Source organism: Pristiophorus japonicus, chromosome 7 (genome assembly GCF_044704955.1).
Source record: "Pristiophorus japonicus isolate sPriJap1 chromosome 7, sPriJap1.hap1, whole genome shotgun sequence".
Taxonomy (NCBI): Eukaryota; Metazoa; Chordata; class Chondrichthyes; family Pristiophoridae; genus Pristiophorus; species Pristiophorus japonicus.
Window position 1 is genome coordinate 47,252,377 of NC_091983.1, and position 144,179 is coordinate 47,396,555.

At 45.3% G+C, this 144,179-nt stretch overlaps 1 protein-coding gene across 1 annotated transcript; it reads right to left on the minus strand.

The window, feature by feature from the left end:
• Window positions 1-5,061: 5,061 nt before the first annotated feature.
• LOC139266584 (uncharacterized) lies at window positions 5,062-105,302 on the minus strand. The gene is made up of 5 exons (XM_070884179.1): window positions 105,000-105,302; window positions 95,075-95,151; window positions 5,823-5,901; window positions 5,545-5,707; window positions 5,062-5,307 (listed from the first exon to the last, which is right to left on the minus strand). Exons 1-5 carry the CDS (start codon window positions 105,300-105,302, stop codon window positions 5,276-5,278), a joined length of 654 nt encoding a protein of 217 aa, XP_070740280.1. The 3' UTR covers window positions 5,062-5,275.
• Between the last annotated feature and the right edge of the window lie 38,877 nt (window positions 105,303-144,179).

Here is a 144,179-nt window from a genome sequence, read left to right on the forward strand (position 1 = left end):
GTCGCAAAGAGGTCCTCCGCTCTCGGTAGCGGGTACTGGTCTTGGAGTGACACCCGATTGATGGTGGCCTTGTAATCGCCACATCTCCTGACCGACCCATCCGCCTTGAGCACCGGCACAATCGGGCTCGCCCAGTCACTGAATTCGACTGGCGAGATGATGCCTTCCCTCAACAGGCGGTCCAATTCGCCTTCTATCTTTTCCCGCATCACGTACGGCACCGCTCTGGCCTTGTGGTGTACTGGTCTGGCGTCTGGGTTTATGTGAATCACTACCTTGGCCCCCATGAAAGTGCGAATGCCGGGTTGAAATAATGAGTCAAATTTGTCCAGGACTTGTGAGCATGATACTCGCTCCACAGAGGAAATTGCATTGACATCGCCCCATTTCCAGTTCATGACAGCAAGCAAACTCTTCTCCAGTAGTGCGGGACCATCCCCTGGGACAATCCAGAGTGGAAACCTGTTCTCCGAATCTTTGTAGGTCACGACTACCGTGGCGCTGCCTAGCACCGGAATGACCTGCTTTGTGTAAGTCCGTAGCTGTGCGTCAATCGGCGATAATTTTGGCCTCCTGGCCTTGGATGCCCACAACTTTTTGAACTGTTTGATACCCATCAGGGACTGGCTGGCACCCGTGTCTAACTCCATTGATACTGGGATGCCATTGAGGAGCACTTTCATCATTATCGGTGGCGTCCTGGTGTATGAACTGTATACGTGCTCCACATGAACTCGCTGAACTTCAGCTTCCAGCGATTTCCCCCAGTGTCCATTTCTGCAATTTCTGCAGGTATTTTGCTCATCTCTGCAAACTCCGGCTGAATGTATGCCTCCACGCCTCCAGCATGAGTTGCGGTTTGAAACAAAAGGTCCCTTGCCAGTCGATCGTCCCTGACTGCCCCTGTTATTGTCCTTGAGTGCACCAGTAACAGGTGTTGATGGCCCCATTACTGGCCGCATTGTCCCTTGCAATGGCGTGAATCGCTGTTCAGCTTGCCATTGTCTCTGTCGAACTCCCCCTCTGGGTTCAACTACATGTTGGGGCATGCCTGACTGCCCTTGTCTGCCTGGAGAACTGTGTGCTGCTTTAACAATGTTGAATCTCTGTCCCAACCATTCCTTAACACAGTACCTCTCGTCTGTTCTGCTAGTGGCCATGCTCGCGTGGTTTAATTCCCAGTTTCTTGTCGCCATTGATACGTCCTTACTACACAGTATAAATGCACACGAGGCCCATGCTTGAGAGAAGGTCAGTCTGTGACCTGTCCTTTATTCCTTAGCACTCAAGTGATGAAGGTGGGTGGAGCTTCCCCTTTTGTACCTGAAGGTCCAGGTTAGGAGTGTCTCCCACCTAGTGGTCAGTGTTCTCACGGTGTACAACTTAGGTCAGTTTATACATGGGTTACAATGCTGGTTGAATACATGACAAATAGTAAACTTCTCCAAGGTGTAGGGAGCAATAGACTGCATGCATACCACCCTGAAAGCCCCTTTACAGAATGCGGAGGTGTTTCATAACAGAAAGGTATTCCACTCCCTGAATGTGCAGCTCGTTGTCGACCACAACCAAATAATCATGGCAGTAAATGCTACATTTTCAGGCAGCATCCATGATGCGCACATCCTGCGTGAGAGCGTTATCTCTGACCTGTTTGACAGTCAGCCAGAAGGTCATGGTTGGACGCTGGGGGATAAAGGATATGGCCTTGCCAACTGGTTCATGACCTCTCTGCATAATCCCCAGGCGGAAGCCGAGAAGCGTTACAAAAAAAGCCACATTGATACATTCAATATCGTCGAAAAGAATTTGGAGTGCTGAAGCAGCACTTCAGATGCCTGAACCACTCTGGAGGAAGCCTACAGTACTACCCTGACCAGGTTGCTGAGTTTATTGTGGTGTGCTGCATGTCGCATAACTTAGCTACAAGGAAAGGACAACAAATGCCAATGGGGCTGCCAGTCCACCTCTGGAAGGAGTAGAGGGAGAAGAGGCAGAAGATGAGGAGCAGGAAGAGGAGTGGGCTGGTGAGGACCTCGGGGAGGACAATCAGCCTGGCGATGAATCCATGGTCTCACCACCCCCCGGAAGACTGGAGAAACCCCTGGAGTTCCGCAGCTACAAAGCTGTTGCGCCAGCAGCTCATAAATGAACACTTTGCATGAACTTTGATTGGGGACAGTCACAGTTACAGATACATTTATGGTTAGACAACAGTTGCATTTGCATTGAGTCATGTTTTATCCTTGTCTGCTCTGGCCTGTCCTGGTCATTATTGTACAACAGTTGCATTAAAGTTTGAACTTAACTTACGTTATTATAAGGCAATGCACAGCAATTGTAAAATTCAATGATAAATGTTATTAATGTAACATTTTCATTTTTAACAACCACCCCCTTACCCATCCCCCCTCCCCACAACTATAACCCAACAATGAATTTAAAAATATTAACAACAATAATGTAAAAAAACCCAACAATAATAATAACAATAACAGCAATAACAACAATAACATCCCCCTCCCTACCTGCGGCCACGTTTCCCTCCAGATCCTGTTCCCCCCCGTGTCCTAGCCTCACCCGCCCGTTTTGGTCCTTGGGTACTTAGACAACGCTGACGTGTAGAGGACAACGGCAAGACTTCCTGCCGTGGTGGGGGTGATGGTGACGCGATCGGTTGTTGGGGGGGGGGGTGGTGTTGGAGGGGAAGACGAAGCTGGGGCATCGCCTTCCAAGTCAGAAGCAAGTGCTTCCTGACTCGCTTATGTGCTTGAGCTTGTGGTGATTCCGATCATGGTGCCTTGGGGTGGAGCGCCGTGCTCAGCCAACAACGCATGCTGCAACGCATTGGCGGCGGCGGGCTGTGTACGCACCTCCACGAGCGTCGGCTGCATTGCCTCCGCTTGCACAGCAGACTTCCAGGAGAAGTCCCGTGTGAACTCCACAAATGCCTGGAGATGCTCGCATCTAATCGCGACCGTCCCCTCGCACAGGGAGATCAAGCCCTCCATCCGATCGTCTGTAGGAGGCGAGTCCTCTGTGGGGTCAGCGTGCACACTGTAAAGCGCCTTGGCATTGCCGGCTGCTCGCCGCTTGGTCCCGGTACCTCTGCAGTCACAATAGCGATCGCTAAAGTGGCCGCAGGTTCATCCTCCTCTGTTCCTTCCATTAATTCTTTCTCCTCCTCTGGTTCGGTGGTAGTATCCTCCTCCTCTCCATGTTCCTCACCACCTGTGGTGAATGACAACTGCATAGGTGCAGCTGCAGGTGCGGCCTCCACTTGCGCCTCTGGTTGACCTTCAAAGCACAATTGAGCTTATTGAGCTTATTCGAACAGAAGGGTACACATTACCGAGAGACGTTACATATTAATGCACCACGTAGATTTCACTGCCCCAGAAAGCTGTCGCGGCTGCATCAATTGCACATGGACAGAATAAGGGAGTGAGAGTTTATAGGGAGCGCAGAGAGAAGGGGACAAATGGCCAGATGACCTTCCCCTGCTCTTATTGCTTATGTTCTTATGTTGTCAACCTGAGAGCAGCACAAAGGCTGCATGCATGACATGACATCATTTGTATATTGCATTATAATTAGATTACATTACATTACTTTAAAACTGCTTGACACATTAGTCACGTGATGCATGGGAGGGTTCCACAACACCACGGATGGTGGCCCAGCGACTGTCAGTGCCCATAAGTGCCACAGCTCTTTCCTCCAAGTCTGTCAATTGAGAAAGCTGGGCAGGGCCCCTTCCTGTGCGCCTCTGCTTAGATCTGTTGTTAGATATCTTCTTCTGCAAACGTGAATAGAGCATGGCATAAGCTAATTGACTATGTTGTATCATGGAAACACAACAGTTTCAAATGTTACATGCAAATAGGATCCACAATTGATGCACGGTTATAACAAAAATCAACGTGTTTAGGAGCTGCAGCTTGACACATACATCTCTCTATACTACCATCGCCATTGAACTTGGCAATAGCAGGAGCTAATGTATAAAAGTATCCCAGGGCAGACAGTGAGCAAGGGCAGCTCTCCCCCAGTCCAGGCTGAGTCCCTGTGTAAGTGACAGCTTTTCCCGCATTTCGGGAGGTCAGGGGTCATCCACACATGCACAGAAGGCCATTTTGGAGGGGGAGAGAGAGAGAGAGGAGAGAGAAAGGAAAGGAGGAAATCAGAATTAGAGAGAAGAGATAAAGTGAGTGATTAGAGCCCTGTCCAGACCTTAGCAGCGAATATATATATATGTATGTATGTGAGAATTTACAAAATTTAATTCAGGAGATTTACTATTATAATTATAATTGCAGTCTTCATCAATATAATATAAAATCTGTACTTACTCTTGCTGACGCCACCAGGCTGTTCCAGCTCTTCCGACACTGGTCGGGCCCCCTCTCCTCGCGGTACGACGTTCGCAATCTCACCCCAAATCTTTTTGTATGCCCGGGATGGAGATTTCCTACGCCCACCCCGGGTTAATTCGGCCCACCGGGAATGCACCTCCTGGACGAGGGCCTCGTTGGCCTCGTCGGAAAACGGCTTTACAGTCTTCCTAATCCCCTCCACACTATCTGATGAGGACATTTTTTATAATCTCTTCTCTTTTTATATCTCTTTCCTTTATCTCTTTTTTCTCTCTTTTCTTTATCTCTTTTTTCTCGAATCTCTCACTCTATTTCTTCTCTCTAACTCTGCTTTCCTCTTCTCCTTTCTCTCTCCTCTCTCTCTCTCCCCCTCCGCAATGGCCTTCTATGCATGTGTGGATGATCCCTGACCTCCCAAAATGCGGGAAAAGCTGTCCATCCAAAAAAAAATGCATTCACAGAAGGCCATTGCTAGGGAAGCTTTGATTTCACATCGCTGGGCTGTCGCTGGGCCCATTTCGCTTCACTGGGCTTTGCTTGTCTATCGCTGGGCCCATCTCACTTCGCTGGGCTATCGCTGAGCCGAAAGTAGCGAGCCAAAAAATGGACGATGTTCCAACGAACATGAAGGCTAACACATCGCCAAGGCTGGGACATCAGCCAGTTTTTGGTCGATAGCCAGCAAAGTGGAATGTCTAGCAATTGTATGTCCCAACAACACTCGCACCACTCAGGAAAGAGGCTAGCACTTCAATTGGTGACATCTGCACCTCCTCCAAAGTGAGTACAACAGTGGGGGCTTCATCAATCACCTCCCCCTTTCCCTCACTCCCATGCTCTTGGTCTGGAAGGTGGGATTGGAAGATGTTCTCCTCTTCAGACTCGTCCGCATCTGAATCTTATTCTACATCGTCAGGGTTGGCCTCAAATTCTGCAAAATATAACAGAACAGACAAATGTTTAGCAGCAGAGGAGGGGGCAGAGTGGGTGGCATGAGAAGGCTCACACAGCGCAGGCAGCAGGCTGATTTGAAGGACCATGATGAATGATAGCTAATTGCATCAACCGAAGCGTATCTAACGGAGACATCCCCATGAACTGAAGCATGACTAGCCCGCGCAATACTTAACATTTAGCAAAGCCAGACTGTGGAATTTGCAGCACTTACCCTCTCCCTCGAGTATGGGCCCAGCTTGCACAGTGGTGGTTGCTTTTCTCCAGGCAGGACTCATCAAAGCAGCGACCCTTTCTTCCAAGGGTGTCAGTGGCTGCAGATTTGCCGGGACTCCTTCTGTTCGAGTTCTTTCCCATTTGTTGTGTGTCACCTTCCTCTGTAAAGATGAAAATGCAACTTTTTAGAGAGGGTGCCTTTCTGCTGGTTGGGACATATACAGCTGGTCACATTTACAATTGCAATTCCATTGAATAAATGAAAATATTACTTACACTAACTACTTGACCAAGGTCCTGCCACTTCTTTTTGCACTGGCTTCCAGACTCAGGGTGGTCACCATTGCACAGAAATCTTATAAGAACATAAGAACAAAAGAATTAGGAACAGGAGTAGGCCATCTAGCCCCTCGAGCCAGCTCCACCACTCAACTAGATCATGGCTGATCTAGCCGTGGACTCAGCTCCACTTACCCGCCCGCTCCCCATAACCCTTAATTCCCTTATTGGTTAACAATCTATCTATCTGTGATTTGAATACATTCAATGAGCTAGCCTCAACTGCTTCCCTGGGCAGAGAATTCCACAAATCCACAACCCTCTGGGAGAAGAAATTCCTTCACAACTCGGTTTTAAATTGGCTCCCCCGTATTTTGAGGCTGTGCCCCCTAGTTCTAGTCTCCCCGACCAGTGGAAACAACCTCTCTGCCTCTATCTTGTCTATCCCTTTCATTATTTTAAATGTTTCTATACGATCACCCCTCATCCTTCTGAACTCCAACGAGTAAAGACCCAGTCTACTCAATCTATCATCATAAGGTAGCCTCCTCATCTCCGGAATCAGCCTAGTGAATCGTCTCTGTAACCCCTCCAAAGCTAGTATATCCTTCCTTAAGTAAGGTGACCAAAACTGCATGCAGTACTCCAGGTGTGGACTCATCAATACCCTGTACAGTTGCAGCAGGACCTCCCTGCTTTTGTACCCCATCCCTCTCGCAATGAAGGCCAACATTCCATTTGCCTTCCTGATTACCTGCTGCACCTGCAAACTAACTTTTTGGGATTTATGCACAAGGACCCCCTGGTCCCTCTGCACCGCAGCAAGTTGTAATTTCTCCCCATTCAAATAATATTCCCTTTTACTGTTTTTTTTTCCGAGGTGGATGACCTCACATTTTCCGACATTGTATTCCATCTGCCAAACCTTAGCCCATTTGCTTAAACAACCAAATCTCTTTGCAGCCTCTCTGTGTCCTCTACACAACCCGCTTTCCCACTAATCTTAGTGTCATCTGCAAATTTTGTTACACTACACTCTGTCCCCTCTTCCAGGTCATCTATGTATATTGTAAACAGTTGTGGTCCCAGCACCGATCCCTGTGGCACACCACTAACCACCGATTTCCAACCCAAAAAGGACCCATTTATCCCGACTCTCTGCTTTCTGTTCGCCAGCCAATTCTCTATCCATGCTAATACATTTCCTCTGACTCCGCGTACCTTTATCTTCTGCAGTAACCTTTTGTGTGGCACCTTATCGAATGCCTTTTGGAAATCTAAATACACCACATCCATCGGTACACCTCTATCCACCATGCTCGTTATATCCTCAAAGAATTCCAGTAAATTAGTTAAACATGATTTCCCCTTCATGAATCTATGTTGTGTCTGCTTGATTGCACTATTCCTATCTAGATGTCCCGCTATTTCTTCCTTAATGATAGATTCAAGCATTTTCCCCACTGCAGATTTTAAACTAACCGGCCCATAGTTACCTGCCTTTTGACTGCCCCCTTTTTAAACAGAGGCGTTACATTAGCTGCTTTCCAATCCGCTGGTACCTCCCCAGAGTCCAGAGAATTTTGGTAGATTATAACGAATGCATCTGCTATAACTTCCGCCATCTCCTTTAATACCCTGGGATGCATTTCATCAGGACCAGGGGACTTGTCTACCTTGAGATCTATTAGCCTGTCCAGCACTACCCCCCTACTGATCGCGATTGTCTCAAGGTCCTCCCTTCCCACATTCCCGTGACCAGCAATTTTTGGCATGGTTTTTGTGTCTTCCACTGTGAAGACCGAAGCAAAATAATTGTTTAAGGTCTCAGCCATTTCCACATTTCCCATTATTAAATCCCCCTTCTCATCTTCTAAGGGACCAACATTTACTTTAGTCACTCTTTTCCGTTTTATATATCAGTAAAAGCTTTTACTATCTGTTTTTATGTTTTGCGCAAGTTTACTTTCATAATCTATCTTTCCTTTCTTTATTGCTTTCTTAGTTATTCTTTGTTGTCGTTTAAAATTTTCCCAATCTTTTAGTTTCCCACGAACCTTGGCCACCTTATACGCATTGGTTTTTAATTTGATACTCTCCTTTATTTCCTTGGTTATCCATGGCTGGTTATCCCTTCTCTTATTGCCCTTCTTTTTCACTGGAATATATTTTTGTTGAGCACTCTGAAAGAGCTCCTTAAAAGTCCTCCACTGTTCCTCAATTGTGCCACCATTTAGTCTGTGTTCCCAGTCTACTTTAGCCAACTCTGCCCTCATCCCACTGTAGTCCCCTTTGTTTAAGCATAGTACGCTCGTTTGAGACACGACTTCCTCACCCTCAATCTGTATTACAAATTCAACCATACTGTGATCACTCATTCCGAGAGGATTTTTTCTCGGAGATCGTTTATTATTCTTGTCTCATTACACAGGACCAGATCTAAGATAGCTTTCTCCCTTGTAGGTTCTGTAACATACTGTTGTAAGAAACAATCCTGTATGCATTCTATGAATTCCTCCTCAAAGCTACCCCGTGCGATTTGATTTGACCAATCGATATGTAGGTTAAAATCCCCCATGATTACTGCCGTTCCTTTTTCACATGCCTTCATTATTCCCTTGATTATTGTCCGCCCCACCAGTGACTTTTTCCCCTTACTATCTCTAATCTCCACCCACAATGATTCAACATTTTGTTCATTAGAGCCAATATCATCTCTCACAACGGCCCTGATATCATCCTTTATTAACAGAGCTGCCCCACCTCCTTTTCCTTCTTGTCTATCTTTCCGAATCGTCAGATATCCCTGTATGTTTAATTCCCAGTCTTGGCCACTCTGCAACTACGTTTCAGGATTGGCCACCAAATCATACCCATTTGTAATGATTTGTGCTGTCCACTCATTTACTTTGTTTCGAATGCTGCATGCGTTTAGGTAAAGTGTTTTAATACTAGCTTTTAAACCATGATTTTTAGTTTTGACCCCTCCTGCAGCCCCTTTATATTCATACATATTGTCCCTTCCTATCACCTTGTGGTTTACACTTACCCCAGTGCGACTCTGCTCTGTTGTCTTCTGCCTTTTGCATCCTTTCTTGGGGTTCTGTTCATCTGAGCTCTCACCCACTCTAACTAGCTCAGAGCCCTCTCCTGGGTTCCCATCCCCCTGCCAAGCTAGTTTAAAGCCCTCCCATCCACACTATCAAAACCACCCGCAAGAACATTGGTCCCGTCTCTGTTGAGGTGTAACCTGTCCGACTTGTACAGGTCCCACCTACCCCAGAAGCGGTCCCAATTGTTCAGAAAACTAAAGCCCTCCTTCCTACACCAATGCCCCAGCCACATATTTATCTGACTAGCCTTCCTATTTCTACCCTTACTAATACATGGCACTGGCAGTAATCCCGAGATTACAACCTTTGAGGTCCTGGCTTTCAATCTTACTCCTAGCTCCCTCAGCTCAGCTTTCAGGACCTCACCCCTCTTTCTGCCTATGTCGTTGGTACCAATGTGGACCACAACCACTGGCTGTTCCCCTTCCCTCCCCAGAGTGCCCTGCAGTCGCTCCGTGACATCATTGACCCTTGCACCAGGGAGGCAACACACCATCCTGATGTCACTTTTGCTGCCGCAGAAGCACCTATCTGCTCCCCTAACTATTGAATTTCCTATCACTATAGCCCTTCCCGTCTTCTTCCTCCCCCCCTGTGCAGCTGAGCCACCCATGGTGCTGTGGACTTGGCCCTGGCTGCACTCCCCAGAGGCATCACTGCCCTCGCCAGTAGTCAGAATAGAGGACCAGTTGGAGAGCGAGATAGCCTCAGGGGACTCCTGCACTACCTGCCTCGCCATACTCTTGTGTGCGACGGTCACCCATTCCCGATCCTCTTGTACCTTTTTAATCTGTGGGGTGACCAACGCCTGAAACTTCTGCAAGTTGGTTCCAGCGTTTTTTCATTTTTTTGGTGAAACTTTTATGTGACCTCTACTGGGGTCCAGCTCGTGCCATCTGGCCTCAATTACAGTAGCTAGTGACTCCACTTCATCCTGTAAGAAATTCTTGCTCCTTGAGCCATGTTGCATGTTGTATTGCAGCTCCAATTTTTCCAATGCAAATTAAAGTTCTCACACACAACTGGCTCTTTAAAATGGCCGAATGCAGACCCAGAACTGTACTGGGCATGCGCGCCCATGGCAATCATGTCAAAAATATCCTTTTGTTTTCGTACATGCGCTGAAGGAGGGGGGGGGGCGGCATTGTTTTTTCAGCGCAGACATTAGGTTCCATCCCCTGAATCTACAAGGCAGGCTGGACGACACCAAATTCAAAAAATACAACGGGGAAACATGCTAGTTATTTTTTTGGAGTAGTTGTGGCCAAGAAAAACGTGCGTAACTCTGGCAATATGGCATAGAGGAAAATTGAGCGCCATATGACGTGGCAAGGTGAAAAGGTTGGCCATGAATCCAGCTAAAAGAGTTAACATGGAGGGAGAGGATTAGTGAGTACAGGAGGGCAGTGAACTCAGAGGAGGGCAAAGTACATCCATGAACTAGTATCCAGGTTCAGAGAGATTTGTGGAAAGGGAGGGAATCCAGGAACTGTTCGATGGGCAGTGTTTGATTGGACGACTGCTGATGGTTGTCCCGTGGAAAAAGAGGGCCAAGGTAGAGAGCCAGTGGAGGTTGATCCAGGGATCCAGTGGAGGTGTATAGAGGCCTCGGGTGCTAGCAGTGACCACCAGCTGACTCTGTATACCAGCTGAAGAACGAGGAGCAGTAAGAATGAAATACAACAATCAAAAGGATTGAAACCCAGGGATACAGGGAAAGATGGTGTAACTCAATGGGATCAGTGCAGATGAGGGAGATTGTCTGAGGAAAAGTTGCAGGAAGGTGAGGAGCAGCAGTCAGAGTAGTTGAGGCAAATAGCATTTAAGGGGAAGCTAGATAAGCACATAAGGGAGAAAGGAATAGAAGATTAGGCTGATAGGATTAGATGAGGTGGGAGGAAGTTTCAGTGGAGCATAAATCCTGACGTACTGGTTGAACTGAATGGCTTGTTTCTGTGCTGTAAACTCTCTATAATTCTATGTAACATTTTTCATCCTTTTTTGTTATTTATGCAGAATAAGATCAGCAGTTTCGATGTACATTGATAGTATGTTGCACAACGTGTTTTAAAGATTTTCAGAGATTTTCTAGCATAATTTTGAGTTAGAAATAGTTGACAATCTATATAGACTGCCTGTTAATGCATTCAGCCAGGTGCCATTTTCTAACACTTTGACAGGTGAGACCTGTTGCATATTTTAGCCAATTAGCACATGTCATGGAATTCATTTGCTTTTATCTTCAAGTTCAGTGGTGTGTTATAAAGTATTACCAAGTGTTTCTAATTCAGGTGATGGTTTTAAATGTCCTCGAAGTCAAAAATGAATTCAGGTAATCTATTGTTACAACACTTGGCCATCATCACCAAAACAAATTGTACAGGTGCCTCCAACTGCCACGGTCACCACTGAGGCTTCCAAACAAACACACTGACCTTTCAGAGATCAGATTTTACTCAGTGAACCTCAGGCCCAGAATGGATGGTGGCTACAGCAGTACTGGTCAATATAAACAGCAAGATGCAAGTTGAGAGAATATAAACAAAAAATAACCGAACGTAACTTTATTTAGGATTGTTTCAAAGTGTATTAGAGTTTATTAGTATTATCTTAATATTGTAATGCCAAATCTACTCCTTTAAAATGTGGCATTTTTAATCATCAGCATCACAACCATTGAGAACAAGACCCAGAAGGAAGTGGGGTTATGGAATGTGGGTGGTGAGGTATATGAGTAAGTAGTCAGAGAAAGCCTTGTTTGTAATCGAGACTATGGTGCAGCTTCAGGGGGATTCCTCAATTTTTGTTCCGGGATAATAATGGGGCGCTGCGCATAAGAACATAAGAACATAAGAAATAGGAACAGGAGTAGGCCATCTGACCTCTCGAGCCTGCTCCGCCATTCAATAAGATCATGGCTGATCTGATCATGGACTCAGCTCCACTTCCCTGCCCGCTCCCAATAATCCTGTATTCCCTTATCGCTCAAAAATCTGTCTTTCTCTGCCTTAAATATATTCAATGACCCAGCCTCCACAGCTCTCTGGGGGCAGAGAATTCCACAGATTTACGACACTCTGAGTTAAGAAATTCCTCCTTGTCTCAGTTTTAAATGGGTCTCCTTATTCTGAGACGATGCTCCCTAGTTTTAGTTTCCCATATGAGTGGAAATATCCTCTCTGCATCCACCTTGTCGAGCCCCCTCATTATCTTATATATTCCGATAAGCTCACCTATCATTCTTCTGAACTCCAATGAGTATAGGCCCAACCTACTCAACCTTTCTTCATAAGTCAACCTTATCTCCTCATCTCCGGAATCAACCGAGTAAATCTTCCCTGAACTGGCTCCATATCAAGACCAAAACTGTATTCAGTACTCTAGATGTGACCTCACCAATATCCTGTACAGTTGTAGCAGGATTTCTCTGCTTTTATACTCGATCCCCCTTGCAATAAAGGCCAACATTCCATTTGCCTTCCTGATTACTTGCTGTACCTGCATACTAGCTGTTTGTGTTTCATGCATAAGCACTCCAGTTCCCCCTGTACTGCAGCACTTTGCAATTTTTCTCCATTTAAATTATAATTTGTTTTTCTATATTTTCTGCCAAAGTGTATAACCTCATATTTTACATTATACTCCATCTGCCAAATTTTTTCCCATTCACTTAGCCTGTCTCTATCCCTTTGCAGATTTTTTGTGTCTTCCTCACAATTTGCTTTCCCACCCATCTTTGTATTATCAGCAAACTTGGTTACATTACATTCGGTCCCTTCATCCAAGTCATTAATATAGATTGTAAATAGTTGAGGCCCCAGCACTGATCCCTGCGGCACTCCTCTATTTAGTGTTTGCCAACCGGAAAATGACCCATTTTTCCCGACTCTCTGTTTTCTGTTAGTTAGCCAATCCTCTATCCATGCCAATATATTACCCCCAACCCCATGAACTTTTATCATGCAGTAACCTTTTATGTGACACCTTATCAAATGCCTTCTGGAAATCCAAATACACCACATCCACTGGTTCCCCGTTATCCACCATGTTGATGATCAACAGGAAGAGCAGTGGAAGGAAGGTAGTGCAGAGGTCCACTGCGGTCACCCCCCTCCAAAACAGATACACCATTTTGGGTATTGTTCGGGGGGATGACTCATCAGGGGAAGGCAGCAGTAGCCAAGTCCATGGCACCGTGGGTGGCTCTGATGCACAGGAGGGCAGGAAAAAGAGTGGGAGAGCTATAGTGGTAGGGGATTCTAATATAAGGGGAATAGATAGATGTTTCTGCGACCACAACCAAGACTCCAGGATGGAATGTTGCCTCCCTGGTGCAAGGGTCAAGGATGTCTCGGAGCGGTTGCAGGACATTTTGGAGCGGGAGGGTGAACAGCCAGTTGTCGTGGTGCATATAGGTACCAACGATATAGGTAAAAAATGGGATGAGGTTCTACAAGATGAATTTAGGGAGCTAGGAGTTAAATTAAAAAGTAGGACCTCAAAGGTTGTAATCTCAGGATTGCTACCAGTGCCACGTGCTAGTCAGAGTAGGAATCACAGGATAGCTCAGATGAATACGTGGCTTGAGGAGTGGTGCAGAAGGGAGGAATTCAAATTCCTGGGACATTGGAACCGGTTCTGGGGGAGTTGGGACCAGTACAAACTGGACGGTCTGCACCTGGGCAGGACTGGAACCAATATCTTAGTGCTGTTGGGGAAGGGTTAAACTAATATGGCAGGGGGATGAGAACCTATGCAGGGAGACAGAGGGAAGTAGAATGGGGGCAGAAGCAAAAAATATAAAGTAGAAAAGTAAAAGTGGAGGGCAGAGAAACCCAAGGCAAAAATCAAAAAGGGCCACATTACAGCAAAATTCCAAAAAGGACAAAGTGTGTTAAAAAGACAAGCCTGAAGGCTCTGTGCCTCAATGCGAGAAGTATTTGTAAAAAGGTGGACGAATTTAATGCACAGGCAGCAATTAATGAATATGATATTATTGGCATCACGGAGACATGGCTCCAGGGTGACCACGGCTGGAAACTCAACATCCAGGGGTATTCAACATTCAGGAAGGATAAACAGAAAGGAAAAGGAGGTGGGGTAGCGTTGCTGGTTAAAGAGGAAATTAACGCAATAGTAAGGAAGAACATGAGAACATAAGAACATAAGAATTAGGAACAGGAGTAGGCCATCTAGCCCCTCGAGCCTGCTCCGCCATTCAACAAGATCATGGCTGATCTGGCTGTGGACTCAGCTCTACTTACCCGCCCGCTCCCCGTAACCCTTAATTCCCTTATTTGTTAAAAATCTATCTATCTGTGATTTGAATACATTCAATGAGCTAGCCTCAACTGCTTCCTTGGGCAGAGAATTCCACAGATTCACAACCCTCTGGGAGAAGAAATTCCTTCTCAACTCGGTTTTAAATTGGCTCCCCCATATTTTGAGGCTGTGCCCACTAGTTCTAGTCTCCCCGACCAGTGGAAACAACCTCTCTGCCTCTATCTTGTCTATCCCTTTCATTATTTTAAATGTTTCTATAAGATCACCCCTCATCCTTCTGAACTCCAACAAGTAAAGACCCAGTCTACTCAATCTATCATAATAAGGTAACCCCCTCATCTCCAGAATGAATCGTCTCTGTACCCCCTCCAAAGCTAGTATATCCTTCCTTAAGTAAGGTGACCAAAGCTGCATGCAGTACTCCAGGTGTGGACTCATCAATACCCTGTACAGTTGCAGCAGAACCTCCCTGCGTTTGTACCCCATCCCTCTCGCAATGAAGGCCAACATTCCATTCGCCTTCCTGATTACCTGCTGCACCTGCAAACTAACTTTTTGGGATTCATGCACAAGGACCCCCAGGTCCCTCTGCACCGCAGCATGTTGTAATTTCTCCCCATTCAAATAATATTCCCTTTTACTGTTTTTTTTCCAAGATGGATGACCTCACATCTTCCGACATTGTATTCCATCTGCCAAACCTTAGCCCATTCACTTAACCTATCTAAATCTCTTTGCAGCCTCTCTGTGTCCTCTACACAACCCGCTTTCCCACTAATCTTTGTGCCATCTGCAAATTTTGTTACACTACACTCTGTCCCCTCTTCCAGGTCATCTATGTATATTGTAAACAGTTGTGGTCCCAGCACCGATCCCTGTGGCACACCACTAACCACCGATTTCCAACCGGAAAGGACCCATTTATCCCGACTCTCTGCTTTCTGTTCGTCAGCCAATTCTCTATCCATGCTAATACATTTCCTCTGACTCCGCGTACCTTTATCTTCTGCAGTAACCTTTTGTGTGGCACCTTATCGAATGCCTTTTGGACATTAGCTTGGATGATGTGGAATCTGTATGGCTGGAGCTGCGGAATACCAAAGGGCAGAAAATGCTAGTGGGAGTTGTTCACAGACCACCAAACAGTAATAGTGAGGTTGGGGACAGCATCAAACAAGAAATTAGGGATGTGTGCAATAAAGGAACAGCAGTTATCATGGGCGACTTTAATCTACATATAGATTTGGCTAACCAAACTGGTAGGAATACGGTGGAGGTGGATTTCCTGGAGTGTATTAGGGTTGGATTTCTAGACCAATATGTCGAGGAACCAACTAGAGGACTGGCCATCCTAGACTGGGTGATGTGTAATGTGAAAGGACTAATTAGCAATCTTGTTGTGCGAGGCACCTTGGGGAAGAGTGATCATAATATGGTAGAATTCTTTATTCAGATGGAGAGCGACACAGTTAATTCAGAGACTAGGGTCCTGAACTTAAGGAAAGGCAACTTTGATGGTATGAGGCGTGAATTGGCTAGAATAGACTGGCAAATGATACTTAAAGGATTGACGGTGGATAGGAAATGGCAAACATTTAAAGATCACATGGATGAACTTCAACAATTGTACATCCCTGTCTGGAGTAAAATGGGGAAGATGGCTCAACTGTGGCTAACAAGGGAATTAAGGATAGTGTTAAATCCAAGGAAGAGGCATATAAATTGGCCAGCAAAAGCAGCAAACCTGAGGACTGGGAGAAACTTAGAATTCAGCAGAGGAGGACAAAGGGTTTAATTCGGAGGGGAAAAATAGAGTATGAGAGGAAGCTTGCCGGGAACATAAAACTGAGTGCAAAAGCTTCTATAAATATGTGAAGAGAAAAAGATTAGTGAAGACCAACATAGGTCCCTTGCAGTCAGATTCAGGTGAATTTATAATGGGGAACAAAGAAATGGCAGACCAGTTGAACAAATACTTTGGTTCTGTCTTCACAAATGAAGACACAAATAACCTTCCAGAAGTACTAAGGGACTGAGAATCTCGTGAGAAGGAGGAACTGAAGGATATCCTGATTAGGCGGGAAATTAAGTTAAGGAAATTGATGGGATTGAAGCCTGATAGTCTGCATCCCAGAGTACTTAAGGAAGTGGCCATAGAAATAGTGGATGCATTGATCATTTTCCAACAGTCTATCGACTCTGGATCAGTTCCTATGGACTGGAGGGTAGCTGATGTAACACTACTTTTTAAAAAAGGAGGGAGAGAGAAAACGGATAATTATAGACCGGTTAGGCATCAGTAGTGGGGAAAATGTTGGAATCAATTATTAAAGATGAAATAGCAGCGCATTTGGAAAGCAATGACAGGATCGGTCCAAGTCAGCATGGATTTATGAAAGGGAAATCATGCTTGAAAAATCTTTTGGAATTTTTTGAGGATGTAACTTGTAGAGTGGACAAGGGAGAACCAGTAGATGTGGTGTATTTGGACTTTCTAAAGGCTTTTACAAGGTGCCACACACGAGATTGGTGTGCAAAATCAAAGCACATGGTATTGGGGGTAATGTACTGATATGGATAGAGAACTGGTTGGCAGACAGGAAGCAGAGTGTTGGGATAAATGGGTCCTTTTCAGAATGGCAGGCAGTGACTAGTGGGGTGCCGCAGAGCTCAGTGCTGGGACCCCAGCTATTTGCAATATACATTAATGATTTAGATGGAGGAATTGAGTGTAATATCTCCAGGTTTGCAGATGACACTAAACTGGGTGGCGATGTGAGCTGTGATGAGGACGCTAAAAGGCTGCAGGGTAACTTGGACAGGCTAGGTGAGTGGACAGATGCAGTGTAATGTGGATAAATGTGAGGTTATCCACTTTGGGGGCAAAAACACGAAGGCAGACTATTATCCGAATAGCGGCAGATTTGGAAAAGGGGAGGTGCAACGAGACCTGGGAGTCATGGTTCATCAGTCATTGAAAGTTGGCATGCAGGTACAGCAGGCGGTGCAGAAGGCAAATATTAAGTTGGCCTTCATAGCTTGGGGAGTTGAGTATAGGAGCAGGGAGGTCTTAATGCAGTTGTACAGGGCCTTGGTGAGACCTCACCTGGAATCCTAATCTGTGTTCAGTTTTGGTCTCCTAATCTGAGGAAGGACGTTCTTGCTATTGAGGGAGTGCAGCGAAGGTTCACCAGACTGATTCTCGGGATGGCTGGACTGACATATGAGGAGAGACTGGATCAACTGGGCCTTTATACACTAGAGTTTAGAAGGATGAGAGGGGATCTCATACAAACGTATAAGATTCTGACGGGACTGGACAGGATAGATGTGGGAAGAATGTTCCTGATGTTGGAGAAGTCCAGAACCAGGGGACACAGTCTTAGGATAAGGGGTAGGCCATTTAGGACTGAGATGAGGCGAAAAATTCTTCACTCAGAGAGTTGTTAATCTGTGGAATTCCCTACCGCAGAGAGTTGTTGATGCCAGTTCATTGGATATACTCAAGAGGGAGTTAGATATGGCCCTTACTGCTAAAGGTATCAAGGGTTATGGAGAGAAAGCAGGAAAGGGGTACTGAGGGAATGATCAGCCATGATCTTATTGAATGGTGGTGCAGGCTTGAAGGGCAGAATGGCCGCCTCCTGCACCTATTTTCTATGGTTTCTATGTTTCTATGTCATTGCCGGCGCAGCAGAGTGGGACGCTACGGGTTACCGCCACCGCTAATCTCCCGCATAATTTAGCGGGAGTCATTAGCGGCACCGCGACTGGCACGGAAACTTGTTTGCGCTGGGGTCGCTAACAGGATACTCAAAGGACCCCAATTTCTAGACCCAAAGGTTGTGATCATTTGCTGCATAATGGAAAGTAATGCAATGTTTTAAAGCAGCATGTTATTGTCATTTACTTCAGTTCACATTTTCCACATTGAATTACACACAGTCAGAATGCATTGGTGTACAGTGGGTAAAACCCCACCTAGGCCATAATATTGAGTTGAAAATATTTCAGCAAAGTCAGATATTTTTCATATGAAAACTCGTTGTATTTCATTCATTAAAGTTACAATTGAAGTAGGCTCTTTTAACCATTTTTATAAGTAGTTTCAGCGTCCCATGGGTTATTTTTGGTTTCAATCACTGATGCTTTGCAGCCTTAAACAGAAAGAATAACAAAGTAGGGAAGTGAGTAAGGAGGGATCATTTTAGAAATTGTCAAAGGCAAGAAACCACCTTGTGGCATTTAAAGAACAGTTTATGTCAATATCTCCTCAGCAGAAAAAGTGCTCACTGATAGTGCTTGGAGCTACCTCATTCACAGTCATTGAATTGCCTGTTACTGTGTAGCTGAAGGTATCATAAAATCTTGGAAATTTACAGCATGGAAGGAGGCTATTTCGGCCCATCGTGTCCACGCCAGCCAGCAGAGACATATCCAGCCTAATCCCATTTTCCAGCTTTTGGTCCATAGGTTACGGCACTTCAAGTGCACATCCACATACTTTTTAAATGTGGTGAGGGTTTCTGCCTCTATCTGCCTTTCAGGCAGTGCTTTCCAGGCCCCCACCACCCTCTGGGTGAAGACATTTCCCCTCAAATCTCCTTTAAACCTTCTACCAATTACTTGAAATCTATACCCTCTGGTTGTTGAAACCTCTGCTGAGGGAAATAGGTCTTTCCTATCCACTCTATCTCGGCCCCTCATGATTTTATACACTCAATAAGGTCTCCCTTCAGCCTCCTCTGTTCCAAAGAAAACAACCCCAGCCTATCCAATCTTTCCTTATAGCTAAATTTCTCTAGTCCAGGCAACATCCTCGTAAGTCTCTGTATCCTCTCAAGTGCAATTACATATTTCCTGTAATGTGGTGACCAGAACTGCATACAGTCTCTAGCTGTGGCTTAACTAGTGTTTTATACAGTTCAAGCATAATCTCCCTGCTCTTATATTCTATGCCTCGGCGATTAAAGGCAAGTATTCCGCATGCCTTCTACCTTCAGGGACCTGTGGACATGCACTCCAATGTTCCTTTGTTCCTTTACACTTCTCAGTGTCCTACCATTTGATGTGTATTCCCTTGCCTTGTTAGCCCTCCTCACACTTCTCCGGATTGCCACTGTTCTGCCCCCCTGACCAGTTCATTGATATCTTCCTGCAGTCTACAGCTTTCTTCTTCATTATTAACCACATAGCCGATTTAATATCATCTGCGACTTTTTAACCTCCTATAAACAAATCATAGAATCATAGAACAGCTACAGCATGGAAGAAGGCCATTCAGCCCATTGAGCCCATGCCAACTCTCAGCTAATCTCACTCCGCTACCCTTTCGCCATTGCCCTGAAAAAAAAATTATTTCAGATACTTATCCAACTGCCTTTTGAAAGATAAAAATGAGCCTGTCTCCACCATCCTTTCAGGCAGTGTGTTCCAGATCTTAACTACTCACTGTGTAAAAAGGTTTTTCCTTATGTCGCCTTTGGTTCTTTTGCCAATCACCTTAAATCTGTGCCCTCTGGTTGTCAACCCTTCTGCCAATGGGAACAGTTTCTCTCTATCTGCTCTGTCCAGACCCCTCATGATTTTGAACATCTCAATCAAATCTCCTCTCAATCTTCTCTGCTCCAAGGAGAACAACACCAGCTTCTCCAGTCTATCCACGAGACTGAAGTCTCTCATTCCTGGAATCATTCTCATAAGTCTTTTCTGCACTTTCTCTAAGGCCTTCACATCCTTCCTAAAGTGCGGTGCCCAGAATTGGACACGATACTCCAGTTATGGCCGAACCAGAATTTTTTGCGGCTTGATTTTAATTTCCACACTTTTGTACTCAGGATCCTGTAAGCCATAAGTTTTTAACTGTTTTCACAACCTGCCCTGCCACCGTCAACGATTTATGCACACATACCCCAAGGTCTCTTTGTTCATGCGCCTGCTTTAGGGTTGTACCTTTTAGTTTCTCTGTCCTCTCCTCATTTTTTTAACCAAAATGCATCACTTCACACTTTTCTACGTTAAATTTCATTTGCCACATGTTCGCCCATTTCACCAGCATGTCTATGTCTTCCTGAAGCCTATCACTCTCCTTACTTGTCAAATGTTAAAACATACGAACATATGGACAATGGCGGACAGTAAAAGACCCTCTGGTCCATCCAGTCGGCCACACACAACTGCAATGTCTTGTCCATCACAATATATACACTCCCAACCCCACTCAAAAGTGTAGTTTAATAACTAGAAATGGCTGCCACTCCAGTGCAGTGCTGAGGGAGTGCCGCACTGTCGGAGGTGCTGCCCTTCAGATGAAACATTAAACCGAGGACCCACCTGCCCTCTCGGCTGGACGTAAACGATCCCATGGCACTGTTTCAAAGAAGAGCAAGGAAGTTCTTCCCAATGTCCTGGTCAATATTTTTCCCTCGAATAACATCACAAAAAATAGATTATTTGGTCATTATCACATTGCTGTTAGTGGGACCTTGCTGTGTACAAATTAGCTGCCATGTTTCCTACATGGCAACAGTGACTACACTTGGCTGTAAAGTGCTTGGGACATCCTGAGGACATGAAAGGTGATATATAAATGCAAGTCTTTCTTCTTTTTTCTTTCACATCTTCCCTTCTCCTCCCTTTTCAGCATTACATAGGAACCGCTCCCTCCACGACATCCTGGTCCACTCTTAAATCACCCCCAACATCCGCTCTCCTTTTCACGGCACCTTCCCATGCAAGCACAGGAGATGCAACACCTGCTCTTTCACCTCTTCCCTTCCCACTGTCCAGGGCCTCAAACATTCTTTCCAGGTGAAACAGCGATTTACTTCTACTTCTTTCAATTTAGTGTACTGAATTCGCTGCTCATGATGTGGTGGTCTCCTCTACATTTTGGAGACCAAACGCAGATTGGGTGATGATTTTGTTAAACACCTCCAAGTGTGACCCTGAGCTTACAGTTGCTTGCCATTTTAATTCTCCGTCCCACTCCCACTCTGACCTCTCTGTCCTCAGCCTCACACACTGTTCCAATGAACCTCAGCGGAAGATCAAGGAACAGCCCCTCATCTTTCAATTAGGCATTTTACAGCCTTTCGGACTCAACACTAAGTTCAACGATTTCAGATCGTAACCAATGCTCCCAATTTTTTGGAAAGTAGGAGCTGATAATGGTTCTGCTGTTGCCATTTACAGCTCTAGACCCACCTTTTGCTTCTTCTCTTACACCATCATCCCTCTTCCACTTACTCACTCCTGCCTTCCACGTTATCACAGATCTTCACTTTTGTTCTTCCCTCCCATCCCCCTTTCCCTGCCTGTGCCTTTGCTTAAAACCTGTTACATCTCTAACTTTTTCAATTCTGATGAAAGATCATTGACCCTGAAACGTTAACTCTGTTTCTCTTTCCACAGATGCTGCCTGACCTGCTGAGCATTTCCAGCAGTTTTTCTTTTTATTTCAGATTTCCAGCATCTGTAATATTTTGCTTTTCTAAAATCTTTTTATTTGGCCCACTGTTAAATTTTGTCTTATAATGCTCCTATGGGACCTTTTATTATGTTAAAGGTGATATATAAATGCAAGTTGTTATTGTTGTTGTTTGCAAATACATCATGTAAAGGTGACCATTACATTGAATTGCATTGGTGCATTATTTGCATGTGATGGCATGGTGTTAAAACTGATAAACAGCTTTTATGGCTGTTGCCTGTCTCCAAACAGTCAGAACTGAAAGAAGTTTAAGATGTAACAGGTTTTTAAGCAAGTGGAGGTGCAGGGAACGGGGGGGAGGGGAAGAGACTGGACAAGGGGAGAAGAAAGAGTCGAGCTAGGAAGAGATTAGTTCTGTGGGGCAACAACAGGCTGAAACAATGGGTCAACCAGGACTGACCTGATGGCAGATCTTGGGAAGGATGTAGAAGTGGGCTGTGCAGGATTAGGGAACTATGAAGTTGGCGGCCATGGAGGGAAGATCTCCAGAGGATCTTTACTCCTCAGTGCCGTTTCCTGCTCTCACCTGAATTAGAAAATGTTATTCACTTTGCTTCCAATTTCCATTCTTCACTCACCTTCACAAGGTCCAGCTCCGACTCTTCCCTTCCCTTCCTCAACTTCTCTGTCTTCATTTCTGGGGATAGGCTATTGACAAACATTCACTATAACTCCACTAACTCCCACAGCTACCTGGACAACACATCCTCCCACCCTGCTTTTTGTAAGGACTCTATTCCATTCTCCCAGTTTCTCCGTTTCCATCGCACCTGCTCTGATAATGCCACCTTCCATACTAGTGCTTCCGATATGTCTTCCTTTTTTCCTCAACCGAGGATTCCCCTCTTCCATGGTTGATATGACCCTCGACTGTGTCCATTCTATTTCTCGCACTTGTGCTCTCAGCCTTTCCCCTCCCTCCCAGAACCACGATAGGGTCCCCCTTGTCTTCACCTTTCATCCCACCAGCCTCCACGTTCAACCTCTGCCATTTCTGCCACCTCCAACATGATCCCACCACGAAACACATCTTCCCCTCCCCTTCACTTTCAGCATTCCAAAGGGACCGCTCCCTCCTCGACACTCTGGTCCACTCCTCAATCACCCCCAACACCCCCTCCCCTTTCCATGGCACCTTTCCATGCAGGCACAGGAGATGCAACACCTGCCCTATTACCTCCTCCCTTCCCACTGTCCAGGGCCCCAAATACTCCTTCCAAGTAAAACAGCGATTTACTTGTACTTCTTATAATTTACTGTATTTGCTGCTCACAATGCGGCCTCCTCTGCATTGGGGAGACCAAACGCAGATTGGGTGACTGGATTGTGAAACACCTCCATTCAGTTTGTAAGCGTGACCCCGAGCTTCCGGTCGCCTGTCACTTTAATTCTCCACTCTACTCCCAGACTGATCTCCCCGTCCTCAGCCTCTTACACTGTTTCAACGAAGCTCAACATAAGCTCGAGGAACAGCACCTCATCTATTGATTCGGCACTTTACAGCCTTCTGAGCTGTAAATTGAGTTCAACAATTTCAGACCATAACTTCTGCCCCCTTTTTTTCCCATGGCAGCTGTTGATGATTCTGCCATTCCCATGTACACCTCATCTAGACTCATTTTTTGTTTCTTAACTTGCCCTATTACCATCTCCTTTTGCCTTGCACCATCATCCCTTTTGCCTTTTAATCTCTTCTGCCTTCCACTCCATCACAGACCTTCCCTTTTATTCTTTCCTCCCCTCCCCCCTTTACGTGTCCCAACACTTGCTTAAAAACCTGTTACATCTCAAACTTTTTCCAATTCTGACGAAAGGTCATTGGCCTGAAACATTAACTCTGTTTCTTTCTCCACAGACACTGCCTGGCCTGCTGAGTATTTCCAGCATTTTCTGTTTTTATTTCAGATTTCCAACATCTGCAGTATTTTGCTTTTGGAGCCAAGAGATAAATGTGGTTTTGTCTGCCAAATAATGTGGCAATTAGCACACCCATCAATATGGTAAAGTAAGGAAATTCAATTCAAATGGGACTCGTTAACCATAGTGTACATAGCATTCAGTTTGAGTTTCGAGCTGCAGAACGGCATGGCAACTCCTTGTGGCACTAAAGTTTATGAAGTCACTGATCCTTGGGGAATGGGCCAAGTTAAAGGAAGGCATATTATTGACTGTTTTCATTTTGATTGAGCATTTGGGCGACAGAAAGTGAGCAGGCTATGACTTGTTGGATCAGGCGGTGAGAATGTGGGATTCCCACTACACTAGAGATGCAATGTGCTCTTTTGCACATTGGTTTTCCACGTAGTTATTTTGTAATTATCTTCACGGTTTCTGTAGAATCAGTAGTTGAAGAGCTGCATCATATATGTCAGAAGACACTGTTTGATTAATGAAGAAACCTGCAGTCATGCTCCAGGGACTTTATTTAAGGGAGATTGCCATTCAATATCTCCACTGCCGTGCCTTGTTATGAGTGTAGTTACCTAAGGGAGATTCCAAGTTCGTCCACTACCCAGCATGAATATAATATAGCTGGCTTGTTTTCAACTATTTTGAAATTGAGCCTCTGTTTTTTTTTAAACTCTGGCTAAGCAAAGCTCAGAAAAATTTGAGTTGAAGAAATCACAATGATCTTCCCCTTTAATCAACATTAGTCAGTCATCTCCTATGGCATCCTCATAATCTTTCAGCATGAAATGCTCATGTGGGACAAAATATATTTTTGGAGGCCGTAAGAAATAACCCATTCCTATTACAGTTAATATTTTGCATAATTAAACCTGACGGCCTTGAAATTCTCAGAGGCTACCCGGAAGTTGTGCTAGCAGCTCATTATAATGAGTCAAGCATACAGCAAGCACTATCTGCGCTATTTATTGGCTGCGTGCCTGTTTGGGGGCGGCGGCGGGGGGGGGGAGGGGAGGGTGGTTGGGGGCGGGGGGAATCGGGCTTCATTGACAACATTTAAAGACAGCCAGCGCCTCTTAAAGGGAAGGTGCACTCTGGCACCACATAGAAAGGAAGGTGTCTGAAGAAAAAAATAGCTGCAAGATCTGCAGATTGGGCCTCCAGGTTCTCTGATGTTGGTGACTCTGGTCCAGGTGGTAGAGAGGAAGAGGGAGATCTTGTTCCCCCCAGGAAGTAGAATGTCCTCCAAGCAACACTTCCATCACCAGTGGGAAGAGGATATAGTTGTGGTTAATGCCAGGAGCTGAGCTCCCAGGACATGACTGCAATGTAGAAAAAAGTTCAATGACCGTACCAGAGTTCTCAAGGTAAGAATCTTGCCTCTTACCTCAATTGCACTCTCTTCACCTGCCTCCACCCCCACTACTCACAATACTCCTCTCCTGTTCACACTCTTTCAGCCACTGCACCACACTTCACTCCAGCTCCTTCTCTTCCTACACCCCCTGCAAGTCTTACTCTCACCACTATTGCAACCCTCACATCCCCACACCTCACATCTTATGCACTCCAAACGGACATTTCTGCCGCGACAGGCACATTCTCTAAAAACCTCACAAGGATACCACAAACGCACTCTTTCTTGTAAGAGCAGATTGGGTACAATTTATGGCAGGAGACCCCTTCTGGAGGAGGTCGAGAACACCTGCACATCCCGTCATCTGCGGAAGAAAACGTGCTGGCTAGCATGCACCTTATCAGCGTGACAACAGCAACTGCTTTCCCAGCCAGTTCTCTCTCTGCCCTCCCTTTACACTACAAGCTAATCTTTGTCCTTCGCTTTGATTTTTGAAATGGTGGACACCTCAGTGCCACTTCAGGAAGAAGAGACCAGGCATCCAGCATGCCCCAGCTCAGAGTCTGGCAGCACTTTAGAGTGGGGCTTCTCAAACTTTTTGCTTCTCCTGTGTTATAAAAATTCCACGGATCCCCTGTAACATGATACAAGTAATATTTCTGTATAAAAATGGGGGGGGGGGCATGGCGGGGTACGGGGGTTGAATAGTTTTACCCACAGTCTGTGGAGGTGGGGGGGGGATGGGGGGGAGACCATTTATCCCAGTCTGTGGGGTGGGGGGGTAGCAGGGGAAACCATTATGTCCCAATCTGGAGGGTGATGGGGTGGGGGGAGACCATTTTTCCCAGTCTGTGAGGGGGGGGGGGGTGCGGCAGGGGAAACTATTATGTCCCAATCTGTGGGTGGGGGTGGGGGGGGGGGGGTTGGGGTGGGGTTAGACCATTTGTCCCAGTCTGTGTGGGGGGAAGTTTGTCCTAGTCTGTGAGGGGTCGGTTTCGAGTTCCAGTCACACGTTCAGTTACTGGGCTTTAATGACAACGGATGCTTCTGGGAATGCTGTCGGCCCGATACCTCCAGAGCCTCCAGGTGACAGTTTTGGGGGATTACTAAGCCGGGGTCGAGGGCCCAGACTCGGTAACCAGCCCAATGAAACCAGTCAGCCGGGGCAGGGCAGCCAAGGGATCCTCACAACCCCAGCCAAACCCACAATGTCTCCCCCCACAACCACCGACGCAGTCTGAATCCAACTGACGCCATCCCAAAGGCACCGGGTGCTGCTTGATCCCTGTCCAACTGCAATCTCTTCCACGATCGGTTCCTCAACCCGACCCCTCAACCTAATCAAAGGCCCACCCCAAGTCACAAACTTCTCGCAATAGGCCACCTCCAGCCCCACCACGAAACTGGCCATTCCCTGGAGGACCCTTTGAAGTCTTCTCGTGAACCCCGAGGGGACCATGGACCCCCCGTTGAGAAACCCTGCTTTAGAGAGTAGGCAAGAGTAGGGGTCTTCACCTGGCCTGGAAAGAAAGAACGTGCACTTATATAGCGCCTTTCACGACCTCAAGTTGACCTCAAAAACTCTTTAATTTGCAACTCATGACAAAAAATACGTATTATATTATATTATAAGACTCACAGAACCAAGTTGACTGCGAAGTGAAATCTGTGTGAAGTAAAGTTTACATATTTTTGCTGGGGATCACGCAAAATGATTATAGATAGAATGACAAAAACAGCAAGCACATGCCTTTTCTTTCGTTCATTAATTAAATGATAAGGATTTAATTCTGAATCATTTTCTGACAACACCCAGCTAGGGAGAAAAATAAACTTTAAAAATCAGGTAATGGATAGAACATGAAATGTTTCGTGACAATATATAGCAGCGAGCCAAAACTAAATTCCTGCGAGGAATATGGGAGATGCCAAAAAATGTATCCGTCAAGAGGCAGGCTTTGATGATCCATATTATGTAGGTAAATGCTCATTAGGAATAATTTGATGATTTATAAAGTTAGTTATCTGCCATGTTCATGAAAAGATGGAGGTACTCAACATGAATTTTAAAATTTATTCCATCTATATTCCAACATTGTACTTTGTCATACGTAATTTTACCTTCTTTAAAAGGTTAAAAAAGGTAAATATATCAATTGCTTTGGAAAGTAAATGGTGCCACGTGCATTAAAAGGAAATAAAATTTTGCGAAATTCATAAAAAGGACAGTCGCATCTTGAAGAGAATTGCCGTGCAGGCTTAGTTACAGCAATAGCTTACTCTGAAAACTTTCACATTTCAGTCAGTATGATAAACTCATGATGCAGCAAATGCAAGGAGTAAACTCGCTGAGCAGTTAGTGCAGACTGAATTGTCAATAATTAGCAGCAGGTCTCTGAGTAATAAAAAAAAGTCTGGAAAAGAAAAACAATAATTTCTACAGAACCACTAAATATTACAGTAAACATTGGGCTATATTTTGGTGTGTCAGCATCAAATGAACAGCGCCAGCTTTTGCAGTGGAAGCTGCTGTAAGCCGACCATCCAAAAAGCATGGTGCCTTCTCCAGGGCATCTGGGACCTGCGTGAACCGGAAAGCAACAGTGTATCTCCTTAGCCAATCAGTTTGAAGAATTGCTACTGAGCAGCACAGAGTCTGAAACAGGAAATGTAAGTTTGAATAGTGAATTCAACGTCAAGCCAGTACAGAAAGCGAACTAAAGGGAACAAAAGATTTAATTAAGAGAAGGAGCAATAAAAGAGACAGAAAAAAAGTCTTAAAAATATTTAATTTATTTTTAAATCTCCAGCAATAATTAAAATCTGAAGGAATGATGCTCCACATTTGGAAAAGTAAATGTTCAATACCAGAGAGATTGTTGAGTAGTAATTAAGACTTACCACATTGTCAAAATGATACTTAGACTGAAATGGAGAAGCCCTAACTTACTGTGCCGAGTTTTAATTTGTATCTACGATGTCGGGACAGGAACTTCACCTCATTCAAAAGCCTGACAACGAGAAGCTGTTTTCATGCAGCTTATAGTGGAGCAATGCATCTCGGACAGCAACTTCTGGGTTTCTGAGTTTGACTGTGCATGTACACTCGGCAGAAGGTGCTGTCTGATTTGCACATAAATGACGGTGAGCGTTATTTTTAAAGCAAAATCCATCTCATTAGCTCTACTGTCAGGTGAACTTTTAAAATAAGATTTATTTTCCAATTTCATGTCCTTATATTAGCAAATATTTCTGGCAACAGATTTATCTGTGCACCTTACTCTAATGACTCTAATACACTATACAAAATGCAAAATACTGTGGTTGCTGGAAATCTGATATATAAACAAAAAATAGTGGAAATATTTAGCAGGTCAGGAAATGTCTGTGGAGAGAATCATAGAATGGTTACAGCATCGAAGAAGGCCATTCGGCCCGTCGAGCCCGTGCCAGATCTCTGCAAGAGCACTTCAGCTAGTCCCACTCCACCGCCCTTTCGCTGTAGCCCTGCAAATTTTTTTCCTTCAGGTACTTATCCTACTCCCTTTGGAAAGCAGTGAGTCTGCTTCCAGCACACTTTCAGGCAATGCATTCCAGTTCCTAATCACGCGATGTGTAAAAAGGTTTTTTCTTATGTTGCCTTTGGTTCTTTTGCCAATCACTTTAAATCTGTGTCCTCTGGTTCTCGACAATTCTGCAATGGGAACAGTTTCTCTTTATCTAATCTGTCCAGACCCCTCATGATTTTGAACACCTCTATCAAATCTCCTCTCAATCTTCTCTGCTCTAAGGAGAACATAAGAACATAAGAAATAGGAGCAGGAGAAGTCCATCTGGCCCCTCAAGCCTGCTCCGCCATTTGATACGATCATGGCTGATCTGGTCATGGACTCAGCTCCACTTCTCTGTCCGCTCCCCATAACCCTTTATTCCCTTATCGTTCAAAAATCTGTCTATCTCCACTTTAAATATATTCAGTGACCCAGCCTCCACAGCTCTCTAGGGCAGAGAATTCCACACATTTACAACCCTCTGAGAGAAGAAATTCCTCCTCAACTCAATTTTAAATGGGCAGCCCATTATTCTGAGACTATGTCCCCTAGTTTTGGTTTCCCCTATGAGTGGAAATATCCTCTCTGCATCCACCTTGTCGAGCACCCTCATTACCTTATATGTTTCAATAAGGTCATCTCTCATTCTTCTGAACTCCAATGAGTATAGGCCCAACCTACTCAACCTATCTTCATAAGTCAACCCGGTCATCTCCGGAATCAACCGAGTGAACCTTCTCTGAACAGCCTCCAATGAAAGTAGATCCCTCCTTAAATACGGAGACCAAAACTGTACGTAGTACTCCAGGTGTGGCCTCACCAATACCCTGTACAGTTGTAGCAGGACTTCTCTGCTTTTATACTTAATCCCCTTTGCAATAAAGGCCAACATTCCATTTGCCTTCCTGATCACTTGCTGTACCTGCATACTAACCTTTTGTGTTTCATGCACAAGGACCCCCAGATCACTCTGTACTGCAGCATTTTTCTCCATTTAAAATATAGTTTGCTTTTCTATTTTTTTTGCCAAAGTGTATAACCTCACATTTTCCAACATTTACTCCATCTGCCAAATCGTTGCCCATTCACTTAACCTGTCTACATCCCTTTGTAGATTTTTTGTGTCCTCACAATTTGCTTTCCCACCCACCCTTGTATCATCAGCAAACTTGGCTACATTACACTCGTCGCTCCATCCAATTTACTATAGATTGTAAATAGTTGAGGACCCAGCACCGATCCTTGTGGCACCCCACTAGTCACTGTTTGCCAACCAGAAAATGACTCATTTATCCCAACTCTCTGTTTCCGGTTAGTTAGCCAATCCTCTATCCATGCTAATATATTACCCCCAAACCCCTGAACTTTTATTTTGTGCAGTAACCTTTTATGTGGCACCTTGTCAAATGCCTTCTATAAATCCAAATACACCACATCCACTGGTTCCCCCTTATCCACCCTGCTCGTTGCATCCTCAAAGAACTCCAGCAAATTTGTCAAACATGATTTCCCTTTCATAAAACCATGCTGACTCTGCTTGATTCAATTATGCTTTCCCAAATGTTCTGCTACTGCTTACTTAATAATGGACTCCAGCATTTTCCTAACGACAGTTGTTAGGATAACTAGTCTATAGTTCCCTGCTTTCTGTCTGCCTCCTTTTTTAAATAGCAGCGTTAAATTTGCGGTTTTCCAATCTGCTGGGATCTCCCCAGAATCCAGGGAATTTTGATAGATTACAACCAATGCATCCACTGTTTCTGCAGCCACTTCTTTTCAGACCCTAGGATGTAAGCCATCAGGTCCAGGGGATTTGTCCGCCTTTAGTTCCATTATTTTACCGAGTACTATTTCTTTGGCGATAATGACTGTTTTAAGTTCCTCCCTTCCTATAGCCCCTTGATTATCCACTATTGGGATGTTTTAGTGTCTGCTACCGTGAAGACCGATACAAAATATTTGTTCAACGTCTCTGCCATTTCCCTGTTCCCCATTATTAATTCCCCAGTCTCATCCTCTAGGGGGACCAACATTTACTTTAGCCACTCTTTTCCTTTTGATGTATGTGTAGAAACTCTTTCTATCGGTTTATATATTTCATGTTGGTTTACTTTCATAACTTATCTTCCCTCTCTATTATTTTTTTAGTTGTTCTTTTAAAAGTTTCCCAATCCTTTGGCCTCCCACTAGTCTTAGCCACATTGTATGTCCTTGTTGTCAATTTGATACCATCCCTTATTTTCTTAGTTAGCCACGGATGGTTATCCTGTCTCTTACAGTCTTTCCTTCTCATTGGGATATATTTTTGTTGAGAGTTATGAAATACCTCATAAATGTCTGCCACTGCTTATCAACCATCCCACACTTTAATCTATTTTCCCAGTCCATTTTAGAACTCTGCCTTCATAACTTTGTAGTCTCTTTTATTTAAGCTTAGGAAACTGGTTTGAGATCCAGCTTTCTCACCGTCCAACTGAATTTGAAATTCAACCACGCTATGTTCAATCATTCCTAGAGGATCCTTTACTAGGAGATTGTTTATTAATCTTGTCTCATTACACAGTACCAGATCTAAGATAGCCTGCTCTCTGGTTGGTTCCGCAAAGTACTGTGGAAGGAAACTGTCCCGGATACATTCTGAACTTTTCCTCAAGGCTACCCTGGCCAAGTTGCTTTGTCCAATCAATATGAAGGTTAAAATCGCCCATGATTATTGCCGTTCCTTTTTTAGAAGCTTCCATTAGTTCTTGATTTATACTCTGTCCAACAGTGCAGCTACTGTTAGGGGGCCTTTAGACTATACCCATCATTGATTTTTTTTCCCCTTATTATTCCTTATCTCCACACAAACTGATTCAACATCTTGATCTTCTGAGACAATATCGTTTCTCACTGACACACTGATCTCATCCTTTACTAACAGTGCTACCCCACCTCCTTTTCCTTTCTGTCTGTCCTTCCGAATTGTCAAATACATCCCCAACATCTCCAGTCTATCCACGTAAGACTGGGTGATGTGTAATGAGAGAGGATTAATTAGCAATCTTATTGTGCGAGGCCCCTTGGGGAAGAGTGACTATACAATGGTAGAAATCTTCATTAAGATGGAGAGTGATACAGTTAATTCAGAGACTAGGGTCCTGAAATTAAAGAAGGTAACTTCGATGGTATGAGACGTGAATTGGCGTGGATAGACTGGTGAATGATACTTAAAGGATTGATGGTAGTTAGGCAATGGCAGACATTTAAAGATCACATGGATGAACTTCAACAATTGTACATTCCTGTTTGAAGCAAAAATAAAACAGGGAAGGTGGCTCAACCGTGGCTAACAAGGGAAATTAGGGATAGTGTTAAATCCAAGGAAGAGGCATATAAATTGGCCAGAAAAAGCAGCAACCTAAGGACTGGGAGAAATTTAGAATTCAGCAGAGGAGGAGAAAGGGTTTAATTAGGAGGGAGAAATAGAGTATGAGAGTAAGTTTGCAGGGAACATAAAAACTGAGTGTAAAAGATTCTATAGATATGTGAAGAGAAAAAGATCAGTGAAGACAAATTTAGGTCCCTTGCAGTCAGAATCAGGTGAATTTATAATGGGGAGCAAATAAATGGCAGACCAATTAAACCAAATACTTTGGTTCCGTCTTCACTAAGGAAGACACAAATAACCTTCCGGAAATACTAGGGGACCGAGGGTCTAGCGAGAAGGAGGAACTGAAGGAAATCCTTATTAGTCAGGAAATTGTGTTAGGTAAATTGATGGGATTGAAGGCCAATAAAACCCCAGGATCTGATAGTCTGCATCCCAGAATACTTAAGGAAGTGGCCCTAGAAATAGTGGATGCATTGGTGGTCATTTTCCAACATTCTATAGACTCTGGATCAGTTCCTATGGATTGAAGGGTAGCTAATGTAACCCCACTTTTTAAAAAAGAAGGGAAAGAGAAAACAGGGAATTATAGACCAGTTAGCCTGACATCGGTAGTGGGGAAATTGTTGGAATCAATTATTAAAGATGTAATAGCAGCGAATTTGGAAAGCAGTGACAGGATCGGTCCAAGTCAGCATGGATTTATGAAAGGGAAATCATGCTTTACAAATGTTCTAGAATTTTCTGAGGATGTACCCAGTAGAGTGGACAAGGGAGAACCAGTGGATGTTGTGTATTTGGACTTTCAAAGGCTTTTGACAAGGACTCACACAAGAGATTAGTGTGCAAATTCAAAGCACATGGTATTGGGGGTAATGTATTGACGTGGATAGAGAACTGGTTGGCAGACAGGAAGCAAAGATTAGGAATAAACAGGTCCTTATCAGAATGGGAGGCAGTGACTAGTGGGGTACCGCAAGGTTCAGTACTGGGACACCAGCTATTTACAATAAACGTTAATGATTTAGACGAAGGAATTAAGTGTAATATCTCCAAGTTTGCAGATGACACTAAACTGGGTGGCAGTGTGAGCTGTGAGGAGGATGCTAAGAGTCTGCAGGGTGATTTGGACAGGTTAGGTGAGTGGGTAAATGCATGGCAGATGCAGTATAATGTGGATAAATGTGAGGTTATCCACTTTGGTGGCAAAAACAGGAAGGCAGAATATTATCTGAATGGTGATAGATTAGGAAAAGGGGAGGTGCAATGAGACCTGGTGTCATGGTACATCAGTCATTGAAAGTTGGCATGCAGGTACAGCAGGCGGTGAAGAAGGCAAATGGCATGTTGGCCTTCATAGCGAGAGGATTTGAGTATAGGAGCAAGGAGGTCTTACTGCAGTTGTACAGGGTCTTGGTGAGGCCCCACCTTGAATATTGTGTACAGTTTTGGCCTCCTAATCTGAGGAAGGACATTCTTACTATTGAGGGAGTGCAGCGAAGGTTCATCAGACTGATTCCCGGGATGGCAGGACTGACATATGAAGAAAGACTGAATTGACTAGGCTTGTATTCACTGGAATCTAGAAGAATGGGAGGGGATCTCATAGAAACATATCAAATTCTGACAGGACTGGATAGGTTAGATGCAGGAAGAATGTTCCCGATGCTGGGGAAGTCCAGAACCAGGGGTCACACTCTAAGGATAAGGGGCAAGGCATTTAGGACCGAGATGAGGAGAAACTTCTTCACTCAGAGAGTTGTTAACCTTTGGAATTCTCTACCGCAAAAAGTTGTTGAGGCCAGTTCGTTAGATATATTCAAAAGGGATTTAGATATGGCCCTTATGGCTAAAGGGATCAAGGGGTATGGGGAGAAAGCAGGAAAGTGGTACTGAGGTTGAATGATCAGCCATGATCTAATTGAATGATGGTGCAGGCTCGAAGGGCCGAATGGCCTACTCCTGCACCTAATTTCTATGTTTCTATGTTTCTTAGTAACTGAAGTCCCTCATCCCGGGAATTATTCTCGGAAATCTTTTCTGCACCCTGTCGAAGGCCTTCACATCGTTCCTAAAATGCGGTGCCCAGAATTGGACAAAGTACTCCAGTTGAGGCCGAACCAGTGTTTTATACAAGTTCATCATAATTTCCACGCTTTTCTCCTCTATGGGGAAAAAATTGCCCATCGCCCGAAACGAGGCGCACCTACCAGTTTCGATATGTTCTGGCCACCCCATGCATTGGGGTGGCCTAACCGTCAAAATTCAGCACTTCGGGGTTTTTTTTTGAGTTGCGCGGAGTGGCCGTCACTAGCGGGGCGGAAGTGGAAGTGGGGCAGAATAGCCAAGGCTGTCAGTCATCAGTGCTGCGTTGATGATGTCATCGTGCTGACGTGTCACAACGTCTCTCCTCTTCAGTTAAAGGGGAGGGCTGCTGCGAAATCTGCAGCCGCTTTAGTGGCAAGCACAGGGTCACAAGGGAGGATTTAGGCTGGGCCAGCGGCCTGGCACCCAAGAGGGGTGCCAGGTTGCCTGTTGGTGGCCTGGCCGAACCCGCGGCCATAATTATCGGACCGACCTTGCAGTCAGCCGACAAAAAGAATACCATGGTGGCTGTGGCAGTGCATCCTCCCCTTTAATGGCAGCTGCGCCTTCGTGCTACAGAGAGTGTACCGACAGCAAAAGCTGTCGGGGACACCGACCGGCGGCGAGGCCGCTCCCGCAAGGCAATTTCCTGAGGGGCAATTTCATGAGGAGGTCCCCACCAGTCGGTAAGGGATTGGCATGTGCATGCCACGGCGGGAAAACAGGCGGAGCTGTCCTGGATACTGCTCCAAAACTGAGGAAGGGCAATTTCCAAAATGGCGGACTCTCCGTGGAGACTCAGCGGCCATTCCGCACCGCCCCGTGGCCGCTGCTTTTAGGCGGCAAGAAGTCTTATCGGAAGGGAGAATTTCGGTCCCTATACCTCCATTCATGAAGTCCAGGTTTCCATAAGTTTTTTCAACCGCTTTCTCAACCTGCCCTGCCACCTTCAACGATTTGTGCACACATATCCCAGGTCTCTCTGTTCATGCACCCCCTTTAAGATTGTACATTTTAGTTTATATTTCCTCTCCTCATTTTTAACCAAAAGATATCGCTCCGCACTTTTCTGCATTGAATTTCATCTGTCACGTGTCCACCCATTCTACTGGCCTGTCTATGATCTCTTGAAGTCTATCACTATCCTCCTCACTATTCACTATATTTCCAAGTTTTGTATCATCTGTAATTTTTGAAATTGTGTCCTATACACCCACATCCACGTCATTAATATATATTAAGAAAAGCAGTGGTCCAAGTACCGACCCCTGGGGAACCACACTGTATACCTTTCTCTCGTCCGAAAAACAACCGTTCACCACTACTCTTTGTTTACTGTCACTTAGCCAATTTTGTACCAATGCTGCCACTGTCCCATTTATTCCATGGGTTTCAACTTTGCTGGCAAGCCTATTATGTGGCATTTTGTCGAACGCCTTTTGGAAATCCATGTACACCACATGAACTGCATTGCCCTCATCAACCCTCTGTTACCTCATCCAAAAACTCAATCAAGTTGGTTAAACACGACTTGCCTTTAACAAACCTATGCTGACTTTCCTTAATTAATCCACATTTGTCCAAGTGACTGTTAATTTTGTCCCTGATTATTGTTTCTAAAAGCTTCCCTACTACCGATGTTAAACCATAGTTGCTGGGCTTATCTTTACAGCAGAGGGAAACAGAGTTAATGTTTCAGGTCTGTGATCTTTCATCAGAACTTATGTAACAGGTTTTAAGCAAGTACAGAGGCCATGAAAGTGGGGAGGGCAGGAAAGAACAAAGGGGAAGTTCTGTGATATGGAGAAAGCAGGAGTGATTGAAATTATAAAGCGGATTATAAGACGAGACAAAGTCATGCGGTAATGGGAAGGTAAAGAAATAATCGATGGGCCTACTTTGCCTTGGTAGAACCTTGTATTCAGGATTGGGTGAACTACCTCCATGCTTTCACTTAGAACCAATTAAGCACTGAATGTCAAAGTTGCTGAGATTGCGATGCAAGAAGTCGCTCCCACAAGTTGAATAAATGATGAGGTTACATTGTTTGAGCGTGCAGCAGTTGTTTTTTGTACAGTAAACATGTCAACTATTGATGCACACCAGTTTTCTGGTATTTTTTTGTGGTTAAAAAGATGAAAATTGATATGGTCTTGGGTTGAGTGAAGGGTGAGGCAGACACTGCTATCGAGGAGGAGGAGTGTGAAACATAAAAACATATAAACATAGAAAAAAGGTGCAGGATAGGCCATTTGGCCCTTCGAGCCTGCACCACCATTCAATAAGATGATGGCTGATCATTCCCTCAGTACCCCTTTCCTGCTTTCTCTCCATACCCCTTGATCCCCTTAGCCATAAGGGCCATATCTAACTCCCTCTTGAATATATCCAATGAACTGGCATCAACAACTCTCTACGGCAGAGAATTCCACAGGTTAACATAGAAACATAGAAAATAGGTGCAGGAGTAGGCCATTCGGCCCCTCTAGCCTGCACCGCCATTCAATGAGTTCATGGCTGAACATGCAACTTCAGTACCCCATTCCTGCTTTCTCACCATACCCCTTGATTCCCCTAGTAATAAGGACTTCATCTAACTCCTTTTTGAATATATTTAGTGAATTGGCCTCAACAACTTTCTGTGGTAGAGAATTCCACAGGTTCACCACTCTGGGTGAAGAAATTCCTCCTCATCTCGGTCCTAAATGGCTTCCCCCTTATCCTTAGACTGTGTCCCCTGGTTCTGGACTTCCCCAACATTGGGAACATTCTTCCTGCATCTAACCTGTCTAACCCCGTCAGAATTTTAAACGTTTCTATGAGGCCCCTCTCATTCTTCTGAACTCCAGTGAATACAAGCCCAGTTGATCCAGTCTTTCTTGATAGGTCAGTCCCGCCATCCCGGGAATCAGTCTGGTGAACCTTCGCTGCACTCCCTCAATAGCAAGAATGTCCTTCCTCAGGTTAGGAGACCAAAACTGTACACAATACTCCAGGTGTGGCCTCACCAAGGCCCTGTACAATTGTAGCAACACCTCCCTGCCCTTGTGAAGAAGTTTCTCCTCATCTCAGTCCTAAATGGCCTGCACCTTATTCTAAGGCTGTGTCCCCTGGTTCTGGACTTCCCCAACATCGGGAACAATCGACCCACATCTAACCTGTCCCATCCCGTCAGAATCTTATATATTTCTACGAGATCCCCTCTCATCCTTCTAAACTCCAATGTATAAAGGCCCAGTTGATCCAGTCTCTCCTCATATGTCAGTCCTGCCATCCTGGGAATCAGTCTGGTGAACCTTCGCTGCACTCTCTCAACAGCAAGAATGTCCTTCCTCATATTAAGAGACCAAAACTGAACACAATATTCCAGGTGAGGCCTCACCAAGGCCCTATTTAACTGCAGTAAGACCTCCCTGCTCCTATATTCAAAATCCCCTAGCTATGAAGGCCAACATACCATTTGTCTTCTTCACCGCCTGCTGTACCTGTATCCCAACTTTCAATGACTGATGAACCATGACACCCAGGTCTCGTTGCACCTCCCCTTTTCTTAATCTGCCGCCATTCAGATAATATTCTGACTTCGTGTTTTTGCCCCCAAAGTGGATAACCTCACATTTATCCACATTATGCTGCATCTGCCATGCATTTGCCCACTCACCTAACCTGTCCAAGTCACCTTCAGCCTTTTAGCGTCCTCCTCACAGCTCACACCGCCACCCAGTTTAGTCTCATCTGCAAACTTGGAGATATTACACTCAATTCCTTCATCCAAATCATTGATGTATATTGTAAAGAGCTGGGGTCCCAGCACTGAGCCCTGCGGCACTCCACTAGTCACTGCCTGCCATTCTGAAAAGGACCCGTTTATCCCGACTTTCTGCTTCCTGTCTGCCAACCAGTTCTCTATCCACGTCAGTATATTACCCCCAATACAATGTGCTTTGATTTTGCACGCCAATCTCTTGTATGGGATCTTGTCAAAAGCCTTATGAAAGTCCAAATACACCACATCCACTGGTTCTCCCTTGTCCACTCTACTAGTTACATCCTCAAAAAATTCCAGAAGATTTGTCAAGTATGATTTCCCTTTCATAAATCCATGCTGACTTGGATCAATACTGTCACTGCTTTCCAAATGCGCTGCTATTTCATCCTTAATAATTGATTCCAACATTTTCCCCACTACTGATGTCAGGCTAACTGGTCGATAATTACCAGCTTTCTCTCTCCCTCCCTTTTTAAAAAGTGGTGTATTGCCTCCCTGGTGCAAGGGTCAAGGATGTTTCGGAATGGGTGCAGGGCATTCTGAAAAGGGAAGGTGAACAGTCAGTTGTCGTGTTGCATATAGGTACCAACGATATAGGTAAAAAACGGGATGAAGTCCTACAAGATGAATTTAGGGAGCTCGGAGCTAAATTAAAAAGTAGGACCTCAAAAGTAGCAATCTCAGGATTGCTACCAGTGCCACGTGCTAGTCAGAGTAAGAATCGCAGGATAGCTCAGATGAATACATGGCTTGAGGAGTGGTGCACAAGGGAGGGATTCAAATTCCTGGGACATTGGAACCGGTTCTGGGGAGGTGGGACCAGTACAAACCGGATGGTCTGCACCTGGGCAGGACCGGAACCAATGTCCTCGGGAGAGTGTTTGCTAGTGCTGTTGGGGAGGAGTTAAAATAATATGGTAGTAGGTTTAGAGGGGATTTGAGGGGAAACTTCTTCATGCAGAGGGTTGTGAGGATCTGGAACTCACTGCCTAAATGGGTGGTGGAGGCAGAAACCTCATCACATTTAAAAGCTACTTGGCTGTGCACTTGAAGTGCCGTAACCTACAGGGTTACAGACCTAGAGCTGGAAAGTGGGATAAGGCTGGATAACCACTTGTTGGCCGGCACAGACACGATGGGCCGAAATGGCCTCTTTCCATGCTGTAAACTTCCATGATTATATCTACTTCAGATGTTGCAAGAAAGCTGCTAATTCTTTTTGTAAGTCTGGAGTTTATTTTTTTAAACAAATCAATCACTTCTTCTCCTTTGTGCTCTTTTCAAAACTCTTCACACATAAAATCATAGAATGGTTACAGCAGGGAAGAAGGCCATTCGACCCGTCGAGCCCATGCCGGTTCTCTGCAAGAGCACTTCAGCTCGTCCCACTCCCTCGCCCTTTCCCCGTAGCCCTGCAGTTTTTTTCCTTCAGATACTTATCCAACTCCCTTTTGAAAGCCTTGATTGAATCTGCCTCCACCATCCTTACAGGTCATAACCACTCGCTGTGTAAATTTTTTTTCTTATGTCACATTTGGTTCTTTTGCGAATCACCTTAATGCTGTGTCCTCACGTTTTTGACCCTACTGTCAATGGGAACAGTCTCCCTCTATCTACTCTGTCCAGAATGACATGTTTGTGTGAAAATTGCCTTTGGGAATTTTGACCCAATATACCCCCTCCAGACTGAATGCATGGAGGAGTTCTGTTTGCAACTAGATTGGTCTGATGGGGAACCCACCATGACATCCCCACACAGGCCTTGGTTAAAATTGCAGTTGGTCCCCGATGATGTCATCAGAGCCTGATCTGCATATTTAAAGCAGGACCCCACTGCCTTCAGGAAGGTGTGATGCCCACCTGTTCAAAAGAGCAGATTAAAATCCAAACCCGTGGTTAAGTCACTGTGGCCATTGTAACTGCTTGCTCACCTGGTCTTTACATGTTTTAAATTGGCCCTCTTATTTGCAATGCAGATACGAAACATCACTGCATTTCTCAAATGCCATCACATCATTTGCACGTAACTTCATCTTCCTGAACTGAGTGATAGAAATTCTCCCGTCAAAGTTTCCTTTCGGAGCAGATGCTCAGAATGGTAAAAGCTTAATACAATCATAGGATTTTACACTCGGGCAATTGGGTAGGATTTTGATAGAATTTATGCTGCCTTTTCTTTTCCTGACATAATTATTTGTTTCTGGTCGATGGAGTTCTTTTCTTGTTGCTGTTATTTAAATGTAAAACTACGCATACGCCAGTGAAGGAAAAGGATCTTAGTAATCAGAGGGAAGATGTAAATGGAACACAGAGAATGACAGACAGGTACAAAAATTATTTATTTAGCGAAGAAGGAGTTGCTCAGAGAGTGTTATTCAGGATTCTTACTCCTGGATTGGCATACTTGGGGTTATTTTCTAGATTTACCAGTGCTGTACATGTGGAGCAGTAAATAAACGGTAGGCCACAATGGACCTTGAAACAAAAGTAAAATCTGGTAGATGTGTATCAATCTAGTTGGTTTCAACTAGGGGGAAAAAACAAACAAATTCTGCCTCAACTTAGGTAATTGACTGGACCAAAAGGCAACAAGTGCAATTGAAAAATGTTTCTGCACTTAAACACATTATTTTCACAGTGCAGTATTAAAATGAAGAAATGTGACTATGGGCTTGATTTTAACTCCTAGGTTACAACGTGGCAAAGCGAGCGACTGGCCCAAACCGGGAGTAGTGGGGCTTGGCCAATTTTACCGTTAAAATCAGTTGGCAAGAGGCCGCCCCCAGGGTACCCAGTTTGAGATATCCATATATTTGGTAATTTTGACGCCTCATTATCTGCATCCTCCAGGTCCATGGTGGTTTACGTAGAATGAAATAGAATATACAGCACAGAAACAGGTCATTCGGCCCAACCAGTCCATGTCGATGTTTGTGCTCCACTCGAGCCTCTTCACATCCGTCCTCATCTAACTCTTATCAGCATAACCCTCTATTCCCTTCTTCCTCATATGTTTACCTAACTTCCCCTTAAATGCATCCATACTATTCACCTCAATTACTCCCTGCGGTAACAAGTTCCCATTTTCACCACTCTCGAGGCAAAGGTGTTTCTTCTGAATTTCCTATTTGATTTCTTGATGATTATCTTATATTGATGGCCTCTAGTGATGCTTTTCGACATAAGTGGAAACACTCTCTCTGTTTCTACTCTATCAAAACCTTTCATCATTTTAAAGACCTCTATTGGGTCACCCCTCAGCCTTCTCTTTTCATGAGAAAAGAGACCCAGCCTGTTCATCCTATCCTGATAGGTATAACCTCGCATTTCTGGTATCATCCTTGTTAATCTTTTTTGCATCGCTCCAGTGTCTCTATATCCTTTTTATAAAATGGCGACTAGAACTACACACAGTACTCCATTGGGGCAAAATTGATGTTGGGGGCAGTAACAGCTGCGAGGCGGGACTTCCTGTGCCAGGAGCAGAAGTCCACCCCGTGGGCTAAATTGGGCTTACTGCCCCCGAGAGGTCTTGCGCTCCACTTTCTCTGGGTGGCAGGACCAGGACGCTAATCTTTTTTCAACACTTTTCAGTCTTGTACAGATTTGTGTGCACCTTTGGAAGTGGCTTAGTGAGTTGCAGTGAATGGTGAGACATAATGGTACCCCTGCAATGGTGATGAGTGTGAAAAGAATGGCTTGGGCATTTTAGGGATGCTTCATGGTGTTGTTGTGGGGTGGTGCCAACCTGGCACATTATGTAGCATCCAGGGTGTATAGCATCAAGTGAAGTGTATCTGGCCATGCTGAGGCCATCCCTGACCTTCTGGGAAGCAATGTGGTCGGATGTTGATGCTCTGTCCTGCGCAGCATCAGCTGATTATGAAGAAGGTTGGTGGTGTTGTTGGTGCTGCTGTTGTGGGGATGATTATTGGGGGATTATGAGGACCATGTTGACAAAATAGATGGCAGGTGAAGTAGAGGTTGCAGAAGGTTGGAGAGTGGAACGTGGAAAGCCTGCAGATTGTATGCTGAAAATGGAGTGAGATAATGCTTCTGTCTGAGGAAAGTGAATATAAGAACATAAGAAATAGGAACAGGAGTAGGCCATATGGCCCCTCGAGCCTGCTCCGCCATTTAATAAGATCATGGCTGATCTGATCATGGACTCGGCTCCACTTCCCCACCCGCTCCCCATAGCCCCTTATTCCCTCATCGTTTAAGAAACTATCAATTTCTGTCTTAAAATTATGTCCCAGCTTCCACAGCTCTACGAGGCAGCGAATTCCACAGATTTACAATCCTCTGAGAGAAGAAATTTCTCCTCATCTCTGTTTTAAATGGGCAGCCCCTTATTCTAAGATCATGCCCTCTAGTTCTAGTCTCCCGCATCAGTGGAAACATCCTCTCTGCATTCACCTTGTCAAGCCCCCTCATAATCTTATACGCTTCGATAAGATCACGTCCCATTCTTCTGAATTCCAATGAGTAGAGGCCCAACCTACTCAACCTTTCCTCATAAGCCAACCGCCTCATCCCCAGAATCAACCTAGTGAACCTTCTCTGAACTGCCTCCAAAGCAAGTATGTCCTTTCATAAATATGGAAACCAAAATTGCACACAGTATTCCAGGTGTGGCCTCACCAATACCTTATGTAGCTGTAGCAAGACTTCCCTGCTTTTGTACTCCATCCCCTTTGCAATAAAAGCCAAGATACCATTGGCCTTCCTGATCACTTGGTGTACCTGCATACTATGCTTTTGTGTTTCATGCACACGTACCCCCAGGTCCTGCTGTGCTGCGGCATTTTGCAATCTTTCTCCATTTAAATAATAACTTGCTCTTTGATTTTTTTCTGCCAAAGTGCATGACCTCACACATTCCAAAATTATACTCCATCTGCCAAGTCAGGAGGGAGATTTTACTGTACATTTGAAGCTGTCAAGTAATCAGCTGGAACAATGGCCACTGAACTCCAGCCTCAGATTGACAGCCATGGTCTGCACACAGTGGGGATCTTGTGGTTATGAAGTTAAAGTCAAAAGGTAAGTGAAAAAAGGCTGTTAAGCATCTGGCAACTAAATGCTAATAATTTTAATTGTGTCCCCCACAGCTGCTGGTCGGGACGGTTCAGTGTTGACAGACTAGACATTGGGAAAGGAGCGTGGCGGTGGGTGCACAGCGAGGTCCCGACCCACTGTCAAAAAAAAACACTTTGCCACCCAACCCGCCACCGATCCCGCCCGCTAAACCCCTCCCGGAAAAATCTGGCCAATGTTAGCTATCCGCCAGTTCTCTGACACTATACCTTTTTCTAACAAATTATTAAACGTGTGTATTAGTGCCTCTGCTGTCTCTTCTCCAGATTCTTTTAAATGCGCGGATGCAATCTGTCCGCACCAGGGATTTTATCCGCTTTGGGCAAGAAATTCTTGGCCTTAGTGCCACTCCGTAGTGCAATTAAATGGTGCTAAGGCGGCGGCCGCCGCTCTTTTACCAGCTGCAGGTGGATTCCAAGGCGGTGGCCATTTTGGTCCCTAACTTTGTCCTGCCAGTAACTGACAGTGCCATCTCGAACAAAACGGTGACATTATGACGTAAATTGGCATGCAAGCAGGCTGACAGTGGCGATGTCTACATCGTAAAGGGACACACACATCGTTGAGGTAAGTTTGAATTTAAGGGTGTAGACTGTTTTTTTTTTATTTTATTGAAGTGGTGGCTAGTTGTGTTAAAAGTTTCTTAAGTGTGAAGGGAGTGCTGCTGGATGCTTGCAAAGGCTCAGATAGTAAATGAAGGCCTTTGAGGAGACAGAACATGCTGCAAATACTCAGCAGGTTACGAAACATCTGTGGAGAGAAAAACAAAATTCACATCTCAGGTTGAGATGCCGCCTAACCAGCTGAGCATTTCCAGAATTTTATGCTGTCATTTCTTATTTACAGCATCCACTTACAGAGGGAAGAGGAAGACACAGAAAAGGAGGAAGGGCAAGAGGAGGAATCAGATAGAAGGTTGCATCCCAGGCAGCCCTTCTATAGCCGGGAAAACCGGGATGGAATCATCTGCCTGCAGTACCAGTGATCATAACCCCAATTATTTCAACATTTGTCCCACATCTTATCTTCTCTCTGTCACTGACCTTCACAACGTTCTCTTGGCCACGATGCTGTCCAGTGCTGACAGACTTGATATCTGGGAAAGGTGTGTGGTGGCGAGTTGGCAGTAGTATCCCGACCGGCTGTCAAAAAAACATTTTCCCACCTGACCCACGACTGACCACTGCCAACCCCCCCACCGCCCCCCCCCGGAAAATTTCCCCCTATGTATTTTACTTACTTCCATAATTTTTTTGCATATTTATTCCTCAACCTCCCTTCCACTATTAGGTGGTCTGTAGACTGGCCCAATTAGTGTGATTGAACCTTTATTATCTTTTATCGCTATCCACATGGATTTTATTTATGTCTTCCTGATGGCTGCATCACTTTTTTCTGCTGCCATTATGTTATCTCTAACATACTTCCCTACAGACAAATAACATGAAAGTGTCAAAATAAAAATGTTTTAGAAGTGATCACTGAAAGCATCTAAGCAGTGTAAGGCAATTATCAATAGAACAAATTAGTTATTGCAGTGCATTTAGCAGTTATTGCATTGAAAGTCAGAAGACATTTTAATGACATTGTACAGATAAATGGTGATGCCAATTCTGAACTACAGTATGCCTGTTTTGGTCACCCTATTTAAAAAAGAGATAGATTCATTAGAAAAAGTTCATAGAAGAGTGATCAGGGTGTTTTCTGACCTCGGCAACGAAGTTATGAAGAACGGCTAAACATCTTGGCCTAGGAATTCATCACGGGTGGTGGCGTAAAACAGACGGTATCGGATCGGTTGCCTGTTACACACAGCACCTGATGTTCAGTTCCGCTGCAGTCAATGGAACTGATTATCAGACGTTGCTTAGAACGGGCGACCGATCCGATACCGCCGTTTTGCAACACCGCCCGAGATGAATTTCTAGGCCCTTTTTCTCTGGAAAGGGAAAGCAGAGGCAACACATGGCGCAGCTCCTCAAATTAATAAAAGGGACAGATAAGTTTTAATTGGGTCACTGAGCACAGAGCTATTTGATGCAAGTACAAAATGCAAAGGCCCAGGTCAGAAAGGTTTTCCCCCCTAGGGCATCATGGAACATGTGGAACAATCCCTTAGAGTGAGTAATTGATTTTGGTTCCATTGATACCTTAAACAGAGAGCTAGATCAATCTCTGTTGAAAAAGGGGAATTGAGTTCCTGGTTCAGTTCCTATGGATTGGAGGGTAGTTAATGTATGCCCACTTTTTAAAAAAGGAGGGAGAGAGAAAACGGGGAAGTATAGACTGGTTAGCCTGCCATCGGTAGTGGGGAAAATGCTGGAATCAGTTATTAAAGATGTAATAGCAGCACATTTGGAAAGCAGTGACAGGATCGGTCCAAGTCAGCATGGATTTATGAAAGGGAAATCATGCTTGACAAATCTTCTAGAATTTTTTGAGGATGTAACTAGTAGAATGAACAAGGGAGAACCAGTGGATGTGGTGTATTTGGACTTTCAAAAGGCTTTTGACAAGGTCCCACACAAGAGATTAGTGTGCAAAATTAAGGCACATGGGATTGGGGGTAATGTATTGACGTGGATAGAGAACTGGTTGGCAGACAGGAAGCAAAGAGTGGGAATAAACAGGTCCTTTTCAGAATGGCAGGCAGTGACTAGTGGGGCACTGCAAGGTTCAGTGCTGGGACCACAGCTATTTACAATATATATTAATGATTTAGACAAAGGAATTGAATGTAGTATCTCCAAGTTTGCAGATGACACTAAGCTGGGTGGCAGTGTGAGCTGTGAGGAGGATGCTAAGAGGCTGCGGGGTGATTTGGACAGGTTAGGTGAGTGGGCAAATACATGGCAGATGCAGTATAATATGGATAAGTGTGAGGTTATCCACTTTGGTGGCAAAAACAGGAAAGCAGATTATTACCTGAATGGTGACAGATAGTAAAAGGGGAGGTGCAACGAGTCATGGTACATCAGTCGTTGAAAGTAGGCATGCAGCTACAGCAGGCAGTTAAGGAAGCAAATGGCATGTTGGCCTTCATAGAGAGAGGATTTGAGTATAGGAGCAGGGAGGTATTGCTGCAGTTGTACAAGGCCTTGTTGAGACCACACATTGAGTATTGAGTATTATGTGCATCCTAATCTGAGGAAGGACATTCTTACTATTGAGGAAGTGCAACGAAGGTTCACCAGACTGATTCCCGGGATGGCAGGACTGACATATGAAGAAAGACTGGATCGACTAGGCTTATATTCACTGGAATTTAGAAGAATGAGAGGGGATCTCATAGAAGCATATAAAATTCTGGTAGGATTGGACAGGTTAGATGCAGGAAGAATGTTCCCGATGTTGGGGAAGTCCAGAACCAGGGGTCACAGTCGAAGGATAAGGGATAAGCAATATAGCACCAAGATGAGGAGAAACTTCTTCACCCAGAGAATTGTGAACCTGTGGAATTCTCTACCACAGAAAGTTGTTGAGTCCAGTTTGTTGGACATATTCAAAAGGGAGTTAGATGTAGCCCTTATGGCTAAAGGGATCAAGGAGTATGGAGAGAAGGCAGGAATGGGGTACTGAAATTGCATGATCATATTGAATGGTGGTGCAGGCTCGAAGGGCCGAATGGCCTACTCCTGCACCTATTTTCTATGTTTCTATGAGTACAGTTTGATTTCTTTTTCATGCAAAGTAGGGAAAGGATTGGTGAACATTAAAATTAGGGATCAAGAGTAGTAAGAAGAATAGCGGAAGAGAGTCTATAACAGAATAATTATATGCGGAATCTGAATGGAGCGGGGCTGATGGATTGAATGATCTTTTCTCACTTTGACCTTTCTTATGTTATTATTCAATACTAAATAAATTCCTCAAAATAAATTACTAATGTTTACTTTTTCTTTTAGCAAAAGAAAACTCGACACATAATTGCATGTTAGGATTGTAGGGTGTATATAATTAAGGAGTGTTAAAATGTGCATGTGTGCATATTCATGAAGCTGATCACTTTGGTGCTTGAAGTATTGCATTGGTAATGATGTACCAAATATCTTGATTGTATTTTAATGACTAAAGTTTTCATGGTTCATTTTGTATAAAACAAACTAGCATGAGATAGTTAAATGACAATGGAAAATTGCTCCCAAGGACCCAGTATACCTTCTGACAAGCTCCCAGGCTATAATTAAGTATGCAAAGTAGTATGTAAGTAGGACATTCTAACAATAATCTGAAAAGTATTCATAAAGAAATAATAAATACTGAATTTATGTAAAGGGCCTTTAGAAAAACTAACAAGGAAGATTTGAGTGCTTTAACGAATTTGAAAATATGTCACATCATTCATTTCTTAAATTGGGGCTGGGCCAATGTCATTTATTTTTAATGTACTATTAATTAATACCGTGTTACCTGACAGACTGAACTCATTTAATCCCTCCAAGTGGAGATTCTTAATGTGTTGATACATCATCATTGTTCTTAGCATCTCTGTCCATTACTCAAATGACATAAACATATATTTCTTGATATTTTCATGCTCAATATCTTTAATAGTGCTTTGGATCATACAATAAGCTGATTGCCCACTTGATTTGTTTTAGTAAATTATCTGTAATATGCTTACTACAGCACTAGTCCTGTTTCAAACTTGTCTTTTGAAAGAACTCTATGAAATACAGAGACCAGGATTTATCGGGGTGGTAGCAGGCGACATTGGTGATGGGTCGGGTGGGAAAGTTGTTATTTTTGAGAGCTGGTGCCGAGCCTGCTGTCATCCCGCTGCCACACGCCTTTCCCCCAGGCGTGTCCATCATCACAGAGCCGACTACACTGGCAGCAGCAGGAGACCCAATTGAAATGATTATCATGGAGTTTACAGACACTTAACCACCTTTTTTCGCTTACTTTTAAAATTTTCCTGCATGGCCTTGGGATTCACGCAGCTCGGGAACCACATCTATCAACCTAAGGCGGGGGTTCCATGGCCATTGCTCCGGCTGATTTCTTGACAGCATGAATGTTCAGTGAGAACTCCCGCCTGACAGATGATCACTTTCTTCCAGCAGAAGCTGTTGCTCAGTCCACTTCCAGCACTACTTCTGCAGGCTCCAAGTGTTTCCAGCAAAGTCTCCATCCAGTATCACCTCATTGAAAGAACTCTCCCACCATTGACAGAATGCTTCTGTCATCTCTACTATACCTGCCATCTATTCCATCAACATGGGACCCCGCTGTGAACCCGCCGCCACGCGCCTTTCCCAATGTCTAGTCTGTCAACACTGAGCAGACCCAACCGCCAGCTGAGGGGGACATAATTAAAATTATTAGCATTTAGTTATCAGATGTTTAACAGCTTTTTTTCACTTACCTTTAATCTTCAACTTCATGACCACGAGATCCCCACTATGTGCAGACCACAGCTGTCAACCTGAGGCGGGAGTTCAGTGGTCATTGTTCCAGCCGATTACTTGACAGCATAAAATGTACAGTAAAAGCTCCCACCTGATTGATATTTAGTTTCCTCAGGCAGAAGCTTTTTCTCACTCCATTTCTAGCACACAGTCTGCAGGCTTTCCACTTTCCACTCTCCAACCTTCTTCCATCTCTACTTCACCTGCCATCTATTCTATCAACATGGGTGCCCTTTATACTGTCTCACCATGGTCCTCAGAATCCAACCACAATCATCCCCACACCAGCAGTACCAGGCTCACCAGCAGCACGGACATTCTCCGCAATCACCTGATGCTGCACAGGACACAGGGCATCAGCACCCGACCACATTGTTGCCCGAAAGATCAGAGATGGCCTCAGCATGGCCAGATTTAATTAACTTGACGCTCTGCACCAATATGGCTGCCACATGATGCTCCACACCAACATCATAAAGCAACCCTATGACCAAGCCATTCCTTTCACACTCATCACCATTCACCATTGCGGGGGGTACTGTTATGTCTCACCATTCACTGCAGCTCACTAAGCCATTTCCAAAAGTGCACACAAATCTGTCCAAGATGGGAAAGTGTTGAAGATTTTTATGTTTGAAACCACATTAATAGAAACTTTACAAAAATATTGCATAAAACACACAAGTGCCTACCCTTGTGTGTTATTAGTTGTTATGATTGCACTAGGATAAGGGTGAGAGTCAGGGGTGGCTAATGAGGTGAGGATGTGATAATGTAGATGAAGAGAGTGAGGGATGGGTGGAGATGCAAGATATGTTGGTGTGAGAAAGGATATGTAGAAGTTGGGTAGAGAAGGCAGAGTGATGGGGATGTGATGAGAGGCACAGCAGGATGAGATTGAGCGTGGTTTTGTACTAAAATTTCCTGATCTAATGAGATCATTGAAACGTTTGCAACACTGCACCCAGGTCCCCCTGACCACATCCCTGCTTGTGACATCCTCTGCAATCTGCAACCAGGCTGTCTTAGTCTCCTGGAGGAGGTCTCTTCTGCCCATCATAAGGGAAGAGAACCTCTTTGCATGCTCTGACTCCCTCCATATGCTTATGGAGGAGTCATCGGAGAAGCTGGGTGCAGCCTTCTGCCTCTGTGCAGTGATTGTCAGTATTTGCATCATCCTCTGAGTGAAGACATTTCTCCTCATCTCAGTTCTAAATGGTTGACCCCTTATTCTGAGACTTTGATTCCTGGTTCTAGACTCTCCAACCAGAGGAAACATCCTCCCTGCATCTACCCAATCAAGCCCTGTAAGAATGTTGTATGTTTCAATGAGATCACCTCTCATTCTTCTAAACTCTAGAGAATATAGGCCCAGTGTACACACAGTCTCTCCTCATAGGATAATCCCCCCATCCCAGGAATCAGTCTGGTGAACCTTTGTTGCACTCCCTCCAAGGCAAGTATATCCTTCCTTAGGTAAGGAGACCAAAATTGTACACAATATTCCAGTTGTGGTCTCATTGCAGGATAAGCATTTATCATTGCCCTTAATAGAAATCTGTGGACTAGGAAATACTGAGATGTCTGTTTTATAATCTTTATTTATCAAATCATTGATACAACCCATTACATACACCGCCCATGAGTCTAGTACCAAATGCAATTCACGTGCAACAGACTTGTCGGGTGTTATAAGTGTGTCGTCCCGACTGCTGACACCAACCTAAGCAAGATTAGGTAGAAGTCCGTGAGGTGCTCTCATGGATCTTATCTTTTATAGGGTTAACTACATCCTCCTAACATGATGATATTATGTCAACGCATCCTACTTGCATCTAGTTAATACGCGAGAACGTTAACCTACTATGCCGTCATGTCATATGAGGTTCTTAGTTTCCCTTCAGCGGAATCATCTGCCTTTAGTTCATCCTCCCTGCTTGAGAAAGCTCTGTATCAAGCACGGCTGTCACTTCCTTATCTCCTTTCGATACATCATATAGCTAGCACTATTTTTGCATTCCCAACCTGCCTCCAGACTATCTGGCCTTATGCCCATAACATTTCTCATCTCTCCCCACGAACTGTTAGTGCATAATGCCTGTTATAACACTGGGCCCTGACCTCATGCTGTGTGTGACCTCCTACAATGACTGCAGAATTGGGTTAATGTGAGTGTGTATATTTTACATTAGGAAAGTAGTGACATTCTACCTGGTATACCTATCCTTACAGTACATGTAAGATGCCTATTTTGCAATGCAAGTATGAGTTAAATATGCCTTGCATATAATTTAACTGCATCTGCTAAATTATATTGTGTTATATTATTTATATGTTCAAGTCATCTTAACATAATAAGATACAGTCCTACTTATGTTGAACTCGCTTATGTCGACATTCTGGTTATATTCACAAGAAAGCTGAAGTCCCAGTCCTTTCTCTGCACACTGATACCAAATGCTTACTGTGTATGTTAACATTGACTTAAACTCTGTCACCCTAATTTTGATTAATTTTTTAATGTCCTTAATAATATTAAAGGACTTAATTTATGACCACTTATATTGCCAGGGCCTTATCTTCATGTGTGACACATGAGTGAGTGACTCGTGATTAGGCTCATGAATTAGCCTTGTTATGAGTGCTGATTGTAGTTTTTAAAAAGTAATTAATGGGATGTGGGTGTCACTGGCAAGCCGGCATTTATTGCCCATCCCTAATTGCCCTTGAGAAGGTGGTGGTGAGCCACCTTCTTGAACCGCTGCAGTCCATGTGGTGAAGATACTTCCACAGTGCTGTTAGGGAGGGAATTCCAGAATTTTGACCCAGCAACGATGAAGCAACAGCTATATACTTCCAAGTCAGGATGGTGTGTAACTTGGAGGGGAATTGGAGTTGGTGGTGTTCACATGCTCCTGCTGCCCATGTCCTCCTAGGTGGTAGGGTTCACGGGCCTGGGAGGTTTACGCAAACTTAAATTAAGGCGCTCGGTCATAAATGTTGCGCAATCAAAGTAATTGAGGGTGGAAAGTCCAGAAAAGACACATGCCAAACCTTCTCCGTGAAGCTGCTGAATACGTAAGGGCTGAGTATGGAGTTGTAACATGTGTATCACAGACAAAAATAAATACATTTATGGTGCTGTTGAGGATGCATTATCCATGTGGTCTAAGGAAAACTCGGCCAAAATCCCACCATCGCAATTGATCGGGACATGTTTATTGAGAAGGTCAAGCCTTTTGCTGATCAGCTAGGAGTGGAAAATTTCACTGACAGCAACAAGTGGTTTGATCGCTTCAAGGCTCAGCATGGTGTTGTACATCAGAAAAATTGTGGCGCGGTTAAATCTACTGACTTGTCCCGGCACGACGAGCATAAGCCTCATCTCCATGAAATTCTGCAGGGCTGCATTTCAGGCCTTCTTTATAATGTGGACACGACAGCCTCGTTTTTTTCAGCTCAGCCTGGATGAAACCTACTGCATCATGGGATAACCTTGTGAAGTGAGAAGTGATGCATTTTGGAAGGAAAATGAGGTGAGGCAATATAAACTAAACTGTACCATTTTAAAGAGGGTACAGCAGCAGAGAGATCCCAACATGAGTGGAACAGATAGGCTATAGCTGCTCATAATAGGAATGTCAAAAAACCCTCAATGCTTTAAAAACATGACATTTTAATAAATTAAATGCCAGTTAATTAATTTTAAATATGTGATTTTTAAAATGATCTATTTGATGTCTAGATGTATTTTTGGGGGCATTCCGATTCATACTTATGGGGTTTCCGTACATATGGAATCCCCATAAGCATGAAAGGGGATTTCTTTCTTTGTCTGCGATTTACCCACCTGTGATGAGTCCAGAGCAGCCAGCATCAGTGGCGTGTGGGGAACTCGCTCCTTTCTGCCGCCCGCCCTCTTGAAACGCCCTAGATTGGGCTCGTTAAACCCGCTCTGCGAGGTTCCTGGCCAATTGACAGCAAGCGAGTCTGATGACATCATTTGATGACCTGTCATCGGCTGGTTTCCTTCAAGGGACCATGCTCAGATTCATTTTGACAGTTGTGCTGTCAGTGTTCTACAGTATTAAGATGCTGCAAACACTGACGAGCACTGCACAGAGGTGCACAGCTGCACCCAGGCTCACCCATCACTCCCTCCAGATGTACTCGTCCCTTCCAATGGGCGGAAGAGATCTCCCCAGGCCACCAACGCAGCCTGGTTGCACATTGCACAGGAGGGCACAAGGGAGGATGTTGTCAGGGGGACCAGGCTACAGTGGCGCAAATCTTTCAATGATCTCAGTAGATCACGAAACGTTACTGCAAAACCACACTCAACCTCATCCTGCTGTGCCACTCATCACATCCCCATCACTCTGCCTTCCCTACTCTACTTCTGCACATCCTTACTCACACCAACTTACCTTGCACCTCCACCCATCCCTCTCTATTTATCTACCTTATCACATCCCCATCTCATTAGCCACACCTCACACTCACCCTCATGCTTGTTCAATCATACCAACGATCAACACATAAGGGTAGACTCATAGAAACTTAGAAACATAGAAAATAGGTGCAGGAATATGCCATTCAGCCCTTCGAGCCTGCACCACCATTCAACTGGTCATGCAACTTCAGTACCCCATTCCTGCTTTCTCTCCATACTCCTTGATCCCTTTAGCCGTAAGGGCCACATCTAACTCCCTTTTGAATATATCTAACGAATTTGCCTCAACAACTTTTTGTGGTAGAGAATTCCACAGGTTCACAATTTTCTGAGTGAAGAAGTTTCTCCTCATCTCGGTCCTAAATGGCTTACCCCTTATCCTCAGACTGTGACCCCTGGTTCTGGACGTCCCCAACATCGGGAACATTCTTCCTGCATCTAACCTTTCCAATCCCGTCAGAATTATATATGTTTCTATGAGATCGCCTCTCATTCTTCTAAATTACAGTGAGTATAAGCCTAGTCGATCCAGTCTTTCTTCATATGTCAGTCCTGCCATCCCGGGAATCAGTCTGGTGAACCTTCATTGCACTCCCTCAATAGTAAGTATGTCCTTCCTCAGATTAGGAGACCAAAGCTGTACACAATATTCAAGGTGTGGCCTCACCAAGGCCCTGTACAACTGCAGTAAGACCTGCGTGCTCCTATACTCAAATCTTCTCGCTATGAAGGCCAACATACCATTTGACTTCTTCACCGCCTGCTGTACCTGAATGCGAACTTTAAATGGCTAACGTACCATGACACCCAAGTCTCGTTGCACCTCCCCTTTTCCTTCCAGTTTTTGCCACCAAAGTTGATAACCTCACATTTATCTACATTATACTGCATCTACCATGCATTTGCCCACTCACCTAACCCATCCAAGTCACCTTGCAGCCTCTTAGCATCCTCCTCACAGATCACACTACCACCCAGCTTAGTGTCATCTGCAAACTTGGAGATATTACATTCAATTCCTTCGTCAAAGCTTAATGTATATTGTAAATAGCTGTGGTTGCAGCACAAAACCTTGCGGTACCCAATAGTCACTGCCTGCCATTCTGAAAAGGACCCGTTTATTCCTACTCTTTGCTTCCTGTCTGCCAACCAGTTCTCTATCCACGTCAATACATTACCCCCAATACCATGTTTAATTTTGCACACTAATCTCTTGTGTGGGACCTTGTCAAAAGCCTTTTGAAAGTCCAAATACACCATATCCACTGGTTTTACCTTGTCCACTCTACTAGTTACATCCTCAAAAAATCCTAGAAGATTTGTAAAGCATGATTTCCCTTTCATAAATCCATGCTGACTTGGACCAATCCTGTCACTGCTTTCCAAATGCACTGCTATTACATCTGTAGAAATTGATTCCAACATTTTCCCCACTACCGATGTCAGGCTAACCGGTCTATAATTCCCTATTTTCTCTCTCCCTCCTTTTTTTAAAAGTGGGGTTACATTAGCTACCCTCCAATCCATAGGAACCGATCCAGAGTCAATAGAATGTTGGAAAATGACCACCGATGCAGACACTATTTCTAGGGCCACTTCCTTAAGTATTCTGGGATGCAGACTATCAGGCCCTGGGGATTTATCGGCCTTCAATCCCATCAATTTCCCTAACACAATTTCCTGACTAATAAGGATTTCCCTCAGTTCCTCATTCTCGCTGGACCCTCGGTCCCCTAGTATTTTCGGAAGGTTATTTGTGTCTTTCTTCGTGAAGACAGAACCAAAGTATTTGTTCAATTGGTCTGCCATTTCCTTGTTCCCCATTATAAATTCACCTGATTCTGACTGCAAGGGACCTACATTTGTCTTCACTAACCTGTTCTCTCCACATATCTCCAGAAGCTTTTGCAGTCAGTTTTTATGTTCTCTGCAAGCTTACACTCATACTCTATTTTCCCCCTCCTAATTAAAACCTTTGTCCTCCTCTGCTGAATTCTAAATTTCTCCCAGTCCTCAGGTTTTCTGCTTTTTCTGGCCAATTTATATGCCTCTTCCTTGGATTTAACACTATCTCTAATTTCCCTTGTTAGCCACGGTTGAACCACCTTCCCCGTTTTATTTTTACGCCAGACAGGGATGTACAATTGTTGAAGTTCATCCATGTGATCTTTAAATGTCTGCCATTGCCTAACTACCGTCAATCCTTTAAGTATCATTCACCAGTCTATCCACGCCAATTCACGTCTCATACCATCGAAGTTACCTTCTTTAATTTCAGGACCCTAGTCTCTGAATTAACTGTATCACTCTCCATCTTAATGAAGATTTCTATCATATTATAGTCACTCTTCCCCAAGGGGCCTCGCACAATAAGATTGCTAATTAATCCTCTCTCATTACACATCACCCAGTCTTATGTGGATAGACTGGAGAAGTTGGGGATGTATTTGAGAATTCGGAAGGACAGACAGAAAGGAAAAGGAGGTGGGGTAGCACTGTTAGTAAAGGATGAGATCAGTGTGTCAGTGAGAAACGATATTGGCTCAAAAGATCAAGATGTTGAATCAGTTTGTGTGGAGATAAGGAATAATAAGGGGGAAAAAATCGATGATGGGTATAGTCTAAAGGCCCCCTAACAGTAGCTGCACTGTTGGACAGAGTATAAATCAAGAACTAATGGAAGCTTCTAAAAAGGAATGGCAATAATCATGGGCGATTTTAACCTTCATATTGATTGGACAAAGCAAATTGGCCAGGGTAGCCTTGAGGAAAAGTTCAGCATGTATCCGGGACAGTTTCCTTCCACAGTACTTTGCGGAACTATCGTCAATTCTTTAAGTATCATTCACCAGTCTATCCACGCCAATTCACGTCTCATACCATCAAAGTTACCTTCTTTAAGTTCAAGACCCTAGTCTCGAATTAACTGTGTCACTCTCCATCTTAATGAAGAATTCTACCATATTATGGTCACTCATCTCCAAGGGGCCTCACACAACAAGATTGCTAATTAATCCTCTCTCATTACACATCACCCAGTCTAGGATGGCCAGCTCTCTAGTTGGTTCCTCGTCATATTGGTCTAGAAAACCATCCCTTAGACACTCCAGGAAATCCTCCTCCACTGTATTGCTACCAGTTTGGTTAGCCCAATCTATATGTAGATTAAAGTCACCCATGATAACTGCCGTACCTTTATTGCACGCATCCTTAATTTCCTGTTTGATGCCATCCTCAACCTCACTGCTACTGTTTGGTGGTCTGTACACAACTCCCACTAGCGTTTTCTGTCTCTTGGTGTTCCGCAGCTCTACCCATACAGATTCCACATCATCCAAGCTAATCTCCTCTTTAACCAGCAACGCTAACCCACCTACTTTTCTTTTCTGTCTATCCTTCCTGAATATTGAATACCCCTGGATTTTGAGTTCCTAGCCTTGGTCACCCTGAAACCATGTTTCCGTAATCCCAATTACATCATATCCATTAACAGCTATCTGCGCAGTTAATTCATCCACCTTATTACGAATGCTCCTTGCATTGAGACACAGAGCCTTCAGGCTTGATTTTTTGACAATCTTTGTCCTTTTAGAATTATGTTGTAACGTGGCCCTTTTTGATTTTTGCCTTTGAATTCTCTGCTCTCCACTTTTCCTTATCTCCTTTCTACCTTTTGCTTCTGCCCCCATTTTACTTTCCTCTTTCTCCCTGCATAAATTCCCTTTTAGCCAATTTTTTAAGCAGAGTTTCTGCTAATGTGTTGTCAAACTTTGAAATCTTTATTTTCAATACTTTCATTTTTGGACAGATTTGTGTGCACCTTTGGAAGTGGCTTAACGAGTTGTAGTAAATGGTGAGACATAACGGTTACCCCCAAAATGGTGATGAGTGTGAAAAGAATGGCTTGGGCATTGTAGGGATGCTTTATGGAGCTGGTGTGGGATGGTGTCAACCTGGGGCATCATGTAGCATTCAGGGTGTACAGCGTCAAGTGAAGTAAATGCAGCCATGGTGAGGCCAACCCTGGCCTCCCGGGCAGCAAATTGGTTAGGTGCAGATGCCCCTGTGTCCTGTACAGCATCAGTTGATTGCGGAGACGGTTGGTGCTGTTGATGGTGATGCTGGTGTATTTAGTGATGTTGGTGTTGGGGCTGATTGTGGAGGGATTCTGAAGACCAAGGTGAGATTTTTTCAAGGGCACTGATGCTGCTGGAATAGATGGCAGGTGAGGTTGAGATGACTGAAGTGATCTTTCAATGGTGAGAGAGGTTGCTCCAAGGATGTGACAGTGGATAGAATGTTCAATGCAAACACTTGCAACCTGCATACAGCTCAAAAGTACCTTCCAAATCCTGAAGGCATCATCTTCTAACATTGGAAAGTGAACAGCTGTGAAATGTTACTTTTATAGCACTTCTGCAGCTGTCAACTAGTCAAAGCAATGAGTCATTGAGAACTCGACACACTTACCTGACGTGTTCACCGAGGGATGGCAAATTCATCCAAAATGTGGTAAAATGGCAATTGCCTGGTTTAAATCCTTTTAATTACCTTTAAAGTACTTGTTAAGCATCCTAATTGTCTGGCCCGCTGCTTGGTTGAGAAATTGACACGGAGACGGGTTCAGAGCGGACATCCGACCCGCTGTCAATCAGGGTCATTTTGACGGCGGACCTGCCTCCGAACCCGCACTCTCGGGGCAATAAAATTCTGGCCTTTCATTCGTTGGCTTGGCTCACATGATCCCAAGGGCACTTGAGATCCATGTGCCCCTAAGATACGTGGGCATCTTCCCGCTGGTACCCGAAGAGCCCCAGGACCGTGAGTCTCCGTACCTCCCGGACCACCAGGTTATTGGCCATTTTTTTTGTGGATCGAAGGTATTTCCCCATGCGAAGCCTCCAGCCGCAAATTCAGGGCCAAGGTATCTGCCAGTCAATTATGAGGCCAACACAGAAGCCTGGATGACATCTAACATTTTTGCAAGATGGATGCAAAAACTTGATCAAAAGATGACGATGCCTGGTCAGCAAATATTATTAGTAGATAACTGCTCTGCAGTCATAACCCTAGGTCCTGGTTCTGGTCTCTCGAACACAAGTTGCTTAAGCTCGAATTCTTACACCCTTCTTGTCACATACGCCTTTCATTATGTGCAGTTGTTTTTCACATTCTCTGCCCATTTTTATTAACTGTTCAAGGTCTTAACCATACTGCTATATAATAACCATACTGCGATATACAGCTTTCTTAGCAATACCATTCTACATTTTGGGTAGGTTCTAACTTGACTATTCTATGGTTTCCAGCTATCTTATATTTCTTACATGCGCGAGCTGTTTATACATTAATTAGTTCATCAATTTCCTATAAGCTTGAGCTGTTTATAAGTTAAATATTTAGGGGGCGAAATTCAGTCGTGCCGCATTTGTGGCGCTAAGTTTTATCTGTTTGCACATTCAGCGCCCGGCGAGATGAGAAGAAAATTGTAGGAAATTGGACACTTTCGCCTCAGAAATGAATGGAGCTGGTATCTGAGGTACAAATGGCCTCAGTGGGGCACTGTAAGGGCACTATTACCAGAGCTGCACCCAATTTCAGCTAATTTTCATTCAGCGATAATCAGCCTCCTGCTCATTTCAGTTCTTAAAGGGGATGCTGTTTCAGGTAACACTGTTTTTTTCCGTCATCGCTGGAGTTGACTGAGAGCATGAAGGAAGATCTGTGATGGCTGCTCCAATACTTCTTAAAAGGGCCAGTGGTTCAATGACCTGGCATTGGAGACATCGGTAGGGGCAGTGGAGTGAAGAAGGGCGCACTGTTCCCTCCAACTGGGAGAAGGCCAACACCGCAGGCTTTTAGGGCCATGTGGGCAGAGGTGCCTGCGGAGGTGTCGGTCAGCACTGTAGTCGACAGAAGCTCAACACAGTGCAAGAAGAAATTCAATGACCTCAGTTGGATCGTCAAGGTGAGTACATGTTTGCATAACTCTTTCATACCAGCCCCTGAGCACACTCTGCAAACCAGCACTTAACCAAGCAGGCAACCATCAACCACCTGTACCTACTCATAGTCACAGCCTCATTTCACGCCTTGCCTACATTCACGGATATTTAACCACGGCAGGCATATCTTCCACATAAATAACTGAACTCTTACTCACACAAGTTCCATTCTTTTGCAAGCCAAGATGGCACATAACAGAAGGGAGCAGCAGACTGGAGGGGGGTGGGAAGGAAAGCTGAACTGCACCGGTTGACTGAATTGGAGAAGTGAGTGCAGCGACTCATTGGGTGCAGGTGGTGGGCACCGTGGCTGGTGGACACGTTGAGCCCGCTGAGGGCAACAATGGTACCTTTATCCCACTTCCCCGTTAAACCAGGTCTTATCACTTTCCAGTTCCTCATACTGTCTGCCTTCATTGCTGCATTCCTGCCCACCGGGTCTCACCTTAACGTGACTTTTGTGCCATTTATGCTTTCAGATAACCATGCAGCAGCAGCCTGTGCCCACCCCCCAACTGAGTCACGAGGATGAGGGGGGGTGGGGGGGGCAGGGGAGGAGGTGGAGGAGCCAAGAACTGCATCACTGCTTCTCTCATCTGAAGGCAACAGCTCAGATACTAGCAATACGCGGTCCTTGGAGTTTAGTTTTGTACAGAGGTCTGCACTGGGTGATGCACTGGAGCCTAGCGGGCTGCAGCATGGCCAAGGGGACAGGGAGGCTTGGGAGCCCTCTCCCCAGAGGGAGAGTTCGCACACAAGTTTTGCTGCACAGGATTCAGATGAGGACCTCAATGGGGAGGCATTTACACAAAGAGTGATGGCCATGTACGCCGACATGATAGCTGCAATAGCAAGGGTGCCCCAGAGCCTATTGGCAGTGGTAAGGAGCGTGGAAGATTCCACCTCCTGCATTGTACACAGACCTGCACACACCATGGAGTCCATCATTGCCAGTGTGCAGATGATGGTAGACTCCCAGAGAGACTGTGCGGATCCAGACCTCATGAAGTGTCATGGGTGGTGTGGCAGCTTCCATTACGGCACAGGCGGAAGCAATGCAATGTTTTGGTGCTATTATGGAGTCAATGGTTGCACGAATGGAAGCTCAGACTGTTCTCATGCAATCTCAGCTGGATGCCATGCAAGCTTTGACTGCTGCCATCGCCGCTGGGTCCACCACAGTCGACCGGGATCTCACGATGTCACAGCCGGCCACCAATCTCTGCTCCTGCTGATTAGTAGGGATTCTGAGGTGCTGTCCCAGTGGAGTGGCAGTGGATCAGTGAGACAGGAACCTGCTGTCCTCTCTCTGGATGACAGCATTCCTGATCCCACAACTGCCACTCTGCCATTGCCCTTGTCGCTACCTGTCACCCAGCCAGCCCAGATGCCGCCACCCAACCTAAGGTGATACAGTCTACAGCCAAGCCTTCCAGGTCAAGAGCTGGTTGAGGACGTCCTGTAAGGCCATCTGTAGTCTCTGGCCCTGACATACAGCAGCTTTCCACCAGCACTGCTGCAGCCACAGGGGACACACTGCGGTGGTGTATTAGAATAGGTCAACAAAAGAGGGGATATAAGGAAATGCACAAGGGTGATAAATAAATACACATTTGTACATTTTATTGTTGTTTTATAAATGTTGATTGGAATGTTCAATGTTTGCTGTTGCCTTTTATTTCAGTTTTGGAGCTTTGAAATGGAAGGACAAATTGATGTGGTGATGGGACGTCCAGAGGAAACGGGAAGTGGGATGGAATTCATTGGAACTGAACTCTGATGAGAGGGTCGCGGACCTCCCTTGCAGGATCGTGATGGAGTCGCCGCCTCTTCTGTTACGGCTGTTACTGCTCCTGCTCCTTCTCGTCCTCCTGTTGTTGCTCCTCCTCCTGTTCTTCCAAGTCCTCCTCCTGGTCCTCCTCCTCCTCCTCCTGAGGTGGTGCGGCAATGCCTGGTGGCAATGGCTGTGCCCTCATGATGGCCAAGTTGTGCAGCATGCAGCAGACGACGACGAATAGGGACACCTGCTCAGGTGAGTACTGGAGGGCTCCTCCCGAGCAGTCAGGGCAGCAGAACCGTTGTTTGAGCACTCCGATGGTCTGCTCAATGATGTTCCTGGTGGCGGCTCGGCTCTTATTGTACGAGTGCTGGGCAGGAGTGGTGGGGTTGCGGAGGGCAGTCATGAGCCAGGTGGATAGCGGATAGCCCTTGTCTCCGAGCAGCTAGCCGCGAGCTTCATGTGGTGGCTGGAACAGAGCTGGCATACCCCTCTGGCGCAGGATGAAGGCATTGTGGCTGCTTCCAGGATAGCAGGCATTGACGGTGAGAATTCTGCGTGTGTGATCGCACACCAACTGGACGTTCAGTGAGTGGTAGCCTTTGCGGTTACGGAAGATCTCAGGATTGTGATGTGGTGCCCTCAAAGTGATGTGGGTGCTATCAATGGCACTCTGCACCATGGGGAAGCCCAGTATCCTGGCAAAGCCACATGCACACTTGTGCTGCTTCTCTCTGCTCATGGGGTAGGAGATGAAATCTCTCCTTCTTCTATACAGAGTATCTGTGATCTCGCAGATGCTGCAATGGACGGCAAACTGGTAGGTGTTGGAGATGTCTCCTGTTGCTCCCTGGAAAGATCCATTGGCATAGAAATTAAGTGCGATGGGGACATTGACTGCTACTGAGAGAGCCGTCTTCACCCTGGTATGAGGTCTGGTTGCAGCAGATGGCAGAGCTCTGTGACCACATCCTTGCTGAAACACAGCCTTCGCACACACTGTTCCTCAATAAAATTGATGTAGAGGAACTGTTGCCAGAATACCAGGGAGATTAAGGCCTCCTGTAGCCAGCCATGTGGCACCTTCATCCTCTGGCAAAATGTTGCTGTGGTTCTCCCTGTGCTGCCGACTCTGGTTGCCCATGTCATGCTGCCTGTCGTTGTTTGTGCCTCGCCCTTTGCCTTGCCCTTTGCTTCTCCCTGTGCCCTGCTCCATGGGCCTCTCCTTGTGCCTCTCCCTGGGACTCTCCATGGGCCGCTCCCGGTGTATGCTTCCACTCTTTGTCTTTGCCTTTCCCTCTGTAACTGGCGCCACCTTTGTCTTCGTTTAAGCATCCTCTGACAGTGATGTTGGAGCAGGAGGTCGAGTGCCAGCACAGCCCCCATGAAGCGACAGAACTGGTTTAACTTCAAAACTGCCATGAATTGTACAGGGAAAAAGTTAGGAGGCAGAAGACTTTTTGTGGTAAAAATCGCTACTATCAGTCCACTCTGCCTATCTGTTGGAAAGCAGAAAAAAGTAATGGCTGACAGAAAATAATTTCCAAGATAGCGCCTTTAAATAGCGCTGCTGTATCCGGTTCTTGACTGCAACTCGACAGCTGAAGCTGTCTTTGTTATTGGCAGGTGCTAAGGTAGGTTACAATTAAACTTCCGGGACGGTAACGGGACGATGAAGTTATCATTACTGCGCGCAGCCCAACGGGACGCTCCCAGCAGGAGCCCACTTCCGCAAAACCCTTGCCCTATTTCGCGTGGGGCGATTTTTGCATCGTGCCCAGGCGAAAAACTTTTTGCGTCCTGTTACGCCTCTCGGAAGCGCTAACTGCCATGGACAAAAGAGCAATTTCGCCTCCTTCATCTTACATAATATGGATGCAAATGTGAAGTATATTACGGCACTGGTAGAATAGATATCCTTACCTCAGTAAAGAAGGGTCGGCGATAAGAAACTAGAAGCTGAGGGACCAAAAAACAATGATGAAGAGTTTAATGACATCAATATTTGGCATGAGACTGGCAAAGAGGCATTTAGATTGTAGGTATTTATTTTTCAATCAGCGTCATCGAAATAACTGGAAGAAGCAGCTAACTATTTGGTTAAACTACAAGCACAATCCAAAAAAAAGGTCGTGCTTGAAGTAGTCTACTTTTACTTAACTATTTTAAGGAAAATGCATGTAAATACATGTGCAGAAACTTAAAATTCAGAAATACTGTGTTAGTGATGTTATTTTTACATTTTATGTATTATATTATAACATATTATTTCTTGTATATAAATAATTTTTAATTTACAAAATGTCCAAATGTCCAAATGTATTTAGTCTCTGCTTATTTCAATAAACTGCTTATTTTGACAAAATAGCACTCTCCCCAACATATCGACGTAAGTGGGTAGGACTGTTTCGAATATCTGCATCTGTGTGTTGAATCTCCTCAGTCTCCCGAATAAGCTAATGTTTTGGCGTATTCTTCCTGTACGAATAATGTTACTCAGTATGTTTTGAATGACATTTACGTTATTGCATTCAAAACCTTTGCTTTGAAGATTTCTGGGAGTTTGTAGCATTGTTCCGTAGGCGATTTCCAAATGTGGCTCTTGCTCGAGGGACTTGAAGATGTGCCTCATCGGCTGAATTTCTGATATTGTACTACAGAGATGAATGGTTCCTCAGTATATAAATATTTAAACATTCAAAGATATCTTCTGCTGACCAGATTTCAATATTATTGGAAGAGAAGCCTTGGCTGCTGGTGAAATAATCCTTGGCTTTTAGGTTTATTGTTTTTCATTCTCAGCAGCGTGTCTTTGTGATTTTATTGTGCTAGATTACAATGCTGCAACAAAGATGCCCCATGTGAGCCTTTCATTTATATCAAGCTGTTGGGACATAATACGTAAGATAATATAAAGTTGTATTGTGTATAATGGGGAAGTGATTATTTAGTTCCAAGCCTGACCCAGGTTTCAACATTCTATGTTGTTTTATTTAGAAAGAACTGAGTAATATTGCCATTGAAGAGTGTGCCCACCAGGATTGAAGGCTGAAAGAATGCGTATTGTTGTTTGAGAGAGGTTTGTTGCTTATTGCACAGTGGTTGTCGGTGGTGTGAAGTGCGGACTAAGAATAACCTGCAATGAATGCGGATCCACAGCTACTCTACAAATACTTTGTCAATTTCAAGGGTCGTACTTGCAGACTGATTGTTTTGTTTTTGATTATCAAACAGATAAGAAGAAGCCTTCTTATTTTTATCAGAGGTTATGCCCTTTTCAAACATGCTTAGTCAGGGTGAGTGTTGTGCAAGGTGATCTTCTGCAGTCTTAAGCCAAGACTTAAGTCAGAATTTTAATTTAGAATTTATAATTCAGATTAGCTTGCAGTTTGTGTGTGTAACAGGGTATTTAGTTCTTTATGTAGTACCATTCAAAGAACAGAACTGGTCGAATCTGACAAGGCTTTGCCAGACACAGAATAATTGAGTTCACGATGCAATGACCTGTTCTTTCCGTACAGCTATATAGAATCTTAATAGGATACCAACTAACAGTAGCAATTTGTCTTATTTTAAAGATTATACCTTCCTAATTTCTTGTGAAGGCAATAGATTGAACAGCATTTATACTGGTTCTTCAGTCATTGAAATAGTATCTGATTGTGGCAACTGTATTCAAAGAATTATGCCAATTAATGACCCTAAATTTGCAGTTGCTATGAAGGCGTACTCTTCAAGTACACCGTCATATCGCCTTTGGATTGTGAGGTCCCTGTGTGGAGCATACTTCTGGGCCAATTACTTTACAATTACACTGTGTAATATTAGTGAACAACTGTTTAGTGCATTTTTATGCTCATTATTTTAATGAAGGTTTATATTCAGCAGTTATTGCCTCGGTTTTCATACAAATGTGTTAAGCACTCAAACACTAATATTACATAGCATAATTTCAAGGCCTTTAAAATAAATCAATTTTCGGATTGCTGTACATAAGTGAGATACTGACTTCTTTGGTTGATTAAAAGTCGACAGTATTTACCATTTATAATGAATTATACAATGAAGGAAGTAGACATTTAGCACGAAACCATTTCTTCACATATTTTGGCACAACTAATCAACAGCTTTGAAAAAGATTCATCACAAATCAAGATTGTTGCTGTTTTAAAATACATTCAGGAGCTGAATCAATTATGATATTTTGATATAAGATTTAGGGGGCATAATTGTCCCTTTTTATAGCCCTGTTAGCCACCGGGGGCAAGGACGTTTTTGTCCGGGGAAGGGGGGGGGGCGCTATCGCCTCCCAGGAAATTACCCAATTACCCCGGAGGTTTGGAAGCGCTGTCCAGGCAGTGCCGCATCGCCCCGCGCCAATCCCTTACTTCCCCATGGGTGAAATTTCCCCACGGGCTGTGAGGCTGGCACAGTCACTGCCAACTTCACAGGTCGCGAAGCTGGGTGACATCCGCTCCCGGGGTGCTGCGGCGACCTGCGCCACCATCTTTGTTGAACACTTGGGTCGGCCTGACCATGGCGGCTGTAGCGTGGACTGGGCTGCCATCGTGCAGCCCGGCACTCCGTTGTGGCTCATTCTCACGTGTCCCTGGCAGCCCATTGGCAGCCACCAAAGGGCCATGCAGAGTGTGCAGCAGCCCTCCCCTTTAATGGCGCTGGACTCAGCGGTGCGCTACTGCCCCGGGAGCACCCCTCAACGGAAGCTTACTTTGAGGGGCATAAGGCCCAATTCCATGTCGGGAGGGGAGGGGGGGCGGGGGGCGTGACCTCTGGGCCAGACGAAAGAAGTCGCGACCCCGGAAGATTACCACGCTTGGGTCGGTCTAACCATGGCGGCCGTAGCATGGACTGAGCTGCCATCGTGCGAGGGGCAATTTTGCCCCCTTAGTGTTTTATTATTCACACCAGTACTAATTGTTGATATGGAAAAAACTTACTAGTGAGATATCCAATACAACTTATTTCTAATTTAATTTTAGGAATAAAGTTTAAAAAAAAGCCTTGCAACAATATTCAAAGGCAGCATTTTCAACTAAAATGATTTGAATACTATCTTCAAGCTAAACCTTTCTGCAGAGGAGCAAGAAGTGATGACCTGGTACCTTGTGGTACAATGCCCAATGGATGCAATACGAAGGAAGAGCAGGCACTAAACCTTTAGTCTGGGTGGCAGCCATTGCCAAATCTACTGCTGTTGAAGCTAAGACATGGGGACAAGGTGGGGGGCAAGACGGGTATGTGGCAGCAGGGCTCCGTACATGTTAGGGTATGACTTACCGCCCTGTTCCCGACAATGTTGTTGCCGATGGGCTAGGGGCCATTTTACCTCTGCCTGGTGGAAACTGTGTGGATGGGCAGTTAACCTTGCCCATGGCATCTACCTGCCGAGGACCCACTGATTTAAGTTCTTCTGAGCAGGCAAGAGGGACTTCCACCGGAAACCTGCTGGGCCCTTCTTCAAATATGCAGATCTGGCTCTGATGACATCTGCTCTTTTAACCAGAAGCCTGTGCGGGAAAACCATGATGTCTTTCCCTGCTAGGCTGACCAAGCGGGAAGAGGAATCGAGGCCAGAACAGGTCCAAAAAGGTCAGTGCTTGTTTTTTTTCACTTGCTAGGCACGAGCCTTCCCTGCCGCGGACTTCACGCCCCTTCATCTGATCATGAAGCTTTCCCGAAACCCAACCCTGCTCCCCGCTGCCAGGTAAGTAAGACTTACCTGAGTACTGAAGACCATTCCGCTGGCCAGCACTATCGGGTGGCAGGCTCCGTCAGCCAATTACCCACAAACCACATGGTAGAAATCTAACCCGCGAAGTGCTTTACTGCTCTTTTTAACAAAATGATTCAACACATCCAAGCACAAAAATTAAACTTGTTCTACAACACTGCTCTCGGACAATGGACACCCTGCCTGCATCCCCCCACCACCAACACGAAAAATGGTACAACCTACTCGTACCATAAATCTATCCCAACCCCACCACCCAGTGTTCCACCCAGCGGTCATGCAATCGCTTGAAAGAAGTGAAAAAACCTTTGCCAAAAATAAACTATGGAAAATTCCTCCCCAATCATCGAGCAATCAAACAAGCTCCAGGAGACTCCATGGATGGACATCACTATTCCCATCAACCTGCCTGCCTTCCATAACATGAGATGTCTTCCACTCTGAGAAACTTGGCCAGCTCGCTTTTGAACTCTTGCAGGAAATTCCATGCTCACCGAACATACTGACAACTTGTTCCAGAGGTTGCTGACTCTCTGAAAAAGAAGGGAATGTCCTGCCACCTAAGCTAGATCTGTGCTTATGCTATTTGTACTGATGCCCACTAATTCTCCCACCTATCATGTGAACAGAATCTAATCACTTCATGATTTTAAAGAGATCGATTATACCCCTTCCCAGTCTACAGTTTTCCAGGTTAACAATCCCAGCTCACTAAGTTTGTCCTGATAACTAAGGGACTTTAAACGAGTATCAATCAACTGGCCCACCTCTGATATCTTCCACCAGCACCAAAACTGGACACAGTGTTCTAGATGTGGCTGGACTAACATCTTGTACAAGGTAAGGATCATGTAGGCTGTGAGTTTTCAGTGGGTCAGCGGGCGCGTTTGGTGGTGTGTCGAGTGTGAAAATGATTTTTCTGACAGCGGGTGGGGATCCCGCTATCAAGCCGCTGCCATGCTACTTTCCCAGATGTCGAGTCCGAACAGACCCAACACACAATGACGGGGGAGGCAACTTAGGCTATTATGACCTTGTTAGGAGCCGATTAAAAATAATTTTGAGCTGAACTTACCATTTTACCAGGTTGTCCATGCGTTATATGCTGCTCGGGGATCATGTCAGGTAAGGATGTCGAGAGTTGCGTGACCATGAATTCATTTCTTTACTCAACAGCTGCAATTGTGTTATAAAAGCTCCCATCTCACAGCGGTTCACTTGGAAGATCAATTGCTTACTGCATTTGGAATGCAGATTGAGCTTTATGCAGGTTGTAAGTGTTTGGAGCAAACTCTCTATCCAGTGACATCATTGACAGATTGCTTCTGTAATTTCAAGTTCACCTGCCATCTATTCCATCAGGTGCCCTCGAAACTATTTCACCTTGGTCCTCAGAATCCCACCATGATCAGCCCCAACACCAACAGCACCAGGCACACCAGCAGCACCAAAAGCAACACCGACCTTCTCCACAATCAACTGATGCTGCACAGGACACAGAGCATCAGCACCCAACCACGTTGCTGCCTGGCACACCAGGAATGGCCTCACCGTGGCCTGATTTACTTCACTTGACGCTACACACCCTGGCTGCCACATGATGTGCCAGGTTGGCACCACATGATGTACCAGGTTGGCACCACCCACACCAAGACCATAAAGCATCCCTGCAATGCCCAAGCCATTCCTTTCACACACATCATGGGTTACGGGAGGTACTCTTAAGTCTCACCATTCACTGCAATTCACTAAGCCACTTCCAAAGGTGCACATAAATCTGTTGAAGAACGCAAAGTGTTCAAAATAAAGATTTCAATGTTTGACAGCGCATTAACATAAACTTTACATCAACATTGGCTAAGACACCAAAGTGCCAACCCTTGTGCATTGTTAGTTGGTATGAATAGACTCGAACATGGGTGAGTTTGAGGGGTGGCAAGTGAGATGGGGATGTGATAATGTAGATAGAGAGAGAGGGATGGGTGAAGGTGCAAGGTAAGTTCGTGTGGGTAAGGATGTGCAGAAGTAGGGTAGGGAAGGCAGAGTGATGGGGATGTGATGAGTGGCACAGCAGGATGAGATTGAGTGTGGCTTTGCAGTAAGGTTTCGTGATCCACTGTAATCATTGAAAGGTTTGTGCTACTGCAACCTGGTCTGCCTGACGACATTCCTGCTTGTGCCCTCCTGTGCAATGTGCAACCAGGCTGCGTTGGTCTCCTGGGGAGGTCTCTTCCACCCATTGGAAGGGAAGAGAATCTCCCATGACTCCCTCTATACGCTGATAAGCATATGGAGGGAGTCATAGGAGAGCCTGGGTGCAGCCGTGCACCTTTGTGCAGTATTTGTCAATGCTTGTAGCACCTCAATGCTGTAGAATGCTGACAGCACAACTTTCAATGTATGTGGGCAAGGTCCCTTTAAGGAAAGTGGCTGATGACGTGTCATCAAATGACACCATCAGACCCGCTTCTTTCAATTGGCCAGGAACCTCGCTAGGCGGGCTTAACAAGCCCAATCAGGGTAAAATCATTTCACAGAGCAGGCTGGAGCTGGCAGTGGGTTCGGGATCCACCTCCGACCCTGGCCGCACTGGACCTGCTGAGGTTGGGGAAATCGTAGCCATTGTCTATGCATCTTAGTAGCCTGTTTGCTTTTTCAGCAGCCTCACAACACTGGCTATGGACTGTGGTATATTCTTTACGACATCACAAACACACTTTTACAAGTTGGCTCTTAACACAGTAAATTGTCAGGTGATGTCACCTGATGTCTTTATTGTAACTACGGCAATGGCTGCATTACCACAGTTGTCCACTTGGTGGAGCAGTAGCTCACTAGGTGGAATCAATATTACACTTCTCCCTCCTTAATGAAGAAGTAATTATAACAAACAATCATCCTACATAACTTGCATGGTTATACATAACAAAAGAAATTGACTTATTATGTCATATTTACAAATCAAACTTAACCACTTGTTTTCTGTTTCGAAGAGGATACCTTCACTCTCGAACAGAACTTTCCAAATTTGGTGTCGAACTTAGACTCAGTATTGGCTGATCCGAAGGAAAGTTTTGATCCAAGGGATACCCTTGAACTGCATTTGAACTTTCGATAACTTCAGACTGTTTGTCTGCCTGTCTCAGACACAGACTTAAATTCTGAATTTCTCTTGAACTTGATTCTAGCACATTTAATGTAGGCTTTACCATTGGTTACTCTATTTGCAGCAAGACTATCTGATGAGCCAGAAATAATCGAATCATTCCAACTTTCAACTCCTTCCACATCTGTAGGTAAAATATGTTCAATGTGAACAAACCTAACCTGTCCATGATCAAACATAAGAACATAAGAACATAAGAAATAGGAACAGGAGTAGACCATATGGCCCCTCGAGCCTGCTCCACCATTCAATAAGATCATGGCTCATCTGATCATGGACTCAGCTCCACTTCCCCGCCCGCTCCCCATAACCCCTTATCCCCTTATCATTTAAGAAACTGTCTATTTCTGTCTTAAATGTATTCAATGTCCCAGCTTCCACAACTCTATGAGGCATGAATTCCACAGATTTACAACCCTCTGAGAGAAGAAATTTCTCCTCATCTCTGTTTTAAATGGGCAGCCCCTTATTCTAAGATCATGCCCCCTAGTTCTAGTCTCCCCATCAGTGGAAACATCCTCTCTGCATCCACCTTATCAAGCCCCTTCATAATCTTATACGTTTCGATAAGATCGCCTCTCATTCTTCTGAACTCCAATGATTAGAGGCCCAACCTACTCAACCGTTCCTCATAAGTCAACCCCCTCATCCCCGGAATCAACCTAGTGAACCTTCTCTGAACTGCCTCCAAAGCAAGTATATCCTTTCTTAAATATGGAAACCAAAACTGCAAGCAGTATTCCAGGTGTGGCCTCACCAAAACCCTGTATAGCTGTAGCAAGACTTCTCTGCTTTTATACTCCATCCCCTTTGCAATAAAGGCCAAGATACCATGGGCCTTCCTGATCACTTGCTATACCTGCATACTATCCTTTTGTGTTTCATGTACAATTACCCCCAGGTCACGCTATACTGTGGCACTTTGCAATCTTTCTCCATTTAAACAATAACTTGCTCTTTGATTTTTTCTGCCAAAGTGCATGACCTCACACTTTCCAAAATTATACTCCATCTGCCAAATTTTTGCCCACTCACTTAGCCTGTCTATGTCCTTTTACAGATTTTTTGTGTGCTCCTCACATATTATTTTTCTTCCCATCTTTGTATCATCAGCAAACTTGGCTGCGTTACACTCAGTCCCTTCTTCCAAGTCGTTAATATAGATTGTAAATAGTTGGGGTCCCAGCACTGATCCCTGCAGCACCCCACTAGTTACTGGTTGCCAACCAGAGAATGACCCATTTATCGCGACTCTCTGTTCTGTATTAGTTAGTTAATCCTCTATCCATGCTAATGTATTACCCCCAACCCCGTGAACTTTTATCTTGTGCAGTAACCTTTTATGTGGCGCCTTGTCAAATGCCTTCTGGAAGTCCAAATACACCACATCCACTGGTTCCCCTTTATCCACCCTGTTGGTTACATCCTCAAAAAACTCCAGCAAATTTGTCAAACATGACTTCCCCTTCATAAATCCATGCTGACTCTGCCTGACTGAATTTTGCTTTTCCAAATGTCCTGCTACTGCTTCTTTAATAATGGACTCCAACATTTTCCCAACCACAGATCTTAGGCTAACTGGTCTATAGTTTCCTGCTTTTTGTCTGCCTCCTTTTTTAAATAGGGGTGTTACATTTGCAGTTTTCCAATCTTCTGGGACCTCCCCAGAATCCAGGAAATTTTTGTAAATTACAACCAATGCATCCACAATCCCTGCTGCTACTTCTCTTAAGACCCTAGGATGTAAGCCACCAGGTCCAGGGGATTTATCTGCCTTTAGTCCCATTATCTTACCGAATACCACCTCTTTAGTGATTGTGATTGTATTAAGTTCCTCCCCGCCCCCTATAGCCCCTTACGTAGCCACTGTTGGAATATTGTTAGTGTCCTCTACCATAAAGACTGATACAAAATATTTGTTCAGAGTTTCTGCCACCTCCATGTTCCACATTCCTAATTCCCCGGTCTCGTCCTCCAAGGGACCAACATTTACTTTAGCCACTCTTTTCCTTTTTATATAGCTATCGAAACTCTTGCTATCTGTTTTTATATTTTGTGTTAGTTTGCTTTTGTAGTCTATCTTCCCCTTTTTTAGTCGTTCTTTGCTGGCTTTTAAAAGCTTCCCAGTCTTCTGTCCTCCCACTAGTTTTGGGCACTTTGTTTTTAATTGGATACCGTTCTTAATTTCCTTAGTTGACCACGATGGCTATCTTTTCTCTTACACCTCTTCACTGGAATATATTTTCCTTGAGAGTTGTGAAATTTCTCCTTAAATGTACACCACTGTTCATCAACTGTCCTACACTTTAATCTATTTTCCCAGTCCACTTTAGACTCCTTTATTTAAGCTTAGTACGCTGGTTAGAAATCCAACTTTCTCATCCTCCGTCTGGATTTGAAATTCAATCATGCTATGATCACTCATTCCGAGGGAATCCCTTACTAGGAGGTTGTTTATTAATCCTATCTCATTACACAGGACCAGATCTAAGATAGCCTGCCCCTGTTTGGTTCCGTTACATACTGTTCAAGGAACCCATCCCTTATGCACTCTATGAACTCCTCCTCAAGGCTACCCTGATCAATTTGATTTGTCCAATCAATATGGAGGTTAACATCACCCATGATTATTGCTGTTCCCTTTTTACAAGCCCCCACTATTTCCTGGTTTATGCTCCGACCAACAGAGTTGCTACTGTTAGGGGGCCTATAAACTACGCCCACCAGTGACGTTTTCCCCTTATTGTTACTTAGCTCCACCCAAACTGTTTCAACACCCTTATCATTTGAGCCAATATCGTTTCTTACTATTGCAGTGATTCCATCCTTTATCAATCGAGCTACCCCACCTCCTTCTTGACCAAATATGTGCGAGGACCATATATCTTCATCCCTCTTCCTGATAACCATTTCCACCATTTATGGTGATGGTTCTTCACTCTAACCTTCTAAATTAATTTCATGCTTCTCTTGTTTACTCTACCTCTATCATGATTCTCTTTCTGTCTTAATTGTTTCTCTTCTACAAATTGTGCAAGTTTGGCTTTAACAACAAGAACCTGGTTCATGGCTGTTGTTTGAGAAACAGCTCTGCTAGTATTCTACCAGTAGTTGTATGAGGAGTATTACGATAAGTAATGAGAAAATTTGCCAATTTGTGGTCCAACGACAACTGCCGTTTCTTTGGATTTGGATCCAACATTTGCTTGATGAAGGTACGTTTTACAATTTGTACTGTGCGCTCTGCTGCACCATTTGAAGCAGAGTGGTATGGTGTTTCACACCATTTTGCTCATGAACTGTGCAAATTCTTCTGAACAAAATTGTGGTCCATTATTAGACACAATTTCTTCTGGGAGGCCTTATGAAGAAAATAATCTTTGCAAATTGTCTAGTATTTTTCTGCATCGGAAACACCTCTACCCACTTTGAATGGCTATCAATCATAATGAAAAATTGCTGTCCTTCTAGCTCAGCAAAACCATTATGTAAACTTTACCACACCCTAGGTGGCAGCTTCCATGGCTGTAATGGTACTGATGGTGGTTTCTTGCTTACCGATTGACATGTTGTACACTGACTAACGATGTACTCTATATCTTTATCTAGATCTGGCCACCATAAGTAACTGCTTGCAAAACTCTTGGTGAAGCACATTCCCAGGTGCTGGTCATGAAGATCTCCTAATAATTTGAACCTGAATTTATTTGGAATAACCACTCTTGCACCCCACATGATACAATCTTTATCGACTGATAATTCATTCCTACGAACAAAGTATGGATGAATATCTTTCTCTGATACTTGGTTTTGCCAGCCATTTGCTATGTAATCATATACCTTTGACATAATTGGGTCACGTTTGGTTGCTCTACCAACCTCTTCAGCTGTGACTGGTAGTTCATCAATATATGAAAAATAGAACACTTCTTCCCTATCGGGTGTAACTTGTGATGGGGAAGGCAACCTGGACATAGCATCAGCATTACTGTGATCAGCTGATCATCTTTAATCAATGTCATACGTATATGCTGACAAAATCAAAGCTCATCTCTGCATTTGGGCTGCAGCTAATGTTGGAACTGGGGACTTTGGATGGAGGATTGCTGTCAGAGGCTTATGGTCCGTAACAATGGTAAACTTACAACCATACAAGTATTTGTGGAACTTCCTGACCCCAAATATTAATGCTGTAAAGTCCTTACACAATACCACAAATCCACACGAGGCACATTCTATGGACAAGGTCACTCTGTGACCTGCACCTTTATTCACGGACCAAGAAGTGATGACCCTGCGTGGGACCTCCCTTTATATACCTGGATGACCAGGTGAGGAGTGTCTCCCACAAGTTCACCCCCTGTGGTCAAGATGTGCATTTCTCAAGTATATACAGTATTGCAGTGTTGTTACATGAAGATTACATACATGACATCTGCCAAAGCCCTTCACTGGCTTATGACCGATAACCCCCAGTTTCTTTTCCTACTCAATTACCTTAAGGGCACAACCCTGTTTGGTGTTTATGTGTTTGGAATTGTCCCTGTCCAAATGCATCATGATGCACTTGCTTGTGTTGAAAGATCCAAGGTTCTAACACCAATCCATGCAGGACTTCACTAGTGACTGGCCACAATTAATAACTTCCTTCTGTCCATGTGAATGGAACTAACATTTTATCCCACTAATCCCACAACATGCAATCTTTCTTCTAAAATTAAAGCAAAACACTCCGGATGCTGGAAATCTGAAATAAAAACAGAAAATTCTGGAAACACGCAGCCAGTCGGGCACCATCAGTGCAGAGAAAGGCAGAGTTAACAGTTCACTAAGCAATCTTTCTTAGCAGCTTTTTGTGCTGTACTTTATGAAAAGCAATTTGAAAGACTATACCTGTATAAATATTGCCAAACATTTTTCACTCATTTACCAACTTTGTATGTCGATAAGACAGGACTCATTTTTCCAAAAGCTATGCTGAGATTCTATAATAGCCCCTGCTCTATCAAAATGCTCATATATTGCATCTCCAATAATCCCTTCTAGCAACTTGTCTGTCAACTATGTTAAGCTACTATGCCTATATCCTGATTCGAACTTCATTTACCAGCTGAGATAATGCAAGCAACCTGCTTTCAACTCTCTTACTCCTGGCTAATGGAACACTTTTCAGTTCAGTGGCCTAGTGCTCACATTAAGTACTCACAGATCAGGTTATATATGCAGTAAAGCTCCTTCTACTCTGCTTCAACCTTACAGGAGCACCATAAGTTCACAGTGTGACCTCTTTCTAGTTCCCATACCAGCCAACCTGTGGGCTCTCTGGGTAATATTGTCAATAAGGGGCAATTCTATGCTATAGGCCCATGCCTACGCAAAACCAGATTGCGGCAAACCAGACTCAATTTTTAGCACCCTTATAGCCAATGGATTTTTATCCCATCAGTCTGGTCATTTTTCTTTCAAGTGATTTTAAGCGACTGAAATTTACTGATTAAAAATATATAAATCTACAGGTATTGTTATATTGAGGTACATTAGTCAGTTTCTTATTTAATTAGAACAAAATCACACTTAAAAGCTTTTAAAATGTACCTTTTAGTGTCCTTGCACCCAAAAGAACCAGATTAATTTTGAGAGCTTCCCCGAAGGCCTGAAAATGAGTGCAATTATCAAAATCTCCCAATTGTGATTAAATCAACCTGGGGACACGGACAGTTTTATGGGGGGTGGGGGCAGCTTCGAGCATGATGTTTTTAAAACTAGCGCCAAAGATTGTGAAAACTCGAGTTGCCCCGAATGCAATTTGTGCTTAAAATTCCACGATCTTTTGCTCTGTTTTCAGTTCACAAAAAATACCAGCCCAATCCAGCGGAAACTCCAGGCCATAAACATTAACACAAGTAGACTCCTTCTGATGATGGTGAAAAATTGGAAAACTTCTGTATTTTACTAAGCAGCTGAACTTTTAATATTTCAAATGCTTTTGAAAAAAGTCACGTTGGCAACAGGACCAGGGGTAAAATTTACAAATTTGCAGTCCTGGGGTAGAGCTTCACGTGACAGGAATGCATATTTACACTTCTGCCTTGGAGGTCAGCGTGAGGCTTTAAGGGACAGGATGAAATTCGGGAAGTGCTGATCTCTGTGTTGTAATCCCCCACTTGGGCTCCTGGGGTGTGAAGTGCCGGCCCTGAGAGTGAACATTTGTGACACTTACCCCAGTTGTCCATATTTCATGTTAACTTGCATTCTCCAAACTATTTGAATGCATTTTTCTTAAATTTATTTTACAAATGTGCATAAAGTCACACTCTATTGAGGCAACACTTCAAACATGCTGACAAGATAATATATGAAAACTCTTTTACTGCCTATTTTCATTTTGTTTTATTTTACATGTAGAAGCTTTTATTAAGCTGCTGGGATTTTTTAATTAACTTTTATTAATTGCTTGCGGCATTAGTATGCTGGATCCGGTTTGTTAGAAAGATTAACACTTATATTGTTCATACAGCAAAACCTCTCGAGATTCCTTGTGCTTGATGAATAATAGCAAAGTAACTTAAAGTTTTCCTGTGTAGACTATTGATCCATTTTAAAAGTGTGTCATTTGGTATTATTTTAATTTGCTTGAAACTCTTTCATCATATTCATTCAATGATTTTTAAATTGACAAGTTGATCTTTAGGAAAAATGTACCAAAACATATTGGATTATTAAGCTTGAGACTCACAGAGGGAGAACATTTGTGTGAGGCTCACCTGGACTGTATAATACAAAAAGGGACTAATATTGACTGGATATGTCAAACACAATATAATGCCTCGCTCTACCTTTTCCCAGCAAGAACGAGACTGGCATCTTCAACTAAACTTTCAACAGACAAAATTTGTGGTTTTAATTCCTACTTTCAGGCCCTTGAAAGCCAGTTAATCCGCATGTCAATCATTTAAAACTAGTCGCACTACTTCATCAGGGTGTAGTTAAAATGGCAAATATAATCCTCCTGCTGGCACCTATTATGGCAGTTTATGTATTCTAAATACATTATGCAGGGATGACACCAAATGACAAATGAAGACACTGTGATGAGCCCATTTGCCAGCGGAATGAGAAAATAATAAGATTATGATAACATGAACAATATATATTTGCGTAGTTTGAAAATATTGACAGGTGATGCCTATCACTGTGCTTTGTTGCACTTAGTCCTTCATCATCAAACAGTCATTTGTTAAGTGAATAAATGGCAACAGAACAGAAGATGCATCATTTCAACTTGTTTGAGAGCCATTTAAATAAGAGAGTGCTTGGTCTTTACAAAGCTTCCCATGAAGATGATATTTAAAATATATACATGGCTGTTCGAGTTCATTATGGTCAATAATAAGTATTATGTGTGATGATGGGTTACTGTGAAGAGCATTTAAATTGAGGCTTATTCTTCTGACAGATATGAGGCAAGAATCCAAATATTTTAATAAAATTGTAGCCTTGGTAGATGTTAAAGAATTCTGAACAAGTAAGTAGTTTTGTTTTGCATCTCAAATCAGATCTATTTCCAAATGTACCTCAACAGAGGGTCAGTGTAAATTGTTTGAATTACTCCGTGGCAGCTATTTTCTGTCATTTTGGTCATTTATGCGCTGACTTAATTTCAGTTGGAAAATAAAAGCTTGGCATTAAATTATATCTATGTATTGCTAGTGTTGAATCATCTTTTCCAAGAAAGATTTCTTTTGAATGTTAAGATATTTTATGGTAATTTACAAAAAAATACCAGTTCATAAGAACATAAGCACATAAGAAATAAGAGCAGGAGTAGGCTATCTGGCCCCTCGAGCCAACTCCACCATTCAATAATGTTGTGTATCTGTAAAGCATGCACTTCCATGTTCCGACACCAGGGAGCGCATTCCCTGAAGTCCCAAGTGATCCCAGCATCCCTTGGGAGCACTGTATACAAGCCAGCCCCAAGGGCCTGTTCCTCACTCTGGAATGTCTTAATAAAGACTGAGGTCACTGTTACTTTAACCTCCCTGTGTGCAGTCTCAACTGTGTTATGAACACAATAACTGGCGACGAGTAAACAAATCCAACGCAAAGATGCAGCAAACTGTGGGCATCCTGGAGAAGTTCTCGGAGGGCATGGACTGGGAAGCCTATGTCGAATGGCTAGACCAGTACTTTGTAGCCAACGAGCTGGACGGAGAAGGAAGCACTGCAAATAGGAGAGCGGTCCTCCTCACGGTCTGCGGGGCACCGACCTACAGCCTCATGAAGAATCTTCTGGCTCCGGTGAAACCCACAGATAAGTTGTATGAGGAGCTGTGTACACTGGGTCGCGAGCATCTTAACCCGAGGGGGATGGGAACCTATGCAGCGAGATAGGGCGAAGTAATATGGAGTCAGAAACAGATGGTAGAAAGGTAAAAAGCAATAGTGGAAGGCCAAGTAAACAATGGCAAGAAATAAAAAGGGCCACATTACATCATGATTCTAAAAGGACAAAGGCTGTTAAAAAAACAAGCCTGAAGGCTTTGTGTCTTAATGCAAGGAGTATCCGTAATAAGGTGGATGAATTAACTGTGCAAATAGATGTTAACAGATATGATGTGATTGGGATTACAGAGACGTGGCTCCAGGATGATTAGGGCTGGGAACTCAACATCCATGGGTATTCAACATTCAGGAAGGATAGAATAAAAGGAAAAGGAGGTGGGGTAGCATTGCTGGTTAAAGAGGAGATTAATGCAATAGTTAGGAAGGACATTAGCTTGGATGATGTGGAATCTATATGGGTAGAGCTGCAGAACACCAAAGGGCAAAAAACATTAGTGGGAGTTGTGTACAGACCTCAAAACAGTAGCAGTGATGTTGGGGAGGGCATCAAACAGGAAATTAGGGGTGCATGCAATAAAGGTGCAGCAGTTATCATGGGTGACTTTAATATGCATATAGATTGTGCTAACCAAACTGGAAGCAATACGGTGGAGGAGGATTTCCTGGAGTGCATAAGGGATGGTTTTCTAGACCAATATGTCGAGGAACCAACTAGGGGGGAGGCCATCTTAGACTGGGTGTTGTGTAATGAGAGAGGATTAATTAGCAATCTCGTTGTGCGAGGCCCCTTGGGAAAGAGTGACTATAATATGGTGGAATTCTACATTAGTATGGAGAGTGATACAGTTAATTCAGAGACCATGGTCCAGAACTTAAAGAAGGGTAACTTTGAAGGTATGAGGCGTGAATTGGCTAGGATAGATTGGCGGATGATACTTAAGGGGTTGACTGTGGATGGGCAATGGCAGACATTTAGAGACCGCATGGATGAACTACAACAATTGTACATCCCTGTCTGGCGTAAAAATAAAAAAGGGAAGGTGGCTCAACCGTGGCTATCAAGGGAAATCAGGGATAGTATTAAAGCCAAGGAAGTGGCATATAAAATGGCCAGAAATAGCATTGAACCCGGGGACTGGGAGAAATTTAGAACTCAACAGAGGAGGACAAAGGGTTTGATTAGGGCAGGGAAAGTAGAGTATGAGAGGAAGCTTGCAGGGAACATGAAGATGGACTGCAAAAGTTTCTATAGATATGTAAAGAGAAAAAGTTTAGTAAAGACAAACATAGGTCCTCTGCAGTCAGAATCAGGGGAAGTCATAACGGGGAACAAAGAAATGGCAGACCAATTGAACAAGTACTTTGGTTCGGAATTCACTAAGGAGGACACAAACAACCTTCCGGATATAAAAGGGGTCAGAGGGTCTAGTAAGAAGGAGGAACTGAGGGAAATCCTTAGTCGTGTTGGGGAAATTGATGGGATTGAAGGCCGATAAATCCCCAGGGCCTGATGGTCTGCATTCCAGAGTACTTAAGGAAGTGGCCTTGGAAATAGCGGATGCATTGACAGTCATTTTCTAACATTCCATAGACTCTGGATCACTTCCTATGGAGTGGAGGGTAGCCAATGTAACCCCACTTTTTAAAAAGGAGGGAGAGAGAAAACAGGGAATTATAGACCGGTCAGCCTGACATCGGTAGTGGGTAAAATGATGGAATCAATTATTAAGGATGCCATAGCAACGCATTTGGAAAGAGGTGACATGATAGGTCCAAGTCAGCATGGATTTGTGAAAGGGAAATCATGCTTGACAAATCTTCTGGGATTTTTTGAGGGTGTTTCCAGTAGAGTGGACAAGGGTGAACCAGTTGATGTGGTGTATTTGGACTTTCAGAAGGCTTTCGACAAGGTCCCACACAAGAGATTAATGTGCAAAGTTAAAGCACATGGGGTTGGAGGTAGTGTGCTGACGTGGATTGAAAACTGGTTGGCAGACAGGAAGCATAGAGTAGGAGTAAATGGGTACTTTTCATAATGGCAGGCAGTGACCTAGTAGGGTACCACAAGGTTCTATGCTGTGGCCCCAGCTGTTTACATTGTACATTAATGATTTAGATGAGGGGATTAAATGTAGTATCTCCAAATTTGCGGATGACACTAAGTTGGGTGGCAGTGTGAGCTGCGAGGAGGATGCTATGAGGCTGCAGAGTGACTTGGATAGGTTAGGTGAGTGGGCAAATGCTTGGCAGATGAAGTATAATGTGGATAAATGTGAGAACATAAGAACATAAGAATTAGGAACAGGAGTAGGCCATCTAGCCCCTCGAGCCTGCTCCGCCATTCAATAAGATCATGGCTGATCTGGTCGTGGACTCAGCTCCACTTACCCGCCCTCTCCTCGTAACCCTTAATTCCCTTATTGGTTAAAAATCTATCTATCTTTGACTTGAAAACATTCAATGAGCTAGCCTCAACTGCAGAGAATTCCACAGATTCACAACCCTCTGGGAGAAGAAATTCTTACTCAACTCGGTTTTAAATTGGCTCCTCCGTATTTTGAGGCTGTGCCCCCTAGTTCGAGTCTCCCCTACCAATGGAAACAACCTTTCTGCCTCTATCTTGTCTATCCCTTTCATGATTTTAAATGTTTCTATAAGATCACCCCTCATCCTTCTGAACTCCAACGAGTAAAGACCCAGTCTACTCAATCTATCATCATAAGGTAACCCCCTCATTTCTGGAATCAGCCTAGTGAATCGTCTCTGTACCCCTTCCAAAGCTCGTATATCCTTCCTTAAGTAAGGTGACCAAAACTGCACGCAGTACTCCAGGTGCGGCCTTAACAATACCTTATACAGTTGCAGCAAGACCTCCCTGCTTTTGTACTCCATCCCTCTCGCAATGAAGGCCAACATTCCATTTGCCTTCCTGATTACCTGCTGCACCTGCAAACTAACCTTTTGGGATTCATACACAAGGACCCCCAGGTCCCTTTGCACCACAGCATGTTGTAATTTCTCCCCATTCAAATAATATTCTCTTTTACTGTTTTTTTTCCCAAGGTGGATGACCTCACACTTTCCGACATTGTATTCCATCTGCCAAACCTTAGCCCATTCGCTTAACCTATCCAAATCTCCGTGCAGCCTCTCTAAGTCCTCTACATAACCCGCTTTCCCACTAATCTTAGTGTCATCTGTAAATTTTGTTGCACTACACTCTGTCCCCTCTTCTAGGTCATCTATGTATATTGTAAACAGTTGTGGTCCCAGTACTGATTCCTGTGGCACACCACTAACCACTGATTTCCAACCGGAAAAGGACCCATTTATCCCGACTCTCTGCTTTCTGTTCGCCAGCCAATTCTCTATCCATGCTAATACATTTCCTCTGACTCCGCGTACCTTTATCTTCTGCAGTAACCTTTTGTGTGGCACCTTGTCGAATGCCTTTTGGAAATCTAAATACACCACATCCATCGGTACACCTCTATCCACCATGCTCGTTATATCCTCAAAGAATTCCAGTAAGTTAGTTAAACATGATTTCCCTTTCATGAATCCATGCTGCGCCTGCTTGATTGCACTATTACGATCTAGATGTCCCGCTATTTCTTCCTTAATGATAGTTTCAAGCATTTTCCCCACTACAGATGTTAAACTAACCGGCCTATAGTTACCTGCCTTTTGCCTGCCCCCTTTTTTAAACAGAGGCGTTACATTAGCTGCTTTCCAATCCGCTGGTACCTTCCCAGAGTCCAGAGAATTTTGGTAGATTATAACGAATGCATCTGCTATAACTTCCACCATCTCTTTTAATATCCTGGGATGCATTTCATCAGGACCAGGGGACTTGTCTAACTTCAGTCCCATTAGCCTGTCCAGCACTACCCCGCTAGTGATAGTGATTGTCTCAAGGTCCTCCCTTCCCACATTCCTGTGGCCTGCAAATTTTGGCATGGTTTTTGTGTCTTCCACTGTGAAGATGGAAGCAAAATAATTGTTTAAGGTCTCAGCCATTTCCACATTTCCCATTATTAAATCCCCCTTTTCATCTTCTAAGGGACCAGCATTTACTTTAGTCACTCTTTTCTGTTTTATATATCTGTAAAAGCTTTTACTATCTGTTTTTATGTTTTGCGCAAGTTTACCTTCGTAATCTATCTTCCCTTTCTTTATTGCTTTTTTAGTCATTCTTTGCTGTTGCTTAAAATTTTCCCAATCCTCTAGTTTCCCACTAACCTTGGCCACCTTATACGCATTGGTCTTTGATTTGATACTTTCCTTTATTTCCTTGGTTATCCACGACTGGTTATCCCTTCTCTTGCCGCCCTTCTTTTTCACTGGAATATATTTTTGTTGCGCACTATGAAAGAGCTCCTTAAAAGTCCTCCACTGTTCTTCAATTGTGCCACCGTTTAGTCCTTGTTTCCAGTCTACTTTAGCCAACTCTGCCCTCATCCCACTGTGGTCCCCTTTGTTTAAGCATAGTACGCTCGTTTCTGACACAACTTCCTCATCCTCAATCTGTATTACAAATTCAACCATATTGTGATCACTCATTCCGAGAGGATCTTTTACGAGGAGATCATTTATTTTTCCTGTCTCATTACACAGGACCAGACCTAAGATGGCTTGCTCCCTTGTAGGTTCTGTTACATACTGTTCTAAGAAACAATCCGTATGCATTCTATGAATTCCTCCTCCAGGCTACCCCGTGCGATTTGATTTGATCAATCGATATGTAGGTTAAAATCTCCCATGACTACTGCCGTTCCTTTTTTACATGCCTCCATTATTCCCTTGATTATTGCCCGCCCCACCGTGAAGTTATTATTTGGGGGCCTATAAACTACGCCGACCAGTGACTTTTTCCCCTTACTATCTCTAATCTCCACCCACAATGATTCAATATTTTGTTCATTGGAGCCAATATCATCCCTCACAACTACCCTGATATCATCTTTTATTAACAGAGCTACCCCACCTCCTTTCCCTTCTTGCCTATCTTTCTGAATCGTCAGATACCCCTGTATGTTTCATTCCCAGTCTTGGCCACCTTGCAACCATGTTTCTGTAATGGCCACCAAATCATACCCATTTGTAATGATTTGTGCCATCAACTCATTTACTTTATTTCGAATGCTGCGTGCGTTTAGGTAGAGTGTTTTCATCCTAGTTTTTAAACCATGATTTTTAGTTTTCACCCCTCCTGCAGCCCTTTTATATTCAGTGGCCCTTTTTGTTTCTTGCCTTTGGTTTCTCTGCCCTCCACTTTTACTCATCTCTTTTCTGTCTTTTGTTTTTGTCTCCTTTTTGTTTCCCTCTGTCTCCCTGTATTGGTTCCCATCCCCCTGCCATATTAGTTTAACTCCTCACCAACAGCACTAGCAAACACTCCCCCTCGGACATTGGTTCCGGTCCTGCCCAAGTGCAGACCGTCCAGTTTGTACTGGTCCCACCTCCCCCAGAACCTGTTCCAATGCCCCACGAATTTGAATCCCTCCCTGCTGCACCACTGCTCAAGCCACATATTCATCTGTGCTATCCTGCGATTCCTACTCTGACTAACACATGACACTGGTAGCAATCCCGAGATTACTACTTTTGAGGTCCTACTTTTTAATTTAGCTCCTAGCTCCTAGTGAGGTTATCCACATTGGTGGTAAAAACAGAGAGACAGACTATTATCTGAATGGTGACAGATTAGGAAAAGGGGAGGTACAACGAGACCTGGGTGTCATGGTACATCAGTCATTGAAGGTTGGCATGCAGGTACAGCAGGTGGTTAAGAAAGCAATGGCATGTTGGCCTTCATAGCAAGGGATTTGAGTACAGGGGCAGGGAGGTGTTATGACAGTTGTACAGGGCCTTGGTGAGGCCACACCTTGAGTATTGTGTACAGTTTTGGTCTCCTCACTTGAGGAAAGATATTCTTGCTATTGAGGGAGTGCAGCGAAGGTTCACCAGACTGATTCCCGGGATGGCAGGACTGACATATCAAGAAAGACTGGATCAACTGGGCTTGTATTCACTGGAGTTCAGAAGAATGAGAGGGGATCTCATAGAAATGTTTAAAATTCTGATGGGTTTAGACAGGTTAGATGCAGGAAGAATGTTTCCAATGTTGAGTAAGTCCAGAACCAGGGGTCACAGTCTAAGGATAAGGGGTGAGCCATTTAGGACCGAGATGAGGAGAAACTTCTTCACCCAGAGAGTGGTGAACCTGTGGAATTCTCTACCACAGAAAGTTGTTGAGGCCAATTCACTAAATATATTCAAAAAGGAGTTACTACTAGGGGGATCAAGGGGTATGGCAAGAAAGCAGGAATGGGGTACTGAAGTTGCATGTTCAGCCATGAACTCATTGAATGGCGATGCAAACTCGAAGGGCCGAATGGCCTACTCCTGCACCTATTTTCTATGTTTGTATGTTTCTATGAGAGCGTGCTGATGGCGAGTTCTACACGTGCCAGCGATCTGAAAGTCAGGAAGTGACGAGCTATGTCGCCGAGCTAAGGCGACTTGCAGGACAATGTGAGTTTGATGGCGACCTGGAGCAAATGCTCAGAGACATTTTTGTACTGGGCATTGGCCACGAGACCATCCGACGAAAACTTTTGACTGTAGAGATACCGAACCTCAGTAAGGCCATTGCGATAGCACAGGCGTTTATGTCCACTAGTGATAACACCAAACAAATTTCTCAGCACACAAGTGCTAGCAATGTTCATAAATTAACTGGATCTGTGTTTGCAAGCAGAAATGTACAGGGCAGAACCCACGAGTCTGCAACTGCCAGTAGGCCTCAGGTGACCCAGATGACTCAGAGTCCGCAACAATGCAAGGCAATTCACACCTTGTTGGCGTTGTGGAGGCTTCCATTCAGCCTATTCATGCCACTTCAAAGGGTATGTTTGCAAGAGCTGTGGAACAATGGGGCACCTCCAACGAGCTTGCAGATGAGCTGCAAGCTCTGCAAAATCTGCAAACAACAACGTGGCAGAGGAAGATTGGTCCATGGTGGATCAAAGCAATTTCGAGCCTCAGAGAGAGGAGGCAGATGCTGAAGTACACGGAGTGCACACATTTTCTATGAAATGTCCACCTATAATGCTAAATGTAAAATTGAATGGCTTACCCATAGCCATGGAACTGGACACTGGTGCTAGCCAATCCATCATGAGTAAAAAGATGTTTGAGAGACTATGGTGCAACAAGGCACTCAGACCAGCCCTGAGCCCCATCCACATGAAACTGAGAACATACACCAAACAGCTTATCACTGTCCTGGGCAGCGCCATGATCAAGGTCATCTACGAGGGCACGGTGCACGAACTGCCACTCTGGATTGTTCCGGACGATGGCCCCATACTGCTTGGAAGGAGCTGGCTGGACAAAATCCACTGGAACTGGGATGACATCCGAGCGCTATCACATGTCGATGAGGCCTCATGTACCCAGGTTCTTAACAAATTTCCTTCCCTTTTTGAGCCAGGCATTGGAAACTTTTCTGAGGTGAAGATGCGGATCCGCTTGGGCCCAGAGGTACGACCCATTCATCACAAGGCGCGAGCGATACCTCACATGATGAGGGAGAGAGTGGAACTCGAGCTGGACAGGCTGCAACACAAGAGCATCATCTCCCCAGTACAATTCAGCGAGTGGGCCAGCCTGATTGTTCCAGTACTCAAAAGTGATGGCACGGTCAGGATTTGCGGCGATTATAAAGTAAGTATTAATCGTTTCTTGCTGCAGGACCAATACCCGCTATCTAAGGCATACGACCTATTTGCGATGCTGGCAGGAGGCAAGACGTTCACCAAGCTCAACCTGACTTCGGCCTATATGATGCAGGAGCTGGAGCAGTCTTCGAAGGGCCTCACCTGCATCAACACGCACCAGGGACTGTTCATCTACAACTGATGCCCGTTTGGAATTCGGTTGGTTGCAGCGATCTTCCAGAGAAACATGGAATGCCTACTCAAGTCGGTACCACGCACGGTGGTTTTTCAGGACGACATATTCGTCACGGGTCGGGACACCGTCGAGCACCTACAAAACCTGGAGGAGGTCCTCCAGCGACTGGATCGCCTAGGGCTGCGGCTGAAGAGGTCGAAATGCATCTTCATGGCAACAGAAGTGGAGTTTTTGGGGAGAAAGATCGTGGCGGACGGCATTCAGCCCACAGACGCCAAGACAGAGGCTATCAGGATCGCACCCAGGCCACAGAACGTCACGGAGCTGCGGTCGTTCCTGTGACTCCTCAACTATTTTGATAACTTCCTACAGGGGTTAAGCACTCTCTTAGAGCCCCTAAATGTGTTATATTACGTAAAGGTGAGAACTGGGTATGGGGAAAAAAACAATTAATTGCTTTTGAGAAAGCCAGAAATATTTTATGCTCCAACATGCTCCTTGTATTGTATAACCCGTGTAAAAGACTTGTGCTAGCATGTGATGCGTCGTCGTACGGAGTCGGGTGTGTATTACAACAAGCTAACATTGCGGGGAAGTTGCAACCTGTCGCCTATGCCTCCAACAGCTTGTCTAAGGCCTACAGCATGATTGAGAAAGGGGCATTAGTGTGTGTGTTCAGGGTAAAGAAAATGCATCAGTACCTGTTTGGCCTCAAATTTGAGCTGGAAACCGATCACAAGCCCCTCATATCCCTGTTCACTGAAAACAAGGGGATAAATACTAATGCCTCAACCCGCATACAAAGGCGGGCACTCGCGCTATTAGCGTATAACTATACCATCCGCCACAGGCCAGGCACCGAGAACTGTGCGGATGCTCTCAGTCGGCTACCAATGCCCACCACGGGGGTGGAAATGGCGCAGCCTGCAAACTTGTTGATGGTGGCGCAGCCCACAGACTTGTTGATGGTCATGGAAGCATTTGAAAATGATAAATCACCTGTTCATGGCCCGCCAGATTAGGACTTGGACCAGCCAAGATTCTCTGCTGTCCCGAGTAAAAAACTGTGTACTGCATGGGAGCTGGGCCAGCATCCCCGCTGAAATATAAGAGCTAATCAAGCCGCTCCAGCGGCGAAAGCACAAGCTGTCCATTCAGGCAGACTGCCTGTTGTGGGGTAACCACATAGTGCTACCAAAAAAGAGCAGGGAGACGTTCATCTCGGATCTCCAGAGCACACACCCGGGAAAAGTAATGATGAAAGCGATAGCCAGATCCAACGTGTGATGGCCCGGTATCGACTCTGACTTAGACTCCTATATACGGCAATGCAGTGTGTGTGCTCAGTTGAGCAACGCTTCCAGAGAGCCACCACTAAGTTTGTGGTCCTGGCCCTCCAGACCATGGTCGAGGATCCATGTCGACTATGCGGGCCCGTTTCTCGGTAAAATGTTCCTGGTAGTGGTGGATGCTTTTTCAAAATGGATTGAATGTGAAATAATGTCGGGAAGCACCGCCACCGCCACCATTGAAAGCCTGAGGGCCATGTTTGCCACCCACGGCCTGCCTGACATACTGATCAGTGACAACGGGCCATGTTTCACCAGTGCCGAATTTAAAGAATTCATGACCCGCAATGGGATCAAACATGTAACCTCGGCCCCGTTTAAACCAGCCTCCAATGGGCAGGCAGAGCGGGCAGTACAAACAATCAAACAGAGCGTTAAACAACTGAGAAGGCTCACTCCAAACCCGCCTGTCCCGAGTACTGCTCAGCTACCGCACGAGACCCCACTCGCTCACGGGGTGCCCCCGGCTGAGCTACTCATGAAAAGGACACTTAAAACCAGACTCTCGCTGGTTCACCCCAACCTGCATGATCAGGTAGAGAGCAGGCGGCAGCAACAAAATGTAAATGATGGTCGCGCCACTGTGTCACGGGAAATTGATCTGAATGACTCTGTGCATGTGCTAAACTATGGACATGGTCCCAAGTGGATCGCGGGCACGGTGATAGCTAAAGAAGGGAGGAGGGTGTTTGTAGTCAAACTAGACAATGGACAAATTTGCAGAAAGCACCTGGACCAAACGAGGCTGCGGTTCACAGACTGCCCTGAACAACCCACAGCAGACACCACCTTTTTCGAGCCCGCAACACACACCCAAAAGATCAACGACACCACCCCGGACCAGGAAATCGAACCCATCATGCCCAACAGCCCAGCAAGGCCAGGCTCATCCAGCAGCCCTGCAGGGCCAATAACACACCAGCCCAGCGAGGGCACAGCCAACACACCAGAACAGACATTTGTACTGACGCGGTCCATCAGGGAAAGAAAGGCTCCTGACCGCCTCACCTTGTAAATAGTTTTCACTTTGACTTTGTCGGGGAGTGATGTTGTGTATCTGTAAAGCATGCACTCCCATGTTCTGCCACCAGGGAGTGCATCCCCTGAAGTCTCAAGGGATCCCAGCATCCCTTGGGAGCACTCTATATAAGCCGGCCCCTAAGGCCTGTTCCTCATTCTGGAGTGTCTTAATAAAGACTGAGGTCACTGTTACTTTAACCTCTCTGTGTGCAGTCTCATCTGTGTTAGGAACACAATAAGTCAGATCATGGCTGACCTGATCATGGCCTCAACTCTAATTTCCTGACCACTCCCCATAACCATTGACTCCCCATTAGTTCAAAAGTCTGTCTATCTCCACCTTAAATATATTCAATTACCCAGCCTCCACAGCTCTCAGGGTAGAGAATTTCAAAGATTTGCGACCCTCTGTGAGACGAATTTCCTCCTCATTTCCATTTTAACTGGGCGACCACTTATTCTGAGACTATGCCCCCTAGTTCTAGATTCCCCCATGAGAGCGAACATCCTCTCTGCATCTACCCTGTTAAGCCCCCTCAGAATCTTATACATTTCAATAAGATCACATCTCAGTGTTCTAAACTCCAATGAGTATCGGCCCAACCTGCTCAACCTTTCTTCATATGACAACCCCTTCATCTCAGGAATCAACCTCGTGAACTTTCTCTGAACTGCCTCCAATGCAAGTATATCCCTCCTTAAATAAGGATACCAAAACTGCATGCAGTACTCCAGGTGTGGTCTCACTAGTACAGTAGTAGCAAGACTTCCTTACTTTTATACTCCATCCCCCTTGCAATAAAGGACAACATTCCATTTGCTTTCCCAATTACTTGCTGTACCTGCATACTGACATTTCGAGTTTCATGTACAAGGACCGCCAGATCACTCTGTACCCCAGCATTTTTAATCTCTGCCAATTTAAATAATAATTTTCTTTTTTATTTTTTTCTACCAAAGTGGATAACCCTACATTTTCCCACATTATACTCCATCTGCCAAATTTTTGCACACTCACTGAGCCTATCTATATACCTTTGAAGATTCTTTGCGTCCTCCTCACAAAACTGCTTTCCCACCTATCTTTGCATCATCAGCAAATTTGGCTATATTACACTCGGTCCCTTCATCCAAGTCATTGATATAGATTATAAATAGTTGAGGCCCCAGCCCTGATCCCTGTGGCACCCCACTAGTTACAGTTTGCCAACCTGAAAAGGACCCATTTGTCCCGACTCTCTGTTTTCTGTTCGTTAGCCAATCCTCTATCCATGCTAATATATTACCCCCAACCCTGTGAGCTCTTATCTTGTGCAATAACCTTTTATGTGGCACCTTATCGAATGCCTTTTGGAAATCCAAATACACGGCATCTACTGGTTCCCCTTTATCCACCCTGCTCGTTACATCCTCAAAGAACTCCAGCAAATTTGTCAAACATGATTTCCTTTTCATACTGACTCTGCCGGACAGCATTATGATTTTTTAAAATGATTACATTCCATATCATGGCAGCATTCAGAATTCCTTATGTTCAATGAGCGTTTAGTTATTACGAACATCATTATCAAATAATAGTAATGAGTTTTAGCAACATTGTGGGGCCGATTTTTGACAGCTCCTTCAGGCGCTAAAGAGTCTCTGAGGTGTTAAGGGGCTGATTGCCAATTAAATTGCCTGCTAGTGCTCATTCACGAGGCTGTATGGCATTTTGGTGGATTGCGCTTGATCGAATGCCCTCTCCTAATATCAACCAGCTGATTGGGAGTGTGTCTTATTAGCGCAGCAGCCATTTAGCACCTGTTTACACCCTTTCACCAAAATAAACCCGGTCCATCACTGAGGTCGCAGCAGAGCAGGTCGGGAGCAGTGAGGCCCATAAAAGGGGCCAGAAGGCGGGAGAAGCAGCGGAGGTCGCAGCGGAGCAGTTCGAGAGCAGCGAGGCCCATAAAAGGGGCCCAGAAGGCGGGAGAAGTGAGCTGGTACTGGTGCAGGGACAGAAGGTAAACAAAGAAGCAAGAAGAAATCGAAGTGTGATGTCACAGCCAAGCGGGTAAGTGATTGGCTGGTGGATTGGTGAGTATTTAATCTTTTTCTTTTTCTTTTCTTATCAGTAAGAAATCTTTGGTATTGTTCCCAATTAGGTTAATTTAAGGGTTAAGTCATGGCAGGAGAACACAGACCCGTGTCATGCTCCTCCTGTGCTATGTGGGAAGACAGGGACGTTTCCATGTCAATTACATGTGCAGGAAGTGTATCCAGCTGCAGCTCCTGACAGACCACATCATGGCACTGGAGTTGTGGATGGATTCACTGTGGAGCATCCACGATGCTGAGGATGTCATGAATAGCACGTTTAGTGAGTTGGTCACACCGCAGGTAAAAGTTACATAGCCAGATAGGGAATGGGTGACCATCAGGCAGAGCAGTGGAAGGAAGATAATGCAGGGGTCCCTTGCAGTCATCACCCTCCAAAACATATACACCACCTTGGGTACTGTTGGGGGAGATGGCTCATCAGGGGAAGGCAGCAGCAGCCAAGTCCATGGCAAAAGGGATGGCTCTGCTGCACAGGAGGGCAGGAAAAAGAGTGGGAGAGCTATAGTGATAGGAGATTCTATTGTAAGGGGAATAGATAGGCGTTTCTGCGGCTGCAAATGAGACTTCAGGATGGTATGTTGCCTCCGTGGTGCAAGGGTCAAGGATGTCTCGGAGCGGCTGCAGCGCATTCTGGTGGGGGAGGGTGAACAGCCAGCTGTTGTGGTACATATAGGTACCAACGATATAGGTAAAAAACGAGATGAGGCCCTACAAACTGAATTTAGGGAGCTAGAAGTTAAATTAAAAAGTAGGACCTCAAAGGTAGTAATCTCAGGAATGCTATGAGTGCCACGTGCTCGTCAGAGTAGGAATTGCAGGATAGCTCAGATGAATATGTGGCTTGAGAAATGGTGTATGGTGGACGGATTCAAATTCCTGGGACATTGAAGCCGGTTCTGGGGGAGGTGGGACCAGTACAAAACGGATGGTCTGCACCTGGGAAGGACCGGAACCAATGTACTAGGGGCAGTGTTTGCTCGTGCTGTTGGGGAGGGTTTAAACTAAAATGGCAGGGGGATGGGAATCTATGCAGGGAGGCAAAGGGAAGTAAAAAGGGGGCAGAAGCAAAAGGTAGGAAGGAGAAAAATAAGAGTGGAGGGCAGAGAAATCAAGGGCAAAAATCTAAAAGGGCCACATTACAACATAATTCTAAAAGGACAAAGAGTGTTAAAAAAACAAGTCTAAAGGCTCTGTGTCTCAATGCAAGGAGCATTCATAATAAGATGGATAAATTAACTGCGCAGATAGCTGTTAATGGATATGATGTAATTGGGATTATGGAGACATGGCTCCAAGGTAACCAAGGCTGGGAACTCAACATCCAGGGGTATTCAACATTTAGGAAGGATAGACAGAAAGGAAAAGGAGGTGGGGGTGGCGTTGCTGGTTAAAGAGGAGATTAACGCAATAGTAAGGAAGGACATTAGTGTGGCTGATGTGGAATCTACATGGATAGAGCTGCGAAACACCAAAGGGCAAAAAACATTAGTGGGAGTTGTGTACAGACCAGCAAACAGTAGTAGGGAGGTTTGGGATGTCATCAAACAGGAAATTAGGGATGCATGCAATAAGGGTACAGCAGTTATCATGGGTGACTTTAATCCACATATAGATTGGGCTTACCAAACTGGTAGCAATACTGTGGAGGAGGTTTTCCTGGAGTGTATAAGGGATGGTTTTCTAGACCAATATGTCAAGAAACAAACTAGAGAGCAGGCCATCCTAGACTGGGTCTTGTGTAACGAGAGAGGATTAATTAGCAATCTGGTCATGAGGGGCCCCTTGGGGAAGAGTGACCATAATATGGTAGAATTCTTCATTAAGATGGAGAATGACACAGTTAATTCAGAGACTAGAGTCTTTAACTTAAAGAAAGGAAACTTCGACGGTATGAGACATGAACTGGCTAGGATAGACTGGAGAATGATACTTAAAGGGGGATGGTGGATAGGCAATGGCAGACATTTAAATGTCACATGGATGAACTACAACAATTGTACATCCCTGTGTGGCATAAGAATAAAAAAGGAAGGTGGTTCAACCGTGGCTAACAAGGGGAATTAGGGAAAGTATTAAATCCAAGGAAGAGGCATATAAATTGGCCAGAAAAAGCAGCAAACCTGAGGACTGGGAGAAATTTAGAATTCAGCAGAGGAGGAGTAAGGGTTTAATTAGGAGGGGGAAAAGAGAGAATGAGAGTAAGCTTGCAGGAAACATAAAAACTGATTGCAAAAGCTTCTATAGATATGTGGAGAGAAAAAGATTACTGAAGACTAATGTAGGTTCCTTGCAGTCAGAATCAGGTGAATTCATAATGTGGAACAAGGAAATGGCAGACCAACTGAACAAATACTTTGGTTCTGTCTTCACTAAGAAAGACACAAATAACTTCCTGAAAGTACTAGGGGACCAAGTGTCTAGCAAGAAGGGGGAACTCAGGGAAATCCTTATTAGTCAGGAAATTGTGTTAGGGAAATTGAAGGGACTGAAGGCCGATAAATCCCAAGGGCCTGATAGTCTGCATCCCAGAGTACTTAAGGAAGTGGCCCTAGAAATAGTGGATGCATTGGTGGTCATTTTCCAACATTCCATGGACTCTGGTTCAGTTCCTATGGATTGGAGGGTAGCTAATGTAACCCCACTTTTTAAAAAAGGAGGGAGAGAAAGCAGGGAATTATAGACTGGTTAGCCTGACATCGGTACTGGGGAAAATGCTAGAATTAATTATTAAAGATGTAATAGCTTCGCATTTGGCAAGCAGTGACAGGATCGGTCCAAGTCAGCATGGATTTATGAAAGGGAAATGATGGTTGACAAATCTTCTAGAGTTTTTTGAGGATGTAACTAGTAGAGTGGATAAGGGAGAACCAGTGGATATGGTGTATTTGGACTTTCAAAAGGCTTTTGGCAAGGTCCCACACAAGAGATTAGTGTGCAAAATGAAGGCACATGATATTGGGGGTAATGTATTGACATGGATAGAGAACTGGTTGGCAGACAGGAATCAAAGAGTGGGAATAAATGGGTCATTTTCAGAATGTTAGGCAGTGACTAGTGGGGTGTCGCAGGGTTCAGTGCTGGGACCCCAGCTATTTACAATATACATTAATGATTTATTCAAAGGAATTGAATGTAATATCTCCAAGTTTACAGATGACACTCAGCTGGGTGGCAGTGCGAGCTGCGAGGAGGATGCTAGGAGGCTGCAGGGGGACTTGGACATGTTAGATGAATGGGCAAATGCATGGCAGATGTAGTATAATGTGATAAGTGTGAGGTTATCCACTTTGGTGGCAAAAACAGGAAGGCAGATTATTATTACCTGAATGATGACAGATTAGTAAAAGGGGAGGTGCAACGAGACCTGGGTGTCATGGTACATCAGTCATTGAAGGTAGGCAGGCAGTAAAGAAAGCACATGGCAGGAAGTGTATCCAGCTGCAGCTCCTGACAGACCACATCACGGCACTGGAGTTGTGGATGGATTCACTGTGGAGCATCCACGATGCTGAGGATGTCATGAATAGCACGTTTAGTGAGTTGGCCTTCATAGCAAGGGGATTTGTGTATAGGAGCAGGGAGGTCTTACTACAGGCCTTGGTGAGACCACACCTTCAGTATTATGTGCAGTTTTGGTCACCTAATCTGAGGAAGGACATTCTTGCTATTGCGGGAGTGCAGCAAAGGTTCACCAGACTGATTCCCGGGATGGCAAGACTGAAATATGAAGAAAGACTGGATCGACTAGGCTTGTATTCACTGGAATTTAGTAGAATGAGAGGGGATCTCATATAAATATATAAAATTCTGACGGGATTGAACAAGTTAGATGCAGGAAGAATGTTCCCAATGTTGGGGAAGTCGAGAACCAGGGGTCACAGTCTAAGGATAAGGGGTAAGCCATTTAGGACCGAGATGAGGAGAAACTTCTTCACTCAGAGAATTGTGAACCTGTGGAATTTTCTACCGCAGAAAGTTGTTGAGGCCAGTTCGTTAGATATATTTAAAAGGGAGTTAGATGTGGCCCTTAAGGCTAAAGGGATCAAGAGGTATTGAGAGAAAGCAGGAATGGGGTACTGAGGTTGCATGATCAGCCATGATCATGTTGAATGGTGGTGCAGGCTTAAAGAGCCAAATGGCCTACTCCTGCACCTATTTTCTATGTTTCTATGCTTCTATGAATCATATTGCAGTTCCGCATAATATTCAATATTCTAATGTAGATGCATCCATGTTATTTAATTTGGACTGTGAGCACAGAGGACAAAAGTAACAAACCTTGAGATTAGTAGGTTTAATTTCTCCACAGCAGTGAATACTTGGGATAGACTTGCAGCATAAGCAGTTCAACATCCCCTTTTTTAATGTTAGGAACTGTGCATCAGGATAGCTACATCTCAATTATCAAATGCTGTAGAGAAGATGAATTGTATTCCGGGACCTTGGAAGTGTCATGTCAAAAAAGACAACTAGCGACAGATGAATAACACACGATATAAGGATAGATATTGCTATCCGTAAATAGATGGAGATTGGCTTTCAAGGAATGGAAACACCTTTCAGAAACTTTCCTCCAATAGAGGTATCTCACAGTGTCATTTCAAACATTTATACATTGTGAACTTTCTGCAAAATGTTTTTCCCAAACCGTAGCAGAGATTGATCTTGTAAGAATGATGAAGATATGTATTGATTCTGAGTTACATTATGATGGGGACGGTTAGCTGGAAAATCCTGCTGTTACATTGCTCACAACTGAGGTAGGAAATACAGAATAAATTCAGCACAGCTGAGCTCCCAGCACAGAACCTCACTAAACGAGAGCACAGGTTTCTTTTAACTGAAATAACTGCTCTTCACATTCTCGTTTTCTTCTCTTGCACACATTTCTTTCTGTTTCTGAAATTGTCTGCTCCTCTTACCTGGTGTTCTCTGATGTTTGCTCTCTGTTAGTCCGACTTAATCTTCCTTTGTATATCTTCTGAATCTGTTTTTCCATCTAAAAACAGAGGTAAAGCTATGTCTTTATTTGATTGCTGAACATCAAAGCAAACCAAAGGAATGTGCTTTATTAAATAATCTATTCATCAACATTGGAATACTTCCTTTCAATTCTCATTCATCAAAACCTTCAACCTGTTCTTCAACCTCTTGCAATAGTGCTTGATGCTGATATGGCTATCGAATGCTGTCTTGTCTGACATGGCTGCGTAATGCTATCCCTTTCTTTCAACATCTGTGAAGCTTCAGAAATATATCCAATGCATATTATTATAAGCAAAGAAGGTCCATATGCTATTCATATGATTTTCTTTGCCATGTATTATTACCCTTGCTTGCCCTGAATTTTCAGTGTTTCAAACCATTCCCAAATGTAAAAAGATTGTTTTAATCCGTTCCTAACTTGATAGATGCCTTCTTAATTTTCCATAATCTCATTTCCCCATTTTCTGTAAATGTTGGATTAAAGTATTCCAATATTTCTTCAGAGGTTTTTTTTTATAAGTAGGCGTAGTTTATGGGTTTCTCACTGGAATCTCTGATGAATTTGCTTTTTTTAATGATCTCAACACACAACAGTCCATCACCAGTGAAACCCTCATTTGTAAGTGAGGATATCACTGACAATATTTCCTTTTAAGCAGATTGAAGCAATTCTAATTTACTCTCATGGTGACCTATCACCACCTGTGTTTATGCTTGATGTCTGCCATTCCTTGAAGATTTTGTCAAATAATTTCTTGGGCAAAAAAACTTCCTGTTGCCTGTAAGACAACATTCTGTGCCCAAGCCTTTTCACGTTAGGAAGAAAATACAAATTAATCAACTCCACGCCAGACCTTTCTGTGGGAGTGCAGCATTTCAACGGTATTTCTAATCCATCATAACATTAGACATCACAGGGCCGAAATTGCCCCTTCTTTTAAGGCCTATTACTGCCTCCAAGAGGCGGTTATCGATCGGGGGCAAGTGGAGGGTGCGACCGATCTGATATTCCAGATTTCTGCTGCGCCCTGACTTTCCGCAGCATCCCCCCCGCCCCCCCCCCCCCCCCACCCCGGACCCCGAGTGCCCCGACCCGTTTTCAGCCCCACGGAGGAAATCGCCCGGCAGGAGCGCGGCCGCCACCGGTCAGTGCCACTGACATCTTTGTGAGGTGGGAAGCTGCCAGTGGCTGGGCAGTGCGGCCACCCTTAAACGAGCAGGCACACCACCGCGGCCGCCATTTACTTTTAATTGTCAGACAAAACTGGCACCCACTCTGGCCCGGCCAAATCTTTCCCTGGTTGCCCAGTGAGTGCCACGGAGGCCTCACTAGCCCTCACATTGTGCCTCCACTTTAACTGCTATGTGTCAGCGCAGCGCTGATGGGCTCCGCCCCGCTTCCGACCCGAACCCAGCCCGACACCGCTTCAAACAGCATTCCAAAGCGAGGGGAAGCGGTTTCACAGTTAACGAGCCAAATTTTCCACCTCTTCCCTCCGACAGTAATCGGGCAGTAATAATTTGAATAATTCGAATTATCCACCTGAAACATAGAAACATAGAAACTTAGAAATTAGGTGCAGGAGTAGGCCATTCGGCCCTTTGAGCCTGCACCGCCATTCAATAAGATCATGGCTGATCATTCAACCTCAGTTCCCCTTTCCTGCTTTCTCTCCATACCCCTTGATCCCTTTGGCCGTAAGGGCCATATCTCACTCCCTTTTGAATATATCTAACGAATAGGCCTCAACAACTTTCTGCGGTAGACAATTTCACAGGTTAACCACTCTCTGAGTGAAGAAGTTTCCCCTCATCTCGGTCCTAAATGGCTTACCCCTTATTCTTAGACTGTGACCCCAGGTTCTGGAATTCCCCATCAATGGGAACATTCTTCCTGCCTCCAACCTGTCCAATCCCGTCAGAATTTTATATGTTTCTATGAGATCCCCTCTCATTCTTCTAAACTCCAGTGGATACAAGCCCAGTTGATCCAGTCTCTCCTCCTATGTCAGTCCTGCCATCCCGGCAATCAATCTGATGAACCTTCGCTGTACTCCCTCAATAGCAAGAATGTCCTTCCTCAGATTAGGAGACCAAACTGAACACAATATTCCAGGAGTGGCCTCACCAAGGCTCTGTACAACTGCAGTAAGACCTCCCTGCTCCTATACTCAAATCCCCTAGCTATGAAGGCCAACATGCCATTTGTCTTCTTCACCGTCTGCTGTACCTGCATGCCAAACTTCAATGACTGATGTACCATGACACCCAGGTCCCATTGCACCTTCCCTTTTCCTAATTCAGATAATATTCTGCCTTCCTGTTTTTGCCACCAAAGTGGATAACCTCACATTTATCACATTTCCTGCATCTGCCATGCATTTGCCCACTCACCTAACCTGCCCAAGTCAGCCTGCAGCCTCTTAGCATCCTCCTCACAGCTCACACCGCCACCCAGCTTAGTGTCCTCTGCAAACTTGGAGATATTACATTCAATTCTTTCATCTAAATCATTGATATATATTGTAAATAGCTGAGGTCCCAGCACTGAACCCTGCGGCACCCCACTGGTCACTGCCTGCCATTCTGAAAAGGACCCGTTTATTCCGACTCTCTGCTTCCTGTCTGCCAACCAGTTCTCTATCCATGTCAATACATTGCCCCCAATACCATGTGCTTTAATTTTGCACACCAATCTCTTGTGTGGGACCTTGTTAAAAGCCTTTTGAAAGTCCAAATGCACCACATCCACTGGTTCGCCCTTGTCCACTCCACTAGTTACAGCCTCAAAAAATTCGAGAAGATTTGTCAAGCAGGATTTCCCTTTCATAAATCCATGCTGACTTGGACCGATCCTGTCACTGCTTTCCAAATGTGTTGCTATTTCATCTTTAATAATTGATTCCAACATTTTCCCCACCACCGATGTCAGGCTAACCGGTCTATGATTCCCTGTTTTCTCTCTCCCTCCTTTTTTAAAAAGTGGTGTTTACATTTGCTACCCTCCAGTCCATAGGAACTGATCCAGAGTCAATAGAATGTTGGAAAATGATCACCAATGCATCCACTATTTCTAGGGCCACTTCCTTAAGTACTCTGGGATGCAGCCTATCAGGCCCTGGGGATTTATCAGCGTTCAATCACATCAATTTCCCTAACGCAATTTCCTGACTAATAAGGATTTCCTTCAGTTCCTCCTTTTCACGAGACCCTTGAACCCCTAGTATTTCCAGAAGGTTATTTGTGTCTTTCTTAGTGAAGACAGATCCAAAGTATTTGTTCAATTGTTCTGCCATTTCTTTGTTCCCCATTATAAATTCACCAGATTCTGACTGCAAAGGACCTATGTTGGTCTTCTCTAATCTTGTTCTCTTCACATATCTATAGAAGCTTTTGCAGTCAGTTTTTATGTTCCCTGCAAGCTTCCTCTCATACTCGATTTTCCCCCTCCTAATTAGACCTTTTGACCTCCTCTGCTGAATTCTAAATTTCTCCCAGTCCTCAGGTTTGCTGCTTTTTCTGGCCAATTTATATGCCTCTTCCTTGGATTTAACACTATCCCTAATTTCCCTTGTTAGCCACAGTTGAGGTACCTTCCCCGTTTTACTTTTAATCCAGAAAGGGATGTACAATTGTTGAAGTTCATCCATCTAATCTATAAGTGTCTGCCATTGCCTATCCACTGTCAAACCTTTAAGTATCATTTGCTAGCCTATCCTAGTCAATTCACGTCTCATACCATCGAAGTTACCTTTCCTTAAGTTCAGGACCCTAGTCTCTGAATTAATACTGTCACTCTCCTTCTTAATAAAGAATTCTACCATATTATGGTCACTCTTCCCCAGGGGGCCTCGCACAACGAGATTGCTAATTAGTCCTCTCTCATTACACATCACCCAGTCTAGGATGGCCAGCTCTCTAGTTGGTTCCTCGACATATTGGTCTAGAAAGCCATCCCTAATACACTCCAGGAAATCCTCCTCCACCACGTTGCTACCAGCTTGGTTAACCCAATCTATATGTAGATTAAAGTAATCCATGATAACTGCTGTATCTTTATTGCACGCATCCCTAATTTCTTGTTTGATGCTGTCCCCAACCTCACTACTACTGTTTGGTGGTTTGTACACAACTTCCACTAGCGTTTTCTGCCCTTTGGTATTCCACAGCTCTATGCATAGAGAGTCCACATCATCCAAGCTAATGTCCTTTCTTACTGTTGCGTTAATTTCCTCTTTAACCAGCAACGCTACCCTACCTCCTTTTCCTTTCTCTCTATCCTTCCTGAATGTTGAATACCCCTGGGTGTTGCGTTCCCAGCCTTGGTCACCCTGAGCTATGTCTCCGTAATCCGAATTATATCATAATCGTTCATTGCTGCATGCGCAGTTAATTCATCCACCTCATTACAAATAATCCTCGCATTGAGGCACAGAGCCTTTAGGCTTGTCTTTTTAACACTCTTTTTCCCTTTAGAATTTTGCTGTAATGTGGCCCTTTTTGATTTTTGTCTTGAGATTCTCTGCCCTGCACTTTTACTATTATCCTTTCTATCTTTTGCTTCTGCTCCCATTTTATTTCCCTCTGTCTCTTTGCATAGGTTCCCATCCCCCTGCCATATTAGTTTAACCCCTCCCCAACAGCACTCACACTCCCCCTAGGACATTGGTTCCGGTCCTGCCTAGGTGCAGACTGTCCGGTTTGTACTGGTCCCACCTCTCCCAGAACCAGTTCTAATGACCCAGGAATTTGAATCCCTCCCTCTTGCACCACTCCTCAAGCCACGTATTTATCTTAACTATCCTGCTATTTCTACTCTGACTAGCACATGGCACTGGTAGCAATCCTGAGATTACTACCTTTGAGGTCCTACTTTTTAATTTAACTCCTAGCTCTCTAAATTCAGCTTGTAGGGGCTGGATGGCAATTTAACTCCTGAGAGTTTAGGTAAGCTTGACTTTGAACCCTAATATCTTCTTATGACCCTCAATGAATTACAACCATGCTGAAACTGCAGATGTACAATTATTACCATTGAATCATTCCTATGGCATCCACATCCATAGTTCAACCATTCATCAAACCCACTTGAGCTAGATGGCTAATTTTCCAAATTTAGCCAATAAAAAAGAAAATAAGAAAGTCTTGCCTTTATCTCGTGACTTTCATGACCTCAGAACATCCAAAGTGCTTTATAGCTAATTAAGTACTTTTGAAGTGTAGTCACTGATGTAATATAGGAATATGCGCACAGCAAGCTCCCACAAACAGCAATTGATACTGACCAGATACGTTGATTAAAAGGATAAATATTGTCCAGGACACCATGGAAAACTCCCCTGTTCTTCGAATAGTGCCATGGGATCTTTTTGTCCTTCTGAGCGGGCAGGCGGGACCTCATTCAAAATGTCTCATTCAAAAGACAGCACCTCCAACAATGCACCACTCCTTCAGTACTGCACTGGAGTGTCAGTCCATATTTTGTGTTCAAGTCTCAGGATTTGAACCCACAACTTTTTGACCCAGAAGTGACCGTACTACCCACTGAGCCGTGGCTGACAAGCATGCTCTAACACCCTGAAATTTGTAGCCCTCTCTGGAGAGCCTCTCACCTCCCACAAAATCCAGGGTATTGGAAAGATTTTGAAAACCTGCCAAATCTACAGAGCTCATCCCTTGACTCCACCTTGCAGAAAGAGCTGTAAAAGTAACAGACGCTTCATTTCTGGATTTGGATGTAATACTCCAGTTTAATTCTGAACCATTGGTATGGAGATGGCAGCTTTGACCTTGTCAAAGGGAGAGCCAGCAGCTTACCGGCTTTATATTGCATCGTGAAATGTTTGCCTGGTGTGGAGCCACACACACTGAGCTTCCTCTGTCAGTAAAGAGATCAGGGCAAATTTTACCTTCCTTAATTGTTGCAAATCCCTTTGTGACAGAATACTTTGCTATAGGATTTACAGCCTTCAAACCCTCTCCTGTGACATTTGATATTTCCACCCCCTAACCCCTTTCAAATTCTTTTTGTGAGCTGCATAACGTAAATCTTTACAGAATGCTGTTTCCAGCTGTTCCTGTATGATGACCCCTGACCTCTCTCAGCCCCTATTATCAAAAAATAAATGATTTATTTCTAGATATGCTTTTTCAACCAGCCATCTATCATACAGAAGTGAATTATTCATACTCCTCCGGGATTCACTCTCACCTCTCACCACTAAAAGCAATCATCACTCAAATCAGTCCATGGTCCGAGAAAACCATTGAGATGGCACCATCGTTTGGAACATATCTTCACGACCCAACACGGAATCAACTCATAACTATGCAGAATTTAGAATAGTTTGAAAGTATCCTTACACATTCTGCTGGTATTAGGCACAACAGCAATGGTCAACCACAGAAATATTCTGCCACTACCAAAGTGAGGAAACTTCCTTATGAGAAAGGGGCCAAAATTGCCCCGCACTGGATTTGCAGCGCATAATTCGAATTAGTGGGTCGAGTTGGAAACACTGGAGCTGGTACGGATTTGCCCTCCTTTGCCGAAAAAAAATGTTGAGGGCCGTAACCGTGTGATCTGACCAGCATCTTCAGTGCCAGCCTGCCTGTTGGTGGCCCGGCCGAACCAGCAGCCGCCATTTTCGGGCCGACTTAAAAGTCGGCTGACACAAAAAGATGGTGGCTGCCAGGGTGGCACCTCCCCTTTAAGGACGGCCCAGGCTCCACATCCACCACAACTTCTCGCACCAAGAAGTTGTCAGTGCCATCGCCCCGTGCAGACCTCACTCCTGTGGCGCAAAGGGGGTCAGCGTGGGGCGATAAGCGACGCGGCGCAAACCCCTTTTTATCGGCGGAGCCCCGGGGAGCAAATCCGGGGAGAGCGCTCTGTCTGCAGCGCCCAGGCAAAAACGCTTTAGCGCACCCTTATCGCCAGCCACTGGTGCTAACTGGCCCTGCGCTAAGGGGCAATTTCAGCCCCAAAGTCGTTTTGTCTACGATTCAGCATGGCTTTGGCTTTTTTAATATTTTGCCATAACATAAAAGGTTAAAAATCAGCTTCACCCATTGGAAACATTCCCCAGTATTTCTTTGATACAATAGCAGTGACAGTTCATTTCTTATTTTACTGTTTAATAAATTTGTTTGACGGTATAAGCCTAAGTCACAGCCTCGTTTAGCTTTATTTGGCCATCTCCTTAAGTCGTTCGGCTATTTCCTGAAGTCGAGGAAGATCATGTGAAGGCATGTGATAAAACCAATAAGCCAAAACACAGGTCGTTACCTGGGTACACTACAAATTCACACAGAAATCTGGGCAAGTGAAAGCACTCTCTGGGAAATAGAAAGTGAATACGTATCTACAGGAACAATCAACGATGCTGTATAAAATCTAGATAAATAAAACCCTAAAAACATTCCTTCTAAAGCATCACCTATAAAACTCCAAACCTTTATAGCCCCTGTATTTTTTAGTCTCTTGAACACTCTTAGTTCAAATTAACTCTATTTATTTGGGAGATCTCAAACAGCCATGTGCAGTTAAAATGGAGTTCCTCCTCAGACAAGCAGCTTTCTTACATAGAGCTCCAGGACTCTAGGCCTTCTAGCTAGAAGGCGCTATACATTATATTGTTTTATCTTTCCTTTCATAAGAAACAAAAATTAATTAAACTGTAATTAACTACAAGTTTAACAGACAACAACAAAAACCTTGCCTTATTGTTTCTTTATCCAAGTGTTGCATGTTTCAAACATAGAAACATAGTCTTTTATGTCACTGTTCAGTACTGGCCAGTAAATGGATTTGCTGGCACGTCGAAGAGTGCTCTCGATGCCAGTGTGAGCAGCATTAAGTCGCTGACGAATGTCAGATCTCAGGTTTTTGGTATGACACAGCCATAGCCTTTGAAGACTATGTCATCCTGTGTTGTAAGTTCGTCACGAACTTTGACGTATGCATACGTTTCAGGCGGGCATTCATGTGTCGTTTCTGGCCATCCCGTTGTGATTTGTTGTATGGTCAGCTGAAGTGTGAAGTCGCTTGCAGTTGCGCATTGTATGTTAGTCAGTCCCTGTTGGAGAGTGGCAGAAAATCTATCATGTGAATGCATTCCACTGCAATTTCAGTTGGTGATCGCTCCAAGTTTTCGAGATATGCACGTGAGCGGGTGTCTTTTCCTGGTTTATACTTTATTTCGACGTCATATTGGTTGAGCCGAATGAGCAGATGTTGTAACTGCTTGGGTGCTGCAGATAATGGCTTGCGTCGTATGGCAACCAAAGGCTTATGGTCTGTCCATAGCGTGATCTTGTGACTGTATATATATTGATGGTTTTGTTCCATTCCGAAGACTTAAGCGAGCAGCTCCTTTTTGATTTGAGAGAATCGCGTTTCTGCTGGAGTGAGCACTTGGCTCGAGTGTGCGATTGGTTGTCCCTGTTGCAGAAGGACGAACCCGTGACCCTTGCTCGAAGCATTTCCTTGACCTTTAGTTGCAAGTTTGGCGTCAAGGTACTTGAGCACCGGAGCAGCTGTCACGCATTGTTTGATAGCTTCAAACGCTTTGTCTTGTTCTTCAGTTCGTTTTCAGACCAGGGACTAGACATTCCCGAAAGGCCCTCAACATTCGATTGCCCACTGAGAAGAACCGCAAACGTTCGGTGAGTAACGCTGGCGAGAATTTCCATTTTTATGCTTAAAGTACTTAAAACTAATCGCGAAAAAAATGGGCGTTGCAGACTCATTGTCGGCGGTTTTCTCGCCGGTTCAGTGGAAAGTTAGTACCATGGACAGTAAGTACTAAAATTTAGTCCGAGGCTGCAGTTGGGCCTGGGGAGGAGGGAAAACTTTAAAAAAAAATTTCAAGAAAAAAAAATTAAAACGTACAAAGCATTCCCAAGACAGTTTTAAACCTAATCGGCATTTTAAAATTCAATAAAATTAAATAAAGAACCTTTAACTTACCTTTCTTTGCAGGGTCCCCCCTTACCGCCCTGTTGAAGCAGCTTTTACAGGGCGGTTCTCGCGGCAATCTGGACGTCGGCAGTTGAGGCCAAACTTACGCCCTGGCGGTTGTTCTCGGCGTTGCACGTGGGCGGTTTGGTCCCGGCGGGTGTCTTCAGATGTGGGCGATACCATGAAGAAACTTAAGTGGAAACTTTCACCAGGCAGAAAAACAGCTGTACCGCCGAGAAAATCGCCGACACTGAAGCCGAAAGTCTAGCCCATAGTCTTTATGAGTAAGCTGTCGCAGAGGCTCACAGAGGTCTGAAAAATTTTGTGAGGTACTTTGTCTTGCCAATAAATCTTTGTACACCTGCGACATCCTGCGGCTCCTGCATTTTGTTGATTGCGACCACTTTGCTTGGGTCAGCTTTGAGTCCGTCACTCGACAGTATGTGTCCCAAGTATTTCACTTGGCAGTTCTTGTATTTGAACTTATCGAAGTTTAGTTTGATGTTTCGCTTTCTGCATCTCTGCATGAATTTGTGTAAGTTTGCGTCATGGCCTCTTTAAGTGTCTCACTGCATCCAGTGATCAAGCTATCATCTGCCATCTTGTAGGCTCCATCTAGACCCTCAAGGTACTGATTTAGCTTCTGCTGTAAGATTTCTGGGGCAGGGCCGCTTCCAAATGGCATTCTATTATATCGATATTGTCCCCATGGAGTCTTAAAGGTCGTGAGGTAGGAGGACTCTGTGTCTAGTTCACATTGCAAGAAACTATCCTTACAGTCTGCTTTAGTGAAGACCGACTCCTGCACCTATTTTCTATGTTTCTATGTTTCTATGACAGGAAGTGGATAGTGTCCCCCGTTTCAGGGTACTGTTCAGATGTTGAGGGTCGAGAAATACTCGTATCTTTCCATTTGGCTTTTGTACAGTCACTAGACTGGATATCCAGTCCGTCGGTTCAACAACTTTCGTGATGATTTGTCGTTCTTCCAAACGGTCGAGTTCCTCTTTCAGTGTTTGTTTGATCGCTATTGGCACCCGTCTGGGTGGCATTACAGCAGGTGTCGCTGATTCATTAAGTTCAAGGTGAACTGTCCCTGGCATGTGTCCAAGTCCCTGAAACACATCCGGATACACATTGTTGACATCAGTTTCGATGTTTGCATTGTTCGTAGTTTGCGCTTCGCATGGTTCATTTATCATCACGATATTCTGATGCTGAACTTTTGTCAGTTGTAGCTGTTGAGCAGTGCACGAGCCAATCAGTGGTTACTTTGGCCCTCAATGATCACAAGGGGCACAACATACTTTTGCTTGTTCTTTATATTTTCCATTGCAAGTTCCTACCACCAGAATGGTTGCATGATTGTCATATAGTGACAGTGTTGTCTTAGATTCTGTCATGTATGTAACCTTCATGTAACTGTACCTTCATGTAACAACACTGCTTACTGTATACTCCTCACCTGGTCATCCAGGTATATAAAGGGAGGTCCCATGCAGGGTCATCACTTCTTGGTCCTGTGAATAAAGGTTCAGGTCACAGAGTGACCTTGTCTGCAGAATGTGCCTCGTGTGGATTTATAGTAGAGTGTAAGGACATTACATTTGGTGACGAGAAACGGGAATCAACAACTCACGAGAATGGCCACTGGTAGCACAGAGGAACGGTACTGTGTTGGTAAGGACTGGGACGATTTCGTTGAGAGGCTCCAGCAGAGCTTTGTCACGAAGGACTGGCTGGGAGATGTAGCGGCTGACAAGCGAAGGGCGCATCTACTGACCAGCTGTGGACCTAAGACGTACGCGCTGATGAAAGACCTGCTCGCACCTGAGAAGCCGGCGGACAAAACCTTTGTTGCGGTTCTTTGGCACTTGGCCAGCCTCTGTAAGTTCACAGATACCTGCAGGGGGGAGATGTTAAGGGATTTCTTTATTGAGGGCATTGGTCATGAAGGGATTTTCAGAAAGCAAATTGAGACCAATGACCTGACCTTGGAAGCGGCGGCGTTGATGGCTCAAACCTTCATGGCAGGGGAGGAGGAAACCAAGACAATATACACGCGCAACTCTGCTTCCAACGTGGTGATGGAACGGGAGTTAACATTGTAAACGTGACTCAGAACCCTGCAGGCAGGCAAGGGCAATTCGACACCACTCAGGCAGCAACAGAACCTAGAGTGGGTCCTCAACAGAGACAATGGCAGGTTGAACAGCCATTTACGCCATCACGGTGGACAATGTGTCCTGGGATGGGGCCATTGACACCCACTAACGAGTGCTCAAGAGTAATCAAAGAGACGATCAGAGAGGAATGCCTGGTAACAGCCCTTTTGTTCACAACAATCTCAGCTGGAGGTGCGGGGGCAGACATGCAGCAAAAATCTGTAGGTTTCAACAATTTATCTGTAGAAATTGTAACTTCAATGGACATTTAGCCAGAATGTGCAGGAAGCCCACAGCGAGGCTAATTTAAGAGGCAGATGAACTAGAAGAGGGGTCTGCAAGGCAGGTTGACGCTGAAGTTCAGCGGGTTCATGTGGCAAACATCCACAGCTCATATACCAAAACGTCACCTACGATGATGAAAGTCCTATTAAACGGCATCCCGGTACGTATGGAGCTGGACACAGTGGCCAGCCAGTCACTTATGAGTGCTCAACAATTTGAGAAACTATGGTCACTCAGAGCTAGCAGACCCAAACTAGAACGCATTGACACGCAATTACGGATGTACACCAAAGAGATCATCCCAGTGCTAGGCATGCAATGTTGGTGGTCACACATAATGGATCAGAGAACCGGCTGCCACTCTGGATTGTCCCGGGAAATGGTCCCGTGTTTTTGGGGAGGAGCTGGCTAGCCGAGATGAACTGGAAATGGGGGGAAGTGCACGCCATTTCATCTGTGGAGCGAAGTTCATGCTCACAGGTCCTACAGAAATTTGAGTCACTATTTCAACCTGGTATCAGGATTTTCAAAGGTACCAAAGTAGTGATACGCATCACCCCGGACGCCAGACCAGTGCACCACAAAGCCAGAGCTGTGCTGTATGTGATGCGGGAGAAAATTGAGAGTGAGTTGGACAGGTTGTTAAGAGAGGGCATAATTTCGCCCATTGAATTCCGCGACTGGGCAAGCCCCATCGTCCCTGTCCTAAAGACGGATGGCTCGGTCAGGATCTGTGGTGACTACAAGGCCACTATCAACCGAGTGTCACTACAAGACCAATACCCGCTTCCGAGAGCGGAGGATCTTTTTGCCACGCTGGCAGGCGGCAAGCTGTTCACCAAGTTGGACCTCACATCAGCCTACATGACCCAAGAATTGGCCGAAGAATCCAAGCTACTGACCACCATCACCACGCACAAGGGGCTATTTGTCTACATCAGGTGTCCGTTTGGTATTCGATCAGCGGCTGCTATCTTTCAAAGGAACATGGAAAGCATGCTCAAATCCATCCCTGAAACAATCGTATTTCAGGACGACATCCTTATCACGGGTCGAGACACCGAGGAACACCTCCACAAGCTGGAGGAGGTACTATGCCGACTGGACCGGGTAGGCCTGCGACTAAAGAAGTCCAAGTGTGTGTTTTTGACCCCAGAGGTCGAGTTTTTGGGCAGGAGGGTTGCCGCCGACGGGATCCGGCCGACTGAATCCAAAATGGAGGTGATTGGTCGTGCGCCCAGGCCTGGCAACACATCGGAGTTGAGTTCATTTCTGGGACTCTTGAACTATTTCGGGAACTTTCTGCCGAACTTAAGCACATTGTTGAAGCCGCTACATCTGCCCCTGCGTAAGGGTTGTGATTGGTTTTGGGGGGACTGTCAGGAACGGGCTTTCAATCGGGCACGGAACCTGCTTTGTTCTAATAAGCTGTTGACTCTGTACAACCCCTGTAAGAACATGTGATGCATCATCCTATGGGGTTGGGTGCGTGTTGCAGCAGAGTAATGATGAGGGCCAACTCCAACCTGTGGCTTATGCCTCTAGGTCACTCTCCCAAGCAGAACGGGGATATGGGATGGTTGAAAAGGAAGCACTCGCATGTATCTACGGGGTGAAAAAGATGCACCAGTACCTTTTTGGCAGAAGGTTCCAGTTAGAAATGGACCATAAGCCGTTAACATCCCTGTTGTCAGACAGCAAAGTTGTCAGACAGCAAAGCTGTCAATGCCAATGCGTCAGCTCGCATACAGCGATGGGCTCTCACGCTCACTGAGTATGACTACAGCATACGGCACCGGCCAGGCATCGATAATTGCACAGACACACTCAGCAGGCTTCCACTGGCCACCACTGAGGGGGCAGCGGAGCAAAGCGCTGAGATGGTCATGGCCGTTGATGCCTTTGACAGCGCAGGCTCCTCCATCACAGCCCGCCAGATCAAAATCTGGACCAACAGAGATCCCCTCCTATCCTTGATTAAGAAATGTGTCCTGAATAGGGATTGGGCGCCCGCACACGGAGCATGCCCCGAGGAGGTCAGACTGTTTCACAGACGGATGGATGAGCTCTCCATCCAAGCCGACTGCCTACTATGGGGCAGCCGGGTAGTCATGCCCCAGAGGGGCAGGGAAGCATTCATCAGGGAACTCCACAGCGAGCACCCAGGCATCGTGCTAATGAAGGCCATTGCCCGGTCACATGTATGGTAGCCGGGAATTGACTCAGACCTGGAAAACTGTGTTCGCAGGTGCACGACGTGTGCCCAGCTGGGCAATGCCCCCAGGGAGGCCCCACTCAGCCCATTGACCTGGCCCACCAGGCCATGGTCACGCATTCATGAAGACTACGCGGGCCCGTTCATGGGAAAAATGTTCCTCATTATTGTTGATGCGTACTCAAAATGGATCGAGTGCATCATATTGAATTTGTGCACGACATCCACCACTGTGGAGAGTCTGCGTGCGGTCTTTGTGACCCATGGCTTGCCGGACATCCTGGTTAGCGACAACGTCCCGTGTTTCACAAGCTATGAATTCTGGGAGTTCATGTCGGGTAATGGCATCAAACATGTCAGGACAGCACCGTTCAAGCCGGCTTCCAATGGCCAGGCAGAACGTACGGTTCAAATCATAAAGCAGGCATGCTCCGGATTCAAGGACCCTCCCTTCAATGCTGCCTATCGCGCCTCCTGCTGGCCTATAGGTCCCGACCGCATGCGCTCACGGGAGTCCCGCCCACGGAACTACTCATGAAACGTACACTTAAAACTCGGCTGTCCCTCATTTATCCAGTCCTGTCAGACATTGTTGAGGGCAAGCGCCAGTCCCAAAATGAGTGCCATGACCGTAACTCAAAGGGGAGATGTATAGAAATCGATGACCCTGTATTTGTTCTTAATCACGCTTTGGGGTCCAAGTGGCTTGAGGATACTGTAATTGGTAAAGAGGGAATAGGGTTATAGTGGTCAGACTTAACAATGGACAGATATGCCGCAAGCATCTGGACCAAGTCAAAAAAAGGTTCAGCATGGACACTGAGGAACCTGAGGAAGATCGTGAGATGTTGCCCACACCACCACCAATGAACGAGCAACAAGAACATTCAGCAGCATGCACAGTCCCTGCGGTCAGCCTGGACAAGCCGGAATCACCACAGGTGACAGAGACGCATGCCAAAGCTCAACAACCAGAGCCCCAACTGCGGCGCTCCACAAGAGAGCATCGACCGCCTGAAAGACTTAATCTTTGACCCCATAAGATGTTTGGGGGGGGGAGGTGATGTCATGTATGTAACCTTCATGTAACTGTAACCTTCATAACAACACTGCATACTGTATACACCTAAGAAATGCACACCTTGACCACAAGGCTGAACTTGTGGGAGACACTCCTCACCTGGTCATCCAGATATATAAAGGGAGGTCCCATGCAGGGTTATCACTTCTTTGTCCTGTGAATAAAGTTACAGGTCACAGAGTGACCTTGTCTGCAGAATGTGCCTCGTGTGAATTTATAGTAGTATGTAAGGACATTACAGATTATTTTACCTTTAAACATTTAGCTAAGTACCTAAGAGGTAACACATTGTATGTGGCCCCAGAATCACAGCTTAAGAACAACAAGGCTACGGGAGCGGATGGATCCCTTTCTGAGGCACTGAAGTATGGTGGAGAGGCAATGCTGGTGCGAATACATGACCTCATCGCTCTCATCTGGAGGGAGGAGAGCATGCCAGGAGATCTCAGAGATGCAGTGATCGTGACCATCTTTAAAAAGGGGGGAAAGTCCGACTGCGGCAACTACAGAGAATTCTCCCTGTTATCAGTCACTGGGAAAGTCGTCACTGGAGTCCTTCTCAACCATCTTCTCCCTGTGGCTGAGGAGCTCCTCCCGGAGTCGCAGTGCGGATTTTGTTCCCTGTGGGGCACAACGGACATGATTTTTGCAGTGCGATAGATGCAGGAAAAATGCAGGGAACAGCACCAGCCCTTATACATGGCCTTCTTCGACCTTACAAAGGCCTTTGACACTGTCAACCGCGAGGGTCTATGGAGTGTCCTCCTCCGTTTCGGATGCCCCCAAAAGTTCATCATCATCCTCCGCCTGCTCCACGATGACATGCAGGTCGTGATCCTTACCAATAGATCCATTACAGACCCAATCCATGTCGTCCCAACACACTTCTCAATCTTCCTTGCTGCCATGCTCCACCTCACTGTCAACAAGCTCCCCACTGGAGTGGAACTAAACTATAGAACCAGTGGGAACCTGTTTAACCTTCGCCGCCTCCAGGCCAGGTCCAAGACCAACCCAACCTCTGTTGTCGAGCTACAGTATGCAGACGACGCTTGCGTCTGCGCACAAACAGAGACTGAAATCCAGGACATAGTCAATGTATTTACACTAAACATCCGTAAGACAAAGGTTCTCCACCAGCCTGACCTCACCACATAGCACTGTCCCCCAGTCATCAAGATCCACGGCGTAGCCCTGGACAACGTGGACCATTTCCCATACCTCGGGAGCCTCTTATCAACAAGAGCAGACATTGACGACGAGATTCAACACTGCCTTCAGTGCACCAGTGCAGCCTTCGGCCGCTGAGGAAAAGAGTGTTTGAAGACCAACCCCTCAAAACTACCACCAAGCTCATGGTCTACAGGGCTGTAGTAATGCCCGCCCTCCTGTATGGCTCAGAGACATGGACCATGTACAGTAGACACCTCAAGTCGCTGGAGAAATACCACCAACAATGCCTCCGCAAGATCCTACAAATCCCCTGGGAGGACAGACTCACCAACATTAGCATCCTTGACCAGGCCAACATCCCCAGTATTGAAGCACTGACCACACTTGATCAGCTCCGCTGGGCAGGCCACATTGTTTGCATGCCAGACACGAGACTCCCAAAGCAAGTGCTCTACTCGGAACTCCTTCACGGCAAACGAGCCAAAGGTGGGCAGCGGAAACATTACAAGGACACCCTGAAAGCCTCCCTGAAAAAGTGCAACATCCCCACTCATATCTGGGAGTCCCTGGCCAAAGATCGCCCTAAGTGGACGAAATGCTTCCGGGAGGGCGCTGAGCACCTCGAGTCTCATCGCCGAGATCATGCAGAAATCAAGCACAGGCAGCGGAAAGAGCATGCAGCAAACCAAACCCACCACCCTTTCCCTCAACGGCTATCTGCCCCACCTGTGACAAGGACTGTGGTTCTCGTATTGGACTGTTCAGCCGCCTAAGGACTCATTTTTAAGAGTGGAAGCAAGTATTTTTAAGAGTGGAAGCAAGTCTACCTCGATTCCAAGGTACTGCCTATGAAGATGATGATATCTTAGATTCTTTTACCTTTAAACATTTAGGTAAGAATCTAAGAGGTTTAGGTAAGAATCTAAGAGGTAACACATTGCATGTGGCCCCACAATCTATTTGCATTTTTACCATTTGACCTTTAATGGAGATAGTAGCCATAATCTTGTTAAGATACTTTCTGTCAGCTTTGTCCTTAATTGATAAAGTTAATTGTACAAGCATCTTTGCAGTCATGACTTCAAAATCAGAATCATCACTGTCTTCATATCATGCATGAACTTTTTCTTGACCTTATATTTAGGCTTATGTGTAGACTTCTGCCTCGATTCACTCTATCTGCACTTTAGAGAAAAGTGATTTCGTTTGCTGCACCTTGTGCAGGTCTTCCCATATGCTGGGCATTTAGTTTTTGACAGCTCATGTCTTTTGCCACAAAATCTACAATTGTTCGTGAACTCTTTGTCTGTGAATTCTTTCTTTGTGTGCCGGGTGTTTTGTCTGACAACTTTGACATCTTCAGAGTCGAAATCTGTTTTAGTGAGCTTCATGGATATCATTTGCGCAACTATTGCCTCTGTAGCTTTACAGAGCATCACACATTTATCGAGTATTAGGCTTCATTCTTGCCACAGCCTTTTACGCAGAGTGTTATTAGATATTCCTCAGACTATGCGGTCCCTAATGAAATCATCCCTCAAATTGCCGAACTCACATGACGATGCTAGCTCTCTCACTTTCACAAGATATCTGTTAAACCGCTTGTCCCCTTGTACACAGTTGTTAAATTGGTACCATTCATAAATGATGTTGGTTTTACCTTCACAGAGCTTCACAATAATCTCAGTTTCCTGCTTGTCTTCCTTGATTTGTAGGGAAGATTATTATGGATATCTAGGGCATCGCTGCCAATGGCAGTGATAAATGTTGCAACCCTAACTCTATCTGTTTTTTCCACAATATTCATGATAATGTCATAGCTGTCCCACAGCTGTTTGAATTTTTTCCATTTGGCTTTGAAATCACCAGTCACCTGCAATGGAGGTGGGAGAGGAATGTGCGTTAGAGTTGGCACCATGGTGGCCATGATCGGTCTTTGAGTTTGTCACATACATGTATACAGTTCAAATAACCAGAGGACTAGAACAAGTCTAATAGTAAAATAGTGTGGCCATGTATTTGTAGAAATAATTTTTCAATCAAGGCTCTACAAAAGCTTATGTTACCTTAAGTTTACTTTACTAATGCCTCTAGATTATGTTACAAGCTTATGACTATTTATTGCCCTTCACGGATCCACGCGCGATGTGTACAAAGCATGCTCTGCACGGCACTGCTTAACGTCAATCATCTCGAAAAAGTCTTACAATTCCAATATTTCAATCGTAGATGCGTTTGACAAAAGAAGTATTCAACTACTGACACCATGTATTTTATAGTCGCTTGAACAATCTTGAGTTCAAATTAACTCTATTTATTCTCAGACAGCCATGTGCAGATTAAAATGGAGTTCCTCCTCAAACAAGCAGTTTTCTTACGTACAGATCCAGGACTCTAGACCTCTTAGCTAGAGGGTGCTATACATTATATTGTTACAGCCCCAGAATCTTCCATTTCTCATTCTTCATTCCAGTAAACCTGTGTAGAAATAACCCTGCAATACAACAGTCAGTGGATCAATGTACCCCCCACTTCCTCTGTTTATTTCATACTCCGTGACCCCTGCCGCTTGACAGATAAGCTCCTTGATATCCATTGTGGATTGCAAGTACTTACAATCAGTGTGTAACATAATGCAAATTCTCCAGAAAGAATTCAGATATTACTGCCACTTTCCTTGCCACTTCTGGCATATTGGCACAGAAGCTCTTGCATTTTGGCCTTATTCCAAGTACTTTCTCTACATTTTTATCTCAAAAGGCAGCTTCCATGGATGAGTCCACAGTCCTTATGATCTGAGTCTTTGCCTTACCTCTGTTGTGTATGGGAAATAACATGCCATCTGGTGAACACATTTCTGTTTCTGTAAACTTTCTGATGGATTTCACATAGTTGTTTTGTTCTTTTTTACAAATGATATACGACTTGGTCAGCATCAATGACAAAAAGCAGCAAACCTGAGGACTGGGAGAATTTTGTAATACAGCAGAGGAGGACAAAGGGTTTGATTAGGAAGGGGAAATAGAGTATGAGAGGAAGCTTGCTGGGAACATAAAAACTGACTGCAAAAGGCTTCTATAGATATGTGAAGAGAAAAAGATTAGTGAAAGCAAATGTAGGTCCCTTGCAGTCAGATTCAGATGAATTTATAATGGGGAACAAAGAAATGGCGGACCAGTTAAACAAATACTTTGGATCTGTCTTCATGAAGGAAGACACAAATAACCTTCCGGAAATACTCGGGGACCGAAAGTCTAGTGAGAAGGACGAACTGGAGAAAATCCTTATTAGACGGGAAATTGTGTTAGGGAAATTGATGGGAGTGAAGGCCGATAAATCCCTGGGGCCTGATAGTCTGCATCCCAGAGTACTTAAGGAAGTAGCCCTAGCTCTTTACAATATACATCAATGATTTGAATGAAGGAATTGAATGTAATATCTCCAAGTTTGCAGATGACACTAAACTGGGTGGCGGTGTGAGCTGTGAGGGGGATGCAAGGAGGCTGCAGGGTGACCTGAACAGGTTAGGTGAATGCATGGCAGATGCAGTATTATGTGATAAATGTCAGGTTATCCACTTTGGTGGCAAAAACATGAAAGCAGAATATTATCTGAATGATGGAAGATTAGGAAAAGGGGAGGTGCAACGAGACCTGGGTGTCATGGTACATCAGTCATTGAAAGTGGCATGCAGGTACAGCAGGCGGTGAAGAAGGCAAATAGTATGCTGGCCTTCATAGCTAGGGGATTTAAGTATAGGAGCAGGGAGATCTTACTGCAGTTGTACAGGGCCTTCGCGGGGCCTCACCTAGAATATTGTGTTCAGTTTTGGTCTCCTAATCTGAGGAAGGACATTCTTGTTATTGAGGGAGTGCAGCGAAGGTTCACCAGACTGATTCCCGGGATGGCTGGACTGACATGTGTGGAGAGATTGGATCGACTGGGCCTGTATTCACTGGAGTTTAGATGGATGAGAGGGGATCTCACAGAAACATATAAAATTCTGACAGGACTGGACAGGTTAGATGCAGGGACAATGTTCCCGATGTTGGGGAAGTCCAGAACCAGGGGACATAGTCTAAGGATAAGAGGTAAGCCACTTAGAACTGAGATGAGGAGAAACTTCTTCACTCAGAGAGTTGTTAATCTGTGGAATTCCCTACCGCAGAGAGTTGTTGATGCCAGTTCATTGGATATATTCAAGAGGGAGTTTGATATGGCCCTTACGGCTAAAGGGATCAAGGGGTATGGAGATAAAGCAGGAAAGGGGTACTGAGGGAATGATCAGCCATGATCTTATTGAATGGTGGTGCAGACTCGAAGGGCCGAATGGCCTACTCCTGCACCTATTTTCTATGTTTCTATGGGCCCAAGTTTCCACATGATTTGCGCCTGATTTTTAGGAGCAACTGGTGGAGAACGGACTATCTTAGAAATCGCAATTCTCCACATTTTTTTTTCTGCAGTTCTAGTCAGGTAGAACAGTTCTACTTTGGAACAGAATGTTTTCTTCAAAAGGGGGCGAGTCCGGCCACTGACGCCTGATTTGAAAGTTTCCACAGTGAAAACGTACTCCAAACTAAAGTAGAATGGAGCCAGTGAAGATTTTTGTAGAACTGAAAAAACCTGTTCTACACATTAAAAAATCATGCACAGGTTACAAATTAGGCGTCCAGAACGAGGTGGGGGGGGGGAAGGAAACTCATTAAATTCTACAATAAATCCTTCGTTATACTTCTACAAATATTATACAAATAAATCCAACCTGAATAAACATTTATAAGCAAAGAAAAGATTAAATAAACCATCTTCCTACCTGTGTGAAAGTGCTTCAGCCAGGGAGAATTCTGCAGCCATTCGTGCCGCTGAGCAGGAGGGGGTTGGGGGAAGAAAGCCGTTCGTGCCGCTGAGCGGGAGGGGGGCGAGGAGAAAGCGGTTTGTTGTTGTGGAGGGGAGGGAGGGGAAGGAGACAGCGGTTTGTTGCCGCGGAGGGGAGGGAGGGGAAGGAGACAGCGGGTTGTTGTTGTGGAGGGTGGGGAGGGGAAGGAGACAGCAGTTTGTTGCCGTGGAGGGGAGGGAGGGGAAGGAGACAGCGGGTTGTTGCTGCGGAGGGGAGGGAGGGGAAGGAGACAGCGGGTTGTTGTTGTGGAGGGGAGGGAGGGGAAAGAGACAGCGGTTTGTTGCCGCGGAGGGGAGGGAGGGGAAGGAGACAGCAGTTTGTTGCCGCGGTGGGGAGGGAGGCGAAGGAGACAGCAGTTTGTTGCCGCGGTGGGGAGGGAGGGGAAGGAGACAGTGAGAAGGGTAGCCTCAGTGCTGATGGCAATGTGATTTTATTAAAAAATGTTCAAAAATTAAACAGCTGCAAAGAACTACAAAAATGGCCAAGTGCCAATGTTTTTTTTCACACTGAGCATGCGCGAACGCTCCAACGCGCACGCGCAGCGTTGCTGGCAGGAAAAAAACTAATTTAAATAGTACCCGCCCCCTCCCACTTACAAAATCGGCGCGAGTGTAGGCTCCGCCCCCCTGGGCGCCGCGCCAAACAGACAAGGAGCTGCAAAGCGCTCGAGAATAGCGCGTTTTTTTTCTGGCGCCGTTTTAGGCGCGAAAAACGGGCGCCCAGCTCGGAGGGGCGCCCGTTTTTTATCCTGTGGAAACTTGGGCCCTATGTTTCTATGTTTCGCTCCTGTAAGTGGACCCTGCATGCCCTATGAAAGTGTGTTCTTATCTGGCCAATATCTAGGTAAGTGTAGCAAGACTCAGAGATATACAAAGACCGCTTCCCACTGTTACTGGAAAACATCACATGCTGCCACGTGAGCTCCTTGTCTTCATTGGATGAACAGGTATGCACTCTTTCAGAGTCATAAGAAGATGTTAGGGCTTAAAGCCATAATCCCACAGCCAAATGTATGTAATTTAAATGCACAGTATTAAGAGCAAATAGACTATCCAAACTGATTGGCCTGGATATTAACAGGGTTGGGTTATGTAGGCGGGGATGGGGGTTGGGCGGAATTTAGGATGGGAAACTCCAGGTTTCCCACATGCTGTGGCGTTTTAACTCTACAACATGCGGCTTTTGTCATTGACAGGTTTTCTGCCTGGAGATCAGTCTGATTGGCAGATTTGGCTCCCAGTCGGTGGGGAGGACTCTGGATTAGGCCACAGGACCAGGTAAGCCTGATCCATGACCCCGGGCGGGAGGGAGTTCCAATCGCCAACACCGGTGGGGGGGGATCCGATTGCAAGGGACTTTGGAAGGGGAGTAGTGGGGGGAGAAGGCCTCTGAGGAAGGGGGGGAGCTTGGGGGTCCGGGGAGAAGCACTCCTGCTCTTCCTGGCCCACAAGAAGTACTGTAAAGGCATTTACCTTCTCCCAAATCTCCTCACCTCCCTTCAGCTGTCGCGTTTCCTGATGACTGGGAAACCCAGCCTCCCACTGTAAATGACTTGGATGAAGGAACCGAGTGTAATGCATGCAACCAAGTTTTTAATGATACAAAGATGGGTGGGAAAGCAAATTGTGAGGAGGACGCAAAAAATCTGCAAAGGGATATAGACAAAGTGAGTGGGCAAAAGTTTGGTAGATGGAGTATAATGTAGGAAAATATGAGGTTATCCCCTTTGGCAGAAATAATAGAAAAGCAAATTATAATTTAAATGGAGAAAAATTGCAAAGTGCTGCAGTACAGAGAGACCTGGGGGTCCTTGTGCATGAAACATAAAAAGTTAGCATGCAGGTACAGCAAGTAATCAGGAATGTTGGCGTTTATTGCAAGGGGGATGGAGCATAAAAGCAGAGAAGTCCTGCTACAACTGTACAGGATATTAGTGAGGCCATACTTGGAGTACTGCATACAGTTTTGGTCTCCGTATATAAGGAAGGATACACTTGCATTGGAGGCTGTTCAGAGAAGGTTCACGAGGTTGATTTTGGAGATGACCAGGTTGTCTTCTGAGGGTAGGTTGAGTAGGTTGGACCTATACACAATGGAGTTCAGAAGAATGAGAGGTGATCTTATCGAAACAAATAAGATAATGAGGGGGCTTGACAAGGTGGATGCAGAGAGGATATTTCCACTCATAGGGGAAACTAAAACTAGGGGACATAGTCTTAGAATAAGGGGCTGCCCATTTAAAACTGAGATGAGGAGAAATTTCTTCTCTCAGAGGGTTGTAAATCTGTGGAATTTCTGCCCCAGAGAGCTGTGGAGGCTGGACCATTGAATATATTTAAGGTGGAGATAGACAGATTTTTGAGCAATAAGGGAATAAAGGGTTATGGGGAGCGGGCAAGGAAGTGGAGCTGAGTTCATGATCAAATCAGCCATGATCTTATTGAATGGTGCAGCAGGCTCGAGGGGCCAAATGGCCTACTCCTGCTCCTATTTCTTATGTTCTTGTATTCTTAATGTCACTGGTGGGTTTACCACTTCATTGGTTGACCTGACAGTAAACCTGCCCATTTCCAGGTTGCCATTTCCAGCCTATGTAAAGTGGGTCTGCACCTCTGAAAATTCCTTTGTGACTTGTTTCATTTACAAGGTGGTGGAAGAAAAATCATCGAAGAAATGAATAGGGGGCAGGTTTCTCAGAAGCCTCCCAATGGGTGCTTCTGGAATAGGTGAGGGCAAGGAGGTAATTCCTATTTCCCAACAGTGTCAAGAAAATTGCCAAATTCTGTCCACCAGGCATGGAGAGATTCCAGAGGTTCTCAGTTCTGGGAGTTTCATCCCCAGGACTTGAATACAGTGCAGGAATCGCTTCAATGACCTGACCAGATTAGTAAGGATGAGTACTGCTCTTCATTTATCCCCCACTCTCTACAACACATGGTAGCACCCCCACCTCTCTCAGCAATTCCCTTCCCTCTATCACTTCCTTCACCACCCAGCACAAGGGCACGCTACATTACTTCTCATTCTTATGCAAAATACACCTGTCTCTTGCTCCATTCACACCAGCCACTAACACCATTCTCCTCTCATTTGGCAGTCTTTGCAGAATCAGACACTCCTCTCTAGACTTCTTCCTCACTTCAAACTCCAGACACTTGCTTCCCATTCAGCACCTCCACATCTTACTTCTTCTCCCTTTTAGCATAAGAACTATCAGCTCAAGCCCCACCTTTTCAGTAAACGCTCACTAAATCTCGCCCTCTCTGCCGGCAGGACCAAACAGCGTGCAACAATCAGGAGAGGAGCAAGACCGGGGCAGGACCAGCTAACCTCATGATCCTCAGCGGGCTGGAGCAGCAAGTCATGGACATTTGTCAGCCTGTCAGAGTTCTGCACATCGGGTATTCCAAGGCTGTTGGCTTCACTGAACAGGGTCTCCGAATATTACTTGTACCTCTTTTGTAAGCACTGGAAAAACAGATATTTAGCCAAGCTTCACTGCATTAAATTACATTGTAATGCATGTCTTCTGCAACAGTGCAGCCTCCCAATGCCATCCTAACTCCTCTTCATTTTCTCTTTCCTCTAGGTCTTTCTCAACAGCCAAAGCTCTTTAAAGAACCTGCCTCAGAGGAGGAGAGTCCTTCTGAGGAGGCACCATCACACGTTCTCGAGCACCAGCACTGAGCTTGGCACCACAGAGGGCAAGAAAGTGAGGCAGAGGGGTCTGCACATGATGATTCACCTAAAAGTACTGTGCAAGAGGACGCAATAGTGACAGGGACTGGCACAGAAACAGCTGACCAAGGTGGGGGAGCAGTTGTGCGGGGTGGGGTGGGGGGGCAGGGGCGGGTGGCGAGGTCCTCTCCTAGGTCTGCTGACCGGGACAGAAATAAGGACTTCAGGCACCTATCTATGACAAATTAACTGCTTGCTTCACAGTCCGTTTCCAGCCTGTGTGGTGACTTCTTGCATAGTATCAGCACTCTGCAGTCTACCTTGGTGAGTGTGGCAACCTCAAGGGGCTCTGCAGCCATATTCTTACAACAGGAGTCCATGTTTGCACACTTTGCGGCTTTGGTGGAAACTCAAACGGTTGCCATACAAATACTAGGCTCAAACTGTGCTCCGCCTTGTATAGATAGATGGCCACCTTGGAGAGGCTGGTGGAGTAAGTGAATAGGGGCTTTCAAAGAGTCATCCATCTTCTGTCTCCTGCAGATCAGTAGAAGTGAAGCCCCCCAGTGCCATAGGTGTAACGGGCGTGATTTGTGTTGTCCTCTCTCAGGATGGCTGCTCCTTCATCAACCCCTGAACCAAGTCTAACCACGGTGCCAGAAAGCCAGACTGCCCCGGCATAAGACATCTTCAGCTGGGCCTTCTCAGGCTTGAGCACAGGCATTGTTGGCCAAGGTCATGTCAGGGAACCCACGTGAGCAGCAGCAGCCTTCCACCAGCTCTGCAGAAGACACTGGGGGAGCAGCTCATTAGGTTAGTAGAGTGAGGAAACCTTTTGTCCAGGAGAACTCTATAAGTTGAGCATTTAAGTGTTAAAAGATTTTAGTTCAATTTTCAGTTTGCAAATAATCAACACGTTTTTTTCACACTGGGGAGTTTGTTGCATGGTCTCTTTTCATTGTAGCTAGTTAGTCTGCATTGACAGAATGGCAGTGGTTTCGAGGTTGGCTAAATAGTTTGATTGTTCTTCAATGCAAAATGAAGAGAGAGGGAGGGGTCAACATGGATTGTTAAAGCAGCGGAACCTTTTGTCAATTTTGAGGTGGCTGGATTGAGAAGGCAATTGTTTGGTGGCCTCTCGGACTGCTCCCTTCACCCGCCGTGCTCTAACACACGCAACTGCTGCTTGTCCTGGTTGCTGAGACTGCTGACCCTTCCTCCAACTGTTCCTCCAACCAGAGTTCATAAGCAATACTGGAACTCATGACAAGCAGAGGGTGCTTAGTCAGGGTGAATGAAGAGTAACTATGAGAAAAAAATAAATGTGGTGGCGTACCAATGCCTTGGAACTCCAATACTCTCTGCAGCACAAGCACCTCTATAGTTGACTGTGTTCAGGTAAATTGCACTTTTTAAATTCTTGTAGTAATGCTGGTTCATCAATTTCTCAGGCCAATCCCACGAGGTATCACTGAGCAGATTGGCTGCTGGATGGGACAGGGCAGTAAGTCGATTCTGTTGTAATTTTAACCCCTCACTCACCACATTCCTGTCAGGTGGACAGGGTTAAAATTGTGGGGCTAGATTTTGCACTTTTGTGCAGATCGCTCCAAAATGTGCGTTATTTCCGGCGTGGGCAGCAAAAATGGGTTTTCAGATTGTCGGCTTGTCGCCCATTTTCAAAGCCCCTAGTGTCCATTTAAAAAATTGGGCATTACTGTGAGCGATCTGAAATGGACGTTAGTGTTAAATCTCTCTGATCTTCTGCCGTAAAGTGTCACCGTCCTTAGCAACGGCATGGCAACGCTCGTTTCCCGCGATTCAGGAGGTCAGGGGTCATGTGCAGAAGAGGAGACAGAGAGAGAGGGAGCAGAGAGGGACTGAAAGCGCGTGTGGGTGTGGTGTGTGCTTGTTTGGTTATTGTGGAAGGCATAAGGGAGATTCACCAGCAGCAAAAAGCCGACTAAGCACCAAGAACGTAGTTGGCAACGAGTTTTTGTCCAACAAATAATAGATAACATGGAAGGGATGGAAGAGGCCCTGGAGCTGGTAGCCAGGAACATTGGTGGCAGAGGGCTCCCAGTGATCCCGGAGTACAGCACTGCACCCCAAGGTGCCACACCCCCATTGCCAATGATACATGAGAGCCAGGAGGAACATCTTGCTTCTGGCTCAGAGCACACTCCCACCTCGGGACCATCCTCTCCTGTATCCGTCCAAGCAGCGGTTCAACCGTCATCCTCCCCCCCGCAATGAAGCATCACCTGAGGAGCTCCTCGGCCAGGCAACTTGGAGTCAGGAGGGGAAGGGGATGGGGTAGAGGTGGGGAGGAGAAGCGGGGGGCGGGGGGGGGGGAAGAGGTGGAAGGAAAGTGAGGTGCATGGTTACAGGTGTTGTCTGGGGCATATTTTTATGTTGCTGGTGCTATTTTGGTGGGAGTGTTGGGGAAAGGGGTGAGGGGCCTACCTTGTTGGTTTGCATTTGTGATCTGTTTTGCAGGAAATGGGGACCATTGTAATGATGTAAATGTGATAAATTTTTTCTGGGATAGGGCAGGGATAGAGTGGGGTATTTTTTAGAGATATACTGATGATTTCAGACAAATGGTTGGATTAAATGTTTTTTATTTAACATAACCTTGTTGCGCATTGTCTCAGATAGCTGTACTGTTACACACTGGTGATTCTTTAATATGACAGGGTATAATTACACTTAACTTGAATCAACTTAAACTTTGACTGTCACCAAGGTGATGCACACCATTGATGTATGACCTGCACACCCAGTAGTGTTGCAGCTTTGTAAATACCACCAACATTCTTTCAAGCAAAGCGCTCATTTATGAGCTGCTGATGTAAGAGTCTTGCAGCTATGATGCCACCACGGGCCCTTTCTTGTGGTATAGAGGGGGGGCGGGGGCATGCTTTCAGCGTCAGCCTGATGTCTGGCCCGATGTCAGCGTCCACCTCCTCGTCGTCCTCTTCATCTCTCTCCTGAGGTGAACGATCAGACCCTTCTGGCAATTCTTGTCCCCTCCTGATAGCCAAGATGTGCAGCATGCAGCACACCACCACGAATTGAGCTACATGCTCAGGGTGGTATTGGAGCTCGCCTCCTGAGTGGTCCAGGCATCTAAAGTATTGCTTAAGTACTCCAATGGTTTACTCAATGATATTGTGGCTCTCATTGTATCGCTTCTCGGCTTCGGTGTGGGTGTCATGCAGGGGGGTCATCAGCCAGGTGGCGAGACCATATACTTTGTCACCAAGCATCCAGCATTCACCTTGTGGCTGATTGTTAAACAAGTCAGATACAGCGCTCTCACGCAGGATGTGAGCATCATGGATGCTGCCCGGAAATTTAGCACTCACTGCCATAATAATTTACTGGTGGTCGACAACAAGGTGCACATTCAGAGAGTGGAATCCCTTGTAGATCCTGAAAACTTCTGCATTTGAAAAGGTGCTCGCATCGCGGTGTGCATACAGTCTATTGCTCCCTGCACCTTGGGGAAGTTAGCAATTCGGTAGAATCCTAAAGCCCTCTCAGTCTGAGCCTCCCTGGTCATAGGGAAGCTGATAAAGTCCATCCTGTGTGCGTACAGGGCTTCAGTGACCTGTCTAATGCAGCAATGTGTGGCATGCTGAGATATAGCGTAAATGTTGCTAGCTGAGGCCTGAAAGGAACCCGATGCGTAGAACGACAGTGCCGTGGTGACCTTGACCTTGACCTTAACTGAGAGTGCAGTCCTGATGGTGCTGGCAGGCTGCAGATCTCACCTGATGAGGTGGCATATCTCACTGATAATCTCCTTGAGGAAGCGCAGTCTCTGAAGGCAGGTGGTGTCGCACAAGTTGAGGGAGGACCGCTTCTCCCTATAATTGCGGGAGATGTAACGTCTCTCCTCCTCATCAGTCTGGCACATCTTACATTGGGCACATAATGCTGTCGAATGTACCTTCTGCTATCTCGAGTCTGCAGCATGTCCGTGGTCATCAAGAGAAGGTGAGAAAAGACAGGCCCCATTCCAATAGCTATCTGTTTTACATCTATTGTTCACAAAGAATTAATGTCCCCACTAAGACACCTAGTAAATTCCAATTGTCCACAGTATGATAAGGTGTTTGTTCAGATGTTCACATCACCTCAAAACACCTCCAGAGTACATCCGAACTCCCCCGAGTTTGAAGCAGTGCAGCCTTTTAAATGATGCGACCTGCGATTTTGAACATGGCGTCCATACCGCTGTGAGTAGTTCCGGTTGGTTCAACTTTCTCACAGCGTTTTTTTTGGTGAGCGATAATGTCGACGAGATGTGTGCGAGGTGCCAAAAGTAAGGATGGACGATATACTGGGCATTAGTTTTGGCAAATGTGATCTTTATGACAAAAAACAGTGGCTGGTCGGTATTATTAAATCTTGGCGTTAATTACGTGCGAAAAGTAATGCTGGGCGACATTATGGGTATTGGATTCGCCTATGCTGATGATTCCGCCAAAAAAAAGTGGACGGATGGTATTATTTTTTCTCGACGTTATGCACATGCTGAAAGTAACGCTCGGTGATAAGTGACCGAGAAATGGGCGCCAGTTTCCATTTTGTGCCTAAATGTGCGATATATGGGTGTTACACCTCATTTCAGTATTAATATGGGTGCATGCAAAAATAATGGAAAATCTAGCCCTGGACTTTGTGTTTCATGGCAATGATATCGTCCTTAGTTCTAATGGCTTGGTTCATTATCATTTTTCCTCCTCGTCACTGCAGCTAGCTCCCTTTGCCTCTTGTGACAGTGTAGTTCAGTTAACAACTGTTCTCCAGTACCTCATGCAAGTGGCCATTATTCATGTGTGAGACTTTAAAGTGAAGACATTCAGTTGGGGAAAGGCTATAACAGCCAACCCCAATCTGCCCTCGCCCAACATCTACACATGCACTTCAAACAGAAGGCATTGGACAGTGGGAAACCTTACCAATTTTGCCCTCTGTCTGCCAAAAAGTATTGTGTCCAATTCTGGGCTCCACACTTTAGGAAGAAAGAAAAGACTTTGGAGAGGGTACAGAAGAGATTTACTAGAATAGTTCCAGGGATGAGGGATTCCAGTTATGTGGATAGATTGGAGAAGCTAGGGTTGTTCTTCGTAGAGCAGAGAAGGCTAAGAAGAGATTTGATAGAGGTCTTTAAAGTCATAAAAGGTTTAGATAGAGTTAATAAAGAGTAACTCTTTCCAATGGCTGAAGTTTCGATAACCAGAGGGCACAGATTTAAGGTGATTGGCAAAAGAAAAAGAAAAACGTTTTTACACAACGAGTGGTTCGGAGTTTGAATGTATTGCCTGATAGGGTGATGGATACAGATTCAATAGTACCCTTCAAAGGGGAATCGGATAAATACTTTAAGGAAGAAACATTGCAGGGATATGGGGAAAGAGCGGGGGTGTGGGATTAACTGGATTGTTCTTGAAAGAGTGGGCACAGACTCGATGGGCCGAATGGCCTCCTTCTGTGCTGTACTATTCTATGATTATTCATAGAAACATACAAAAATAGGTGCAGGAGTAGACCATTCGGCCCTTCGAGACTGCACCACCATTCAATAAGATCATGGCTAATCACTCCTTTCGTTTCCCTGTCTCAGATCAATTAATTTAGCACACAACTGGGATCTGTCCTGACCTTTGTGGTTCATGTGGTCCAGCTACTCACTGCATCAACATGTGTCGTGTCACTGGGAGAGTCCTTCATCAGCCTACTTATTGATCTAGCTCTTCATTTCAGTTACCAATTTCACCATTTAGTTTAACTTTCAATGTTCTTTAGACAGGTTTGAAATACATTTTCAAAGCACAGATGTATTTACTCTTGTCCCTTTCCTTAGGTCACCTTTCAGGATTTCTGACTGTTTCACCATTGAAGGATCTTGGCCCGATTTATATTAAAATGTTACTTTCAAATTCTGTTTTGCCTTCTTCATCTTGCATTGGATTCCCACCACTTATATTGAGCACATTACAGTTGATGCGGACAGTAAAAGGAGTAGGACTTCTCAAGCCTCTAGTCTGATTTGTCTACTCCCTACAAATATGATTAGCCTGTTGTCCTTAATAAACTTGCTAGAGGTATTCCTCAAATTATTGGAAAGTAAAGAGTTGTTTTTTTGTGTTCCTGGAACAGCTGTCCTGTTGCAGTCCGTGCTAATTAGCACGAGCTGTAACTCGACACTAATTAACAAGGTAATTGCATCTAACGAGGTATGTACTGCTGGATGAACAGCTGAGTCTGCCTGAAATAGCTGGCACACTTGATACGTTATCAGCGGCATCTTTGTAATTGACCTATGGGAATGTCAACTGTCTACCGCTAATCGCCTGGTGTAGACAGTTGCCCACAACAGCCACAGAGAGTATAAGTGATGGAATCTGCACTTAAAGTGCAAAGTACAGTGATAGGAGTGCTTCTCAATCCTTCCCCCAGCAGTGAGGTTGCATTAATTTGTCATAAGGCTCTGCACTTGGTGGAGCTATCACTTAGCTGCTCCGGTAGATGTTGAGGTGGCGTGATTTGTGAGGGACATGGTGAGGCATGAATGCTACGCAATATTGCATTATTTATAACTACTTTGAAAAAGTGCGCACGAACTCACAGTGATGTTGCAATGCATAGCTTTTAATATTTTGATGTAAGATATTATATAACAAATGGACAAGTTACAAATATTAAAAAATAAAGACTTGGTTTGAAATAATGCCTTTCACGACCTCAAGATTTCCCAAGTCGCTTTACAGCCAATTAAGTTCTTTTGAGGTGTAATCACTGTTGTAATGTTGGAAATACAGAAATCTGCGCACAGCAAGCTCCCACAAACAACAATGTGATAATGACCAGATTATCTGTTTTTAGGTGTTGGTTGAGGAATAAATACTGGGGAGAACTCTCCATGTCTTCTTCGAAATAATGCGATGGGATCTTTTATGTCTACATGAGAGGGCAGCCGTGGTTTAATGTTTTATTTGTAATACAACACCTGCAACAGTGCAGCACTCCCTCAGTACTGCACTGGAGTGTTAATCTAGATCTTGTGCTCATGTCTCTGAAGTGGGACTTGAACCTTTTGAGATGTGAGAGGGCGACCAACTGAGCCATGGCTGACACCTGAACACAAGGTCACTGATAAAGTTTATATTAAGTTTATCTACAGGCAAAGAGAATATTCTTCATTTCAAACCATTATCCTGTTTGGTATCACAATTCGTTTTTGCTTTTTGCATAGCATTCTTTGTGTATTTCCTTTTTTTTTCTGAGAAATCATTTAGATGCAAGTGATAACCTAAGATTTGTTTTGCCTTCACTTGTTGAAAGTACTATCTTAATTCGTGAATAAGGTGAACAGATTCTTGGAAATAAGCATGAAAATGCAGTACTCAAGTGTAATCCTTTGAGTTTAATAACTGAATGAAAATGATTAGCATATACTCCATATCAAATTGAACAGAACAAATCCTAAAATATTCTACGGGATGTTTTTGGGTAGAACGAAAGCTAAGAAAGCACAGTGTGATTATAATGTTCAATTATGACTACTTGGGTGATGGCTAATCCTATAACCTAGCGGCAAATCTTTTTCTATATATTATATAAGAATCTAAGAAAGTATGGAATGAGGAAATGTAATTTGGCCCAATAGGCTTGCTCTTTCCAACAGACCATGTATAATGTATACTGTCACCAAGCCTGAATTTATTTAAACTCCTGAGGGATGCGCATAAGCAGAAATAAAAGTTCCACAAAGATAAAACTCTTCAAAATGAACGCACTCGAGCAAATGCACCAGAATATCAATCTAACTTACAGTCTATATTATTCAGCCTTGACCAGTTGGATTCCACCGACAAGGATCTTGTGCTCCCCGCAGGATTGAATGACTAATGTTCGAGAGAATTTGATCATCGATATCTGTTTTTATCCTTTAAAGTCTGAGGGTTACAGTTTATAATTTAGCATTTTCAGTACAGACTGTCCATTAATCAGAGTTGACTAGAAATGTTGTTGGTTGTGCTGACCTCCTGGCCAAAGTCCTGACATGTGCTCAAGTTCCAGAAGCTCAGCATGAGGGATAATCAGTTGTAGAAACATAGAAACATAGAAATCTACAGCGCAGGAGGCCATTTCGACCCATCGTGTCCGCGCCGGCCGACAAAGAGCCACACGACCCTCAGTCAGCAGCACTGAAGGTTACATATAAACCTACGAACAATGAACTTATGAGGAAAGATTGAGTAGGTTGGGCCTCTACTCATTCAAATTCAGAAGAATTAAAGGTGATCTTATCAAAATGTATAAGATTATGAGGGGGCTTGACAAGATGGATGCAGAGAGGATATTTCCACCGATAGGGGAGACTAGAACTAGAGGGCATAATCTTAGAATAAGGGGTCACCCATTTAAAACTGAGATGAGGAGGAATTTCTTCTCTCAGAGCGTTGTAAATCTGTGGAATTCGCTGCCTCAGAGAGCTGTGGAAGCTGGGACATTGAATAAATTTAAGACAGAGATAGACAGTTTCTTAACCGATAAGGGAATAAGGGATTATGGGGAGTGGGCAGGGAAGTGGACCTGAGTCTATGATCGGACCAGCCATATCGTATTAAATGGCGGAGCAGGCTCAAAGGGCCCGCGTGGCCTTCTCCTGCTCCTATTTCTTACGTTCTTATGTTCTTATTATGAACAATGGTGGAAAGGTAAAGAGCATCCGGCCCAACCAGTTCGCCCCACACAACTGCAATACCCCATGTATCGCAACATTTTACACTCCACCCCACTTGGAGCCATGAGATCTCCTGGGAGAGGCAAAAAAATAGATAAAAAATCCAGGCCAATTGGGGAAACAAATCTGGGAAAATTCCTCTCCAACCTATCCAGGCGATCAAAACTAGTCCCTGGCCATATTAGATTCCCTGCAGTACTTACCATCGTATCTACGCCAGCCAACAAGAGGTTATCCAGTCTAATCCCACTTACCTGCTCTAGGTCCGTAACCCTGCAGATTATGGCTCTTCAAGTGCCCATTGAAACACCTTTTAAATGTGGTGAGGGTTTCTGCCTCTACCACCCTTCCAGGCAGTGAGTTCCAGACCCCCACAACCCTCTGCATGAAGAAGACTCCCCTCAAATCCCCTCTAAACCTTCCACCAACCACCTTAAAACTATGCCCGCTTGTTATTGACCCCCCCACCAAGGGAAATAGGCCCTTGCTATCCATTATATCCAGGCTCCTCAAAATGTTATACACCTCAATGAGGTCTTCTCTCAACTTCCTCTGTTCCAATGAGAACAAGTCCAGCCTATCCACTCTGTCCTCATAACTAAGTTTCTCCATTCCAGGCAGCACCCTAGTAAACCTCCTATGCACCATTTCTAGTGCAATCACGTCCTTCCTATAATACGGCGACTACAACTGCACGCAGTATCCAGCTGTGGCCTAACCAGAGTATTATACAATTTAAGCATAAGCTCCCTGCTCTTATATTCTATGCCTCGGCCAATAAAGGTAAGCATTCCGTATGCCTTCTTAACCACCTTATCCACCTGGCCTGCTACTTTCAGGGATCAGTGGACAAGTACTCCAAGGTCCCTTTGTTCATCTACACTTTTTAAGTGGCCTACTGTTTAATGTGTATACCCTTTCCTTATTAGCCCTCCCAAAGTGCATTACCTCACACTTCTCCAAATTAATTCCATTTACCACTGCTCTGACCAGTAGATTGATATCCTCCTGCAGTCCATGACTTTCCTCTTCATTAGCAACCATACAGCCAATTTTAGTGTCATCTGCAAACTTCTTAATCATACTCCCTATATTCCAATCTAGATCATTGATGTATACCACAAAAAGCGACCCAATACTGAGCCCTGCGGAACCCCACTGGAAACATCCTTCCTGTCACAAAAACATCCATCAACCATTACCCTTTGCTTCCTACTCTGAGCCAATTTTGGATCCAACTTGCCACTTTGCCCTGGATCCCATGGCTTTAACTGTTATGTATGTATGTAAACCTCACCAATATGTAAGACTTGCCACCAGGGGGCACATCTGTGGGAGACCTTAGGGTCACCTGTGCACCCTGTGCAAGCAGGTATAAAAGGTGACTCCCCATGCTGCTTCCTCACTCTGGAGTCACAAGGTCACAACAGTTTGAGCTCACAATACAGTCTTGTAGAGTTATTCTGAACATAACAATTGCCGACGAGTAACGGATCACGAAATTTCACGTGGTAATGGCTGCCATTGGTATTCTTGAGAGATTTGTTGAGGGTGATGATTGGGAAGCCTTCACTGAGTGTCTCGACCAGTACTTCGTGGCCAATGAACTGGACAAGGCTGAGACGGCGGTCAAGCGCAGGGCGATTCTCCTCACCATATGTGGGTCTTTGATATATGGCCTCCTCAAAAGTCTGCTGGCACCGGACAAACCAATGGACATGACTTACACAGAGCTGTGCACGCTGGTTCGGGAACACCTCAAGCCGAAGGAGAGCATCTTACTGGCCACGTATCACTGTTACACGCACCATCCGAGGGCCAGAACGTGGCGAGCTTTGTCGCCGATCTACGATGCCTTGCGGGATAGTGTGAATTTGCTGGATCTTTGGGGGAAATGTTGCGGGGCTTTTTCATGCTTGGAATCGGCCACAAGGTCATTCTTCACAAACTGCTGTCTGCCGAATCCCTAGATCTGAGCAAGGCCATCACGATAGCCCAGGTTTTCATATCCACGAGCGACAACACGAAACAGATATCTTCACAGAATCAAAGCTTACCGGTAAGTACTGTGCATAAAATAATGCTTTCAATATGCAGAACTGTACATGGCAGGGCCTAGACGACCACAGAGGCCAGACCTCGGGTGACCCAGAGTCCACCGTGGGGCATGAATGCGTCTCCATTAACACCATGTTGGCGCTGCGGGGGCAGTCATAGAGCCCATCAATGTCGATTCAAGCACTATGTGTGCAAGGGCTGTGGAACAATGGGGCACCTCCAGCGAATGTGCAAATGACCTATGACTCACCACGTGGTAGAGTCAGGAGGGGACGACCGATCCAGCTGAATGAGCAGGAGAGGCAACTCAACCTGAGGATGAAGAGGACGGAAATGGGATACATACCTTCACCACCAAAAGCCCTCTGATAATGTTAAAAGTTAAACTCAATGGCACTCCAGTCTCCATGGAATTGGACACGGGGGCAAGTCAATCAATAATGAGCCAGAAGGCATTCAAGAGGCTGTGGGGTGACAGAGCACAACGACCCAAGCTGATCCCGATTCAGGCAAAGCTGCGCACCTACACCAAGGAACTGATACCAGTTATCGGTAGCGTGGACATAAGAGTATCCCATGAGGGAGCGGTGCACGATTTACCACTGTGGATTGTTTCAGGTGATGGGCCAACACTGCTTGGTAGAAGGTGGATGGGGAAGATGCGATGGAACTGGGAAGACCTCTGTGTACCTTCGCCGGCGAACGACATCTCCCTTGCTCAAAGGTTGAGCAAGCCTCCATCTTTAGCTGAACCAGGCATCGAAGTGCAGATCCATTTGCAGATCCCCGAGTCACAGGCCGCTCATCACGACCACGAGGAGGTGAAGAGCAGCAGTACAGGCGCTGTACCCAACACCCGAAGCCGACAATCTCTTCGCAATGATGGAATAGGATCCAGGTCGAGCAAGAGAGTGGGACTCCAGCCGAAACGATCCAAAAGCGTCTTCCCGATGCCAGAGGCTAAATCCCTGGGGAGGAAGATCGCGGCAGTCGGCATCACGGACACAGACGAGAGTGCGTCCAGACCACAGAATGAAAGAGTATCCAGACCATGGGACGACAGTGCGTCCAGATCAAGGGACGAAAGTGCGTCCAGACCATGGGACGAGATAGCATCCAGACCACGGGATGTCGTCGCAACGAAACAGAGGCATGTGTTGCCCAGCAAGGAAGACGACTTGGCTTGGGACAAAGGCAAAGGGGCGGCCGCTGAGAAGGCCAGGAACCCACATTCCAATAAGTTTTTTGCACTGTGTAATCTATGTGAGCGCTCTTTCGCGGCTAATGATGTATTATTACATGGGGTCGGGGGTACCTTACAACAAGCCAAAGTAGCGGGCGAACCCAACCAGTTGTATATATATCGAACAAAATATTTCTAGCGAGTGATGTGTTATCACATGGGGTCAAGCGTGTTGTACAGCTAGCCAAAGTAGCAGGCGTGCCCCAACCAGTTGTACATGTATCCAATAAATTAACCAAGGTAGCAACCTGCGTTCACGGGACAAAAGAAATATACCAAAGAGTGTCCCAATATTTGCTCGAGTCAGACAAGCTGCCAATCTCAGCTTTTGGAGAGCAGAGGCACGATTATCGATGCTTTGTTTCGAATATGTCTAACAATGTCTGTGCACTGTAACATGATCTTCTACGGGCCAGGCATTGAGAATGGCGCTGATGCCCTCAGTTGGCTACCATTGCCCACCACCGGGGTGGAAACGGTGCAGCCCGCAGACCTGCCCGTTGTTATGGAAGTGCTAGAAAGCGAAGGGTCAACCGTAACGGCTCCTCAGTTTAGGTCCTGGACCAGCCAGGATCCCACGTTATCGCCTGCTAATGGCAAACCGCTAGATAGGATGTTGCAGCTTATCTGTCGCAAAAACAAAATGCTCATCCCATCAGATTGCCCCCTATGGGGCAACCCTACAACATTGCAAAGAAAGGCAGGGAGGCTACACACAGTCGGTGGCCCGGGGCCTCCATACCATGGCCCAGGATCCTCGGGGACCACGCAGCCTCCCGCCACTACTGAAAGTCATCAAGGCCATATCGGCCATCCTTGGCTTGCCTCAGCTTAGGGTTAGTGACAATAGTCCGGAGCAGGCAGCCCAAAGCATAAAGCCAAGCACCACACGTGTCACGGTAGGGTCTCTACAGACCCGGCTATCCCGGGTGCTATGCAGTCACCAGACAGAATCACTCAGAACCGAGCCTTCCGTATGCTATCAGCAGAGAAGGTACCATGATCGCACGGCTTCTCCACGTGACATCAGAATAAATGATGTAGACCTTGATCATGGCCCAAAATGCACTCCTAGCACTGTATTAACCAAAGAGGGGAATGGAGTGTTTGCGATGAAAATGGAGTGTTTGTTGTGAAACCATGTAATGGGCAAGCGCAGAAAGCATTTGGACCAGACCAAACTGCGAACTACAGATAACCAGGAATCACTGTGAAAGGATTTGACCCCCAACGACCCACTAACACAATCGACCTCACGGTCAATCACGAGGATGAACCCACCATGCCCGACAGTCCGATCAGACCAGCCACACCGCAGTGCAGCAATGATCCGACCGACTCACCCATGCCAGGACTTCAACTCAGACGATCGACCCGGGAACACAGAGCGCCAGATCGCCTCAACTTGTAAATAACTTGTACATAAGACTTTAACAGGGAGTGATGTTTTGTATGTATGTAAACCTCATCAATATGTAAGACTTGCCACCAGGGGGAGAAGTAAGGGTCACCAGTGCATCCTGGGCAAGCAGGTATAAAATGTAATCTATCATGCTGCTTCCTCACTCTGGAGTCACGTTAAAGAGACCAAGGTTATTGTGTTCCTAACACAGATGAGGCTGCACACAGGGAGGTTAAAGTAACAGTGATATCAGTCTTTATTAAGACACTCCAGAGTGAGGAACAGGCATTAGGAGCTGGCTTATATATAGTGCTCCCAAGGGATGCTGGGATCCATTGGGACTTCAGGGGATGCGCTCCCTGGGTGGTGGAATATGGGAGTGCATGCATTACAGATACACAACATCACTCCCCCACAAAGTCAAAGTGAAAAAGGTGGTGTCTGCTGTGGGTTATTCAGGGCAATCTGTGAACCGCAGCCTCGTTTGATCCAGGTGCTTTCTGCAAATTTGTCCATTGTCCAGTTTGACTACAAACACCCTACTCCCTTCTTTAGCTATCACCGTGCCCGCGATCCACTTGGAACCATGTCCATAGTTTAGCACATATACAGGGTCATTCAGATCAATTTCCCGTGACATCGTTTACATTTTGTTGCTGCTGCCTGCTCTCTATCTGATCATGCAGGTTGGGGTGAACCAGCGAGAGTCTGGTTTTAAGTGCCCTTTTCATGCGTAGCTCAGCTGGGGGCACCCCTGTGAGTGAGTGGGGTCTCGTGCGATAGCTGAGTAGTACTCGGGAAAGGCGGGTTTGGAGTGAGCCTTCTATGACTCGTTTAAAGCTCTGTTTGATGGTTTGTACAGCCCGCTCTGCCTGCCCATTGGAGGCTGGTTTAAACGGGGCCAAGGTGACATGTTTGATCCCATTGCGGGTCATGAATTCTTTAAACTCGGCACTGGTGAAACATGGCCCATTGTCACTGACCAGTATGTCAGGCAGTCCGTGGGTAGCAAACATGGCCCTCAGGCTTTCAATGGTGGTGGTGGTGGCGCTTCTCGACATTATTTCACATTCAATCCATTTTGAAAAAGCATCCACCACGACCAGGAACATTTTACTGAGAAACAGGCCCACATAGTCGACATGGATCCTCGACCATGGTCTGGAGGGCCAGGACCACAAATTTAGTGGTGCCTCTCTGGGCGCCTTGCTCAACTGAGCACATACGCTGCATTGCCGTACACAGGAGTCTAAGTCAGAGTCGATACCGGGCCACCACACGTTGGATCTGGCTATCGCTTTCATCATTACTATACCCGGGTGTGTGGTGTGGAGATCCGAGATGAACGTCTTCCTGCCCTTTTTTGGTAGCACTATGTGGTTACCCCACAACAGGCAGTCTGCCTGAATGGACAGCTCATCCTTTCACCGCTGGAACGGCTTGATTGGCTCTTGCATTTCAACGGGGAATCTGGCCCAGCTCCCATGCAGTACACAGTTTTGTACTAGGGACAGCAGAGGATCTTGGCTGGTCCAAGTCCTAATCTGGTGGGTCGTGACAAATGATTTATCATTTTCAAATGCTTCCATGACCATCAACAAGTCTGCGGGCTGCGTCACCATCAACAAGTTTGCAGGCTGAGCCATTTCCACTCCCGTGGTGGGCAATGGTAGCCGACTGAGAGTATCTGCACAGTTCTCGGTACCTGGCCTGTGGCGGATGGTATAGTTATACACTGATAGCGCGAGTGCCCACCCTTGTATGCGGGCTGAGGCATTAGTATTTATCCCTTTGTTTTCAGCGAACAGGGATGTGAACACACATGCTAATGCCTCTTTCTCAATCATGCTGTAGGCCCTCTCGGCCTTAGACAAGCTCCTGGAAGCATAGGTGACAGGTTGCAACTTCCCCGCAACATTAGCTTGTTCTAATACACACCCGACTCCGTACGACGATGCGTCACATGCTAGCACAAGTCTTTTACATGAGTTATACAATACAAGCAGCTTGTTGGAGCATAAAATATTTCTGGCTTTCTCAAAAGCAATTACTTGTTTTTTTTCCCATACCCAGTTCTCACCTTTGCGCAATAACACATGTAGGAGCTCTAAAAGGGTGCTTAACCCCGGTAGGAAGTTACCAAAATAGTTGAGGAGTCCCAGGAATGACCGCAGCTTCATGACGTTCTGTGGCCTGGGCACGTTCCTGATAGCCTCTGTCTTGGCGTCTGTGGGCCGAATGCCGTCCAGCGTGATCTTTCTCCCCAAAAACTCCACTTCCGTTGCCATGAAGACGCATTTCGACCTCTTCAGCCGCAGCCCTACGTGATCCAATCGCTGGAGGACCTCCTCCATGTTTTGTAGGTGCTCGGCGGTGTCCCGACCCGTGACCAATATGCTGTCCTGAAAGATCACCGTTTGTGGTACCGACTTGAGTAGGCTCTCCATGCTTCTCTGGAAGATCGCTGCAGCCGACCAAATTCCAAACAGGCATCTGTTGTAGATGAACTGTCCCTTGTGTGTGTTAATGCAGGTGAGGCCCTTCGAAGACTCCTCCAGCTCCTGCATCATGTCGGCCGAAGTTAGCTCAAGCTTGGTGAATGTCTTTCTTTCTGCCAGCATCGCAAATAGGTCGTCTGCCTTAGGTAGCGGGTATTGGTCCTGTAGCGAGAAACGATTAATAGTTACTTTATAATCGCCGCAAATTCTGACCGTGCCCTCACTTTTGAGTACTGGAACAATCGGGCTGGCCCCTCGCCAAATTCCACTGGGGAGATGATGCCCTCGTGTTGCAGCCTGTCCAGCTCGATTTCTACTCTCTCCCTCATCATGTGAGGTACCGCTCGCGCCTTGTGGTGAATGGGTCGTGCCTCTGGGACCAAATGGATCCGCACCTTCGCCCCGGAAAAGTTTCCAATGCCTGGCTCAAAAAGGGAAGGAAATTTGTTAAGAACCTGGGTCATTGAGGCCTCATCGACATGTGATAGCTCGGATGTCATCCCAGTTCCAGCGGATTTTGCCCAGCCAGCTCCTTCCAAGCAGTGTGGGGCCATCGTCCGGGATAATCCAGAGTCGCAGTTTGTGCACCGTGCTCTCGTAGGTGACCTTGACCATGGCGTTGCCCAGGACAGTGATAAGCTCTTTGGTGTAGGTTCTCAGTTTCGTTTGGATGGGGCTCAGGGCTGGTCTGAGTGCCTTGTTGCACCACAGTCTCTCAAACATCTTTTTACTCATGATGGATTGACTAGCGCCAGTGTCCATTTCAATGGCTACGGGTAAGCCATTCAATTTTACGTTTAGCATTATAGGTGGACATTTAATCGAAAATGTGTGCACCCTGTGTACTTCAGCATCTGCCTCCTCTCTCTGAGCCTCGAAATTGCTTTGATCCACCATGGACAAATCTTCCTCTGCCATGTAGTGGTTAACAGGTTTTGCAGAGCTTGCAGCTCGTTGGAGGTGCCCCATTGTTCCACAGCTCTTGCAAACATACCCTTTGAAGCGGCATGAATAGGCTGAATGGAGGCCTCCACAACGCCAACAAGGTGTGAATTGCCTTGCATTCATCCTTTGTTGGGGACTCTTAGTCATCTGGGTCACCTGAGTCCTGCTGGCAGTTGCAGACTCGTGGTTTCTGCCCTGTACATTTCTGCTCGCAAACACAGTTCCAGTTAATTTATGAACATTGCTAGCACTTGTGTGCTGAGAGATTTGTTTGGTGTTATCACTGGTGGACATAAACGCCTGTGCTATCGCAATGGCCTTACTGAGGATCGGTGTCTCTACAGTCAAAAGTTTTCGTAGGATGGTCTCGTGGCCAATGCTCAGTACAAAAAAGTCTCTGAGCATTTGCTCCAGGTAACCATCAAACTCACATTGTCCTGCAAGTCGCCTTAGCTCGCCGACGTAGCTCGCCACTTCCTAACCTTCAGATTGCTGGCACGTGTAGAACCGATAATTCGCCTTCAGCACGCTCTCCCTCTGGTTAAGATGCTCCCCAACCAGTGTACACAGCTCCTCATACGACTTATCTGTGGGTTTCACCAGAGCCAGAAGATTCTTCATGAGGCTGTAGGTCGGTGCCCCGCAGACTGTGCGGAGGACCGTTCTCCTTTTTGCAGCGCTTCCTTCTCCATCCAGCTTGTTGCTACAAAGTACTGGTCTAGCCGTTCGACATAGGCTTCCCAGTCCTCACCCTCCGAGAGCTTCTTCAGGATGCCCACAGTTTGCTGCATCTTTGCGTTGGGCTTTAATAAGACACTCCAGAGTGAGGAACAGGCCTTAGGGGCCGGCTTCTATACAGTGCTCCCAAGGGATACTGGGATCCCTTGGGACTTCAGGGGATGAGCTCCCTGGTGGCGGAACGTGGGAGTGCATGCTTTACAGATACACAACAAAAGTCACAACAGTTTGAGCTTGCAATAGAGTCTTGTGGAGTTATTCTGAACATAACATTAATCTACTATGTGGCACCTTATCAAAAGTCTTTGCTCAAGTCCACATACACTACATCATACACACTACCCTCAGCAACCCTCCTGGTTACTTCCTCAAAAAATTCAATCAGGTAAGTCAAACACAATCTTCTCTTAGCAAATCCGTGCTAACTGTCCGTAATTAATCATTGCCTTTCTAAATGTAGATATATCCTGTCTTTCAGGATTTTTTCCAATAATTTCCCCACCACTGAATTTAGGCTGATAGACCTGTAATTACTCAGCCTATTCCTTTCTCCCTGTAAAGTCTACACTCTTGTGTCTGCTTTTTTAACCAATTATTTATGCAGCTCATTCCCAAGGAGTTTGATGGGAGTCTATTTCATGTTTAAACTCTTCATGGATTTTCTTTTTTGATAATCCATTCCCTTACTTGAGATGTCAGATTTGGCTTAGAAGTAGCAGTCTTGCTTCTGAGCCTGAAGGTAGTGGATTTAAGCCCAACTCCAGAGACTTGAGCACATAATCCAGGCTAGTATTTCAATGCAGTGCCTAAGAAAGATATTGGGGCTGAAATCGGCCTCATCTGCACCTTCCGTCAGCACCTCCCGGGAGCGCTAATGGGGCGCAAATCTGTTTTTGCCCGGGCGATCATTCCCAGCAAAATTGGCCTTAGGATTTTTGGAGACGATACTGGGTACTGCCCCGCTCCTGCTGGTAATGGCCCACTCGGGTGGGCCCGGCGATGATGACTTCATCGCTGTGCGTACCGCCTCGTTACTGCCCCTCCCCCATAAATTCGGCCTCTCCCCCTCAGGTACCACCTGGCACTGACATCAACAGCTTCAGCTGTCAAGTTGCCAGCGGGAGGTATCTGGAGAAGCACTGTTTGAAGGCGCCATCTTGTCAAAAACTTTTCTGTCAGCCATTATTATTTTCAGCTTGCTGACAGACAGGCAGTGTGCCTGTTGCAAGGATTGTAGTGGTTTTCACAGGGACTTGTCTGGCTCTTAACCATTGCTTTGCTTAATTCAGGGCAGATTTGACTCTGCAACCTTTATCTCGTTTAATTGGAGCTGCCTTGGCACTTGACCTCCTGCTGCGACGTCACCGTCGGAGTTTCCTTCGGCAGAGAGAAAGAGAAGCAGCAATACAAAGAGAAAGACAGCGAGAAGGAGACACAGCAATACAGGGAGAACGGCAAAGAGAGAGAGCGAGGAAGAAAGACAGTGAGAGAGAGAGAGAGAGAGAGGGAGAAAGGCAGAGATAGAGAGAGAGAGAGGGAGGAAGGCACGGAGAGAGAGAGAGAGAGAGAGAGAGCAAAAAGCACAGAGAGAAAGGCAGAGAGAGAGAGAGAGAGAGAGAGAGGAATAAAAGCAGAGAGAGAGAGAGAGAGAAAGGCACTGAGAGAGAGAGAAAGGCAGAGAGAGAGAGAGAGGGATAAAGGCAGAGAGAGAGAGAGAGAAAGGTGCAGAGAGAGAGAGAGAGCAAAAAGCACAGAGAGAGAGTGCCAAGTATGTACATGCTGTTTGTAGCCACTAGATGGCGTCATTGTTGGAGGCCACTGAGCAGCACGCACATGGTGCTGCTCTGGTATAAAAGCCCAGCCATTTTGAGAGTCAGGCACTTTGGGCCTAAATAAAGCAGAGCCAAGGTTGTACCTTGTTCAGTTAAACAGGACTCAGTTTGAACCTTTATTGCATACATAATATTTGGCAACGAGTACACAAGAACCTTTGTTTGCAAAATGAGCACAATTGGATTTTTAGAGCGATTCGTGGAGGGAGAAGATTGGGCAGACTTTGTGAGCCGTTTGAACCAGTATTTCGTGGGCAACAAAATGAATGGGGTCGACGATGCAGATCGGCGCTGGGCCGTGTTCTTCACTGTGTGTGGTTCAAAGATTTACGGTCTGATAAAGAATCTACTCATGCTGACTGATCCAACAGAGAAAACGTACGAAGAGTTGTGTACATTGCTCCGGGAGCACATCAAGCCACACGACGGTATCATCATCTCAAGATACAGGTTTATACACACGTTCGATCGGAGGGCCAGAGCACGGCGGAATTGGTTGCCAACCTGAGACATCTAGCGGGACCGTGCAAGTTCAGGACGGTGTTGGCAGGCATGCTGCAGGACTTCTTTATTACCAGTATCAACCACGAGGTGATTCTGCGCAAACTTCTGGCGGTGGAGGAGTTGGATTTAAAAAGGGCCATCAGTCTAAAACAAATAGCGGTGAACCTCGGCAAGTACTGTAAATACGATCGATTCGGCGTTTGGCAGAGCGGCACATGGCAGGGACTATCCGACTGCGTTCATGAAACCTGTGGCTGCCCAAAGTCTGCCAGCAGGAATGTATCCGCCTTCTCCGTGTTGGCGTTGTAGGGGAAATCATCGGCACCAGCAGTGTCAATTTAAGCAATATGGTTGCAAAGGCTGTCTGAGAGTCGGGCATCCCCAGCGCAAGTGTCTGCAGATGAGCAAGCGTGCTGCGACACACCACGTGGAGGATGAGAGTCAGACCAGCACAGATCCGGATACGCAATCCGAGATGCCAGAGGAGGTAGTGTATGGACTGTACTCCTTCATAACCAAGGGTAAACCAATTTTGATTAAAGTGAAGTTTAACGGGATACCGGTATCAATGGAACTGGACACGGGGTCAAGTCAATCGATCATGAACGAGCGGGCATTAAATAAGCTGCGGGATACTAAGACTGTGAGGCCCAGGCTGAGCCCTGTTAACGCCAAGCTGCGCACATACACCAAAGAACTGATAAAGGTGATTGGCAGTGCACAAATTAATGTGTCATATAATGGTGCGATTCACGAGTTACCGCTGTGGATTGTTCCAGGCAATGGCCCAATACTGCTCGGCAGGAGCTGGTTGGAGAAAATCAGATGCGACTGGAATGACATAAAGGTGCTGTCATCAGAGGAAGATACATGTGGCCAAGTATTGAGCAAGTTCCCCTCGCTGTTCGAACCGGGTTTCGGCAACTTCACGGGAGCTAAGGTGCAGATCCACATGGACTCAGATGCAAGATCAGTCCATCATAAAGCTCGGGCAGTACCATATATGATGAGGGAGAAGCTCGAAATTGAACTGGACAGACTCCAGCGTGAAGTGATCATATCACCGGTTGAATTTAATGAATGGGCCAGCCCCATTGTTCCTGTGCCGAAAAGTGTTGGCACAGTCAGAATCTGTGGAGACTACAAGGCTACGATCAACAGGGTTTTGAAAGAAGATCAGTACCCGTTTCCGAAAGCTGATGACTTGTTTGCGATGCTAGCCGGAGGGAAGTCGTTCAGAAAACTGGACTTGACGTCGGCCTATATGACACAGGAGTTGGTCGAGACGTCAAAGAGACTTGCGTGCATTAACACGCACAAAGGACTGTTTATTTAGCACAGGTGCCCTTTCGGAATTCGCTTGGCTGCAGCAATATTCCAGAGGAAAATGGAAAGTCTACTGAAGTCTGTTCCCAGAACCGTCGTGTTCCAAGATGACATCCTGATCACCGGTCGTGACTCCAAGGAACATCTGAACAACCTGGAAAAGGTTCTATTGTGTTTGGATAGAGTGGGACTCAGACTGAAACATTCGAAGTGCATCTTCATGGCACCAGACGTCGAATTCCTCGGGGGGAAAATTGCAGGTGATGGCATCAGACCGACTGACGTGAAAACCACGGCCATCAAGAATGCACCCAAGCCGCAGAATGTGACAGAACTGCGTTCATTCCTGGGTCTACTCAACTACTTTGGTAACTTCCTATAAATTGAGCACCTTGCTAGAACCACTGCACATGCTACTGAGAAAAGGCAATCTGCTTTGCTCGAACAAGCTGCTGATACATTATGATCTATGTAAACATTTAGTTTTGGCCTGTGACGCATTGTCATATGGAATTGCGTACTCCAACAAGTCAATGAGTCGAGGAAACTTCAACCTGTCGCGAATGCATCCAAAAGTTTGTCTAAAGCGGAAACAGCCTACAGCATGGTAGAAAAAGAAGCTTTAACGTGTGTGTACGGTGTTAAAAGATGCATCAATACCTGTTCGGTCTGAGGTTCGAATTAGAGACTGATCACAAGCCGCTCATTTCATTGTTTTCCAAGAGCAAAGGTATAAATACCAACCCTTCATCCCACATCTAAAAGATGGGTGCTGACATTATCTGCCAATGATTATGTCATTCGCCACAGACCTGGCACAGAGAATTGTGCCGATGCTTTGAGCCGGTTGCTGTTGCCCACACCGGAGGTGGAAACGCCACAACCGGCAGATCTAATGTTAATCATGGATGCTTTTGAGAGTGAAGGAACCTCTGTCACCGCTCAACAAGTTAAGACCTGGACCAGCCAGGACCCGATTTTATCGGTGGTAAAGGGTTGCATCTTTAAAGGGGATTGGTCTGCCATACCTAATCAAATGTGCATTTGTCGCAAGGACGAACTGTCTATTCAAGCAGATTGCATATTGTGGGGCAATCAAGTTGTAATGCCCAAGAAAGGGAGAGACAAGTTCGTGCATGAGTTACACAGCACATATCCGGGTATAGTGATGATGAAGGCCATCGCCAGGTCCCTGGGATGGTGGGCAAGAATTGATTCTGAGCTGGAAGCATGCATGCATCAGTGCAACACTTGCATGCAGCTCAGCAAAGCACCAGCGGAATCGCTGCTGAGTCTGTGGTCGTGGCCATCCCAACCTTGGTCCAGGATACATGTAGATTTTTCAGGTCCCTTCCTGGGCATGATGGTTTTAGTGGTGGTGGATGCTTATTCGAAGTGGATAGTGTTATGCCTGTAATGCACTTATGAATGACTTCACGAGGCAATGTGTTGCACTCAAACTGTAGTGACCTTGGTCCTTTATTCGTAACTCCAGAGTGAGGCACAAGCATGGTGGGCAGCCTTTTATACTGGGCCCTGCACACCTATGCAGGTGACCCTCAGGTCTTCCAGCACAATGCCCTCTGGTGAACAGCCTCTGCCATAGGGGCAGGAAAACCCAGTCTCCACCAGGTGCACCCTCTAGTGGTGCCACCATAGTATATACACAGTGTAAACCTTATTGATAGCACATAAGGTAACAAGTCTCCACCTTATGCAACTATACTGTGACTACACAGAGAGTATATCTATAATCTGCATATATAATATCACTCTCCCCCAATTCCTTTGTGCCGATTATCTTTGCACTATGTGCTTTGGCTTGGCTCTCTCCCTGTTAACCCCCAAGTCCTTTTGCCACAATGTTGGGTCGTGGTTACCAGTTTGGATGGTTTGATGATGCAGTGGAGGTTCCAGTGAGCTCTGGGTGTGATCTATGTGTGCGTCCATGGCTACTTACATCTATTGCCCCCTGGGTGTGATCTATGTGTGCGTCCATGGCTACTTACATCTATTGCCCCCCCCCCAGCACAGTGAGATCATGTAGCAGGCCCGTTACATTAACATACAGGATCAGACATAGTGCAAGTACAAAGAAAGAAAGTTACAGTTTGTATCGTGACACCTTGGTTCAGTGACTTACATTCATTACATTTTGCGGTCGTGCACCAGGATTGGGTAGATTGCATTCATGGTTCAGTCATGGTAAGTACTGAGGTAGCAGTACAGGTATGCGAGGACGCAGATTCCAGAGCAACTGGATGGGATTCGAGTCGCCTGATAGCGGCACTGCGTCCCCTGCTAGCGAGGTGGGCTTGGTTCGCTCACCTAGCCAGGACTCAGGGCCTTTGCCGTTGCCGAGTGGTGGACAGAGCCACAGATGTGTGTGGCCTCCCTGTTCTCCTTTGAGGGCTGCAGAATCTTCTGCCTGTTCTCTAACGGTTTTGGGAACCTGGCTGTTCCAGGTCCCATTTGGGGAACTCGTTGATTCTGACCTTTCGCTCCTGGACATGGCCGAGGTAGCGACTGGGTCTGGGGGCTGCACCGTCTCCACCCGGGTGGTGGGTAATGGTGGCCAACTTCACGTATTGGCGCCATTTTCATTTCCACGTCGGTGGCGAATGGTGCCATCGGGTGCCTGCAGCATGGGATAGAGCTGGGGCAGGGCATCAGGATCAGTGCCTTCACCCTCCCAAATTCGCTCGCTTGCTACTTTTGGGGACACTCTATTCCCGACATCTCGCAGCAACATTTTGTTCTTTACATTAGGACTTGTACCGACAGCTCGCAACAACATTTTATTCACAATCTTAATCAGTTTGTTACATTGATTGCCATGCATACAATGTCTCTTTAAGTTCAGTTAGCTGCAGGTTTCCATTAAGAGAACCCTGCTGGCTTTACCCTAATCAAATCCTTTGTTAGACACCACGTGTTGGCCCCTCAGTGTTGCACCTCATGATATGGCAGCGGCCATCTTTTCTTTCAGCCACACTGCACCTCGCTGCAGCAGGGATGCCATCTTGTCTCTGTCCTCGAGGTCGACTGCCTTGATCCTTCTCTCCCGCGTTTCTGCCACAAAAGCTGGAAGAGTGCCTGTGAATTCGATCTTCCTCCCCAGGAATCCTGTCACTGGAGCCGGGAAGTTACTTTTAGGTCGTTCGGTTGGATCATTGTCACACAGTCGTGATGGACGGTCTGTGCCTCAGGTGCTGCGCTGGTCTGTTTTCTGGTGCCTGGCCCAAGCGAAGATGAGGTTTTGCTCTGCCTCT

Coding starts and splice junctions, on each gene's coding strand:
- LOC139266584 (XM_070884179.1), bottom strand. CDS start 105,302: ATGATAAATGAACCATGCGAAGCGCAAACTACGAACAATGCAAACATC. Junction 95,152..104,999: donor AGCCAAATGGAAAGATACGA/GTATTTCTCGAC, acceptor CTCTGTTTTTAG/ATGGAAAAACAGATTCAGAA. Junction 5,308..5,544: donor GCCCATACTCGAGGGAGAGG/GTAAGTGCTGCA, acceptor TATATTTTGCAG/AATTTGAGGCCAACCCTGAC.